The sequence below is a fragment of the Pogona vitticeps genome, chromosome 4 (assembly GCF_051106095.1).
Source record: "Pogona vitticeps strain Pit_001003342236 chromosome 4, PviZW2.1, whole genome shotgun sequence".
NCBI classification, from domain to species: Eukaryota; Metazoa; Chordata; class Lepidosauria; order Squamata; family Agamidae; genus Pogona; species Pogona vitticeps.
Window position 1 is genome coordinate 213,115,450 of NC_135786.1, and position 144,179 is coordinate 213,259,628.

Sequence of the window (144,179 nt, forward strand, 5' to 3'; positions counted from 1 at the left end):
AACATATTTTTCTGTCACCCAGCACACTCACTCACCTACTTACGTCTGCCACTGGGGAAATTGGCAGCACCACTAGCAGTGTCGCTAAGTGGTGTGGGTGGGTTCTAGCATGCTAGGTATACCACTGTGAGATATGCTAGGTATAAATTACCTGATATAAATTACTATTATTTTCCCCAGTGGGATGAATATTTGCATAATTCTACAGAGGACTGGCTATTTGGATTACTTTCTGGCCTTTATGTTAGCACTCCTACGTATATGAATCTACTTGGAAGTACGTTTTGTAAATGTGCACAAGATTGTATACCCCAGGTGAGTATTTCAGGATTACAGCTGTAACAAATTTCAAGCAACTGTCTTTATCAGCACAAGGAAAATGTAAGTGTAATGACTATTAAAGATACAGGTGGAAGGAATATTTGGAAAACAAAGGACTATTTCAGCAGTGAGGCAACACAAATAATCCTAATCTATTCAGTTGTCATTTTGGGGCTTTTTGCCATATGTGTGCGGTTATTCCAGATAGGTTTGAGAAAAGCTATTTTTTTCTTTTTAAAGGGAGAAATAGCTTTTCATCACTGCAAGGTTCTCACTTAGAATATGCTCTCAGGAATACATGCACTTGCTCCATTTTAATGATTTCTTTCTTCTTTCTGTAAAATGAGGAACACTGAAAAAAAAAAACACATTGGTATACACCAGAGCTTGGAAATGTTCCTCTTCATTTCACAGCTCCTAGAATCCAGCAGTATGCGTGGTTGTTGTTGACAGATGTAGTAAGAAAAAAAGAAAAGTTTCCTCACTCTGGTATAGCCAGTGGACATTAGCTTTGTCCAGATCTTTTCAAGCATTCAATAGTGTAATAGTTGACTTCTGGTGACTGGAGTTGAACTGCCTTCTCCAGCTTCCTTTGGTTAAACCTCTCTCTGTAAAGTCTTGCAGCTTGAATTTATGCTGCTCTGCTGCTGTAAAATATTTTTGTATAGCTACAAGCTATGACTCGTAGTCAGCTTCTCACAGGTGAATACATTTAGGACTTGGAAAAGTTACTTTTCAAGGCTGCAGCCAAAAAAGGAGTTTGGGGAATTCTGTGAGTAGCAGTTCCAAAATGTAACTTCCAAGCTCAGAATATATTAACTAGAGATATAATGGTTTGGGAATTCACGTTGACTCCAGCTAAGTGATCTTCTTGAGCTTTGTGTATTTTAGTTAATGGTTTCATTATATCTGTGTTGGAACTGACAGAATTGGCCCTACCATTAGGCAGAGTGAGGTAACCACCTGGGTAGTGCGTGCTGTTGGGAAGGAGTGAGTCTCTTGCTGTTCCTACTGAGCCCCCAGGTTATTTTCCTCTGTTGCAGAACGAGACTTTGTACACTGGACACACTACCATGTGTTCTGATCCCCTAAAGTGGGCTGCTGTCCTCAAATGTAGTTGGAGCTTGGAAATGTTAATTTTTTTTTTTTTGGTTCACGGCTCCCAGAATCCCCAGTCAGCATGGCCATGCCATCTGGGGATCCTGGGAATTGTAATTTGTTAAAAGTAACATTTCTAAATGTTGGACACGATAGGACATGGTGTCTCATCTCCAGTGCTGAAGCAGGATTCAAATTAGAAGCCAGTCAAATATTTGTGTGCAGAATGGGATGGGAACTCCACCTTGTCTAACCTGCACCACAAGATTATGGCCGGGCCTTAACAAGTGGGCTCACACATACATTCACATGCAGTTGGACTCTGATATTCACTGTAGGATCGTGGATTGAGTGATGGGCTAGGACTCAGGAAGTTTGGGTTCCAGTGGAAACTCACTGGGGCTGTGGAACTGGTAAATATCTTCTTAAATATCTCAATTATCTTGAAATCCCTATTGCTCAAAATCAGTTCCTATTTGATGGCACATAAGATAACAGAAATGTACTCTAGGCTTTCTCAGTTTTCAGCTGCATAATTTCAGGGAGGACCATAGGTCTTCTATAGTTTTTGCTCTTGAACCAAAGGCAGTTGGAAGCCCTTGATGAGCAAACCAAACAGCTGGAACTAGACCCCACTCTACCTCGGTTAGTCGTGCTGTGTGAGAGCCAAACTATGCATTCAAGCAACCTCTCATTAGGGTTGGAATCAAGCTTGTGTTCCAGAGGTGTGATTCAGGCTGAACTTTATGTCTGAGATATCAGACTTGCAAATGAGGAACATACTTATGCCTTGAAGACTAATTACAAAACAAAGCAACTCTGGGAGATGTGAAGAGCATTTGCTGTGACAACCAGATACCCTCAGTACTTAAAGAATTCCCTCTTATAATGTGTGTGTGGGGAATTATCTATAATGTATACTTCACCTCCAAGACTCTTAGCGTTTGTGGGAAACTTCTGCTTAAAGGTTCTAGCTGCATTGTGTTCCAGTGATGTGCAAACGCTCCCAGCAGGATGCGGCAGCTGCCAGCGGGCAGGGTAGCCCCTTCTCCTTCCCTTTCGTTTAGAGGTAGAGCATAAGATCAAAGGGCTATTTTAGCCAATCCTAGTTACAATTCGGTAACTAGTATCCTATCTGTTTCTCTCATAACTTACTATGTAATCATGCTAATTCAGTAAAAAGAGCCCTCAGGGCGTTGCCAGGGGGCTCTGCTGGCTTGGACTTTTGCTGTCGACTCCTTTGTTCTCTCTCTAAGATGATTAGCCATCCCTTTGTTCCATGATCACCCACAAGCATTGCTGGCTATTATATATAGGACTGTTTGCTTCCTAGTCAGTGTTCATATATTGGAATGTCATCATTAACGCACCAGAACACGGTAGACGGATTCCTTACAAAACATTTTCTTTTTCTTTTTTTCTTTTTATGTGCCTGCATCTAATGTTACTCCTGATAGCAATCTCTTCCCATACATCTTTTATAACTCAGCTGCATCACTGACTTGCAGCATAGTTTTAATCTTTTTGCTGCCAGACAATTCTAGACCGATTAATCTACAAGTATGTGCATTTTGGGGATGATACTCTCCAGTGACTCAGCAATGTAACAGATGGGGAAAAGCTTAATATTTATTTCCATTTCACATCTCTATTGGAGCTAAACCCAGATATCTTATTTTATTATTCTGACAGTCAGGCAACATCTGTTGAGAATACTGTCAGCTGAATTACTGCCTCCCTGGCAGGTCCTGGGACGGACAGCATGAATTAATATCAGAAAACTTGAATACGGATCATGTCCTTTTCTACTACAACACAGTTTTTATTGCAGAGGCTTAATTTACAGATGCTGAACAGCTTTATATCTATACCCCAAAGAGCACAAATTTATTCATATTGATGCAGCCCCTTATTGAAGGCTTTGTGCATTAAGTTGCAATAACACTGGCTTTGTTTCCACTCATTCCTCAGCCAAGTTGTTATAAAAGAAATAATACACAGTCAAAGCTGGGGTGGGGAACACGTGGCCCTCCAGATGTTGCTGGGCTGCAATTCCCAATGGCATCGACCCTGGTGAGGGATTGTGGGACTTGTGAACTGACAACATCTGAAATGCCCTGTGTTCTGCTTCTCCATTTTTAAATGCTTGCTTCACTTGATGAGCTATGTGGCACTGTACTGTTGTGGGAGACCTCAACCCAGGGTTGACATAGTCACCATATTGTGGGCATAGTTCACAGTGCGGCAGTACCAAGACTTTTAGATGAACAGGACTGAAATTCCATTTTATTACCCCCACCCCACCCCCACCCTCTGGCTTTCATCTGAACTTCAGTGCAATAACTATAGTAGCTGAGGAGAAAGCCTTTTTCCCAACAATCATATAGCAATCTTTTTTTTCATGTGCTGTCTTTTGAACTGGCTTTTCCCTGAATGAGCAATTAAGAGCCATTAGAATTAAAAACAACGACAACAAACAACAATGAAAACAAACAAAAAAGTCCTGCTGCTGGCAGAAAGGGAAAAATGCTCAAACAGGTTGCTGTTTGCATTTTTAGACCTTCTTCGGGGCTTGGCCTATGGGAACTATCATGATCAATGGCTGAGCTTCAAAATTTACCTCCACCATTACGTCTAACAGTTGTGTGCTTGGCACGTGGGCATGGAAAGAGATGTCTCTCAGAACCTTTAGTTACTGGCAGTCTCATTACCAAAAGGAAACATGAAGCCAGTCTTTCAGGCAATAGGTTTCAGAAGGGACACCCCTATTTTGATGTATCCAGTGTTTTCATTCCTCTGACTTCTTATGTTTCTTGTAAATCATGGCACACATGTCAGATCTGACAGTGCTCCTGAAGTTACAAGGAAATGCCATGCTTCTCGGCTTCCTTCTATAGCAGGGGTCTCAACCTCAATTTACCTGGGGGCTGCTGGAGGCAGAGTCTGGGTGAGGCAGGGCTGCATCAGCTTTTCTGCCAAGTGGAGCAAGAGCCGAAGGAAGCCACCCAGGAGTTCTTTAGCCCAGCTTGGGCTCCGAGGAGGAGGAGGAGGAGGAGGAGGGGTGCGCGAGCCCTCGTCGCCGGCCATGAACCCCTCCGGCTCCTTCTTCACTACCACCACCACCAGCATCAGCAGCAGGACGAAGAAGCGGAGAAGGGAAGGAGCACTGGCAACTGCCTAGGCAGGGGGATGGGGAAGGGCATGACAAAAAATGTAAAAAAAAAACCTCACAAAATCGCCTTGCCAAAGGAGAAAAGCCCCATCAGTACCTGCGAAATTAAACAGAACAGGGTGGCCCCCACAGGTGCGTGTGTGCGTGCACACACACACACACACACACACACACACACACACACACACACACACACACACACACACACACACACACACGGAGATCCTCAACCTTCCTCTGAGGGGCCCCCTCAAAAAAAAGACACACTCAGCAACAGCGGCTACCTCCACCATGACAGGGGATTAAACTTTGCAAGGCAAGCCCAGGCAGTCTCCAGAGCCGAGGCGGCTGAAGTAGGACAAAGAGGAGGAGGAGGAAGCACTGCTGTGTGCTGAGGCGGTCGCTGGCCGGGCTGGTGCTGAGAGTGCCGAGAGAGAAAGAGAGCCGCTTCCGTGGAAGAGGTGGCAGCGCCAGCAGCTGCTGTTGGCGGCACTGTACGAGGCACTCTTCGAGGACGGGCCGGGAGTGAGCTCCGCTCTCAGGCATCGCTCAGTAGCAGTTTGGGCGCTTAGGGAATAGGGCCGGCAGCGCGCCTCACTCACTGGCTCTCCCCTAAGACAGCGCCTCTTGTACCCTCCATCCGGAACTGCAGCCAGCAGACAGGCAGGCCGGCTGGCAGGCTGCAGTTCCGGATGGAGGGTGCAAGAGTTGCTGTCTTGGGAGAGAGCCAGCAAGCGAGGCGAGGATTTTTTTAAACTCTTGACAGCAGAGGACGTGTGGGCACTTCAGGGGGCAGGCAAGGCAGGGGCCACAAACTATCATCCGGAGGGCCGCAAATGGCCCCCGGGCTGCATGTTTGAGACCCCTGTTCTATAGAGTGACACATCTCAGGGCAAGCAACACCACAGGAGAAGAATGCTGTCTAGTGGGTGGCTGGGTGGGTTTAAAGTCTGGGCATCCATCTCCACCCATTCACAGCCGGTGGCAGGATTCATTGGCTGAATATGAACATGTATATGTGTAACTCAATCCAAGGGACAAGAAAGACCCAAGTGAATGTTGGAATTATTGGAACTTCCATATGCTGCCTTTAAGAGATTTTGGCTGGGAGAGATCTTTCTGGACTAGGATGACTGTCAATCAATCCAGCAGCAACCAATTCTTCTCTCTTTGCCTCAGATTTTGAACAGATTCTCTTCTCAATTATCCTTCCCATCTCAGCTCTTTTTCAGTCAGGGATCAGTTAGTATGTTAGCCATGTAGGGAGTCTATCATGAAACTAGCTACTCAGTTAAGCTCTCTTCATGCAACCAGTTAATATTTTACTATTATGTGCTATTTTTATTTATTTATTCAGAAACGTAAGTGGAAACATTTTTATTATTTCTGTCTCTTAACAGCGTATTGGAGTGTGTTATTGAGACAGTAAGTGCCAGGTGAGAACTACCTCAGTGTTCAAGGTGTTCTCTTGAATTATCCAATATGTGTAACTGGATTGTTTTGAATCTAATTTTTCAGGGTCTGTACAAATACAAGATTTTCCCCAATACGCAGGAAAGGTTTTTTTAAAGCTGTCTCTGTCTCTGTCCCTCCGCACTCAGTTTATTGATGGACAAATGCTTAAACTAGTCAAATCTGTCATACATTTTGCTTTAAAATACATGAGAATGAGTATCGCTGTCCAGTTTTCATGTTGTAATTCTGAGTTGATATGCCAGTACCTGCCAGATGCTAAGATCAAGAGTGGAGCCTATTCTTGAAGTTGAGTTTTAAAATATGAAAATAAATCTTCCTATAGGAATGCAGTTGGATTCTGGCGGTTGCTGTTTCATTCTGTTTTAACTGCTACAGCTCTACCTTTGGAGTCCAGGCAGTTCTAGTTTGTTGAAGCACTTAGCTTTCTGTCCAAGCAAGTTCTAGTTTACATCCCTGAACCTAGGATTCCATACTGATATAATAGTGTGATGCTGATATGCTGTTTATTCTGGTGAGTTGCTGACGAGTGTTACTGATGGCACAATTGGTAATAATTACTTGCTAAGCCACTTGAGACTGAGAATGTTCCAAGGTTTAAAAATTACCTAGCTGATGACCACTGTGCATTACATTTTATTAATTTTTCCTCCATGGCTTGTGCCAAACATTCAGTTGCTTGGCTAATAATGAGGCTGACAGTAACAGGGTGGTAAACATTTTGTGAAACATCCAGAACACGGTTCTGTTTGTTGATTTAAGATTTTAAACTATTGAAATAAACTATTGAAATTCCTTGGGCTGGGCACAATAAGGGATTATGCAAATACTAAAACAAACAAACAAACAAACAACAAGTACATCAATATAAGGAGAATGTGTATTTTTCAAGGCATGAAAGGAAGACTCTTTCAGCTTATCACAACAGACAAGGACTGTACAAAAAGATTATTCTATATTTGACTGATGGGGAGATGATTCAGGCAGTAAACAGGACATGGAAATGCGATTCAAGTTACCCAGGGGTTATATACATCTTATGAGCCTGGCTAAGTGAACAACCATACTTAAAGAACAGCTTTCTATACACATTTGCTTCTGTCTCCTGTTCGTTAGAGGTTATGCTAAGAACAAATCCTTGAAGAAAAAAGAATAATACTGGAAGACAGTCCTTGGTTAAATACATGGCAGTTACTCACCCCTGTTGCATCCTTGGGTTAATGACCGTTTGGTATAAAGTAAGAGAACAGTCCTTTTCTTTTTAAGCCATTTTGTACATTAAGCAGAAGGCAATGACTTTATCCATTTTCAAGAAGGAACAAGTGAAAGCATTCACTTACAAATACTGTACATTTCTTGAGCAAAGTCTGTATGATGCCCTCAGATCCAATGGAAAAACAAACAAAACTGCCGTGAAACTGCCATACATGGGTAATTTCATTACAACAGTGTCGCAGTCACCTCTTGTTTTCTTAAAATGATATTACTGAAAGATTGGTTCTTCTGTTTATAGTTACATTTTTAATCCGTATCCATAGCAAAGTCTCTCATTCGCTCAGAGTTAATAGAACGAAAATTGATGTGGCATCATTTGTTTGGCTTAAAATCAGAAGAAATGAATTATTAAATTACAAACAATTATTGTTTATTCCTAAAAACAGAATGAACTGGCAGAGATTGCCTTGATAATTAAGAGTAGTAAGACAAGAGGATAAAAAAAAAGAAGATACAAAAGAACTTGAGAAAACAAGCACTAGCTGCAAATGTAAGTTTAGTTAAGAAATAGACTAATCAGACTTTTAAGTCACACTTACAAGGGAATGAGACCAAGTGGAACTTATTTCAAAATAAAAAGCAGTCATGTTGGGTCCTTTGGGCACAGAATTCAAAAGTCAAAGTACAGCATTACCTTTATTAGGATTAAGTAAAACGCCACCAGGTCCTAATAAAGGTATTAGGCAACTGTTACTTCTGGATTCTTTCCAAATAAATATGCATAATGCTGCACTCCACAGCAACGATCTGATGCGCCTATATACTGAATGGAGAATAAGACTCATGTCATTCAGGAGACACAGTACCAGGCTGAAAATGTGTCAGACCATGATTTCTTGAGGGTTCCCTTGGGAGTTTCTAGTAAACTGAAAACTGAAAAAGTGGGTGCATATGTCAAAGCATAAAACACAGAGAAATGTGTTTAAAGTAACCCTCAGAATCTAGTCTGGTCTGTCATAGCACTAGTTTCCAGAAAACAGACTGTAGGTGTACAGATTAGCCAATGCAACATACTGCTAACGCAGCAGTATGTTCCAGAACTGTATTGCACGCCATCTGCCCATTGTGCCTCTATCACCTTGAAAGCCTGAGGATAGAATGTGTTACTTACAAATCCAACAGATCAGAGCAATTTGGTTTCACTGCAGTTTGATTTGCAGCCTATTTATTTATTTATTAGATTTTTATTCTGCTCAACTAGTGGCATGCCCGAAATGTTGTGAAGTGCACTTTTAAAACAAAACAAAATGTATTTTTCATTTTGGTGCAAATTGAGTCATACTGCTTTTAAAGAGGTTTGCATTCTGTTGACTTAGGCAAATGTTGATGCATTGCTGGATCTGTCCAGCTTCTTCAATGCATTGCTCTGAAAACTTTCATGAAGAACTCAAACAGCACAGAAACATATATTTGGAACCTTCAGGAAACACTGGCACTGCTACTAATGTGGGCAACGTTTTGCGTGTGGAAAAAGTTTTCCCCTTCTTTCTTCTTTTCATTCAAAGGAGGACATTTGTCATCTCACTTATTCAGTGCTGCTTGTTGTAGGAAACTGTTGTGCAGAAGTGTGCTTCCTAAAGAGAAAAACGGCACTTTCTTAACTCATTCCAGCAACATTGCCAAGGTAAATGTTAAAAACTGAGGTCATAATCTGTCTGCACATGAAATCTCAGGTGTAGAACATTTCTCAAAGGTTGATAGCTCTTTGGAAGCAAGTGAAGGTTGGTGCTTGCTCTTCTCAGTTAAACTTGATGATGGATTGAAATATATTTCTCTTTCTGGTTGTTTTTGAACCAGCATTTGAGAAAAATGACTGCCATAGAATACATTACCTGGTGATATACATGCTTGTTTGAAAAATATAACACAGAACGCAAACCAAGAACAATAATAGGGCACATTTGAACAGGGCTACAGTGCACCCTTTACTTCACTGGGCATGCATATCAGAACATGGAAAAATTACTGGTTTTGGAATACAAATCCCAAAATTCTCCAGTCAGCATGGCCAGTGTCCATGCCATAGTCTCAAAAAGGCAGCTTTCCCAACCTCTGGCCCTTATTGTCTTGGAACTAATGTGGAACCAATGTATGTTCAGAAATCTCTGGTTCCTATAGATACAAGGAGTTGAGCTGTAATTAAAGTGAATGGTGAACATTTAATTTTGTTCCAGTTTTTTGTAATGTTCTGCATTTTTCAAACAGAAATTCATTCTATCTTATATCAGTTTGGAATTTTTCAGAAAAAGGGTAAAACTTTTTATATATTTTAATGCATATTGTTGTGTGCTCAGAACTTTGTATGAACAATGTTCAGCAAATAACCTAATCTTGCGCCTTTCTGTGCGCTCTTTAATATAATTAATAATTACATGCTGTCAAGTCAATTCTGAGTGGGGGCAGTGTCCTTTCCAGGGTTTTCTAGGTATAGACTACTCAGATGGGGTTTACCATTCCATTCTTTTGGGTACACCCTGAGACTGTGCAACTTCCTGAAGGCCACACAGGATGGATTTTCTTCTGGGAGGCAAAGTGGGGAATCAAACTCCTGACCTCTACTCTGCAGTCAGGTGCCAACTTTGTATATACATTTGTTAATCAGAGACTTGCATTGCAAAATCTGGAGAAATAGGGAGATGATAACTGCCTTGCAGTTTACTAGTTTTGGAAGAATGAATTAGTTCCATTTGTATTAAAACAAACTTCTCCCCATTTCTAGTTCAAGCAAGATTAAAAAGCTCTGATATTTTGTTAGCTTCCAGGCCTTTGCCACGTTCCTTAGAGAGTCCCAGCTCCACAGGTGATGCCTGAATTCACTGCTGTAAAGACTGTAAGGTTAGGTACAACTAGCTAACCTACCACAGTTACTGTGAGGCCAGAACTGATGTACATACACATATATGTGTTCTCCCGCATTCCTTCAAGGTAGAATATAATACAAATATAATGTTTTATTTCAAAGCAGCATGAGATAAACCTCCCAAACTCTTCTTCCCTACAACCTGACATTATAAAAATAAAGAGTTTTAATCAGGACTGATGGAATAGTTTTCCTTCTCATTTGCCTATATCTTGGTATGCTCAGAGTGATCAGCTATTGATGACCAGGCCCTGAGCAGTTGCCATTCCATCCATCAGCACTCAAGGGAAATGAGGTGGGAAACCAGGCTATTCCACCAACTTGGCTGAGAGACCAGCCAAGCATCTCCTTGGACAGAATTTGAACCAAGAAGAACAATACAGCACATCTGAACAGTTTTGAAGAAGCTTAAACAGTTCTGTTTCAAAAGAATACACAACAATGAAATGCCGAAGCCATCCATAATGAAACAGTGTGAGGATGATACTGCTCTGATACTGTCATGAGTGCATCCGAAGACCTGGAACCAGAAGGGTTAACTGAGGCTGAAGAGAATGCTGAAAGATCAGAAACACCTGATCAGGAGCTTGCCTGCAACCAGACCGGTTCTTGCCATGACAAAATCCTGCCTCGCCACTGCTCATTTATTGATAGCTTCAGCCACCCATTATCATTGGTCCAGATAGGCGGGGTACAAATCAAATAAATAATAATAATAATAATTCACCTGAAGTTCTGCCCTGAGCTGTTTTCAGCTGGTCATTATAAGGGTTGCTATTTAATATTGAGTGAACCTCATATATCTTGTTGCTACCTTCTCTGTGGCTGTTATAGCTTCCTATGCCATTTGGATAAGACCTATAGAGGTGGGGAATCCTTTTATCTCGTTGGAGCTATATTCTGGTTGGGGTAATCTGTCCGTGGCTTTGTGGTGGGCAGGAACAAAGCCTGCCCACAAGTGCTGGTCAGAGTAAAAAGTAGGTGGGGCCACCTTTCCTTTCTTTTTCTGCCAGCTATCTTTCTCTTTCTTTCTTTTCTGTCATATTCCCAGCCAGCAGAGTGATACAGGAGGGTAAATAAGGTGTCTACTGATGGCTTGCAAAGGGCTTTTGAAATTAGGCTAAGACATCTATGGATTCCTAGGACAGCATGTTGACCCCTCTGATAAATTATTTCAGTTAAGAAAAATAATGGCTAAAATGAAATTTTATCCAGGTGTTGATGGAGGCCACCTAAGGCACATTTATGTCCAGACCTTAGAAAGGTTAATTTCTATAATCCCAGAATACTTCAACCAACATGACCCATGGCTATGTTGCTGGGAAAGTCTAGGAGCTGTAGAACAAAACCCCTCATTTTTCAAAACTCTGTCTATTTCGATCTTCTTTTAAGATAAATTTTTGAAAGCAGGATGATTATCATAGCTTCTCTGTATTAGAGGAGAATGAAAGAGAGAGAGAGAGGAAACAGGTATGGACGGGCATGTTTTACTTTATTAGTGGAAAACTGCAGGCTCATTCAAGATGCTAATGAACACCACATTGTTTTTTTCTACTCTTGGTTTCAATTACTGTAAAAGCGGATTGGATAAAAATCAGGGATGTGGTTTAGTACTTCCCAGATGCTGAAACAGAATGATCCAGCAGCTTGCGGTTCTTAAATTTTCAGGAAAGGCAATCTCTTTGGAGCTAAATCAAGAAGTCAGTAAGACATCCATCTTGTGAAAATCAAGGCGTCCCAAAGCTCCACCTAAGGCCTTAATGAAAGAATCATTACCACTTAAAGAAAAACTGTGTGAAAAAAGTAGCTCCACCATACAACGCATATAAATGGATATCTGAACTGCAGCCTTGATTTTCCAAGATTACACATATAATGTCCCTATTTCACAAAGGAGGAGGTTGCTACTGTTTGTCCCATGTAGTAAAAAATTCTGGTAAGCAGAAAAGCTGACCTGTGAAACTTATATTGCAAAATTTGAATTTGATTAAAATGCTTTTTATACTGCAATGTATTTTATTTTTAGTTGAATTTGTCTTTTAAATATTTTGTAAGCCACCTTGAGACCTTTTACTGGAAGAAAGTTGGGATACAAATGAAATGAAATGAATGGACATTTCTATCATTTTTATGGAAAGGGCACTCATGGGCAAGGAAAGAGGGAGAGGGAAAGCCATGACATCAATATTTATCTGTAAAACTTTAAAAATGGATTTGATAGAGTCCTTACTCAGCTTGTGATCTATTCCCAAGCAGCTGCATCTTTCTAATGCTGAACCTGCACGCCACCAAAAGTAAAGACTCAGTATCATCACCCAGCTCTCATTTCACAACTATATGTGAAGATGTGCATGTTCTTGAAAAAACATTTACATTCCCACCAGCTTAAAAGTGCTTAGCGGCTCCAAAATATGGATCAAGGGTCCAAATAAATTCCACTGCAAGGTAACACCCTGCAGGAAGCTAATAATGGGATCAAACCAGAAATTGGAAACACTACTTGGTTTGAACTACCACCCACCAGAATTCCCCAGCTGGTGGCCATGTTACTTAGGGCAGTGTTCATGGACTTCAACTCCCAGAAATCCTGGCCAGCAGAGGTGGTGGTGAAGGCTTCTGGGAGTTGTAGTCCAAGAACATCTGGAGGCCCAAGGTTGGGGACCACTGACTTAGGGGATTCTAAGATCTGAAGTCAATAAAGTAAATTTTCTAACTTCTAACTTGCTAACAAAGTGATTGCTATTTACTGAGGGCATGTTTCCAATGTACCTCCAACACAGGTAATAGTGCTGTGTATACTCAGTTCTACTGTATGGGTCATTGTATGTTCTGAATTGTTGACTTTGGTTTATGAAACAGTGTTAGTATGTATTTATTGTAAAATGATAACAAATTCTTGGATTGACAGGGTGCCCAATGAAAAAGTAATAAAATGAATGAATACAGATCAAGAAACCACAAAACACACAAAATGGAGAGAACTAGAATACTTTGATCATCTAAGGTGCAACGAAAATGGCTGCAGATTGGTACAGTTGAGCATTCAAGATAAATACATGAGGGGAAAGGACAGAAAAGATAAGATCTTATTGGCTGAAGAACCTTGGAAGTTGTTTGGGATGCAACATAACATCATTGCTGTTCAGAGCTACATCATCTAAAGACAAGATGGTCTTGATAATGTTCAGCCTCTAGTAGAAGACCAACCAGAAGGAAGAGAAGGAAGAGGAAGAGGAGGTATCCAACAGAAGTAACTCTTGTTGTTGTGACAAAATTTCACATTGGAAGGAACTGTAGGGAGTCAATCAAGTAAGTGAACAAAGTCTTTCCCCACTTAGTGAAAATGACAAAAAGTTTGATTTAACCGTGTTTTATCACAATAAAAACTCCCTTGGCTTTAAGCCTAAAAAGCATAAAAGGCAAATTTTTAACACAAAAGTGCTGAACTATTTGTGGGTTTCTTTCCTTTTGCTGCTTGTAAGCTGCATTCCTGAGGTAAGAGTGCTAAAAGGACTGAGGCTTGTCAATGAGCTGAGTGGTTCTTCTAAATGGAGCTACGTTGCCTGCCCTCAGCTTCTGTGTTTAGACATACTGTGCAACAGAAACCACTTCTGTTCCACCACAGAAGGCACTGTTTATTTTTCTTGCAAAATGATCTCATAACACAAAGTTATTTTCAGTGTGAATGTGAATAAATATATTGGCATTTTTTATTCATTTTAGCTCCTTCAACATTAAAATGTCATATACTTGTTCCCTGCTATTTTCAAACAATTCTCTCTATGTATTCTCTCAAACATTTTCCTTGCCTCATTCCTCATTTGTTCACTGCTGCAGAAGCAGAAGCCCATGTCTGAAAATAACATTTTAGGACATTGTTTTCTATAAACAACGTCAGTTTTTACACTGACACATAATTTTTGTGGTTGATTGTTAATAGCCTCTACAAAAATGCTTTAAAAATAGAAATGTTATCACACAGGTTACTAAAATATGATCAGACTATCCCCCCCCGGCTTTTCTTACAAAAAACAAAACAAAAAAACAGTATAAAATGCTTCTTAATTTTAATGTTCTATGCCCCTAGAACGACATTAAAACATTCAGTTGTCACTTTGTTTAAAAAAAATAACAGACATGAATAAATTCCAGAAGCACAAAGTTTTATCCTGGTTGTTCTGGATTATGAAATGTCAGCCATAAAAACATTTTGAGATATTTGAATATTTAGGTACAAGAATTAGATCAGTGGTTCCCAAACTTGGGTCCCCAGATATTCTTGGACTAAAACTCCTAGAAGCCTCCATCACTACCTGTGCTCACACAGATTTCCGGGAGTTGTAGGTCAGGAACATCTGTGGACCCAAGACTGGGAACTATGGATCTAGAGCAAGAGTGAAAAATGTGTGGCCCTCCAGATGTTATTGAACTGCAACTTCCATTATCCTTGACCACTAACCATGTTGGCTAGGACTGATGGGGGGCCACAGTCTCACAAAATCTGGAATGCTACTGTCTCTGTCACCATGGATCTTGAGGTCCCAACAGAGAAACCCAATTGGAACAATTTTGATCCATGGTACATGTGCAGGGCCAGTTTTCTTTCTCAGTGGGGCCACATTATTTTGTAGGTCACGGATGGTGGGGGCACAATGAGGCAGCAATGTCCCAAACTCTTCCATACAATCTATCTTTTTCTCTCAATTTCTTCATCATTCCACATTATTTTTCTCTTCTGTCTCAAGAGAGAAAGCCAGAAAGTGCAAAGTAGAAAGAAGTGAGAGCAAGAGGAGATGCTTAAGAGAAAGAATCTATGACTTAAATCCTGTTGCTCAGTTATGCAAATAGTGTAAGTTTTAGAGGAGGATAGTAATAAATTAAGAAATCTCTGTAGACTTTATCTGTTTCACATTGAGTTGCAGAGATTTCTTAACTTAATGGCAATTCGCTTTCAAAAGGTCTGGGTAAGTGCACAAGAAGATTTTAGCCTATGGGTGGTAATGATCTTAAGTTTACACACACAGACACAAACACACACACTTGGAAATTTTGCTTATTTGGATTCTGGAAACTGAAGTTATCGAAAACATAACTTTTCAAAGCTCTACTTTCCCCTGCTCACACAGGCACATTTGTATAGTTTCTTTAAGGAAGACATTCCATGTGCCATATTCTTTCAATAAACGTTTTCATGTTCTTACAGTGGTGCAGTAGTTGGTAGAGGAAAGAAGAAGGGATAAAGGTAGGTGCAAGGGATCATCTTGCCAAGTGCTGCCAAGGATCTGTATGCTATATAAAGAAAGCCTGGCTGGTAGTGCCAACATCTGTTCTCTCTTGCTGTCACTACCCGTCTTCTCAGACACCCCAGCAAATGAATAATGCTGGCAAGGAAGAGGAGAAACAGCTCTTGCTATTGGTCCTCCTACAAAAAGATGGTGGAAGAGGAGCCATGGCTGATTGTAGTAGGGAGGAAGCATTTAAAGCAGGCTTGTCCAACCTGCGGCCCGAGGGCCGCATGCGGCCCAGGTTGGCTCATAATGCGGCCCAGTGCAATTTTTTATTTTTAAAGAAATTCCAAAATTTCAAGTTACACTGCCGGCACTTGCGGCCGGAATGCAGCTGGGGAACGTCACAACGGTAGGGGGGGAGAGAGGGAAGGAAGGAAGGAGCGGGAGGGGAGGGGAGAGGGGGGCTGCATGACTGCATTGCGCCATCCCTGTCAATAGGTGGACCCCCTCCCGGCCCCATAAAGCCGCCAGAGTCGAAGTTGGCAGCCTCTGCTGTCTGAGATCGCAGCTGACGGTAAGCACGCTTGGAGCGGGGCTGCAGAGGATGGCTAGGGCTGCCCCCCCATGCGTCCCAAACCAAATTTATGTGCGGCCCAAACCAAATTTTCATCTTCTAATGTGGCCCAGGGAAGGTGAAAGGTTGGACACCCCTGATTTAAAGCATGTTGCCAAGTCCCCTGCTGCAAATGTAGAGCCTGCCTTGAGAGGACAATGGGCGGCATGTTGAGAGATCAGCTCCTGATTCAACATTCTTAGTTCTGCATCCAAGAAGCTTCCTGTTCTGACATTGTCTGGCTTAGGCTCTGTATGTTAGCCTGGGTTTTCAAGAGTTTCATTGTCATGGCTTCCAGAAAGGCTTCTTACAAGTAGCGCGAGGTACAAGTATTGCCTCCCCACCAGATATTTTGGCAAGCACCTTCTGCTGCGGTCACAATTGGTGCCTATTTAGAACTGTTGTTTGGTGAAGTGCTGAGTGTTCTTTTCTAGACATTTCTAGACCCTTGCCTCAAATGGCTTTATGCAGTAACGTATGCCACTGAAATAACAACAGAAAATAAGGGAGCGCCCTTTTATCTCTCCTTTTTCAGAAATCTCACAAAGCTACAGTTGCCAGGATTCTTATTGGGAGGGGGAGAGAAACCACAGCTTAAACTGGTGTACAACCCATATTTGTCGTGTAGCTGTTATTCAAGAAATGGGCAAAGAGACTATCCTTTGCTTCTTTTTTTCCCACTGTGTTATTTAGGAGCCTTTATTATGTGGTAACTCTGATCAAGATCATGCCTGCACGTGGTTATTTTAGGGGGGGAAAAAGAAAAGAAAATGAGATTCAAGCGTATGCCATATATATGATCTAGCCTGTTCAGTATACTGTATGTCCATACAGGATAAATTATGATATCATCAAGACTTTTAATCAAACACAAAACCCAGGACATTTCATTCTACTGCAAGAAATTTCTGCAAAGTTGCTGCATCCCATTGGGGGCTGGGGTGAAAAATCCCCATTTGTGAAATCATTGCAGGCAAGGATTGAGTAGCATATTCTTCTTACCTGGAGGATTACCCAAGATTTTGTGCTGCTCTTGGTGCAGTCCTTGCATTTGCACATACAGTTTTCCCGCCTAATATGCCCCCTCCTCAAATTTGCACAAAATTGAGGCAACTTATTTTTATATTTATGGAAAGTTAAAGAAATGTAAGCTTTGGATGGGTTGTTCACCTCCTTCTTGAAGCCGGTGTTAACCGTTCTTGCCATTTACTTCTCAAGGACAAGGGATACCAGTTTTCTTTATATTTTGTGCCTTAATGGGAAAAGGTACAAAGGAACTAGAAAAGATCCTTAATTGTAAGGCTAAGGACCAAGGCTAAATTCATCCATACCATGGTACTCCTGATTACCATGCCCAGACATAAAGGAAGATGTGAATAAAGAAAGTTGGTAAGAAAAATATTGATCCATTCAAAATGCAATGTTGCAGAAGAGCTTTGCAGGTACCATGAGTCACCAGAAAGACAAATAAATGATTGCTATAGCAAATAAAGCCCACATTCTCAATAGAAGCTAAAATGACTAAACTGAGGATGTAATACTTTGGCCAGATCATGAGAAGAAAGAGTTACTGGGGAAAAAATAATTCTAGGGAAAAGTGGAGGTCAGTACACAAAAATAAGACCTAACTTAAGATAGGTCTTAGCAAATGAAGGTATAGCGTTTCACTTGAAAGACCTGTTAATGATAGGACCTTTTGGAGATAATTAATTCATAGGGTCACTACAAGTCGGAAGTGACTTGACAGTGCGTAACAACTACAACAATGGGGTAGGAGGAATAGCTCTTGGCGGGAAGCAAGGAATCTTGCAGGTCTTTCAGAATCTGTATCCAAGTGTCTCATCAAGCCAAGACAGCCTAAATTGATAAGGATGAGGTATTTAAGGAATATTCTCCCTGACCTAATTGGGACTGACTGAGAAAAACTTTGAGAGAAGACAGTGCTTCTATTATAATCCCCTCCTAGTTCTTTCTGATATTGTCCTTTTTCCTCAGGTAGATTATACCCTACAGTGTACTATGGTGCATCATAAATAATCACCAAATGATGTACACTGGGTGTTTTGTGTCAGTTACACTGACAAAGAGATGAAGAAACCAGCAGAGAGGACTGGGCTTGCTCATTATGAATGTCCTGGGCCTCTCCTGCTGCTCAAAAATTGTTGATTCAAGGATTGGCCAGCTACGTGTCACTGGGCTTGAGGAGTGACTCTGCCCAGCGATAACGGGAAGAAAATTCCTCCCGACTGTGACTTAACTTCAATAGCTGGACCCTCTTGTTATCCAAGTTAACCTAATTTCACTTTTGCCCCTCATTTCCCTGGTTGAAAGGGATCATGTATAATTGTTAGTAAACACTAATGAACAGCCTTTCCCAGCAAATGGCTTTGTCCGCTAATCCGGGCTACCGGCACGGCTGTGCCTTGCAAAGATGGACATTCTCCTTCCTAAGCCGAAGCAGATCTGATTGTGATAAGCTGTGCTGGAATTCCTGTCTGGGTGTTCTCTGTGACCTGGGTGGCAGGAAGAAGTCAGTGGCCATCATTCAACACTCTGTAGTGTCAGTTTTCTTTTCAGCTGTGTGCGCTACGTTGGAGACATGACCAGCTCTGAACTTTTTACCTTCCCTTCTGAAGAATCTTTTACGGCAAAGAATATAATCATGTTTAGCAGTTGGGAAAATAAATACTGGGCCATTACAACAAGCAAGATATTTGCAAGACATTAACAACTGACTCAAACAGATGTAGCTCCATAACATGCAGTCGTTTCTGATTCATTTCGTGATTTAGCAATCACATTTTCATCATTCCTGTCAGCACACACAGTGTTACTTGGGACAGATTCACAAGTCATTGTTGCATTGAAACATCCAGTTTAAATACAGGGTTTTGGGGTGTGTGATGGAGCCTGCAAAACCAGATGAACGCACATGACCAATCTCCTTAAATTTTTTACTACTCTGTGCTTGCAAATCCACATAAAACTTGAGCCATGCACTGATTATTTCATAAAAAGCAGATGTATGGACTTTGGTAAAGAATTCATATAGGAATGTTCCTGTTGTTTTCTAAATCCAAGGGCAATGTCCATACAGACACATACTCTAAACAACGTATAGTTGGAAGTATGTTCTAAACACACTTTATTTAGATATTTGGTATGTCCATAGGTTTGGGTCTGGATGGCTGACCATTCTTGTGTTTGTCTCACAAATAGTTGGGGTTTTGCAAGCAGTTCTTCTGAGTACTTCCAAAGTTTGCTGCATGATTTTTCCAATGAACACCTATAAAAACCTGCTCATTGCAAGCCAAGAAGGTTGTTGATGGTGGTAGAGTTATCATATGCTGATGCCATAACCATACGTATGTCCAATGGCAGTTTTGAAAGGCAAGCAGCTTTATCTCTCTCCCTGTCTCAAACTGTCTTCCTCTCTGAACTATGCATATCTTTTTCAGATCTTCTTTATAGTAAATGGGTCTTAATTTTCCATTCAAGATCATACCTCAATATTTTGCTTTATAACTGAGACAGCTTACAACAGTATTTACATCAGTTTCATGTTATAAATATATTTATATGCAACTGAGACTGCACTGGGAAAATATATTTAGGGAAATATGTAACCTTACATTCTATTTTGATGATTACAGAGAAGAGATCAAATGAGTCGTGATGGCAGAAGACATCATCTCTACTAATCCAAAAGTCTTGCTACTCTAACCCTGTAAGCCCTCACTGGAAAACAACACTTATTCGCAGAATTGATATAGCAAAGTGGATAAAAGACCGAGGAAAGAATCTGGAAGCCTAGGTTTGCACTAGCCTTTGTTAAATCATGAACCATTCTCTCTATCTTGGTCTCATGTCTATCTGCATGTGGTTTGAATGTGAGCTATCTTAGTGGGTTATTGAAATGACAGCAACAAAAGAATGCACTCTGTGCGTTTCAGAAGGCTAGCCAAATTCTGAGTATAATTGTTCCTTGAGGCAAGCAGCAAAAGCCCCAATTACCTGGAAGGAGGTGAAGTGAAGAGTTAGATTTAGTCTTCTCTAGGGAAATGAAGGGCAAAAGTGAAATTAGGTTAACTGGGATAACAAGAGGGTCCGACTATTGAAGTTAAATCATAATCTGGGGGAATTTTCTTCCCCTTATTGCTGGGCAGAGCCATTCCTCATGCCCAGTGACATGAAGCCGGCCACTCCTTTGGTCGATAATTTTTGAACAGACGAAGAAGCTATTGATAATACCCCTTATTTGATGGCGTATTGGGCATATAGGGTGCCTGTGTGGGGAAAATACCCCCAATGACTGGATTGTCAAACTTTTTATGAACTCTCCTTTCATTGCTAGTTTCCCCTCTCACTCAGCTCTCCTCTGTGACACCACATAGCTGTAGCATCCACAGCAGCCACATCTCAATAAACTGCAGAAGTGGTGGGCTAATCCAGGTAACAGTAAGTCAATGGGCTCAACTCTCAGTAACTTTATGGGCCATGCCTGTCCCAGCATGTGAAGACTGGTGCAGATGGCAAAAAGTGGAATGATCCATTATGGATCACTAGGTGATTTTGAAGGTGAATATGCCAGCCTGGTGTGATATAGTTCAGCCCATGCAAAACAGATACTGTAGTGTAGATGTACCACCCAAAGAAAGTTGTAGAATAATTAGTAGATGCCTGAATCTGGATAATATAAATTATTTAGGAGGCATTGCAGAGAGAGGTAGCAGCTAATAGTGAAAGACTCAAAGCATCTACATGAAATATGCTCCCACTTTTTGGCTACCATTCCTCTCTTCCAAGATTAAAATCAAGGAAAAGTTTTTTCAGAAACTTTGTAAATATTGAAGGAACAGCAGAGAATGCCTGGATCATAATGTGGAAAGAAAGAATCACGTACAGTGGGGTCTCTACTTAAGAACGTCCCTACTTAAGAACAATCCAACTTAAGAACAGCTCCATTTGCTAAATTTTGCTTCTACTTGAGAACAGAAATCCAAGATAAGAACAGGAAAAAAAAACCTTTCCTGCTCTTTTTTTAACCTTAGGTCATCTTAGGTTAAAAAAAAAAATTCTCCCCCTAGTGGTAGAGTACGTATTAACCAGCTTTGCATTAGTTCCTATGGGAACTAATGCTTCAATGTACGAACGCACCTCTACATAACAAAAAAACAGCCAGAACGGATTAATTGGTTTTCAGTCCATTCCTATGGGAAATTTTGCTTCAACTTAAGAACGTTTCAACTTAAGAACACCATTCCAAAACGGATTAAGTTCTTAAGTAGAGGTTCCACTGTAGTTTCTATGGACAGAAAAGAGCAGATACGGATTAAATGGTTTTCAATGTATTCCTATGGGAAATGCAGATTCAACATAAGAACTTTTCAACTTGAGAACCACCTTCCAATACGGATTAAGTTCTTAAGTAGAGACCCCACTGTATCTTTTAAAATGGATGGAACCATGGGGAAGCTGGCCCCAGGCCCACAAAGAGTCACTTTAAAGCAGAGGTCCCAGACCCCCGGTCCGCAGTTTGGTGCCAGTCCATGGCCTGAGCCAGACCGGGCCGTGGAGACAGACCTCCCACCCCACCCCCCGCATGCACTCATCCCAGCACAACTAATTTGCACATGTGCCCGTGGTCCAGCGCACCTGTGCCAGAGCTGTGCCACAGTTTGTGCATATGCCTGAGTGCCTGCACAAGTGCCGCACTGCCATTTGCACATGTGTACGAGTGAGCGAGTGCCCGCACAAACACTGTGCCGCTGTTCGCCCATGCGCACGAGCACGGGGGTGTCCCACCCTCCCCAGCTGGTCCACAGGGTGAAAAAAGTTCGAGACCCTTGCTTTAAAGTTTCTGGTGTGCAGTTGGCAGAAACAAAATGAACCTTAAAAAACTGTTTTCATACCAAAATAAACTCCTTTGCCAGTGCAGAGAAGAACAGGCAACTTCACACCTGTGTTACTGCACTCTTCCTGCCAACATGTAACATGGAATATTTAAGGTTTGCTACCCTAGATAACCTCAGTGTTTATCTGATTCATTTATTAATTGTATTGTAGTGCTTCTACTGCGAAGGGGAAAAAAAAGAAACAAACACAGCAGGATTATCTGCGTAGTCATGGAGGTGAGTGAAGCTCTGGCTGTGACACTCTGAGGCTTGCATAAGTTAAGAATTTCACTTTCCCAGTCACAGGGTATCTCAAACATTGTTTTCTGGCCTCAGATTGCATCTTTTATGTTTTGGGTTGTACGGACCTTACTCCAGGGGCTTTGGTATTTTTTCAGGCCCGCAGTCACATGACCGTGGATGAATAGAATGGAATGGCAGAAGGTTAAATGTAAGAGTGTTGTGTTTTTCGACAGCTCTTATGCTCCTAGAAAAGTTAATTAGGAAGTGAAACCTTACACATCTGACAGTGTGCTTTGTTGGCCGCTAGTGCTGTGTGACAAATACCACTGCGAGGTACTTCACTTTCTTTTGTAAACAGAAAGGTAAAGGATTTGCCCAAAAATGTATCAGTGAAGATCTGTTTTTCATCATGGCCCAACCACACAGTAAACAACTGAAACAACTTGTTTTAATAAAGCTTGGTGTTGAAACATTTATCAGCAAACTCTTTTCTCCATTCCAAAAGCATGTTTAGCCTACAGAAAGCCTCGCATTGAAGAAACTAAAACTGGTTTTTGTATTATTATTATAACTTTGCCCTCCAGTTCAAGGTCACAAAATGTTTAAGGCAGCATTTGGAGTTCCAGCCTAGACAATCATATAATTCTTTCCCAGTCGATTAATTCACTTTGCCCAAGAATGCATTGATTGCAATTGAGCTACTATTATCTTTGATTTCATCCTACATCATCATATTTTGTACTGTTGACACATGAGTGAGAAACTTCTCAGCAGAGCAATTACATCTATATGGGGGAGAGAGTGCTCATGCAGGAGAGTGAGAAAGTAATTTTCTATTATATTCTCCAGGTGTACTCCTTGTTACTGCACCGGTGGTGCAAAGCACGAATGAGTGCTGGAAAAGGAGTTAGTGAAACAGACTCTGTGCTTGTGGGGGGAGTTTATGTAATCTGACAGGCAGCCATGTGAGCGTTGCCCTGGGGAGACTGAATTGACTGTTTCCACCCAAAATTCTTCCATGTACATTCTGAATGCTAAGTACTGGAAGTCCCGAAATTTTATTCGGAAGTCAGTGGCTACAAATGAGGGACAGAAAAACTTGGGTAAGTCAAACTATCTCAGCCAAAATCATTTTGGCTTATTATTATTATTATTATTATTATTATTATTATTATTATTATTATTATTATTATTATTATTATTATTATTATTATTATTATTATTATTATTATTATTATTATTATTATTATTAATTGGACTTATATACCCCTCCATAGCGCTACAAGCACTCTCCGGGCGGTTTACCATTTTTAATTATACAGGCTACACAAAAGGATGATCGCAGATCTGTTCTCTACTTCCTCTCTGGGGAACTGGATGGTTCTTGCGTCTCAACACCAACTGGTTGTAAAAGACAGGTGCATGACCAGGCAAAGACACCCCGAAAAAGGGAAGGCACAACTGGATGGTTATCTTTGCCTGTGTTGGGTTTCTCCAGACTCTGGCTTCAGGACAATGATTTATTTAGGTGGTCACTTGCACGTTGCCCAAATCATGCATTGAGAGGTCTTTTTAAAAATAGCAGCCCCTAGAACCTTTCGTTCAGCATGACTAGTAGATATCAAGCACTGATAGAAATACTATGATTTAAATCTAATTGCAATGCATCTCACAAGGTGGAAAGACTGTCAACAGATAACCATTTATTATAGTTCTTCACTGCTAAGCTGGCCTTGATCCAGACACCCTACAAACAGGGAATGTATTTTTTTTTAAAAAAATGCAGGTGTTTGTAGACTCAGGATGAGAATTTCAGTTTGAGAAGGGACTTGGAGCTGCATTTCAGCAGTGAGTGGGGCAAAAGTAATGTAAAGGTAAAGGTAAAGGTTCCCCTTGACAATTTTTGTCCAGTCGTGTTCGACTCTAGGGGGCGGTGCTCATCCCCGTTTCCAAGCCATAGAGCCAGCGTTTGTCCAAAGACAATCTTCCGTGGTCACATGGCCAGTGCGACTTAGACACGGAACGCTGTTACCTTCCCACCGAGGTGGTCCCTATTCATCTACTTGCATTTGCATGCTTTCGAACCGCTAGGTTGGCGGGAGCTGGGACAAGCAACGGGAGCTCACTCCGTTACGTGGATTCGATCTTACGACTGCTGGTCTTCTGACCCTGCAGCACAGGCTTCTGCAGTTTAGCCCACAGCGCCACCACGTCCCAAATAAAGTAATGTAGGTGGGGCCAAATGTCATTCTTGCCAATCTGGTCACTTGGCAGCCAAACAAACAAAGGACAGCTCAACTCTATGTATGTTTGCTCAGGAGTAAGTGCTAGTACAACTGCTTTCCTTCCTGAAAAGCGGCCTTAATTCCATGTGATGGCTTTCTGGCCTGCAAAGCACAGATCAGTTCTATGTACCAGCTTTCCAGCTGCAAAGTTGTTCAACATGTGAATACCATTGGCTAGGGAACAACAAAGAAACTCTAATTTCATGCCTGCGATCTTGTAATAGGCTTTTATTTGGCTTCTGTAATAAACAGGACTTTGCACTTGAGTCTGATTCAGAAGGAGTTTTGTTACATTCTGATCTTTCACTTTCAATTGTCATTCTGGAATAGCAACATGGGCATGTCTAATGAACATCTTTAGTCTTCATTCAGCCGTGTTGGTTTTGTGTTTTATTTGTTTTTATTTTTGTTTTGTGGATTTTTTTTTTAAAAAATACATTTTCTGCCTTTCTGGAAGCCTTGAGATTTCCCTGCACGTACTGATAATTCCAGAACTAGAGGAAACTATCTTTTGGAACTACGGCTTCCGGAATCCTGACTTCAGCAGCTGTGAAATTGTGGATGTTCCAGAAAAGCAGCTTGAAGGAGATTCTAGTGATTATGAAATATCAGGATTTGAAAATTCATAAAAGTTCAGGATTTGAACAAATATTCAGGCTGTAAGATTCCAGGCATTATAACAAAAAAGTAACTTTTCAAATCACTGTGTTATAACTCACATAATTCACTTTAAAAAGTAATTCATTTCAGAATTTTTTTTAAAAAAAATCCTTTCTTAATGTCAGTTGCAAAATTGCCTCAAGTCTCAAACACACTTAATCGGCTGGACCACACGGGTTCTTATTAACATCTTGACATATTTTTGATCCTTCAGTATTAGATGTTTATATTACAGGAGAAATGGCTCTCCATTTCTGGAAACCGGTCTGACCTTTGTTTTCATTCCCTTGCTCTAGTTGATATCTTGTTGAAGAAGCAAAGAGTGGCTGCCTCTCTCTTCAAAAGCAGGCATGTTTGGTTTAAAAATAAAGAATTTCAGCTGCGCTACAGGTAGGAAATAACTTCTTTCAATATTTATATTGCTCACAAAACACCTGGAGGATTAATAATGCTATCTACTTTGTGGGGGGTGAGGAAAAATATTTATCTCCTCCATCTTCTGAGGTAGCAAATCGGCCATTTATACACTTTAGCAGAAGAAAACATGCTGAACAAAAATAGATTGCTTTTTCTTAGGCGGGGGGGGGGGGGGACAACAGTAATTTACCTTCATAAGCTGAAACTGAAAGGAATGCCCGCAATGTTAAAAAGTTCTGAACCTGAAATAATCAGCTAAATAATTTCTGGTAGCTGTCAAGAGGAATTCAGTGTTGTACCACTGAAAGCAAAATCATTTAATTGCTTCTGTACAAACCACCCAAATGCAGTCTCACAGATATCCTGAGTTGCTTATCTTGCTTCAGGATACTGGAACTCCTAAACTGTATGCTGTCATCACATAGATGGGCCACAAGTAAACTGCCTTGTAGGGCCCTGAGAAGAAAATTATTTACATCATAAAGACCTCTCTACAGTGTCAAAGGACTTGCCACCCACAGCACCCACATATGCCGAAACTCTGCAGGAATTCATGCTTTAGTTCTGTCTTCTTTCAGTCTCCAACAATAGGAGGTTATCCCAGGGCATTGTTGGCTCAGGTGCAACCCGGTTGTTCACATGATGCAGAGAAGATATGATGTCACTTAGTGAATGTTGGGGGGGAAATTACTTTTTAAGACCGCAGCTCCCAGAATCCCCATTGTTGTTGCTGCAGTTGTCGTCGTTTTGACTAATATGTTGCCCCATAATGCTAGTGCACTCTCTGAGCAGTTTGGAACATAATTATGCGAGCAACAACTTGCCCCCCCAGCAAGCTGGCTGCTCATTGTTATTGACCTTGGAAGGATGGAAGGTTGAGTTAACATTGAGTTGGCTACCTGAATCTGTTGGAATTGAATGCAGGTCGTGAGAAAAGACAGTACTGTAGTTTAACCACTGCACTATGCAGGCTGAGGTATACTGGAAGTTGTAGTCCAAAAGCAACATTTCTGAGATCTGTTTCTCAGACAAATCGACTGTTACATCCTTGCCTCAACTACTGCTTAGTTGGGGAAAGCATCCTCATTTAAGATATGAACCCAGCTCAGTGAGTGGCTGATACAGAAATGCAGGGCCTGAAATCTGGGGTCAGCGAGCTGAGGCTACACTTAACATATAACACTGTAAACAGAGCAAACACAGAAGGTCTAGTCCCATTGTGGCAGGTTGCCCCGATATCCCACCCCCCAGAATTAGTTGTAGATAATACAGGTGTGTATAGTAAGTTATGGGGGGGCTGTAACAGGGGGTTAACTAACTTAAATTGCAAAAGTAACAGCACATAATTACAAATGTTTTTGCTTTGCTTTGTTTAGGCATAATGAGCAACATTTTCTATTAATATCAGTGGGTACTTCTTAAAGAGCATTCTAAGGCATTTCAGAGGAATTCTGAAAGTGTTTTTTCCAAGTTTTATGCCATTTAAAAAAAATCCTAAATGTCAAGAGAAATAATATTATCTTTTATTTTACTTTATCATTTTGTATTTTTTTCAAGTTGTAATATTGGATTTTGCTGGTAGAGTATGAACCTGTATTTTCCTAGCCTCCTAGCACAATGCACAGTGGAATAAATCACTTTTGTGAACGCTGCATATGTGACAATAATGACTTGTGTGTCACATACTGTATTAGGGAGTAATGCAACAAATTCCTTCTTATAGAGCTACATCAGACCTAGGAAAACTCTCCAGCTCCTCATGCAGGAATTGGTGATGTATTTGCAAAAATTGCCCACAGCTATGCTCAGGCAAACACACACTGAAGCGTACACAGAGCCTCTTTCACTCACAGTCAAACAGCAACAGGAAGTTCTTTGGTGTTCTGGCAGGAAAGTGCTTGTGCTGGAGAAATTGACAAACTGAGATGACTTTCTATGTTGTCCTCCCCAGCAACTGTACTATGACGTGTATGGTATGTGTGTGCGCGTGTGTCTGTGTGCGCGCACATGTAAAATTTAATGGAAGTGGCAGTGGTGAGGCTTCATGGCAGGCTGCACAGAAGGGCCATGAAGTTTTCATAGATTGTGAGTTGACCATATATGTGATAAATATTGTTTTTAAAAAGAGGCTGCAATTTTTATTTTATGTTACTTATTTGCTGCTTTATATTTTTAAAAAGCATGTCTTAGACTGTGTTTAACTGCATTCTATCTATCTATCTATCTATCTATCTATCTATCTATCTATCTATCTATCTATCTATCTATCTATCTATCTATCTATCTATCTATCTATCTATCTGTCTATCTATCTGTCTGTCTGTCTGTCTGTCTGTCTGTCTGTCAGTCTGTCTAGTTCATTATGTGCTGTCAAGCTGTCTCCAACTTATGATGACCCTATGAATTAATGACCTCTGAAAAGTCCTATCATTAGCAGCCCTTCTTCTTCTTGTTGTTGTTTAGTCAATAAGTCGTGTCCAACTCTTTGTGACCCCATGGACCAGAGCACGCCAGGCCCTCCTGTCTTCCACTGCCTCCTGAAGTTTGGTCAAATTAATGTTGGTAGCTTCGATGACACTGTTCAACCATCTCGTCCTCTTCTCATGCGATGGCCAAAGTATTGGAGCCTCAGCTTCAGGCTCTGTCCTTCCAGTGAACACTCAGGGTTGATTTCCTTCAGAATGGATAGGTTTGTTTTACTTGCAGTCCAGGGGACTCTCAAGATCCTCCTCCAGCACCACAATTGAAAAGCATCCATTCTTTGGTGGTCAGCTTTCTTTATGGTGCAGCTCTCACTTCCATACATCGCTACTGGAAAAACCATAGCTTTGAGTATGCGGACTTTTGTCAGCAAGGTGATGTCTCTGCTTTTTAAGATGCTGTCCAGGTTTGTCATTGCTTTTCTCCGAAGAAGTAGGTGTCTTTTAATTTTGTGACTGCTGTCACCATCTGCAGTGCTCATGGAGCACAAGAAAGTAAAATCTGTCACTGCCTCCATATCTTCCCCTTCTATTTCCCAGGAGGTGATGGGACCAGTGGCCATGATCTTAGTTTTTTTGATGCTGAGTTTCAGACCATTTTTTGCACTCTCCTCTTTCACCCTCATTACAAGGTTCTTTAATTCCTCCTCACTTTCTGCCATCAGAGTGGTGTCATCTGCATATCTGAGGTCGTTGATATTTCTTCTGGCAATCTTAATTCCGGTTTTGGGTTCATCCAGTCCAGCCTTTCACATGATGCATTCTGCATATAAATTGAATAAGCAGGGAGACAATATACAGCCTTGTTGTACTCCTTTCCCAGTTTTGAACCAATCAGTTGTTCCCTATCCAGTTCTAACTGTTGCTTCCTGTCCCACATATAGATTTCTCAGGAGACAGATAAGGTGGTCAGGCACTCCCATTTCCTTAAGAACTTGCCATAGTTTGCTGTGGTCCACACAGTCAAAGGCCTTTGCATAGTCAATGAAGCAGAAGTAGATGTTTTTCTGGAACTCTCTGGCTTTCTCCATAATCCAGCACATGTAAGCAATTTGGTCTCCAGTTCCTCTGCCCCTTCAAAATCCAGCTTGTACTTCTGGAAGTTCTCAGTCCACATACTGTTGAAGCCTACCTTGTAGGATTTTGAGCATAACCTTGCTAGTGTGTGAAATGAATACAATTGTAGGGTAGTTGCAGCATTCTTTGGCACTGCTCTTCTTTGGGATTGGGATGTAGACTGATCTTTTCCAATCCTCTAGCCACTGCTGGGTTTTCCAAACTTGCTGGCATATTGAGTGTAGCATCTGAACAGCATCATCTTTTAAGATTTATATAGTTCGACAGGAATGCCATCACCTCCACTGGCATTGTTGTTAGCCATGCTTTCTAAGGCCCACTTGACTTCACTCTCCAGGATGTCTGGCTCAAGGTCAGCAGCCACACTCTCTGGGTTGTCCAGGATATCCAAATCTTTCTGGTATACAGTAATTCCTCTGTGTATTCTTGCCACCTCTTCTTGATGTCTTCTGCTTCTGTTAAGTCCCTCCCATTTTTGTCCTTTGTCATGCCCATCTTTGCACAAAATGTTCCTTTACTATCTCCAATTTTCTTGAACAGATCTCTGGTTTTTCCCTTTCTATTCTTGTCCTCTATTTCTTTGCACTGTTCATTTAAGAAGGCCCTATTGTCTCTCCTTGCTATTCTTTGGAAGTCTGCATTCAATTTTCTGTAACTGTCCCTATCTCCCTTGCATTTTGTTTCCCTTCTCTTCTCTGCTATTTCTAAGGCCTCGTTGGACAGCCACTTTGCTTTCTTGCATTTCTTTTTTTAAGATGGTTTTTGTTGCTACCTCCTCTAAAATGTTACCAGCCTTTATCCATAGTTCTTCAGGCACTTTGTCCACCAAATCAAGTTCCTTAAATCTGTTGTTCACTTCCACTGTGTATTCATAAGGGATTTGGTTTAGATTATACCTGACTAACCCAGTGGTTTTTCCTACTCCCTTCAGTTTAAGCTTGAGTTTTGATATAAGAAGCTGATGATCAGAGCCACAATCATCTCCAGGTCTTGTTTTTGCTAACTGTATAGAGCTTGTCCATCTTTGGCTGCAGAGAACATAATCAATCTGATTTCGGTGTTGTCCATCTGGTGATTTTCATGAGTAGAGTCGCCTCTTGTGTTGTTGGAAAAGAGTGTTTGTGATGACCAGCTTGTTTTCTTGATAAAACTCTATTAGCCTTTGCCCTGCTTCGTTTTGAACTCCAAGGCCAAACTTCCCTGTTGTTCCTTTTATCTCTTGACTCCCTACTTTTGCAGTTACTCTTACTGACTCTTACTCTTACTCTCACTGACTGACTCTGACTCCGCCTCTTATAGCAGGTTTCTCGGCTCCACCTGTCAGCAACATGAATATGCATGAACCATTACATAACAAAACATGAACCATTGACCTAATAAATGGGGAACGCTACAGTCTGCTTTGGATTTGTATTGAAATCATTCTATCATTTTTGAGATTGTATCCCAGTACAGCTTTTCTCACTCTTTTGTTGACTATGAGGGCTACTCCATTTCTTCTCCCGGATTCATGCCCACAATAGTAGATATAAAGCAGCCTTCTTAAGTCTTGCAAACTGAAGACCATGGCTTCCTTTATTGAGTCAGTCATGTCTCATCTGTCTCTTTTCTTCTTGTTTTCCAATAAATGGATTAAATTTGCCTGCTGGACTGCAAAACTGACAGTACCTCATGGGAGTAGCCAGAAACAGAGCAAGGACAGCACATTGTGTGTGTGTGTGTGTGAGAGAGAGAGAGAGAGAGAGAAAGAGAGAGAGAAAGAGAAAGAGAGAGAGAGAGAGACTGGAGGGATTCTTAAATTGCCTTTACAGAGATGACAAGTGCGGGATGGGAAGGAGAATCCGAGGACAGCCAGGAAGGAGGTGGGGAGAGATATCAAGAGTTTTCAGACAAGTAGCCATGTTAGTCCATTTAAGCATGTACAACAAACAAACAAAAAAAGCATTTTGGCAGCTTTAAGACTGACAAATCACTTCAGTGGAAACTTTCATAGATTACAATCCATTTTCTCACACTACAATCCATGCACATTCATTAAAAAACAAATCTGTCAGCCTTTCAGCTGCCACAAATATTATTTTTTGTTCCACTTTTGTCACACATGAGATTTTAAAGAAACAAGCTGTCGTATTGCAACAGCCTTGGTTCCTTTTGAGAAGAAAGGCGATGTAAAAATATTTTAAATAAATAAATGGATGTATGAGTATTTTTTCCACTTTCTCTCTTTGCAAAATGATGTTGGATTTCAACTTGCAACCACACTTCCTAATGCTAAGTGGCAGAGGAGGCAGCTGTCTAGTAGAGATGAGAATGTTCTGCATGTGCTCAGAGACCTTCAAAATATTTGATATTAATAGTTTTCTTTGGCTTGATTTCCTGGCTTATTGTTGTGTCCCTTACCCACACACTTCAGTATTGCATTGACTTAGTGTCCCCTAACTGAAATAATGGCATCATTTTTTGTTAACCTTTTTGGTCCAGACAACTAATCCATGGTATTGGAAGGGGAGTAAACAAGGAAAGTATTGCTGAAGATGGAGCGCAGAGAAAGGAAGAGAGACACAGATCAGCAATGAAGCTTGATTAAACAAAGTGTTTGATCAATGATTTAGCAGTCCCCAACACAGCCCTTCTCTGATGTGTTGGACTAAAAATCATACCAGCCACCAACTGAAGTGCCTGCTTTGTAGTCCACAGCATCTGCAAAATGGCAAGTTAGAGAAACCAAATGGTGCCAAAGAGACAGTTTGGATGAATAAACAAAAACATTGTTGACATGAAATTTTCTCCTGGCAGTCCCTTTAAAACTAATAATAATTTACTATTTAGTTTAGTGTTTAAATTAACTAATTCCTGTATAGGCAGTGGTTGTGATCCTTTCCACTTCTACATTTCTATCCTTCTATCAATTAAAATTTGTACTCATTAATATGAATCCAAACTAAATTAGGTTTTGGATAAAAATGATAAATAAAATAAAAATGAAATAAAAATGATTTTTCTCTTTTTTACTCTGAAGTAGGGATAGATTTTATTTGCCTCACAATGGCGAGGGGAATTTCCTAACCATTCCCTTCAACAAATATCTAAAGCTTCCCTAAATCCAGTGGTTGCTTCCAACTAAGGGTGTGTCTACACAGACAGGGAAATGTGAATTCACTCACATTCACTGTCTGTGAAGTCACACCAGAGTATTCAAGTTTCCCCAGGTCTCTTTACATTAACTGGCCGCACATTAACAGGACGAAAAACCTTTTATTGCAGCTTATTTGCAGTTCTTTTTATAACAATGCAGGTGACACTGTTACAAAGGAACTTCCTAATAAGTTATAAACAAGGTTTCTGGTCTATGTATTCACGAAGGCTTTCATGGCCGGGATCTAGTGGTTGTTGTGAGTTTTTCAGGTTCTTTGGCCGTGTTCTGAAGGTTGTTCTTCCTAATGTTCACCAGTCTCTGTGGCCGGCATCTTCCGGCCACAGAGACTGGCGAAATGTTAGGAAGAACAACCTTCAGAACACGGCCAAAGAACCTGAAAAAACCACAACCACAAGGTTTCTGGTCATTTTTTTTGTTACCTTTTGTTTTTGAAAGAAAACTCTTGTAAAGGGGTGAGAAGCTGTGCTTTGGATGGCTCAGTGCTTTAGGTGTTTGGAGTTCAATTACCCACTATGTTTCTTTACAGGACTAGACTGGATGATCCATAGAGTCCCTTCCAGCTTTGCTATTCTAGATGATGATGATGATTTCCATTTTTAAACTTTACTTTAAAAAAAAAAAAAAAAAAAGAGGACTCTTGCCCATGGAGAGAGGCTTTGCTGGAGAGTGTGTGTTGGTGGCTCTACTTTGTGTTTGTGTGTGTGTATGTACCCTGTTCATCCTTCCTCATGAAACAAGAGGCAAGGAGGAAGGTATTTGAATCAGTAACATACTGGTTTGTCTGTGTGCTTGTGTAACGTGTCCTTTCTTTTCTGCATTGGTTTCATTTTTTTTAAAAAGTGAAAGCCCCAGTGGTGGAGGGGAAAATCTAGATGGGGAGGAAGGATTCCAGGCTGTTTTGCATTTCTCTTTGTGTCCTGTGCTAAATGGAAAAAATGTGAATCAGCCCAATCCAAACCTGTAGTATTTCCAGCATTTTCTAATCAATGTGGTCACCATCAAAAATAGACCATTGAATTGATGGAACTTTGGTCAGTCAATAATATGTAGATCCCATTGATTCAATGGTCCTACTCCAGCTAAAATGGGGTTTAATGATAAACTTTAAAAGATGTTATGATTTAGAATTGAAACATTCAGATGAAGCAAAGATTTTCAAGTCTGAGAAAATATTTTGTTCAATTAGCTGATAAGCAAATGCCAAAAATGATACAATGAACATAGATAGTCCCACACAATAATCCCAGTTCCAGAGTAGGGAAAAATATTATTTGGATTACACCTCACAGAATTCTCCATCCAATATTAGTCTATGAACGATGTCTGTTGAGTTGTATGGAAGCTGCAGTCCAAAAAACAATATAACAGAACCGTTTGCAAGCTCTGCTCAATGCCAAAGCTGTATGTTTTTACAGATGTTGAGATTCTTGGATTTTGATTATTCTAGGACCATATTTTTCTTCTGTGCATCTTCCATAAGCTTCTTTATGCCATGTGAATTTTGTCATCCTTTAACTGTGTGCCTTTAAACCAGGCTTCTCAAACTCAACTATGTGTCACACAAGCTTGAAAGGCACATCATCTTGCCCCTTAGAATGGATGACAGTTGCCATGGTTACTGTTTATAATGTCCATCTCTATTTAGGATAGAATGAGCCCATGTAAACCCCACCTCCATCCCTATACTGCACATGGGGTGAGCAGCATAATAATCTTACATGTGTGATTTCTGTCCAGTCTTTATACAACGATTTTCTCTTTATTTACATCTTTCAGCCTTTTGTCAGCAAATGTCGGAGAGCTGTGTTTATGTTTTATTTATATAGCTTCAGGTGGCACTTACTGTTTGATATAATGGGAAGAAACAAATTTATTTGATCAAAAAGGAACAGTTGCTAGCTCCATGTGAAAAGATTTGCTGTCGCACCAAATGTAAAGAGTAGAAGTAAAGTAGAATTGCTCTGCCTTACCATGTCTGCATCCAGATCAAGAACAGCTTGAGTTTAGGGTGAGGGCAAAATGTGCTCTTTAGAGGAATATGCACATGAGTTTTGCTTAGATTGGCAGAGAGATGCATAAATGAACTATTTTGTGAAAAAATAGACACCAAAGATCATGTTTACCCTGTTGCTTCCATGACAACAGTTACGGCTGATGGAATATATCCATCATGCATGATCCATAAGCATCTGGTTCCTCAGTTCTTACTCCAAACACTCTAGGAATGAAAGGTAGGTAAACTTTAATCAGTTTTATAATGACTGTAGTACTTACACAAATTACTTAACATGATTTTGCAGCTGCCTCAGCAAAAGGCCCAAAGGTCTTATTACTGTTTTATTGCCACCTTTAAGGAGTTGTTTCACGAATTGTTTTGTACTCCTCACACAGATGCCACTGTTGCGTCTTTCTTTTTAAAACCCTGCTACAATGACATCACACTCAGAACGTTTTTTTCGCCCCTTCCCCAGGTTCCAAAAGGTCAAAGTTATTTTTTTCTAAATGACTCTGTCAAATGTAAAAATTAACCAGCTTTCAAGAAGGATGTGTATTTGTAATATATGGTTATGTTAGACTTTCTGTCAAAACAGGGATTAAAGATAAATGTAGCCAATTAAAAGAACATTTTCGTAGAGCTCCTGGTAATAGATACCTCATTGTGGGGTCCTGATGTACGGGTTTCTTTAACAAGTGATGTGGTTTATAGTGTTCAAGTTGAACAGTAGAGAAGCCTGTTTGAATTTTCTGAATTCCATTTAATAGCCTGAGAACAATCAGGCAAAAGCTACGAAGAAGGTGAGGAAGAGAAGTTGAAGAGGGACATGTAATGTTTTCTTTGTAAAATGTTCATGTCTGCTTCACTTCCTACACTTCATCATTTAGATAATGTTTCCCAGCAGGACATGTGGATAAGCAAAAATCTGACTTTACACACACATGGTACGGGTGGAGGTGGGTGGGGCAAAATCCAGTTGGCATTGGATGAGTCAGTGTGCTGTTAGTCATCCAACAAGGTAAATAAAATATTCTCTTCAATTAGGTAATTGTTTCCTTTTATCTTGTTTTATTTGACAAAGCAGCTGTGCCCACAACATTAATTTAATTGCATATGACATCGGTGTTATCCTGGGAACTCCTGTGCTGGATGAATCCCCCCCTCCAGCTGCGCATTAACATTGATTTTCCATAAACCCTTCAAAGGGCTGTGTGTGTGTTTGTGTGTGTGTGTGTGTGTGTGTGCATGCCTGTGTGTGCTGTCATTAATGCCCAAGCTCAGAAAAGTTAATTTCGGGCTGTGTCTGGGAAGTTGCATTGAAAAATAACTTTTCTAAGCTTCATTTAGCACAATGCTGCGACTTCAGATGTAAAGCCAATCTTGTTATAACAGATAAAGAAACCTATATGTGGGACAGGAAGCAACAGTTAGAACTGGATATGGAACAATGGATTGGTTCAAAATTGGGAAAGGAATACGACAAGGCTGTATACTGTCACCCTGCTTATTTAACTTATATGCAGAATACATCATGCGGAAGGCTGGACTGGAGGAATCCCAAGCTGGAATTAAGATTGCAGGAAGAAATATCAACAACCTCCGATATGCAGATGATACCACTCTGATGGCGGAAAGTGAGGAGGAACTAAAGAACCTTGTAATGAGGGTGAAAGACGAGAGTGCAAAAAATGGTCTGAAACTCAACATCAAAAAAACTAAGATCATGGCCACTGGTCCCATCACCTCCTGGGAAATAGAAGGGGAAGATATGGAGGCAATGACAGATTTTACTTTCTTGGGCTCCATGATCACTGCAGATGGAGACAGCAGCCCCGAAATTAAAAGACGCCTGCTTCTTGGGAGGAAAGCAATGACAAACCTTGACAGCATCTTAAAAAGCAGAGACATCACCTTGCCAACAAAAGTCCGAATAGTCAAAGCTATGGTTTTTCCTGTAGTGTTGTATGGAAGTGAGAGCTGGACCATAAAGAAAGCTGACCGCCGAAGAATTGATGCCTTTGAATTGTGGTGCTGGAGGAGACTCTTGAGAGTTCCCTGGACTGCAAAGAGAACAAACCTATCAATTCTAAAGGAAATCAACCCTGAATGCTCATTCGAAGGACAGATCCTGAAGCTGAGGCTCCAGTACTTTGGCCATCTCATGAGAAGAGAAGACTCCTTGGAAAAGACTTTGATGTTGGGAAAGTGTGAAAGCAAGAGGAGAAGGGGATGACTGAGGATGAGATGGTTGGACAGTGTCATTGAAGCAACCAACATGAATTTGACACAACTCCGGGAGGCGGTGGAGGATAGGAGGGCCTGGTGTGCTCTGGTCCATGGGGTCACGAAGAGTCGGACACGACTAAATGACTGAACAAACAAACTTTAGAGGATGGGAGACAGAGAAGTTCTGATTCTTAGAGTGATCTACACTGTATGTTTATAGCAGTTTAACACTACTTTAACTGCTATTGCTCTATACTACAAAACACTAGAATTTGTAGCTTGATTAGGTAGTTAGAATTCTTTGTTGCAATGAAAGGTGGCACCAAAGCCCTGTAATACAAAATTCTAAGTATCTCACTAACCTATGAATCCCATGATTTCCTTGGCCCGATCCATAATAATTACAGTACTTGTTGAATTGCTATAACGGAGTACTGTAGAGATACTCTCAGTTTGGTTTGGGTCTTATTGTCTACTTTTATTGGCCTACATCCAGTAGTTGTTCCAACTAGAGTAGACCCATGCAATCAATTGATAAATAAATGGTGAACCAATAGTGATGGAAATCTCATGGATTCAATGGGGTGTACTGTATTTGGGACTAAGTGTTAGATTCTAGTCTTAATTCTTTCACAGCCTGAGAAAGGTTGTCTAAAAAATAAGTTTCCCTAGTGGCCATTCCAGTGGAATGAGAAGCATGCTTGTGCTGACTGGGATATTATGGGGGTTGATATCCAAAAGAGGCTAAGTTCTTGCTGGAGGAAAACCATGGAGGTAAGGGCAATAACGCAAATGATATTCTTCTGTGGGGTGTCACCTGTTGTGTACCAGCCTGCTGGATGAAGACATAAAAATTGCTTGTACAGTTGGCCTTATGGGACCATTTAAGGCAATAGGATTCTGGCCAGTAACTTTTCCATATCTTGTTGAAAATTGTCATAAAATCAAACTTTGATGGCAGTCACAAGAGCTCAGCATATTTTCATGTGACACAGTGTGTACTGTCCACCACACAGCACAAATGCTGATCATGGTTTATGTCCCACAACTGTAGTCACGATATTCACTATTAATTTGATCCTGTATCTAATGTGTATGTGAAGGAATCACAGTAGTGGAAGAACAGTGAGTCAGCACTTGACACTAATAACATAAATTCTTGCCTTGCCCTTAAATCTTTGCTTGGAATTTCCAGAGAATAATATTTGCATTGGCTAGTAACTCCCCATACCCACCCGAAAGCATTAAACACAATTTGCTGTTGTGCATTTCATCCAATTGTATGAGCACAGAATAAAATACAGAGAAATGAACCTTCTGCTATCCTGGATTTTACTGAATAAGACTCTGATTTCTTTTCACTGCAAATATTGTAAAATCAGAATGATATGCTGTTAATTAGTTTGCTGTTCGTTATACACAGGCAGCTGGCTAAATAATTCAGTGGATTAAACATCCGGCTGTAGAGTCCAAGGTTGGGGGTTCGATTCCCCACTGTGTCCCAGGAAAAGAGCCAGACCCCATAGCACTGGGCAAACTGTACAGTCCTAGAGTGTCTCCTGAAAAGAAAGGAATAGCCATTTCTGAGAATGCTATACCTGGAAAACCCTGGAAAGATTTTTCATAAATCAGATTTGGCTTGACAGCGTGTGATTATTAATTGTTAGTATACAGACCTGGACCTAGCCAGCTAGCTAAATTCCTGTGGAAACTGAGTAGAAGTAGATATGATCCAAAAGAACTCTAGCCACCGTCCTGACACCTAGGATTGCTTAATGGTGTCTGATGAAAACAATCAAAGTTACTTTCATGAAAACTATAATATCAGTTCTCTCCTTTAATTTTTAACAAAGTGATAATTGTGGGAATATTTCAAACTTTAGCACTTCAAATAAAATTATTAAAAATGACCAGTTCCTAACATAAATTCATATAGTATGCTGAACCTTGAAAAATTGATTTAAAATACAAGATAACATGTTCTACTGTGACATTTGCTGCCATTGCTGTTTCAGGTCAGTGAGAATAATAATCAAAGACTAAAAGATAGTTTTGACAGATACATCAGCCCATGAATTTAATGTTGAGATTGATTATAGCGTGTATTCTCATAGCATCAGCAGAGTAAGGAGATATGGGTTAGCAGAGATACTTATGACACTACGACACTGAGAGAGTAAAACCAACAACTTCGTCTATTTACATATATACATAGAGAATAGACATTCCTCTGGCAGCATAACATGATATGAAGCAACACACAGCATAGGAAAAAAGTGATCTGACTTACAGCAGATAAAGACGTTCATTTTACACATGACTTATGTACAGTTCTGTGACCAATCAGAAAATACATTACTTCATTTTCTGTTACACAAAGTTTCATCATGTACACAACTGTACAACATTAAGTCTTAATCCATGATACCCACACCTGAATACAATCAGTGAAGTGACTCAGGTAAAATCAGCCATTTTACATTTAACTATGCAACTTTAATACGTTTTCATATAAAAATCTCAACATTTAATTTACCTAGTTATTTCCATTGTTCCAGTCTGGTTTTTTATCATGTATATTAACTTGCTTAGCTGTCTCCCCAATAAGTAGATCAATTTGAATCCAATATTGCAAACCAGTCATTGGTTTCGCCTTCATTTCTTGCAATGCTAAATATTCTGTATATTGAAAATTATCTCTGCAATATGGTACAGTGAACCACAAATCTGAACAATATTGTATTGATTATGGACACCTTTGTCATAAACTGAAATATGGTTTCATTGACCTGAATATCTACAGATGAAACTTTTGATTATTCACTACAGCATGCTGCTGCAAATTCCTGCATTTCTTCTGATACTAAGCAGCTTTTCTTTGTCAAGTGGGCATGCATAATGCCAAATTTCTCATCATGTTCTCATACGATTCTGTCAAAAGCTCTGGATAATGTGTCTGCTACTACCAGATATTTTCCTGGCTTAAACTCAGTAGTTAAGTCATATGGTTGAAACTGGAAAAAGAGTCTCTGTATTCAATAGCAATAGACACCAGAGTTGGGTGGTCAGGTTCCGCAACAGCTTTTAACAAATACCGACTAAGGCCAAAGTGCCTCTTTTTGCCCACGAATGTTAGTACGTGGTTTCTCAAGGGCCCTGGAAAAGTATGCTTCTAGTCTCCAGGATGAACTGAATGCCCTTCCAGTGGCATTCCTCATTTCTCCTTCTGAGCTATCTGCTGACAATTTGATCTATCTTTTGTTATTAGAATTGTTTGATATGGGCTTAATTGTTTCAGCTTTTGGCAGGTGTGAAGAAGCAATCAGAAGACAACTAAGAGATTTAGTTAGGGAAAATGTGCGTGTGTGTGTGTGTGTGTGTGTGTGTGTGTGTGTGTGTGTGTGTGTGTGAGAGAGAGAGAGAGAGAGAGAGAGAGAGAGAGAAATAGTTTTCAGATAGGTAGTCATGTTAGTCCATTTCAGCATATTCAAGAACAATGAAACAAAGTATTGTGGCGGGTTTAGGACTAACAAATAATTTCAGTGTAAGATTTTGTGAATTACAACCTACTTCCTCACACACTGTAATCCATGTACATTCAGCTTCCTCTTTCCTTGTCTGATACTGATGTCTACTGCTTCTGGTTGCTTGAGGTGCCATGTTTGTCATTAATTTCCACATGGTTTACCATTGTTAGTAACTTCTGTATACTCAGTTTATGCTTCAGTGCTGGCATATTTGAGATGGCATATTTGATCTTCTTTCTACACTCTGTTTTCAGTTAGCATTTCCAAGTCTGCATTTCTCTTATCTTTGGATTATATATTATAAATATATCTCTACATATATTTAAAATATAAATCTATAAAGCTCTGCACCACTTAGCACTGACTCGCTATAGCACATGTATTTGGGTGGCCATTTTGTGGTGCTCAACAAGTGCCCTATCTACTTAAAGAAGGAAGGCAGGGCCTCTGTAAGACCTGGGGCGATCAGGGTGGTTTTTTGTTATGGGTGTATTGTTGTGATAAGAGGAGGAGATGGTCTGTCACTGTGACTTATGAGTGTTGTTAGCGAGTATTTTCACCATAATCACCCAATCTCCTGAAAGGGACAAAAAGCTGATCCCACAGCTACATATACTCAACTATCCTACACCAGAACACAGACAGAGTACTGTCCTCTGAAGATGCTAGCCACAGAGACTGGTGAAACGTTAGGAAGAAAAACCTTCAGAACACAGCCAAACAGCCCGAAAAACCTACAACAACAATATGAATAGGTTTTTTCACATGTGGTTAGGTGTGGTACATTCTTGTAAATATGGTGGGGTGTGTATGTAGGTGGTGCTTTGGTGATGTAGGCAGTTACAGTGTGATGTTCAGGCCAAGGGTGACATGCAAAAGCAAATCACCATGGTTTTAATGTGGAGAACTGGATTCTAGTCTTGATCCTGCCAAACATAGTAACCTTCAGATTGTCTGCTTATTGCTGTTAATTTCTTAATTGACAGGTTTGAAAGTAGACTAGTTTACCATGCTGATAGTTTAATACTATATATGACCAGAGGTGAGGTAACTCCTACACATGTCATTTGAAAGTAAGGGAAAAGAGTAAGAAATGGGAAGGGGAAAGTGGCAATCCCTCTTATAGAATCATGACACATGAATTATGATGGAATTTGGCAAAATTACTGTTCAGACTTTTGATGTTTTGTACTCTTACACTAAGTACCTTTTCATGTTAATTTTCCATAGAAAGGTTTTTGAAAAATGTGGTAGTCTGAAGCTTTAAATGAGAAAGTGGCTATAAAAGAATAGTGAACTATAAAAAGATGAGAAGAAGTGGGACCAGAGGAAGGAAGGAAAGAAGGGGGGCTGTGGGCTGGAATGTGAATGGCTTCGCATCCAGCATGAACAATGAACTCCCAAATCAATCTGCAACCCCTGTGTGAGCACTGATTGCGCTTTCAAACATAATACAGGCTATAAATGAAATCACAACTTCCTGTCTAGTCTCACCTTTAGCTTAGCTTTAATTCAGCCCCTACTACAGGATCAGTCTGTGTCCTGTCAGTTGTTTGAAGGCAAATGTACCATAAGAATGATTTTTCTTCCAGAGCAATAGTAACAGTCTGAGAGAATTAGTGTAGATCCATGGGCCAGATGAAACAGGGCAATGTGCCAAATCCACCCTACGAGTTATGGGTTTCCCATTCATGTTATAGGATGTGTATATATAGGATCCCTACTAAAAATTGAGAAATTCCATTATCTGGAAGCCTTGATATCTGCAGCTTCAGGACTGAAACCTTGAAGTCTTTGTCATCAGAAGAGAATTGCTCTGAGAACTGGTGTCCTAAATTGTGCTGCTTCCTCAGGTGTGAGAACTAGATGGATGATCTTAATGTTTCGTTACTACAGCTGCATGCTCCTTGAAACCAGTGTGGATCTGTCACATCCTTCAAGTAAACACATTTCTGTTGGTGAAAGAAGATCTTCTGTTTCATTTATATTATACAATTACCATCTCAAAGGTGAAAGAGCTAACACTGGTCGAGCTAGCTAATGCCTGGCCCAAATTCTGGTTACAGAAATCTTAATAAAAATAATACATTTTTTTAAAAAGACATGAACACAGATGGGATCCATATGGAGGAGTCCTGCTTCTTCTGATTCTCTTAAGGTCTAGAGGGTTCTTTTTTCACTTGCATGTTTTTAGCTATGTCTTCCCAAGAGCATTTCAGTTCTGTTGGCACTTTATATAACAGAATTAATAATGACATTCTCCTGGCACGCTTCCAGTTGCGTAAGTTTATGGAGTAATTTTGTAATAGAGCTGTGAGAGTTTAGTGGGGAAAAAAATTACCAGCAGGTGAACAAGCTGTCCACTTCACTCTCCTAAACTTTTTTTAAAAGCATGCAAAAACACACACATACACACCACACATCTCCAGCTTGGCAAGCTTTCACCCCTAAGGTTTCTGCGAGAGTCAGATTATTTGAAAGAGGCAGGTCAACAAACCTGCTCTCTCCCACTTCCAGCTGTGAAAATCATACCCATGTTTCCTATCCTGTACTCCTATTTATAAATCAAATGGCTGAGCGGATTTTGCCCTCATTTTTCCAGCTGCATTGTCCCTGCCTCTTTTCCTTGCCATTTGAAGAAATGATTTAATGCATGTTTCCCAAGGATCCGTCATCCCCCTCCAACTACTTTCCTTTGTCCAGCTGTGATCTCCTGCCCCATCTCTCTTACATACTTTGATGAATAATTTAAATTCATGGTCACCCCCTCACCTTTCTTCCACCCAGATGCAAAATCCACACCTCTTTCAGCCACTTGGCCCCATCATTATAAGCTACACTGGATCAAAAAAAGAGCAAGAAACTTTTGGCCACCAATCTTTGAGGAGATCCGTAGCATTATAAACCACAGGATCTCATCTTTCCCATTGGTGAGTTCACTGTCATTAGTTGCAGGTGATAAGGCTGTCATTTTGCACAAGCAGTTAATAGGATTCCTACATTTTGATGGCTTCTCCGTACAGTGTAGTGGAAAGAGTGACGGACTAGGACTCTGGAGAACAGGATTTGAATCTCCACTTGGCCATGAATACTAACTCACTGGAGGAGAGGAACTGGTAAAACCACTCTTTAAATATCTCACTCTGAAAGCCCTATTAGGGCCACTATAGGTTGATTCCAACTTGACAGCACAGAACACACACACACATACGTTTAGCTGGCAGATTATTAATCATGGCAAGATGAAAAGCAACAATAGATCTATTATTATCTCTATGGAGAAAGAATGTTTGGAACATAACTGGGATGGACAAATTAAGGGGACAATTGAAGGTGTCTCTAAAATTTGATTATTAAGCGACCTTGGGTCCTCAAGGTAAAATATTTTAAATAAAATTATAAATATTTTCATAAATAATAAACATTTTCATTCAACACTCCAACACCATAAACAAGATTAACGTTGTCCATTAACCTATGGGCAGCAATTAATTAATGGACCATCTTGTTGTTATTATTATATTTGGTTACAGTCTTGATGTTTTAAATCGTCAGATTCTATCACAGGTATATTTGCTGGGCCTCTGTCTATTAAAATAAGAAGGATGCTGATTTTGTTTGTTAATATAAATGATTTTACTGATATAATTCACTTTTCATTCAATACCTTTGATTAAAACACACTGAACATTGCTGTTCCTTCATGCAACACTATGCTTTTCTCTTGTGGCTTCAAGAGTTTCCATAGGATATCAGGCCAAAGTTGTCCATAGTCTTAGGAATGTGAACATGTCCTCCTCTTTTCCTGGCAGGTGAAGGTGATGAATGGCAAAATTACTCAACTTGCCCCAGTTGAGGGTGTGACATTTTGTGTGGCTCTGAGCAAGATAGGAGAATAAGAACGATTCGCAACATTGTGCAAATAATACTTGAATGCAGATAATGCAAATTGTGCAAAATGATGGTGGTTGCACGGATATTTAAAACTTAGAAGCAATAGCTGGACTGTCTGTGTCTTTTTAAACAATCACCTAGTCATTGCTGTGCTTACTGTCTCTATGTGTTTTGTGTCTGAAAGTGAAAGGGTGCTAAGTTTATGCAGACAGATCACTAAAATTATAGTGACCCTGAAGAGAGAGAAAAAACAATGCTCCTGGTTTTGTTCTTGCCTGTAGTCAAGGAATTTAGGAGTGCTTGAAAATTCCTTGTTGAGGGGTCTCATCATGCTGAAACACTCTAAACTGATGTGAAAAAGAATGAGAACATAAGGATAAGAATGGACAATACATAGAAGACACTATCTGCAGGGAAACATGACAGAACACGAAACATCCCCAAATCCACATAAGCCAAGAAGAAGGAAGATGGACATCTGGAGAGAGCCCTTAAGGACTGTTGATATCCAAAATGGGCCTTTAACAAAGCAATATCCTGACCCAGGAGGACAATGAAACAGTCTGAGACCAATGAAAGAACCTGGTCATTCCTTACATGGTGGGTATGTCTGAAAAACCCAAAAGGATTTTTGGTAAACACCACATACCCATGCACTTCAAATCCACAAACACACTAAGGCAGAGACTTATCCACCCAAAAGACCGAAGACTGAAGAAGCAACTTGGATGAGTAGTGAAACGTTTCAACTTAGTAAGAAAGAACTCCAGTTGCCATGACTCAGCTTCCAGATAACCACACCTGGATGACTGAGAAGTTTCACAGATGACAATGGAAGGCACATGGAGAACACTGATGCTTTAGCTGCCAAGTGGGGAATGTATACATAAATCGACTTTCAATAATAGGATGATACTTTTTCATTACTTCTTATGGCCAGCTAGAGTCTGTCTGCCAGCTGTGGCTGTTCCTGGACCTGATCTGGCCACATTTGCTCATGCTCGGATGACTTTTCAAATGGGCTGGTGCAATCCACTCTTTCTAGAGCTTCCTTTAAGTATAATTCAGAGACCGAAACAGGCGCAGAGAGCAGTTGCCTGTGTGGTAAGAGGAACACAAAGGCATACACATACTACATCCTTTTCAGATAGTCTAAACTGGTTGCCAGTGAGCCACCAAGCCCCATTCAGGCTAGCATGCAAAGGCCTAAATGGATCAGAGCCCAGATACATAAAGACCGCCAGATGCAATACTGACCTGCCTGAAATTAAATCAGCTGAGGAGACTCGGCTTGTGGTGCCTGGAGAGACATGTCTCACATCACAGGGCCTTCTTGGTGGTAGTACCGGTACACGGGTTGCGAAACTCCCACCCATCAAGGAGCCAGTTATCTGCCAAATGTTTTCTTCCAAACAACAGTTAGAAATATTTTTATTTTTATTCTTTGGAAAAATAATTTGATTGCTCTTAGACTGCTGCTTTTTTGTACTGCTTTCATCACATTTTTAACAGACATTTCTGGTCTGTAGCTTTAAATATTTGTAGTTTTTGTTCTATCTGTCACTATAGCTAATTGAGACTCTACCTTACGGTATGAATTTTTTAGCTGTCATGAGGAAGGGGAAGATAGTGGCACAGTGGTTAAACGGTTGTACTGCAGCCAAAACTGTGCTCATGACCTGGGGTTCAATCCGAGGTAGTGGCTCAAGGTTGGCTCAGCCTTCTATCCTTCCGAGGTTGGTAAAATGAGTACCCAGCTTGCTGGGGGGGGGGGGGAATGTGTAGCCTGCACAATTAACTTGTAAACCACCCAGAGAGTGCTTGAAGCACTATGGGGTGGTATATAAGCAGCACACTTTGCTTTGTTTGGATAGATAATAATAATGATTATAATGACTAATTAATGAATAACGTGCCATCAAGTGAATTCTGAATTATGGTGACCCCTTACTGGGTTTTCTAGGTAAAGAGTACTCAGAAGTGGCTTGCCATTCCCTTCTTCCGGGGATGCATCTCTTCTGCATGTTCTGAAAGGCAAGGAAACCAGTGCTTATTCACCTCTTGAGAGGTATTTTAGAAGAATAGCTGTTCTTCTAGCCCAAAGCACTACCCTTCTGACACATATCATTCACAGACTCATTTTTTTTATTCCACGAATGTTACATGCGGGAGAAGGTCTGTGTTCAGCCTCACAGCAAGAAGTGTCTGAAAAAAAAACAATACCCTAGAGAATAAAGAGGATGGCAACTCTTTTCTTAGAGTGAATATTGGAGATTGATATTTGACAATAAGTGAGTGCAGCACAGTGGGAAAGTAAGGGAAATGGTCAAGCATTAAGCAATATTTGCTATGGTAGAAAAATGAGGTATAAATAAAATAAGTAAATGAATAAAAAAATAAATACTAAAATGTGAAACAGTAAATTAAAATTAATGGAAGAACTGAAGTGTACTTAATAATCATGATAAGGAATTCTAGTTAAATTAAAGCTCGCACAGAAATATCCAAAGATAGATTTGTTATATGAAATCTGATGATTGTAACTAACATTGCGAAGAGTAAAGTTGACTGGTAAACTGAGGCATGTTGTCCCATATATAGTTCCTCTAAATCACTGACATTTGTATTCTGGCCTACAGGTTAGTTCTCAGGATTTCTTACAAATCTGTGATCAAATTTTGATTTCAGCAGTTGAAATTTATATTTTTGGAAGTTTGAGAAAAGTTGAATGATGGGAGTGCAATTCCCTTCCTCTCCATCTGATGGCAGCAAAGTCTGTAGATATAGGGTGGGATGGGACTTCCTCCTTTGCCCATTTCTATTGTGTGAAGTCTGGCTTCACCCTGGGATGGAGGACTCAGGAATAAGAAAGAAAGGACTAAATTCATGGTGCTACAGTGTTGAACAAAAAGGAACTAGATTTAAACAATCCAATTTTAGAGACATCTTCACCTGGCATCTTGATTTTTCCATCAGAGTAACTGCGTATGCAAATAATGACAATGAACTCACCAATGGCAAGGCGAGATCCCGTGATTTATAATGTCTGGTGAGAAATAATTTGAAAATGGATAGTTTTGTTATCTCCCTAAAAATAAAATGTTAAGCACTCTCTAGTGCTAGTGAGCTTGGCCTGCAGAATCTGATGTAATAGGAAGAATCCAAAGTTACATTAAGTTTTGGACATCATATTATTTTAAGCATGCCCCTGAATTGAACAGAATGCATGCACTCCCACAGATTTATGATGGAGATTAGCTGAGGCAAATTGAGGTCCCCACCTTTTGAAGCTTCATAAAGATACATTGTCCCACAGAAATTATGCTTCTGAAATTCACAGTCTGATCCAAGCATACGTTAAGGCTTGAGCACCATATTCCTACTGAAGCTGTTATCCTACAGATACTGTACTCACTTGGCACCAAGTCCCATTGACCTGTCAGGTCAGGAAAGTTGAGCGCCAGCATTCGTTTTTGTAGCTTTTTCTGTCGAGATGGAGTTGTGACCTTTATTTATAGATTGATTGAAGCCTGCTGTCTCCAGTACATTTTTAGTATAGAGCATGCCACAGTGCATTCTCAGAAGCCAAATCCCACCCCCCATCATGGGTAGTGAATCGACATTGTGATGTTCATTCTCACTATACCTCATCTAGCTTGGAAAAGCCTGTTTTTTCTTTTGCTCTACTATGCTCAGAACTCCTTAGCCAGCAGGACCAGCAGCTATGTGGGTTGGGAAGATTCTTGGAATCATCATCATCATCATGTGCCACCAAGTCAATTCTGGTTTATAGCAACCCTTCTCAGGTTTTTCTAGGCAGAGAGTACTCAGAATACTCCACTTCTTCTGGGGGCCTCCTGGGACTGTGCAGCTTGCCCAAGGCCACATAGGCTGGCTCTTCTGGGAGGTGGGGAATTGAGCTCTCAGCCTATGAGCCCCTGCCAGGAAGTAATTCTTCCAAGCTCTAAAGCTGCTAATATAGAACTGATACAAATGTGTGGAGCAACACTACACTCATTCAAAACGTTTGGCCCTTCTAGCCATATTATTCTGTCTTGACTTTTTCAGCTATAATCCAAAATCAGCAGATTTTGAGAGTCGACTGCATAGACAGAGGTCTGGCACTCTTTGATGGTGGCCCTTGATGAACCTTTTTCAGGGAAGAAGCCCCGTAGCTGGGGTGGAATTAAAGGATAAGAGCATCTTTCTCTCACCCAACATTCTTAGCCTTATTCAGGCATTAGGAAATGCCAGAAATGTTCCTGCACTCCCCCTCCTTGCGTGTTTATTTCACATATTTTCACAAAACCTTGTAAAAGGAAGGTCATCATCAGGCCAGCGGGAGACCTACAAGGCGAAGGTTGTCAGGCCCACGACTTTGGGTTGATTTTCAGGGCAGCTGATTCGCTCTCATCAGCTATTCTCAGATAAATACATTTGACACTTGGGAATAGGTTTTGTAGCTATATTACTTTAAATTGCTATGTTTAAAAGATGCCAGAAAGTGAAACTAACAAATAGGCATTTTCTCCAGATTTCCATTTTTTTTCCAATTGAAAATTTCCTTAAAATAAATAAAAACGGTTTCCTGAATTTATTTATTTATTTATTTATTTATTTATTTATTTATTTATTTATTTATTTATTTATTTATTTATTTATACCTTGCCTATCTGGTCATTGCGACCACTCTAGGAATTTGTCTCCTTTCCTCGGAAAAATCACATTTTCATCTGCCAGCTCTTTGTATTTTTAATCCTGGGATTCCCTATGTGTCAGATTATTATTCTTAAGAGTTGGTAGAACAGATCACCATAAGGTCCTGCCCTACTATGACATCACATAACGTCACTGTTACAACTACTTTACTGGCTGCCAGTTCATTTCCGTGCCCAATTGAAAGTGCTGGTTATACTCAGTCAAGCCCTACACTGACCGGGTCCAGGCTGTCTAAAGAACTGGTATCTCCCCTATATAAGCCTGTAGATGATTTAAGACCTTTAGGAGCAGCCCTTCTCTCAATCCTGTTGCCTACACAAAGACATTTAGTAAGAACACAAGACAGGGCCTTTTCAGAGACTTCTCCCCGCTTGCAGAATTCCTCGCCTTGGCAGGCCAGGTTGGCTCCTTCCTTGCTGTTCCTCAGCCAGCAGACAAAGACCTCCATTTTAGCCCAGCTTTTAACTTCTGGATTTAATGGAGTATTGCAGTACAAATTCAGGAGCAGGCAATACCTTTCCTCGACCATTAAGAATATAAAACAGAAAACAAACAAAGAAACAAAACAAACAGTGAGCGTTGGAGGACAAATCATCTTCTTCAAGGCTTTGCATCAAGTTCTCATGGGCAGTCCCAAATTTATGAGCTGTTATTAATGTCCCAAATTCACATGGCTGATGGTGCAGAGTCCAGGTTAGCCGAATATTGTACACTCTTCTTTTGCTTCTTATGAGTCACTCAAATGTGTTTTTAATCTGTTTTTATTAACAGTTTTTAAATACTAGGCCAAAGTAAATCACAACCAGGATAGGCCCACTTGAATCAATGGAACTAATGGAGGAGTTGACTCACCAAATCTCCACTGATTCAATGGGTGTTTCCTAGTGCAACTTAATACCCTAACCAGTGGTTCTTAACCTTGGGTTACTCGGATGCTTTTGAACTGCAACTCCCAGAAACCCCAGTCAGGACAGCTGGTGGTGGAGGCTTCTGGGAGTTGTAGTCCAAAACTCCTGAGTAACCCAAGGTTAAGAACCAGTGCCCTAAGCAACGGGATTCCAGCTACCACTGTGGTAGTTAAAAGAGAAATGAGATAAACGTTGGGGGCAGCATCCCTTATGCATGTGAAAAAAGCTAGGAAAAGTTACATTTTGGACTACAATTCCTAGAAGTCTTTAGCTGCAATAGCCAATGTTGTAGCTGTAATCCAAAAGGTAACTGTTGCTAGTTTTGCATGTGTACAGAACATGGTGTATCTACTAAAACTGTAGCCCATGCAATGGATATTTTCTGAATATTATTTTGCATACAGAGACAATCCATATGTCAGTTTTGCACTGGGACCAGAACGAAGAACACAACCTTTGTATTATCACAAAAACAAGCATTTTAATTGTTTTCTTAGTTCTCTGCATTAATAATAAGATTTAAAAAAAATAAAACTGTAAAAAAATTTTTTAAAGGTTTGTGAACAAGGGCAAATATTTCATGTATATGACACAGTTACCAAATGCCTCCAGTTTGCTTTCTCCTCAGCAGAAAGGCAGCTCATGAAACATCTAGATAAACAAAATGCATATAAATAACAATGTTTTTTTTTCTTCAGCCAATATTGAGCTAACTACTAGTCTCTGTTTTGTTTTTTTAAAGCCTCAGCATTCTCGGTTTGGGGCTTCAGCACAGAGAGAGGATTTGAGGCATTGGTGAAGATTTAGTTCTTAAAACAGCCCTATTGCTTGTTAAGTCAGCCTCGTTCCTCGGGGACACAGCTACTAGTCTGTCTTCTGAAAGAATGTATTAGCAGCAGATGTTTTCTCTGTAGTATTATGGAAAATATTTTTCTGTGCAAACAGACACACGTCTCTGGATTTGGTACAGTTTGCTTTGCTTGGTTTGTGGGGATGGCCTCCTTCCATAAAAGATTTGCTAACAAGTTATATATGATGCTCTTGCTGTCGGTTGTGTAAGGGGAAATCTGAATCCTGTCTTGTGGCTATCTTACTATACAAAATACACAATCATTGGAGGAGGAGGGGAAGGAGAAGGAAGAGAATGATGTGGATGCATTAGATCCAGTCGACTGTGTCCCAAAGTACTCTTTCTGCTCTTCATTTTGCATAGAGCTGGGCTTATACTTGGCAACAAATCTGGGATATGGAATATACAGTCCTTTAATGTTGTTGAGCTGCAACTGTCATTTGCCCTGGCTACCCTTTAAAATGCATGTTTATCTTAGCACAAGGTTTTTCAGTTATGAAAGCTTGCTGTTTTGTTTTTTGTTTGGAGACCAACCATCAGGATATCAGTTCGGAGGCACTACTATCGTCCTTTCCTATCACAGTGTCGTCCTTTTTTTCCCTGGGGGGCCTCATTCTGGTATTGGGAGGAGAGACCATGTATGATCTCCTCCCACAAGGCCTGGAGTTTTTCATTTTACCTTGGTGATAAATGAGCGGAAGCTGTTCTCATGTCGCCAGTAGAATATAAGAAAAGGGCCTGTGACCCAGTGGGTGAAGTGGTGGTAATTTCCCCCCCTGTCTCATTGTGTGTGGTTTTTCTCTATGCACATTTAGCTGTGCTTTATTGTATCTCTTCATATGTACGCTGCCTTCTCCCAAGAGCAGCCATGTATGTTCTCATATAAACATGTCAGACAAAAACAAAAGCAAAAAATAAAGAAGACAAAAACATTGTGGCACCTTAAATACTTAACTGCTATATTTTAATGTGAGTTTTCATGGACAAGTCCACTTCTTCAGCCATGAGACATATTTTTGCCTGACATGCTCGCAGAGACTATCTCTTCTAAATCATATAACACATTTATTAATGAGCTCACAGTCATGCAATGAAATGTCTCTGGAAGCTTATCTTAATCTATGAAAGCTTGTGTTAAATCTACCACAATGTTTTGCACTTTGTTTTTTCCTCAGCTGTTGCTCTTTACATTTTATCAACGTGTTGACCCAGGCTAACATGACAACCTATCTGGAATCATACTATGGTAATCTGACAATGTAGTAGTTAGCTACTAACTAAAAAAAAAGTCAGGAAGGGGACATAATATATCCCAAAAGATAATAGTATTAGCTATTTTCCCCCCAGCTCAAGGGGAAAATATACTTTATTGCCATCAACAATCCTGTTTTAGTAATTTTCATGCCCATAAGGATCAGGTCTTTTGTAACACTAATGGGCCTTAATATCATATTCAAAGTCAAGCCACCTCCAAATTTGATACTTTACCACAGAGATATTATCATGATGTTTTCTCACAACTATATGAGCCCCACCCACTACTGTTAGGATTGCAGGTAAAGGTAGATGAAACAGGGTGGCAACCATCATAATTATTCCTGCTAATTAAGAAGTCTTAATACTTTGTAGTGGAGATCCAGTAACTATACCACTGCTAAGGAGCACTGAAACCAGTGAGGTAGTTCCAAGAAACCACGGATCAGACTGGGCTGAGCAACATACTTTAAAACAATCCACTTCTTAAATATCTGGATTGTATACCTTATGATATTGCTTTTTGTTAAGATTTGTAGTGACATATGCTGCTGTCAATTAAATTCCCTAGTTTAATTTTACTGGCTTCTTTGATGCTCTGGTCTGTGCTCTAAATCCCACGGTTATTACCACCCAGGTTTTAGATTGCTTCCTTACAATTTTTTTCCTCTCTGATACTGTTTTATCGGATCTTTTTGTTGTGAAACCAATTTAAAGCTTGAAACCCAATCATGTGGTCTATTAGGAGTAAGGGCAGTTGGTTTTGTTGTGTAATCTATGAACTTGGTTTCTTTCTTTCAGTAACTTCATAGCTGTGTCAGTTTTGTTGACTGGCATACCTGGTTTCTGTTAAACAATCAAGCGGATTGTAAAAGGCATATTTGGGTATTATGTTAGACTTGAAATACCACTAAGTATATTCTGTTTCTCAGACTCCCCGCTTCATGGAATCTCTCAGTGATTTTAACATCTTTAGAATGAAGCTTAGAGAAGACATAAAAAGAGCTAGATTTACTGATAATTTGATATTTGGAAACATCCTCTCAGACTATAATAGGGAAGAAGGTATAGCTGCCAAAATAAAAATTTAAGACATCAAAACTTCTAGCTTTCCCTCTCCCCAGGAGAATAAACAGTTTGAAGCAGAAAAAAACTTCTACATCCCCTTGTCACCAGCTACAGATTTTAAAAATAGCTATTTTCAACGGAAATTCTTGTCTTTCTAAATCTGTCTGCAAACACATCTGACCATGACTTCAGGAATGTTATCTCCCTTGCTATCAGTCTAGTCTTTAACAGAGAAAAAAACGTGCTCACAAGCTCTCTAACCAGGCTATTCTGTTTAGCTTCTACTTTAGCTGCAGAGCTTTTTCATATAGGAGAGAGAATAATAATTGACTTCAGCATAAACATGTACAGAATATTCAGTGAATTCCTCCTTGTTGTGAATTTGGAGCTTCTTAATACAGCAGGCGCAAACCATCTACGTACCAAGGGATTCCCAGCACCTTTGAGATTCCCCTGATCCTCTTGCAGACGTCTGGCTTTTCCTTCCATCTTTCAGTTGATACTTTTCACATCTCTTTTAAAGAAATGCACAAAAAGACCCATCTCTCTGAGCAAAGTGTTTTTAAATTTTGCAGGGGAAGGCACCAAAGCAGCTTCTCTACCCCTTTTCCCTCCATCTTTTACTATCCCTGTGCTGCCTACGTGGAGGTTTCTCTCCATAAAAGGTCACTGACACTGTGGGTTTGACTATGCGAGGGGAAAATGTGGCTTACTTTGACATTTTTCAAACTGGCCCCCAGCTGGTTTTCACTGGTCAAATCGCTGTAGCCATCCACACCAATATGATCTACTTCCCTGTTTGCCTCAGCAAGGCAGCCTCCTGGTTTTTGACAGCACATGCTCCTTTGCTTGCTTGTCACAGGGATGTTGCTTTGTTTTTTCAAAAGCAGAAACTGCAGCCACAATTTGCCTAAGAGTAGTGAGGGAGAATTTCTCCTCAAATTTTAAACTGTAAATATGTTTTTTTCCTAAGGGGATCATGAAAGCATGCTCAATGGGTACTGCATCTTTTTTTTTTCATTTCCCCACTTTGTCTTTCTTATTCTTTGCCTCAGAGGTTGAGATGGTTATTTGTGTGCATATTTGCATACACACAAGTGCATACTCCATACACACAAATGCACACTCAGAGGCAGGGAGCTGTAAATGGAAAATACTGTGTGGAAAAGAATCATCTTTGCTGAGATTGGCAGTTTCCATTGGGACCACCCCCTTCCCTTCATCCTATTTTTAATTTTTTTTGTTAATTTTTCTGAAGTGCTATAATACTCATCTAATACAATGCTAACTTTGATAAGCATAATTTATAAAAATAGAGGTGAACTAAAGCAGTATTAATTGGGAAGAGGAGAAACACCAGGTGCTTTAGTTGAGAGGAACTGTTGTAATAGCCGGTCCTACTGTCAGAATCACTGTAGACACTCCCATAGCCACCCCACCACATAAGGAATGGCCATCACATATGCCAAAAAGCAGAGAAAGATGATGACAACCAAACTGGAGCAAAATAAACCATCCCTTGCCAGAGAGACATTCCTGACCAAAAATTACTGGGCTTCCCCATGCATGGTTTTACACTGTGTAGTTGCCAGTTTTTTACTTCAGTTTTAACCATGCCATATCAACACAAACCATGAGGTAAATTCCCAATTTAAATGCACCCTTAGAGTTCATCTGTACTCTACCTCTATAGGAATTTGATTCCGCTTCAATGTACTACAGCTCCGTGCTACAGCAACCAAGGATTTGTTGTTTGGTGAATACCTCAGTAATCTATAACACTCAGGATTCTAGGGCACAGCCATGAGCTGACAACTAAAACGGTATTAGATTTATATAAATACATAGTATTGAGGCACTGCTAATGCCCCAGTTAAGGTTTGCTGGTTCTATTATAAGAAAATGTTCTTTAGTTTTCTTCTCTTGGGTAGTTATATTGTTGCTGAAGGTGAAATGTGTTGAGTCAGCAAATGACAGGGTGCTGATGATTACTCACTGAAGAAAAGAACCAGCGCTATATGCAGTCAAATTTCTCCATGCTCTAGCTAGACCTTGATAGGCTCATCCCAGCTTCCTTGACCTCACAAACTTAAAGCTGCACTACCAGTCTTTTTCATCTCATCCATTCCCGTGTGTTTCTTGTAACTCCCTTACTTGAGCTCATCTCTTTTCCATAGTGGTGTGTAAGCTGTTGAACATGGCCCCCTTGGAGAGCTGTGGGACTCCAGTTATTTGGGGAAGAGCATATTTTTACTTCTTGATCACATACCGATAGTTTGTGCATATCTAGGCTTGTAAAAAAAACATCAACAATAATCATCATCAAATTGTGCAAATATTCAGAAAAGTTTATTTTTTAATTTATAATTAAAAATTCTTGCATCTTCCTCAAATGTGCAAAGAATAATAATTAGCATAGTAACATTTTTTGTTCGGCATGCAAACCTAATTTAGAGAATGCTAGTTTCAACTTTTATGCATAATGTATTTCTATGTTTGCTACACATGAATAAGAACGAGTGATATATTCACAGGGATGTTAGTAAGATTGCACATGTGCTGTCCAGTTGAGGCCGATGCATGCCCGGAGACAGCGCAATGACTTCCCTTCTTGGGGCTGGAAGTGAAGTTGGGCCTGCTGGTTCTAAGAATGGCAGCTGTGGCGACAGGCAGGCCCATCCCTCAGGGTCTTAGAAAATGCAACTTGGAAAAATGGTTCCAAGTCATGAGTCCAGTCCAGGTCTGCTTCCAAAACTCCTGAGTTGAGCCCATCTCTGTACATGAATAGAGGCCCAGAGTACCTGGTGACAGGTTTTATATTGGTATGGCATGTCCGTGGAGCAGAGCCCTTAGTAGCTATAGTGCTGGGTCTGACAACACTGTAATTGTATTAATGTATGGTCTGCTGCAGCAAAACCAGCAAAGGAAGGACATGGGTTTCTCAGACGTTTTTGATTCCCTCACAAAAGCAAACAAATACAGGCCAAATATCTTTTACCCAAACCTTTTTAGTAACTGCAAAAACTTTCTTGGGATGTTTTGTTTGCTTCTTTCTTGATTAGAGCCTATTCCAGTTTTCACACATTGAATCCCACCCCACCCTGTCTTTCGGTCCTGTGAATATTCAGTATTGTGAATCAGCTGTCCTAGAAGAACTCCCCAGCTCCTCCTACCTGGCAGCAAATCCTCCTTTCAGGTCTTGACTCTACCTTAACATTCCAGTGATGACTACTTTCCCTTTCCCCTGACACCATTTTTGGATTGCCTTGAACATTTCAGCATGTGTCATCCTGCTCTATCCTCTACAGTTTAATTGCTTCCATGCATATGTATTTATTTGTGCTCTTGGTTTCCTTTTGGTATGTCATTTTCATTTACTATGGCTCAGGTTTTGAGATTTCCTATCTTTCTTTTATGTGCATACAATCCCATTACAGAATATTTATGCTGTATTCTCTCTGACTACTAGGGATTTGTATATTGGAAACTTTCACTTTTGTTTAGTTCTAGATTCTTCCAGGAGTTTCCTCCTTTGTTTTTGTATCTTTTGTGCCCCAGTCCTTTTGTTTCAAAAAAAAAAAAAAAAAAAAAACAGGCCCATATCTTTGGGTTTTTTCATTTCATTTTTTCTTATTTGCATTCTACCTGGAACTCATCCCACAGCCCTAAAAGCTACCTCCAAAAAGCAAAAGCAAGGCAACAGAGAATCAGTCTACTCCAGAAGCAGTATACAGTACACCAAAATACTATATCACTAAACAAGAGTCCCCACCCTACCACAAATATACACGTTTTAGTAGAATAAATACACACAGCAGAATAACCAAGTAACAATCTTTAAAAAATCAATCAAACAGGGAAAGCATTCCCCACTACACAGGGAAGGAGAAAACAAAATAACACACACACACAGAGAGAGAGAGAGAGAGAGAGAGAGAGAGAGAGAGAGAGAAGAAAAGAAAGCAAGCAAATAAAAACATAAACAAAGCATTTCCCCAACCATAAGAAATAGAATATGAGATTTTCCTCCCTATACTACTTGTTGCCATGTCTCCTGTCTGCTCTTTGAGTCCAGCACAACAGTAGGCAGGCTGAAAAAAATAATCCCAGAAAGAAAAGGACCAAAGAATAAAAATAAAATCCCGAGAGAAATTAGGAGGGGAAAAATTACTCTAAGGAGTCAAAGAAAAAAATGGAAAGGTGAAGGCATGCAGGCAAGGAGGCAACACAAAATGGAGGGCATCAGGAGCTTACACACCACAAGGAACAAGCAAAGCAAATTAAAAAAACATGCCCACTGGGTTCCAACCAATCCAAGCCCTTTTACAGCTTCTAAATTCATACTCCCCATCCCTTGACATTGGTTGTTGATGGCAACCCTCATGATGCTAACTGGATGAAAAATCCCCAGGCATTTTGGTATAAAAGGGTTGAAAGATAGGGCACATAAATGAACAAAACACAAAAGAACAGTCAGCTGATCTGTTATTGCAACTGAATACTGTTACATGGAAAAACACACTGATACATATTTATATATGTACAAAGTTTTTCAGGGCTGGGAAACTTTGATCAGTTAATCACTTAGATTATTTTAAATGTTTTCATTGACTAGAAGGGTTTTTCTGCTTAATCAGGAAACTCCTCTGTTAAAATACAATTGGAAAATATACGTGTAATAAAATTTATAATAAGAAAGAAATAAAACAAAATACAGGGCTGGATCAAAATATTCTGCTGCCTGGCCCAGAACAGTGCCCCCCCTCCTTCAACTCCAGCTAATGTGGCCAAGGCTGAGTATTTTATTTTGGTACCCAAGGCTGAAAATCCAGGCTGAATTTCTCTCAGTAGAGTAAAAATAAAACAAGAGTGAATTAAAGCAAGAAGCAAAGCGTGCTGCTTATATACTGCCCCATAGTGCTTCAAGCACTCTCTGGGCAGTTTACAAGTTAATTATGCAGGCGGCACATTTCCCTCCCCCCACCCAGCGAGCTGGGTACTCATTTTACCAACCTCAGAAGGATAGAAGGCTGAGTGAACCTTGAGCCGGCCACCTGGGATTGAACCCCAGGTCGTGAGCACAGTTTTAGCTGCAGTACAGCAGTTTAACCACTGCGCCATGAGGCCACTAAGCATTGGTTGCTTCTTCATGACATTCAAAATCAGCATCTCAAGGCAGTTCATGAATCAAGATGGGATATTTCAGGCCTCTGGAAACCCATTTTGCTGTGAAATCTACAAAGAGCTATGTGATGATGTAGGCAATGCTGTCACCGTAAGAATTACAAACAGTGACTCCAAATTTCAGTCACTTTGCACCTACAGGAGATTTTTCCCCATTTAACATATGTCAGTGGGAAAAAATAATTAAAAAAAGAGCCCACGATCCTCTTGTCCAATTTTACGCTGTTGTGGAGAAATGGCATCACCTGAAGTGGCAGATGGCTGCTACAAGAATCCTCACTTCAGTTCCTCATTGCTTCAGCTTCAGCTTGGTTTGCGCAAGTTGCACATGATCTGGAATCAAAGCAGGGAAACTTTACTTAATGAAAATCTGTCACTGGTGATGACCTCGTTTTCCCTATGTAGAGGATTTGGGACAAAAAAATTAAAAATATCATCTCCCAACTTCCAGACCACTTTTGGTGAATTATAATGCAAGAAGCCGTCGTCGTTTAGTCGTTTAGTCGTGTCCGACTCTTCGTGACCCCATGCCCTCCTATCTTCCACTGCCTCCCGGAGTTCTGTCAATTTCATGTTGGTTGCTTCGCAGACACTGTCCAGCCATCTCATCCTCGGTCGTCCCCTTCTCCTCTTGCCTTCCCACTTTCCCAACATCAAAGTCTTTTCCAAGGAGTCTTCTCTTCTCATGAGATGGCCAAAGTACTGGAGCCTCAGCTTCAGGATCTGTCCTTCCAGTGAGCACTCAGGGTTGATTTCCTTTAGAATTGATAGGTTTGTTCTCCTTGCAGTCCAGGGGACTCTCAAGAGCCTCCTCCAGCACCACAGTTCAAAGGCATCAATTCTTCGGCGGTCTGCTTTCTTTATGGTCCAGGAGAAGTGAGAATGCAAGAAGCAGAAGTACTCTAATTGTCAGCAGTTTGGCTCTATTAAGAGGGGGGATTAATTGGATTACTGTTAGTTCATGAAATAAAAGAATTATTCATGAAGCCATAACCCTACTGCCAATCCCCAATACCCTGAAATTTGATTGAGGGTGAAAAATACCCCAGAACTTATTGCAAGTTTTTTAATCCTTGTTCATGACAAATAATATCATGTTTATTTATTAACAAACTTAAAAATCCTTGACTACCTGATTAGGTTATTTCGTACCCTACCACATTTGACAAGTCCCATGGACATACAATGTGAAAGTGACTGCTAGATGGCTATTTTGTGTTGTTTATTAAGTTCTGTCTAACTTATGACACATGACTCATTCCATTGTGCTCTCTGCTCTGTCTGTCCTGAAATTGCTCTTGTTTGGCTATACTCAAAAGGTTCTTATGTGCTCATTCATGCCTGGAATTTTCCTAAAAGTCTCAGCTACTCCAATCACATGTAAAAAATGTATCTAATTTAACATTCACAAACCTCCTCAAATGGCTATTTAATGTACAATTTAGATTGTCAACAGAAACAAAAGACAATGGTCACTCCAGTCAACATGTGTGTATGGGTCACGGAGGGTACAATCTTGCATCTCAGCCAATGAAGTATTTTAGGTCAACCATGAGTACTTGAAGCTTTAAGGACAGTATTTCGATTCTGATACTGGTACCTCAGAGACCAAAACAATCACATCATATTTCCTCATCTTTTCGGAACACACACCAAGATTCCCAGGCAATCCTATACTTAAGCATCTGAACACAGGTATTCCAGTGCCATTTTCCATATGCTTAAGATCATGCCTTATCTTTGAATCATCAACATCATCATCCTATTTCAGAGAAACTCCTTGGCTCTATGATTTTTCTAATTTCATAAGAAATAAAAATTATGTCAGATTACCAGATCTATAAGATACTCTTACATTATCCCAGCCTCTAACTTTGAAAATATATATTCCCTGTGTGATCTCATGATTCTCAAATGTAAATTAATCTTTAAACTACTCTCAAGAAAGTCACCTTTGGAAAGCAAAGAAGCATGAGAAAATCTCAGCCTCAGAAGTAATTTAACATAATAATAATCATAATAATATGCATTCCTGAAAGCTGGAGGTATAGTCTAACTTAGAATTCCATGGCTTGTTCCAGTAAAGCAAGACAGAATGAAAACTGTAAAAGAAAATGGCTAGTTGGTGCAATGTTCTGCCAGAAGAAAGTCAGAAAAAGAGACATGCTTTTCACTGACAAAACATGCTGTTATCAGAAGCCTGTCAGCTTTCCACAATTTGGCAGTCTCCAGATATGTTGGGTCGTAATTCCCATATTCCCCACTCATATAACAATACTGTCTAGAGATGGTAAGAATGCATCTGGATTACAGTAGATTGGGAGACGCTGGCCTAAATGAGAGTGGCCCAACAACTACTACTGGGGATGCTTATGAATTCAAGATTGCCATGCGGTGAAAACCACAGCCACCTAGGGTACATGAGTTGTCCATGTCATAAAATGGCTCTGCTGCAGTTGTTCTGAAACTAGGGTGGCCACTTCTAACCTTCATAGAACACAACCATTTGTTCTTCTAGAAAAGCAAAGTGGGGAATTGAACTCCCAAGAGAAAGGGCAGCTATGGCTTCTCCATAATTTCACATCTACAGTGTTATGTTGCTGTTGACTGTTTTGTTTATTTATATGGTGTTGTGAAAGACAGCATTAGTGTCAGCCCTCTCTTCAACCAAATGTGAATCAGAACATGATGTTTTGAGAGAGTTTGAGAGTTGTGGAGTGAGAATACAATGTTTGGGGGAGTTTAAGTGGGGTGTGAAGGTGAAAGGAGCTGTGATAGTGTTCAGGGAAAGTCTAAAGCAGATACAAATGCAACAATTTGTGAATGTATTACTGACACGGAACTCTGAGTGGTTTACTCTTGTATCCCAGTTTTGTGAATAAACCTGTTTATTTTTATATTAGCTCCTGCCTTGGTGGGGTTTTTGTTTTGTTTTTGTTTTCTTATCATGCTAAAACCTAGGAAATACAGCTAGTCTTTTGGTGGCATTCTCTAATTTAAAGCACAACCCTGTGGGATCTTGAAGCAACATAAATAAATTGGAACCCAGGAACCCAGAGAAAATATGGTCACAAAAATTGGCGGTGGGTACATGGCTATGCTGTAATATATGACTTTTCAACACCCCCAACTCTAAAAAGAGGTGCTGGTCTTTGTTTTTCCAAATTGTTGTCTCTGTGTTCCTACATTTCAAAAAAAGGAAAATACCCTAAAAAGTTTTGTTCCACCACAATTAAATGCTACAGTATAACCCTTCAGCCATTTGAAAAAGCACAGTAACTAGTACTGTACAGCAGAAGAAAGAAAGTGAAGCTCTGGATTTGATACTCTAGTCTCAACATCCACAAACATCAGTGTACACATATCAATAGCTACATAATCTTTACTAACCCTGTCCAGGTGAGCTGTATTTGAGGGAGATAAGTCTTACTGCATTTATTGGGCTTAGTTCTGGGAAAGCAGATATTTTTATCTCCTTGTATCAAAGAGTGGAAGTCATTGTGTTTAGTTGGGGTGGAAGTTAAGATGTAAGAAATATCCATCAGTGTGCCCATTTTTAAAATTAATACTGGTGGGGAACGTTGACCTGTAGTATGAATATCTTTGCTTTCAACCATGACCTTTTTGCTTTACACCAGAGGTTTTTTCTCTTCTGGAAACAGATCTAAATCTAGATCTAACTTCAGCAAATAACTGTCTGTTAACTATCCTGAGGTCACACACTCTGATTTCATGTTTATGTCACATTGATGTTCTACTTGCCTTATTAGTTAAATCTATTTCATCACAACACAGAATCACTGAACATTTAATATTACCAAAAAGAACTGCTCCCTTTCCTCAGGTGAGAGATGAGGTATTTACTTGAAGGCATAAAAAGAGATATTTCAAATCATTCTAGGAAGAAATGACATAATCTGTGGATTGTAGGCACATCAAACATGCATGTCAAGAGAATAGTCAACAGATTCCTTTCTTCCTCTTGCATCTCCAAATCTAGCTATACCACCCAAACTAGAATTTGAGACATTTGTCAGGATTTTACTGACAGACACTGAGCTCTCAATAATAATCATGTGCTATCAAGTCAATTCTGACTTACAACGACCAGTTTTAGGGTTTTCCGGGTAGAGAGTACTCACAACTGTTTTACCATTCTCTTCTTCTGGGGACACCCTGGGACTGTGCAGCTTGGCCTTGGCCACACAGACTGGCTCTACTTACAAGAGGTAAAGTGGGGAATTGAACTCCCAACCTCTGGCCCTACAGCCATATACCTAAACCACTGAGCTTGTTTCTGCCTCCTTGATGCTGTCTGTACATTGGACTGGGTAGAGGCACTCGACTATATTCAGCAATGAAGATCATGCTCCTTTCCTCATATAGATTCTCTAGCATTCATCTGCAAATGACCCATTAGTTTCCACCATTAGTTTCCCTTTCCTGAAAAGAGATAACAAACAAGCAAACAATTCCTCTCCCAAACTGATAGAAGTTAATATAATGTCAACATAAAATATTTTTTCCAAAATAAAGCATGCAAATTGTGCAAGCGATATACACAAATCTGCATCATAATTTTTCTGTGTTCCTGCAAAATAGAGTTTTGCTTTTAAAATCCCTACATGGGGCTCGTCTAGCAATAGTTTCTTATCCCGAGTTCCATATGACTGACCAAAACTTGGAACCTTCCTTGAGAGAGATATGTCTATTTTGCCTCTTCCAGTTAAGGATAATTAATAGAGTTTGGCTGCGCACCAAACATTTGGATGAATAAAACGCACAGCTGGAACGCCAGAGATGAGTAATACTAGATTCTGAAGTTCTTCTGAGATGCAAGACTTCTTTGCTTTAACACTCTTTCAGCTCTTTATCACTTCTAGATGTACAATTTGTCTTCCAAGACAAAGATCCTGACAGGAGGTGCCAAATTAATCAGTGGCTCAGCCCCAGCAGCTTTCATTGGCTTAGCTCTCTGGCTCCAAAACACTCTGTGGTTGTGGGAGTGGGCAATCGCTCTGGCATGGCCTCTGCCAAGTCATTGCAGACAGTATCTTTGGGAGGGATGCAGCTGTGTTGGGCCTCCTGCTCTGTCTCAACAGACACATCTCCCAGCCTCAGGCTCCCATCTTTGTTGCTCACTTTTAGTTTCTGTCTCATCTTTCCTTTTGGATTAAACACTCTGTTATTCCTACTTTGCTTCCTGGCTGTGATGCTCATGTCAGCGATTAAAAGGAGGCAGCGGCTGCACATCCAGACAGTGTGGGGCTCTAAAAAGAAGCCACGCTGCAGATGGTCATTCTGGAACTGGTACACCAGATGGAGGAACTGCGCATGGTCCCCACAAAAACTGTCCTCTTCAGAAGAGAGAAAAATGGCCAGAACAAGTTTTTATCGACTCTTTGTTTTCACTGACACTTTTCCTTGCACCTGACAAAATGAGTACATCAAAGCTTCCATTGCTTGGACATCTGGTACCTACAGCTCTTCCATGTTCAAATTTACCGTATGTCCTCATATAGCCTTATGTTTACCACATAAACAGTTAATGCATTGTGCCTATTTTCTTGATATGATTAACTGACCTAGATCACTAAAAAAATCACTGGCAGCAGTGCTTGCTATCTATCACCGTTTGTGGGTTTTGGACTAAATCAATTTTGCCTCCAGTAGGTTTTCCCTTCCAAGCTCTGATAGGTGTTTTTATCTGATTTATGGCCATACTGGTTGTGATGCTGTAATTAGAAAAGTAACTTCAGGTTCTGACTAATACCGTTTCTCCCTCCCCATTCATTGAATCCAAAGATATTTGATACTAGTTGTTTCTTTATTCTGGCTTCAGTCATAGTTTTTGGCTGTACATTACTCATGTGATGTCAATATATAACAACCCCTCCTATAACTTTCTCTTAATCAAAGTGCCTTGTGTACACAGCAGATTTCAACATGTGTACCATAGGACGGAAAGAAACAAATTTGGCTCCCATTTTAGATTTTTTTTAAAATTGTATTTTATTTTATTAATTATTTATTTTGCTTTTTCCAAAGAATTTGATGAAAACAGAAGCTCAGCTACCTTTGGAAATTTGGAAAGAATATTTCAAATGTTACAAAACATAGACTATCATCGAGTATTTGATCAAGGAATACTATCTGGGATTTTGCCATGTCTGTGCCTCCTGCAACGTGGTTGTGTAAGGTCATCTTCCCACCACAAAATGGCCTCTGACATCTCCTGCTTCTTGTGTCCTTCAGATTCCACTATCTTCCATGAGCATGGGAAAAATGCTTTATGTTAATGTGACAGGGTAGAAAAGCTGGCCTCAGTCTGATGCAGTTAAGGAGAAATTAGTGGGAAGTCAGACCGTGTTTAATAAGTTTAGTTATGTCCAGGACTTCAATTTAGGCCTCAGTTTTTAGAGGTTGGTGAAGATTTTAACATTATCAGAAGGCAAAGCTACCAATTACCAATAGTGATAGCTCAGGAAATGTAACTACTGTATCTAATTTAGCAAAATTAGTCTTCAGTGTGTTTTCCTTCCCCTGCCCTAAGCTCTTTGTTTGAAAAATGTGGTTGCTTGACACTGTGGAAGATTCAGAAAACACAATAACGTGATCTGTTTTACATAATGTTGGTGGTTTTCAGCCATAACATTTTCTCCACTTCTCAGAAGAAAACTGAAAGTGAAAAGATGCTACATTTCTTGCAACCCAGCAACTTATTTATTTGTTTGTTTGCCCCATTTGTACCAAAAATTATAAACTGTTTTTTCTTAAACTGAGTTTTCAAAGTACAAATTGAATCAATACATTTTGTAACTATTGTCTAAGCAACCTATTATTATGCAAGTCTGATAAACTTTACGAAGGAAGCCAATTAAACAGAACACAATCTATATTCCTAAAGTAACAAATTAATTTTAGCTCTGTAACGGTTGAAAGAAAACCCAAATGGCAAAGAATGTATAGTGAGCTGATAGTTCTTTGTGGTTGAAGTGCCTGGCAGGGAGTTCACTCTGCATCCCAGGAGAGGGATTAGCTGAGGCAGGGGTCCCCAACCTTTTTCACCCCACAGACCAGCTGGGGAAGGCGGGGCATCCCCCACACTCGTGCGCATGCACAAATGGCGGTGCAGCACTTGTGTGGGGGCATGTGCTTGTGCACATGTGCAAATGGTGGTGCTTGTGCGGGCACACACACTCACGTTCATGCACATGCACAAACAGTGGCGCAGCGCTCACATGGGCACCCTGGAGCATACACGCAGGTTCAAACAGGCTGTGTGGGGGCGAGTGTGTGTGGGGCTGGGGCGGGAGGTCTGTCTTCGCAGCCCAGTCCGGCTCAGGCCACAGACTGGGGGTGGGGAAATCTGAGCTGAGGTATCCCTGAGCATGTATGGCTGATGGGGCTATGTGTTGTGTGCCAGCAGTGCGGCCTTGGGCATGGTGCACAGTCGAGTGCTTCCAGATGGGAGGTAAACAACATCTCAATACTTTATACCTAAACAACTTGGGAGAGTTGCAGTAAGAATGGATTTGATGGAATATAGTTATTACAGATCACATGTTTTCCATTCTGTCCTCCAAAATTTCTGTCCTTTCATCACCACACCCAAAAATCTGGAGAAAAAAAATCCTAAAGCAGTGGTTGGTGAACAGGGGTAAATTACCCCAAATGGGATAAAAATGAAAATCCTGGGGGTAATGAGCAGAGCGAGAGAGGGACGGGGTAGTTTCATCAAGCCTGTTTAAATGTAATGAGAGGAAACAGACATATTGAACTGAACCAACAGATTTGTTGAAATTTTAGGTGTGTGTGTGTGTGTGTGTGAGTGTGTGTGTGTGTGTGTGTGTGTGAGACAGAGAGACTTGACTCTTTCATAAAACAACCTTCATAAAGCAACCTTCCAAATTTAGCTCTGCAGTTTCTGCTGAGAAGAGCAAGTACTTCAAGATTCTGCTTAGATGCTGAATTTGTACTGGGCAGAACTGGAACATTTAGAAGAGTCTCACTAACAGCAAACACCTAGTAAAAGCCAACCAACACACCTGCGACTAGATGTCTTAAGTATGTAGCAATTACGTTTCTCTATTTCTCATCCTCAAAGCAGGCAAGAGTATCATAGTTTATTCCCGAAATCTGAACCCCTGGTCTCTCTGCTCCTGGTCCTGCTTTGGCTGCAACACCAAACAAAAGGTCTTATAAACAAAAACTGTAGCTTTCTTTATTGAGTCAATCCATCTCATGTGCATTCTTCCTCTTCTCCTACTGCATTGCACTTTTTCCTGCATTGCTGCCTTTTCCAGTGAACTTGTCTTCTCATGATGCCACTGGAGTACAATACCCTTTGTTTGGCTATTTTAGCTTCTGGTGAGAGTCCATACTTAATTTGCTTTACTTATCTCTCTGACAAGTCATGCTATCTGTAAAACTCTTTTCCAACACTACATTTCAAATAAATGAAATGTGTGTATACACTTTATATAGTGTATAAAATGTGTATAAAATGTGTATGAAAAGTCTACACTCACATATATAACTGCTTTTCTGAGGGTGGTTTACTTTGGAGGAAACAAGTCCAGGATTTCAATGTACTTAATAAAATTTATAAATGTTGTTGTTGTTTAGTCATTAAGTCGTGTCCAACTCTTTGTGACCCTATAGACCAGAGCACGCCAAGCCCTCCTGTCTTTCACTGCCTCCTGGAGTTTGGTCAAATTCATGTTGGTAGCTTTGATGACACTGTCCAACCATCTCATCCTCTGTCGTCCCCTTCTCCTCTTGCCCTCACACTTTCCCAACATCAGAGTCTTTTCCAGGGTGTCTTCTCTTCTCATCAGATGGCCAAAGTATTGGAGCCTCAGCTTAAGGATCTGTCCTTCCAGTGAGCCATCAGAGTGGTATTTTCTGCATATCTGAGGTTACTGATATTTCTTCTGGCAATCTTAATTCCGGTTTGGGATTCATCCAGTCCAGCCTTTTGCATGATGTATTCGCACGATGTATTCTGCATATAAGTTGAATAAGCAGGGAGACAATATACAGCCTTATCATACTCCTTCCCCAATTTTGAATCAATCAATTGTTCCATATCCAGTTCTAACTGTTGCTTCCTGTCCCACATATAGATTTCTCAGGAGATAGATAAGGTGGTCAGACACTCCCATTTCTTTAAGAACTTGCCATAGTTTGCTGTGGTCCACACAGTCAAAGGCTTTTGCATAGTCAATGAAGCAGACGTAGATGTTTTTCTGGAACTCTCTGGCTTTCTCCATAATCCAGCACATGTTAGCAATTTGGTCTCTAGTTCCTCTGTCCCTTCGAGATCCAGCTTGTACTTCTGGGAGTTCTCGGTCCACATACTGCTGAAGCCTACCTGGTGGGATTTTGAGCATAACCTTGCTAGTGTGTGAAATGAGTGCAATTGTACGGTAGTTGGAGTATTCTTTGGCACTGCCTTTCTTTGGGATTGGGATGTAGACTGATCTTTTCCAATCCTCTGGCCACTGCTGAGTTTGGCACCAGGGTGGGTGACATTGCTAGCACCACTCTGGCAGCCACTGATGATGATTAAATCTTCTGTGAGCTAGCAAAAATGTAATGTAATCTGCTAGGCACGTTGAACACCTTACTAATCCCTATGCCACCCCATGTCTGGTGTGCAATGTGTTCCAGCAAAAGTACTGCACATCTTTATTAAATTTGGTGCCTCCTGCTAGTTCAGCACATAGCCTGGCAGCCATTGATACTGATGACATATCGTGCTAGTTCAGTACACAGTCTGTGTAGAGTCGATAAGAATTTGAATTCAAATAATGTATGATTTCCTTCCTTTCAAATCAAGGGGGGGTAATGTCGGCATATATATATGGGGGGGGAGGTAAAAAAGTTCCCTGACCCCTGCCCTAAAGGAATGAAATCAGTTTTCTGTCGCACCTTAATTTATAGAAATTTACATCTTCAGGACAGATGGTTTGATACAGTCCTTTCTTATATTTAGGGCAGTTGCCCCTCACTTTCATAACACTGCTATATTTGGAGCCTATCATAACTATTCAATTAACGTTAAAGTACCACTACTGCTTCACTGAAAGAAAATATGTCCAGAGTAGAAGAGCTCAATACCCAGTCATCTTCCACTTCAGGTGTCTCTATAAGAGGGCATTTTCCACAGATGGGAAATGAGAGAAAGATTAGATTTCGTTAAGGATCATTGTCCTACAACTAGAGACTCTTTTTTAAAAAAAAAAACTTGAAAGGGACAGCCATGTATTTTGTACTGTTTGGAAAGCATATGGAGAGGTTGACTTTTGTAATTCCATGCTGTTCTTTCCCCCATTCTTTGCCAAGGAGAAAGGTACACATGACTACATAAAGAGTCATATCTCTCAGCATCAGGAAAATTAGAGAAACCAGGCTTTGAAATAAAGGAAAGATGATATCTTTGGGAGATGCCTTCTATCAACAGTTTGCACAGTTCCCAAGATATCTGTACATGGCAGAATCTCACTTTTCACCTTCTAAATGCATTATAAAAAGCTAAAGAAATTGAAAATAATTATTGGTCAATAAGTGGTTGGTATACATTGCATTGTCATCTGTAGTGATCAAGTTTGCACCAACAGCTTGAAAACCACTCTTCTCTCTTACAGATTGCACATATTCTGAAAATGTAGGATTTGTGTGTGAATAGTGGCTCTCTCTGCAGTTATGGATTGAGAAGCCCCTCCTTAGATGGTTGACAATGTAAACAATATACATCTGATTGAGATGCATCTGTGTAACGTCTGCTGCTAAACAGAAGTTAATAGGGGCTGATGAAATATGGTCTTGTGAGCTACAATCCTCCCTAGATGAGTTCTGCCAAATGGCAATTTGGAAAACTTGGTATTTCACATCGTCAGCACAATTAAATGCAGAGGTATGTTCTCCAGATTGCAGCATGGCTGCTCCAATTCACCAGGCTAAAATCTTACAGGTTTGAATGGTTGAACCTTCCTTTTTCGTAGCACACAAATTACTATTTAATCATGATTAATATTAATTAGATTGCTGCCTGATGAAATGATCAAATGGTTATCTGTCTTGCTGTTTGTGCTGTGTTTCTCACCATGCCTTTAATATTTATTCTACCGACTACCTGACGTTAGTACTAATTGTGAGTAGGCCTGATCTTTACTTTGTGAAAAGCATGACAGCACGCCAGAAAGGGGAGCAATTGAGTACAATCAGTCCCATCTCTTCTAGTTCAGCCGCTATCAAGTGACCCAGGGAAGAAACAGTCATCTACATGGCCCTATAAAGTCTCAGACTTTGACCTGGCTTCTCAGCCTGAGGACTGTGTTTCCTGAGGGAACATCAAGAAGTTCTTAGGTTAACTCTGCTTTATTCCTTCTTAGTCTTCAGACAGTTAATATTGTCATTAGAGAAGGGCTGGGCAGACTTTAAGCTTGCAGGATCTATTTAATTTTTCCTCTAGAAACTTTAGGTCCAACTACTGGAGTGATGTGTGAAATGGCGTTCATGGATGTGGACTTCAATGTCTTAATGGAACCAGGGAACACAGGGTTGAAGCAAAGTGCCTTTATGATTTGCAGGGCTGCTGCTGCTGTTTACTACTCTCCTGCTCAATGAAGGAATACAATCAAAGCATATCTGCCAGGTGATTACCCAAGTTTTTCTTGAACACCTCCAGTGTTGGAGCACTCACCGATTCCCAAGGTAACCGGTTCCACCATCGTACTGCTGTAACAGTTAGGAAGCGTTTCTCCCCATTCCTCATTCTCTCCCCACATATTCCAATCTCCTGGGACCCAAGCTTAACCAAGAGGGCTGCAAAGCCCTGGAATCCAAGACCGCTAGCTATGACTCATGCACAGACACAAATTACACAAGATGGTCAGCTCACAGCTAATCCTCCAGCAATGAGTCTCCTCAGATTTTAATGCCTGAGTAATCAGAATTGCAAACAAAACCAGTGTTTACCTTCTAATAGCCAATTACAAAACAAAGGAAGATAGCTTGAAAAATTCAGAGGTGAAAAACGTTCATGTTAGAACAAACTGATCCCTTTTACCAGTCAAGGAAACTCTACCTATAAATGTGAGCTGACTGTCTTGTTTAGTTTGACCCAGATCTATGGACCAAAACAGCTACCTGTACTTCGGGACTCTCCCTGGAGGTGCAGCTGTGGGAGAATTATCGTGGTGAACACTTATTTCTTACATTTGCAGAAGTGCATGCTGCAATTTATTTTCAGCCCCAGAAGTGACCTTTTCATACAAAGCCACTCACATAGAAATCTCCATTTGCCAGTTCCCCAGGCCTTCGTATTCTCGGCAATCTAGTTCAGAGTGAGGTAGTTGTTGCTATCATGACATTATCAAGAGTTGGAAATCCTTTCCAGTCTACCGCCCATCACCCAGAGATGCATCACTGAATCCTAATCTACCTGCTACCTACTTCTGCTTTAGAAATAGAGACAATGAGATTAAAGTGAAATAAAACAGATTTGAGCAAAGGTTTTTGGAGGGTGGGTGGTTGAGAATTGTTTGGTTAGGATATGAAAATTTCAGTCAACTTTGTTTCTCCTGCAAAAATAATGGGAGGAACAGAGAAATGTATTTGAATTATATTTTTCTGAGTCAACGCATTTGAGTAGATCAGTAGTTCCCAACCTTGGGTAACTGGTGTTCTTGGACTATAATTGCCAGAAACTCTATCCAGTACAGCTGATGGTGAAGGTTTCTGGGAACTGCAGCCCAAGAGCACCTGAGTTACCCAGGGTTGGGCACCACGGCAGTAGATGGTTCTTACCCTTCCACGTAACTAGCATTGGCATCAAGAGTGTTGCCTTCCTAAGACAAAAATCCACTGCTATGCCAGCATATTGGAACTTCCTTCTCCTCCCCCCTCCTTCCCTGCCCACTGCAGCTCTCCAAGTTGCCAGAAAACTGATTCCAGTATCCAGTTCTTCTGGAGTACACTTTTGGGCTGTGTGTGTGGGGAGGTTATAGCAGAAGTGGCCTCTCCCATAGCCATTGACGTCCACTCTTTCACCACCCAAAGCTGGTACCTGCCTTAGACATTGACCAAATCCCACATCTCAGGAGAGCCTTCACTCTTCACTCCCAGAATTCCAGGCAACCCTGTTTTTACTTCTTCTGCTGCAGTTGTCTATGCAGTTGCCCTCTGTAATCATCTGCTCTCCTTTCAACTAATGGCACAGATTGGGCTAAAGGAAAAGACACACACACACATACGGGCAAGAAGTGGCACCCAAGGAAGGCATCTTGCCTGAGCCCCAACCCTCCCCCAAAATCTTCAGCCCTATGTTTCCCTGTCAGTTCCTCAGCTGGAAAACCATGAACGCTCAGCTGTTACGCCTTTATTTCAAAACAAGGAAATTGGGAATCAGTTTTGTTTATATTGTCATAGTTCTGTTGCAGTTTTTGCAAGTGCTATTAATATGATTCAATAGGCTTTGCCTGAGAGAATCAGAAATTCAGTGGCATAAATATCCTAATTCTCAAAACATGGTGACCAAAATGCAGTTTTTCTAGCAATGTGAGCCCTGAGAAAATTCCTACAGCAAATTCACATGGCTGGGTTTTGTTTTTTTTTTTTGGCCTTCCATTCTAAGACAGTTTCTTTTGCCTTCTATATGCACCACATCTAATTTTATTCTGTATGCATCTCATCCAGAGTTCTTCAACCAACAGTCTTTATCTCAGGGAAGGCCAGCTAATTAAGTCTCAGGGTCCAACGACATGTTACAGATAGCACATCATTAGAACAGGGATTTCCACTAAGTTCTGAAAGAAATCTGAGTGACACAGTATGCACTTTGCGTATACCCTATCGTTTGAAAATTAGCTTGTGATAAGTCATAAGGAAGTAAATACAGGTTTCATTTTCAAGTCTAATTGCTGAGACATAAACTACCAGAATCATATCACTAAACGCTGACATATGTCATCTTCTAATGATGGTGTGTGCATGTGTTCAGTTTTTTTTACACTGTGTGTTATATGCCATGGTTACATCTAATTTACAGAATTTTAGCTAGTGAATTTATCCTCTATTATTTTTAGTGATAGCTTTTATTTGGTTTGTGGATTGTAATAAATTTGTGACTGACTGAATAACATAATGAGGATGTGCATTAGATCTACAAAGTGCATGCAGTATGACTCAAGTAAAAATGTATTTTAGCATTGAAACCCTTCTGAAAAAATCAGGGCTTAATTTGCATAATAATATTTGAAATCAGCAAAAACTGCTATGATGGTGAGCAACTGTCATTCTTCTTGTGCAAGGTGCAATTATTTTCATTGTGACTATTGCTAGTAGTAGTTTTTCAAGCAAAAACAACAATAATATCCAGGTGCTGGTTATGACCAGTGAAGCCCTTAACGGTTTAGGACATTGATACTTGTTGGAATGTCCTTCTAAGACGTCAGCTGCCTGTTTCATCCGCTCATCTCAATCCATGATCCTAAATATGACCACAGCAAGGGACTCCAAAAAAGTGACAATAAGGAATCAGGCCTTTTCGGTGGTGGCCCCTAATGTTTGAAATAAAGTTCCAATTGAGGTACACCAGGCTCCTGCTCTCCTGATGTTCAGGAAATTAGGGAAGATAGAATTATATAAATCTGCCTTTAATAACTTATCTCCAAATGCTGTTAATACTTATTTCTACTTTTTCTTGTGCTTTCTTTTTCTTTTTGTCTTAATTTCTGATCTAGTTTGATGAACTGCTATACTGATTGTATTGTTATATAAAACTGTGTGGTGTTCTCAGTTTTAATTTGTAAAGTGCCCGGAGTAGTATTTCCACTGAAGGGATGGTACATACATACATACATACATACATACATACATACATACATACATACATACATACATACATACATACATACATACATACATACATACATACATACATACATACATACATACATACATACAATTCTGCTGTAGTGGGTATCACTGACAGGATTCTACACTATAAGCAGTACAATTTATGCAGATTAAACACACATTTCTATTTGGTTTACTTTGTGCAATTCACTCAGTTTTTTCCAGTTAATGATGATGATGATGTAGTCAATGCACAACATACAAGAATGAAACCTCTGTTTGGAACTGCTCCAGCCATTCATTGTACAGTACATATGCTTTCAACAAGTGTACCTTCAAAACTGTTAATAGCTGACAATTTTGGGAAGCCAAATTTTGCCATGAATTATTCTGCAAATTATGGAATATATGTAGCCCTGATAAAAATTAGCATATGCCACATATGTCACTCAGTGCTCATATATTTAAAAATTAAAATAAAATAAAATTTTGAAAAGGCTCTTGGATTAAATAAATAAGTAACCATCAGCAGAAAAAAATATAAAATATTTCCTATAGCTCCTCCAAGAGCATTATTAGATGGAAAGTGTGTATGAATTAGTATTATTTTTGGACCACATCTCCCGGAGTGTCCTACCCTACATGGTGAAAAAGGTAACATTATCTAATGGTGATTGAAAGAGAACCATGCATGCTGGGCCCCAACTGCTTAAAAGAGCATTTTCCCACCGCATATGCTTTCAGAAAGGGAAAAACTTATTAGTTCCCTTGAATTTCAACAAATGTTTATTGAAAGAAGGCTTTGTAGAGAAAAGGGACAGAGAGAGAAGGCACACGCGTGAGGTCTTGGTAATTAACTGAAGGGGAAAAAAGTGTGTTTATTGTGATTCTCACAAAAAAGTCACCATTCCAGCATATTTCTAGTTTCTGTTGCACCCAGTTTTCTTGTCAAAAGGACCATCTAGCTGGTCCTTTTGCATTTATTCTTTCACACACACACCTAGCTCCCTCCCTCCTGGACAGTGGGTCACAAATACAATGGTGAAGTTAAGCTACAATAAAAAGGTCATTTTCTTCTTTCAGCAGCAGTAATACAAGTGGCCACATTTCCTGATTCTGGATTAAGTTCAAGTTTTCAAATAAGGCTGGCCTCACTCCCTGATTAGCAAGTTTGATATTTATCAACTTCCCTGTCTTCCATAGCCAGCGCTGCAGAGATTGGACAAAGGTAACCTGAAAGGAGCCCTTCTTTTATTCCACAATTAACCCCATCTGAGTAAATAATACGGTGTTGTGCACTTAAGCCTTCACTGTTATTCACTGACTTCAGAATCCAAAACGGCTTCAAAGCAGCGTTCATGAAATGATGACAAGATGCTGCAGAAGCTGCTTTTCATGTGGAATATAATGCATGGATAGCGTTTCACTGTACAGTAACAAATAAGGTATAGTTGTAATGATATAGCAGATAAAGTGTCTTGAAATGCTTACCTGAAGGAAACTAAATCTTACTTTTGTTCAGGGCCTGAGGCCTATAAACATGAGATATAGCTATAAACTTAAATATTAGGGGATGTTGTTTTTATTTTTCTAAAGATGCAATAATGTTGCTCACACAGAGACCCTTTATATTCATGTATTACTGTTACTCAGTGATAGTAATACATGTAACAACATTGCATGTATATGGCTTTAAACCTTTATCCACGTACTTGGGTGGTAAAGGTAAAGGTTCCCCTTGAAGTTTTTAGTCCACTCGTGTCCGACCCTAGGGGGCAGTGCTCATCCCGTTTTTCAAGCCGTAGAGCCAGCGCTTATCTGAAGACAGTTTCCGTTGTCATGTGGCCAGCGTGACTAAGGAGCGCCGTTTTACCTTCCCACCGAGGTGGTACCTATTTATCTACTAGCATTTATATGGTTTCGAACTGCTAGGTTGGTGAGGAGCTGGGACAAAGCGACGGGAACTCACTCCGTCGTGTGGATTCGATCTTACGACTGCTGGTCTTCTGTCCCTGCAGCACACAAAGGCTTCTGCGGTTTAGCCCACAGTGCCACCACGTCCCGTTCACATGGGTGGAAGCCCCACTAAAATTCAATGTCCTTTAGGTCTGAGTAGACCCGTATAGGATTGTGCTGTCAGTTATTCATAGGAGGAAAACAAATGAAGGTTTTAAAATAACAGTTTTGAGATAGAAACTCTGAATTTGGCACATACACGGTCCCCGATGCTTTGAAACCTCAGTATATGATAACAGAAGACAAAAATGGTATATTTGTATATTTCACCTCAAAAATAGAAGATTAAAACTATATCCCAAACAATCAATCAAGTTTGTCCCCATCTGGAAAAAACCACATAATTCAAATGTGTCCCAAGGTACTTTGTTGGGCTTACTAAAGAAGCTTGAAAACAGAAGAGCTGTACATGTTAAACTGTAAGGGACCAGGCCACCCTACTTTGCTTCAGGGAATTCTACTGGAAAATTGGTGGTAGACTGCTATGTCCATATATTTTGAAAATCTTTTTTTTAAATGTTAACCTGGTGTGCATGATTTTTTAAAAAAACCCAGCATTCTCATAAGCAGCTGCAGAAAATTCTGCTTTATTTGATGATTTGCTTTATTAATTTGCTTTATTTGGTGAGTAGGAATTAAAATGAGAGGAAGGAGGGACAAAGGGTGTTCCTCCTGCTACTCCCCATGATTCCTTTCCTGTCACCCTAGCAAATTTTGCAATTATGAAAATAAACGTCTGTTCCATTCTGCCTGGTACTACAGCTAAATTATTTCAGTGAGAAATTATCCATATACAATGTATTCGCGAAGGCTTTCACGGCTGGGATCTAATGATTGTTGTGGGTTTTTCGGGCTTCTTGGCCGTGTTCTGAAAGTGGTTCTTCCTAACGTTTTGCCAGTCTCTGTGGCCGGCATCTCACCAGAGGACAGAGTGCTACTCCTGTCCTCTGAAGATGCCAGCCACAGAGACTGGCGAAACTTTAGGAAGAACCACTTTCAGAACACGGCCAAGAAGCCCGAAAAACCCACAACAACTATCCATATACAGCCAAAATAAAGAAAGAAGAAGATACTGAGTAGAGATGTTGCAAGTTCCTTCTGCCTTCATGTCTTCCTGTTCTCGTCCTGGAATGCATTCAAGCATATCCTATTTTCTTTCTAATTTTAAAGAAAGATGTTCCTTATCCAGACATTCTTTTAGTGAAACGGAATCATATGCTTAAACTGCGCATTTAAATGCTTTAAAAGTGCTTTGATTTTAGTTGGATTATGCCCAAATGAATGATAGCTTTTCCATTCTGTGCATCAAATATCTAGATTGTGGGGATGTGAATGATAAATCATTCACAGAGCTTGTTGTAAGGCATTTAATTATTTGTGATCTTGGTCTTTCCTACATTCTGTAAGTCTTGTCATTATCTACATTCTACAGAATGATACTTTTGGTCAACCCATATTCTATGATTCTGTCCATGCTCTAATGCTTTGCATATGAGAACATTAAAGCTGCCATTAATTTTAAAATGCATTTTATAAGTGTATACAAGTCCCCTCCAAATCGATCTCTAAACATATTTGAAATGCATATATTAGGTGTATATTTGATACTTGGCTGCACTCAAGATTCACAGGCTAGTTGTCTGACCACGAGTGGTTCAATAGAGATTATAACAGATATTGTGTTTACTGTTGTACAGGTTTACTGGATCTGAGCCAATCCTCCCTGCAACCGACATAAACACATGCACACACCCATCCAGCCACCCACGCGTATCAATTTAAAGAAGTTATTTTGGGGGCCACTAGTTATGCTGGATGAGGGACTGTGGCGGTTTTAGTCCACAACGTTTCCAAGACCTAAGTAGGATGTTCTAAGGAATTCACCACTGCTACTGCCAGAACTACACAATAGTATTAATATCAATATGTATGCCTATTAAATAAACACATTTAACATCATGTAGAGTTGGCCCTTAGTTTGAGCACTGTTGTTTTGTGTCATCGAGTTGGAACCATCCAGCCATCTCGTCCTCTGTCGTCCCCTTCTCCTCCTGCCTTCACACTTTCCCAACATCAGGGTCTTTTTAGCATAGCAGTGGCAAAAGAACTATTGGGGTTTTAGTGAGTTTTGTAGACTATTGACAATGGCACAGCTCTTAATATATCCTAATTCCATTGATTCATAGTCTTATTCAGTATTTATGTACATCATCAAAAAGGAAGCTTGGTGCTATACACACACACACACACACACACACACACACACACACACACACACACACACACACACACACACACACACACACACACACACACACACACACACACACACACACACACACAAAATATATATATATATTCTGTTACCTCCTTAATCTTTCTCCTCTCATTTATAAATGTCCTGGGAAACCATCTTGGCATTCTTATTGTTCCATGTTAGTTCTTGCTAACATATGGAAATACAGGTAAACGATAACTACCCAAGTACTCAAATATCTCCAGAAATTCAAGTAAAAGGGTTTTTGAAAAATGCATAACAGATGTAATAGCACTCTCCAGGATGAATACAACTACAGACTCAGAGCTGTCAGTGTATCACTCACAATCACATTTTTGCACCTGTGCATGTGGCTTAAACCTGCATAATCCAAGGATCTTATTGTGCTTGGACTCAAGCTTTGCCCCAAAGAAGATGTTCAAAAGTGTCCTCCTTTCCTAGTTCTACCAACTGAACCTAGTTTAGCCTTCTGTTCCTTCTTGTCCTTTGGCACTGGGAGCTGGCCTATCATCTCTATAGCAACTCGAGTGGAATAGTGATCACTCTGTTGCCTCAGAGCAAGGTAGAGGCCATTTTATGATATAGGCAGAAGTTGAGTAGAACAAATTGCCAGAGGGTGAAGTGCCAACAACTCCTAATGCCTTGCCATAGTTACTCTGATTTTCAAGCTTTGGTCGACAGTCGGCAAGGCTGCTCTGCTCTGAGGCAGTGAGATAGGGCATAGCAGCAGATGGTGGATGATGTGGAGGTGGCAGCGGCAGCAGCATACAGCTGTTTTCCCTCTGTTGGAGGAGAGAGCTGTGTACTTCTTTTAGTTTGCCTGACACCTCCTAAGCTAGTCTCTTGCCTTTAGGGGAGGTGGAAGATGCCACTCCATCTCCAGCACTGAAGGAAATTTCAGTCTGGCCAAGGTCTGCAGGTAGAATGAAGGAAGATGCCATCTGGTCTTCCAACAAAATGTCTTGGGTCATCCCTAACAGCTGAGCTATGAAGTACGTGGGAGAGAGGAAAGTGCTGCAAGAGGTTCCACAAGAGAAGTGGAAGAGAAGGAACCATTCTTTTAAAGAATGTTAAGAATAGCCATGCTGGATTAAACCAAAGGACTAATTGGCTGGACCGATGCACACACGCACACACACAAACAAGGTCCATTCCAACCCTACAATGATTCTATGATAAATCAAAGTCACAGCACACTCACCAGCCATACTAGTTCGGGGTTTATGTGAGTTTTGTTCCAATAGATAACTTTTCCAAACCCAATCCAGAATGTTTTTGTCAGAGTCAAGGAAAATGCCTCCAGGAAATTTATATGCAAGGCATAAAAGTAAACACTTCCCCCATTTTTTTGGTATTTAGAGGTGCATTTATTTCATGGTAAGAACCAGTCTTGGAAATTAATGAAAACATCTGCAATTGATGCGAAAGGATAACCAAGTCCTATGAAGAAAGACTGGAGGAACTGGGCATGTTTAGCCTGGAGAAAGAAGACTTAGGGGAGATATGATAGCACTTTTTAGATACTTGAAAGGTAGTTAGGAAGGGCTAGAAGAAGGGCTAAAGGTACAGAGGAAGGGCAGGATCTGTTCTTGATCATACCAGAGTGCAGGACACATAATAATGGGCTTAAACTGCAGGAAGCCAGGTTTAGGCTGAATATCAGGAAAAACGTCTTAACTGTTAGAGCAGTATGACAATGGAACCAATTACCTCAGGAGGTGGTGAGTGCTCCAACAGTGGGGGCATTCAAAAGAAAACTGGACAAGCATCTGTCAGATCTGCTTTGACTGAGCAGGGAGTTGGACTGAATGGCCATATAGGCCCCTTCTAACTCAATTATTCTGTTATAATTTTACAATTCTCTTTCTATTTTTAAATACAATTTTTAAATAAATCGTACATGTCTAATTTTTAAAAAACATTTTCTATATCCAGTTGCATCTGCCTCCTGTAAAAGTACATTTGCCTTGCCTTTCTGCTGTTTTCAAAAGCTATGGACCAAGAGTTACTGGCAACAAGCTACCAAACGTATTCTAAAAGCACGCCAACCGTGACATTGGTTCTAGTTGAATGCCAAAACATATTATTATATTAATTTTTAAAAACTCTCCTATGTAGGAAGAATTGGTTAAAAGAAGCAGTCTCGTACAGCATTCATAAATATTGAGGAATATTATAGGCACTGGGGAAAATAACTTGGATATGAACTTTGTTCTCTCAACCGATAGGAAAGGAAATGCAAGTTTGGCAGGGAAATAGTAGAGAGATAACAGCACAATGACATAATCAACAAGCAACTCTTCAAAAGAATATTTCCAGAAAATATATTGTTTCCTTTTTTATTAATGTGATTAAGTTCAAGTAATAACAAGATTGTTTTAACCTTGAGCTGTCACTATCAATTTTATTTTAAATTAGGTGTAAGTAAAGAGTTATTACAAAGAATACACTCTTTTGTGTACAAAGGCAATGCTGAAAACATTTACAATAAAGAAAGAAAGGCAGGGGAAAAAAGCTTACTCAATAATTCAGAGATCACAGATTAAAAGATAGCACAGATCAATATTCCAAGAGAACATTGAGCCTTGATCAATGTTTCTGCCTGGCAATCTGATCTGTACAAAGAAATAAATGGTGCATGTTTTTAAAAAGTAGAAGTTATTTTATATGAATCATACAGGAGAACATAGTACAAATACAACATTCCATGAAACCAAGATACAATATATGAATCACAGAGTTTTGAAGTTCTGGTGAAATTCCTTCTAGCTATGCAACAGAAGTACAGAGACTCACAAAAAAGAATAGGTACAAGTTCCTCTGATGGACCACTTCTTTCTCATTAACTGGCATTTACAGTCTCAGTAACTCACTCTGAGACATTTGTAGGAGAAAGAATAAAAATGTTTAATTGTTTAGAGTTCTGAACAGCAAACAAACAACACACTGCTTCAGCAGACTAAAGGGAGGACTCAGCAGAGAGCTGGGGCTCTCTTTGAATCCAGAGGCTGGAAGGAATAGGTTACTCCTGGATTGATTGATTGATTGATTGATTGATTGACAGTCATTCTGGCCCAGAAAGGTCCCTCTTGGCCACACCTACTAGTGGTAGCATGTGAGGTTGAAATAACTCCAACAAGAATGAGCCATCCTTCACCTTTAAGAGCTGCCGTGCACTTTTCTGGCCCAGCTGTAGGGCATGCATTCTTTTTGGCATGCTTGTTGTTTATCTGGCAGATAGCAGCCACCAGTAGCCTCAGCTCCCCTGCCATTGTGGCTGCAGAAGCCAAACAAGACTGAGAGAAAAAGTGGGGAGAGAATAAGGGAAGGGAAGTAGGGAGGAAAAAGGGAGAAAACAGAACAGCACTGACAGAGGGAGAGAGAGAGAGGAGCAATGTAAAAAAAATATTGTCAGAGGAAGCACTTAATTGACAGCTGATCAGGCTACCAGGTTGCTGTTCAGATGAGAGGAGCATGCCAAATGGCACATTGCCTCCCCCCCCCACCTCAATGGACTCTTTGTAGCCTGATCCAACCCACACCCAAAATATCCAGTCTGGACAGGCCCCTTATCTACTGTCTGAGGATTTAGACCTGAGAAAATAAAGTCAAGGGAAATTTCTTCAACAGAATGGGCAGAACAACTTAGTAGACTCTTTCCTCGATCATACAGCTACATGAGAAAAGCCCAAGACATAGTAGGGTTGCCAGATACACGGGTACTAAAAGGAGGACATAGAAAGACAAAAAGGAGGACAAAGGAGGACATAGAAAGACAAAAAGGAGGACAAAGGAGGACATATTGAATATTTCATTTGAATCATTCCAGATTAAACCCACAATCAATACAATTTTATTACAATAGCTGCCAATAAATGTCTCTTAGTGAACCGACCAAGAAACAGTCATGTTAAAAATTAAAAATAAATTCAGTGGAGGCTTTTCCCCCCCAAAATACTGGGGGTGGGCGGGCAGGTGGGGGAGGGGAAAGCCAGGGGGGAGGGGGTCCTTCCACCTCTCCCCCTCCCATCCAAAACTATAACATAAAATATACAAAAGCCTGACATTTTATCTTTGCTTGCCTGACAGAGGACATTAGGCTAAAAAGGAGGACATGTCCTCCTTTTGCCTGACATCTGGCAACCCTAAGACATAGGCAGCTCATGACCAAGGCAGGGCCCCCCTCACCCTTGCTTAGTCCACAATACAGATGCATCTGACCCAAAATCCTATTCCCCTACCTTTGTATCACACCATTAACTTATACACATAAATAAATACTAATCCCTGCCTCAAGCATCCTACATTCTCAAGTTTAACTGTGGGGAAAGTAACAGGCAGAGAGAAGGCGTGAGAAAGAGATGGGAAACAACTTATGAACATGTGACTTCTGGAGCTTAAAGGCCTATATGAAGTAAAAATAGCTGATCTAAAATGTCCAGGCAGTCAGTATAAAGTATGTTCCACGGCATTTCAACTTATTGTGGAACAGTAGTACAAGTTTAGGTTTTGAAACTTCATAGTTGAAGATGTTTCCATAAATTTAAAATGAATATTCTCCCTCTCTCCATTGGTGCATCTTATACAGATGTTAGCCTGGCAATAGAGATAAGTATTTGGACTTGAGGGGGAAACATGCTAAAATCTACAGCTAACCTACACCAGACAAACGAATATCATAACCCTATCAGAATATCTGTTTACAAAAAAAATTTAAATAATTTAAAAAATAATTTTAAAAATCCCACCAACCACTAGAGTATCTTTTGGCATCAAGAGATGGTCTCTTAGGTCTATGATTTGTCCCTCCCCCATCCACCTCATGTCTGTTATTATGTAAGAGTGTCTGAGTTTCCATTCTAGCTTAGGAATTTTCCACTGGTAAAACGCTCTTGAAACTTTCATCCGTTTGGTAACGTATACATTAGTACAACCCAAAGGATTTTGCTAATCTTTGGCTTCTCTTTGGTTGCAATATGGAAACTTGTGCTTGATTAATAATATCTCTATAAGGTTAGTTTGGGGCACCCACCATAACTCTGTCAGAGCTCTACCTCAGGAGGACTCGGAAGTTAGAAATATTTGGCTTTGTTTCTCATTCTTGACGTCCAGACACTCATAAAGTCACCCTTGGGTGCGAGTTATGAGACCCATCTGTACATTTGTCTTATATCAGAGAGATGGAAAGAAAGAACAGGAAAGAGAGGAGGAGTGAGAGGTGCTCAAGGGGCCAGGTAAAGGCTCTTATTTGGAAATAAAAATCTTTAAGCAATTTAAACTATTACAAACACCATTATAGGCCCATCCAAAATATATTTACACCAAATATATATACAATATTTTGGGAACATACCGTTTTTATTTACACCACATTGGTTAATAGAAATGCTTCCTCAGTAGAGAGCTTGTAGGGTGGCTGGAAACAATTACCTCCAATTAAAAGATCATTATAGTTTCTCAGTTCTCACAAACAGTACATGTAGATTGTGCCACTTTAGAATACCTATGGAAATTAATGTGGTGGGGTTTTTCTCCATAAAAGAAGAAGTCCCTGCGTATGGATAACTATATATTATGTACAACGGTTCTTATTTTCCTAGGAAGCCAAATGTCTGGACAGGGTAGTCGGTCACACCAGCAAAATGTCCCCATATTTTCTCACGTCTTTTACTCCCTGCACAGTCATGTGTTGCAGTCATGTCACACACACACACACACACACACACACACACACACACACACACACACACACACACACGTGTGTGTGTGTGTGTGTGTGTGTGTGTGTGTGTGTGTGTGTGTGTGTGTGTGTGTGAGAGAGAGAGAGAGAGAGAGAGAGAGAGAGAGAGATGTGATATGACCAGCTACACTTTGGTACTAGAATATTTCCTTCTGCATTGTTTATGTCACTGGAGCCCCTTACCCCCCACCCCCGTTTTAAAAAAATAAATTTCATTACATCAATATTTTGGCAACATTTCCTTGATGGGTACACGTTTCTCTGCTGTGTTCCTGCCTCTTGCAGCAGAGAAACCTGTAGTCAGGCTTTGTTTCCATTGTAGGCCCCAAGAGGAAACCATGAAAGGGCTCAGGGGAAGGAGCACCACCTGATAGAAGGATCTACAAATAAGTGAAGCACAGAAGCCAATGACATAGGTTTTCCATTGCACCGACACTCTGCTTGCTTTATTAAAAAACAAAAATAAAGGGACATGCAGGCAAACGACATCACTGGTAGAAGCCACACAAGGTGGCTTGCCAGAAAATGTATGGCTACAGCCATGCACACAGGTCACCACTGTAAGTGTTGTGCAATGAATCCTGCAACAACAACAAAAGTGGGCGGGATTTGACGCAGAGATAGTGCAGAGGGGGAAACAAAAGAATCTATAATAGCCGTACGTTGTCTGAACCAAAAAAAGAGCCCCCCCCCCCAAATTCACAAGGAGTAATTTGGAAACATTTTGTATCATAAGCAAAGTGACACGGAACATTTTGAGCTTCAGCAATTCTTGCCCCAAGAAACAAAATGGAAGGTAGGGCTGTGGCCAACCATAGGCAAAGGCAGGCTCAGGTACTTCCAATGTTGCCACTACAGTGGACCCTCAATTTACAGATGGCTCGACTTACAGACTTTTCGAGTTACAGACTTCTCTGGCCGCAAAATTTAGGTTCAACTTGCAGCCGGAGAATCGACCTACAGACCAGAAAAAAAAAATGGAACAAAAACAGAACAAAAATGGCTGGTTATGGATTAATTGGTTTTCAATGCATTGTAGGTCAATGGAGATTCGACCTACAGACTTTTCGACCTGCAGCCACCATTCCAATACGGATTAATTCCGTAAGTAGTGGGTCCACTGTACTACCCTCCTTAATTACAGGAACAACAGTCAAACAGGGACAGACTATGGCAACAGTGGGTAAGAGAGAGGAAAAGAGAAATGACTATAGGGGCCTAATGTAGATGGTAGAACTCAGTTGATTATCCTTGGTCTTGTGTTTGCCTTGCCCTAAGATATTTCTTGCAAACGTAAGGGCTATAAATGAGCTTTAATAAAGCAACAGCACAAGATTCTGATATGTGAAGTTCATTACCAAATACCAGATTTCTCTTGTGCTTTGTGAACTTTGTGCTTTGCTTGCAGATTATAGTATACACAGGGATGTAGATGACTGAAGGCTCCTTGCTTTTTTCAGCTGTGAGCATGCATTGCTTTCACTATGACAGCCAGGGCTGGTGCATGGAAAGATTTAAATAAGTGTCCAGTTTAGTTTGAAAACAGCTTCCAATAACTAAATATCTCTGTTTTTATTAACTAATTGTAGGCATCTACACTAAGCCCTGAAACACATTTCTAGGTCCCCTTGTGCCTTGTTTCCAAGATAGTAGCACCTGGAAAAACACACTGCAAGATTTTTGTAACAGATATGAGTTCAGATATAAGGAAAGGAGTGTATTATATCACCTCCTTTTAAACTTCTGGCAAAATAAATGTAACTTGGTAGTTAATTCTCAGGCAAAGGAATAAGAGCAGAGCAGATGAATTCAGAAAAGTAAAGCACTAAATGGATACAGTATATTGGAGTCACTTCTTGCTCAACTCTTATTTTAAATGTACTGCTAGGTACACTGTGGCTGTTATCCACAAGTATCATGTTTTAATTAGTGTTTCATGTTTTCAGAACACTTCACACATTGTGTTTCTTAACAGGGATGTGCAAACACCTGAAAATCCTTTGGTGACACTCTAGCTCAGGGGTCTCCAAACTTTTCACCATGAGGGCCACATCTTATATTTTCTACATTTTTGAGGCCGAAGTTCATATGAAGCTTGTGTAAGTTGCCATGGCTAATCATAGCTAATGGATGAGGTGCTAGGTCATGTTCTGATTCTGTGCCTGGTTGTATGCCCAGCTGTACAACTGAACTGTGTCCTGGCACCTCATTAATTAGCTACAGCAAGTTACACTAAGGTTAAATGAACATCAGTAGGATTCGTCCCATGGTCAGCTACTCCTTTTTATATGTATCGTTGAGCCCCAACTTTCTATAGCATATTATTGAAATAGTTCTTGATTAGAGATTGGCATGACCCACTAAAATGGTGGCTCATTCAAAAAAAAAAACAAGTTTACTGGGTCATTGGTTTGTTTGAGATTGTTATTTAGATAGCCTGGTGGCTGTCTAAAACAAAAATGCAGCTGCCAAAAGAAAATCCAGCCTGCCCCCCCGCCACTGCTGCCATTGCCTCCCTACCTTTTCTTTCCACTGCCTCTTCCTCCATGGCCATTGACATTTTTTAATTTTTTTTTTGTTTTAGTTCACTGGCTTGTCAGCCACAGAGAGTGGTCTCTGTGCATGTCCCTGCCCCTCAGCTGAAAGGTGGGGACATGCACAAAGGCTGCCAGCTGTGGTGAGGCTCTCAAGATGGTGGAGGCAGCAGAGGAAGAGGAGGCAGCGGCAGGAAAAGATAGAGAGGTTAGCCAGGAGGTCCAGAAATCACACACCAAATTATCATTGGTTTGGGAAAGCCTGGGTTCTCCAGTTTGGATGAACCCAAACAAATTAGTAATTTTTGATTAATTTCCTGGTTTGTTGTTAGCTTTGTGCCCATCTCTATTCCTGAGGATCCCCTTCTGTGCTAAAATGTGTTGTTGTTGTTGTTGTTGTTGTTGTTGTTGTTGTTGTTGTTGTTGTTGTTGTTGTTGTTGTTGTTGTGTGCTGTCAATTCAGAACTGACTTTTGTTGTTTTTTAGTCGTTCAGTCGTGTCAGTCTGTCACCACCTCCATATCTTCCCCGTCTATTTGCCAGGAGGTGATGGGACCAGTGGCCATGATCTTAGTTTTTTTTTTATGTTGAGCTTCAGACCATTTTTTGCACTCTCCTCTTTCACCCTCATTATGAGGTTCTTTAGTTCCTCCTTACTTTCTGCCATCAGAGTGGTATCATCTGCATATCGGAGGTTGTTGATATTTCTTCCGGCAATCTTAATTCCGGCTTGGGATTCCTCCAGTTCAGCCTTTCGCATGATGTATTCTGCATATAAGTTAAATAAGATGGGGGACAATATACAGCCTTGTAGTACTCCTTTCCCAATTTTGAACCAATCAGTTGTTCCATATCCAGTTCTAACTGTTGCTTCCTGTCCCAAAGACCCAGATGTTAGGAAAGTGTGAAGGCAAGAGGAGAAGGGGACGACAGAGAATTGACTTACAGCAACCCTAATAGAGTTTTCAAGGTCAGTGAGGTACTGAAAGACTGTTTTTACCAGTTCCATCTTCCTGTGAGTTTCCATGGCAGAGCCAGAGAATAAGATCCAGGTCTCCCAAGTCCTAGTCCATCACTCTATCCACTACACCACACTGGGTGCGGATTTAAAAAGAAAAATTACAGTCCCCACTGAATAGCTTTGTGATGAACAGTGGATCAAAAGTACATTTCAGTGCAAACTCAAATAGGTCAACTGATGTGTTGTTCTGGACTTGGATGCCGCTGTCTGCCTTGTAAATGACTACTGGATGGACAGGAGATAGCATACATGAGAAATGTTATACAGTATTTGACAGGTTTGTTACTCTAGCTTTAGAAGACAGTTCCTGGAACACCTATTTCTTCTTTTAAATTTAAATATTTATAAGCCATTGTTCTAGACCTTGCCTTGCCTCTAAGGTGAAAGCCTCACAGTCTTTGCAAATAGTATGGACAGCTCTAGTTGGGAAATTTTTATTTCCACTGACAGGAAATACACATCTACAACTTGGTCTGGAGGTTATCTGAAACACACTAAAATAAGTTCTGAAGGTCTTTGTTGGAAACTCCATCATGAAGAACAGGTATTTTCATTTTTGTTGTTGTCATAATACTATATTCTCATCACACTTTTTCTGGTCTAAACTATGTGGACTGGTTCAGGAAAGACTGAGGGTGCAATCAGATGGTTTTGGGGACAGCTTGTGGCATGGCCCAGTTCAAGCTATTTTTCTGGTGATGACACGATCACTAGATGACACAGGAAATTGCAGAACAAGCCCAACCTTTCTCTGTGCCCAATTTTGTGTCTTTTGGCAGGGCTACTCTTTTTGTCGAGTTGGGTTAGAGCAATAGGGACCAGATCGTATGTGCATGGGAAAATTGCATGAAAGAAGATCGTACCCAGAGAAGGACCCTTCCCAGAGTGATCCAACATGATCCTATACTGCCACCTGATCACATCTTGCTACTAGAGATGACTAGCTTGTGGTTAGAGTCTGACAGTAATGATATTTCTCAGAACTTTGTGCCTGAGCAATTAAGACTTGAAAAGAAAACCTGCGTTTACTTCTTGATGAACAAATATAAAACAAAGCAAGTTGATTTGCAGAATACAGAGGTGAGGAAAAAAATGTGCTAGTACTAACTAGAGATGAGCTGTTCGTATTTATGGTATATCCTTGAGGATACGAATATAAATAGCAGCACCACAGGTGTCATGGAGGTCCATTCTCTTCCCCACAACTGGCCGGTCCATTCCCCATTCAGTGTGTGGGGCTTGGCTCCCTCATCATTGTCGTCACACCAATCACAGAAGGAACCTAGCCAGCTCTTCCCTGTGCAGCCAATCATTCCAGTGCAGAGGCGGAACAGGGAGTCTCCCCGCTAAGCCGATGAGTTGTCAGCTGCACAGGGAGGCGAGGAAGAGCCACCTCCAGGCTCCTTCTGTAATTGGTGTGACGACGACGGAACCAAGCACTATATGCTGAATGGTGAGTGGACTGGCCGGTTCTGGGGGGGAGGGAATGAACCTCCGTGGCACCTGTGGTGCCACTATTCGTATTCATATCCCCAGAGATACAAAGACGAATAACCCACCTCTAGTACTAACATGTCTCTTTTACTAGCTAGGGGAGCTCTGCTTTTAAAATGTAGGGCTGGCCATCTTGCATAGTTTATCATGTATAAAAGCAACCTTCTTTGGAGAGAAGTTCTTGAACTAATAAGAGGGGCCCTAGGCACACTATTGTGAAACAAAAATGACCTTCAATACTGCTGTATTGAGAAAGTTCTGTTTGGAGCAGGCTGTTTCTGCTCTCCCAACACTCTGCAGTGAGCTGGAAGACAAAGCCACGTGTGCCACGCAGCCTATCTTGTACCCTAAAGTAGCCAGTTCCCTTCATGTTTCATGGAGGATACTGTCCTATCTTTAGCTGCCAGTCCAGTTAATTTCTGAATGTGCAATGGGAAAGGAGAGAAGATGCTGTTACCATCCTTTGCCTGAGGCAACCAAAACATCTTGGGCTGGCTCTGGAGAGTCCCCTGGTTATGATGGCCTTTGATGTGACACCTTAAAGTCACTTTAGAGATTCATCTAGTGAGAAACGGATAGCCCGCTCCCTGCTTACCCTCTGTTGAAGAGTCTGCTCAGCGCTTCAAGCATCTCAGGAGCCTGTTAGCTAACCCAGGATTTATGGAATATAATGATCATCTAGAAAAATAATATGAACCATTCTGAAAAATGGAATAGAATTCTGTTTAAATGTATGTAGAAGTTGATTTTAATCATTTTCTTTGGATTCTGATTTAATCTCTATTTTATACTCTGATGTATTTTGTTATTAATGCACCTAATAATGGAGTGGGGGTAGCCGAATTTGTGGTTGAATAATAAAGCCTTGACTTTATTCATTTTGGACTGTTTGCTATAGTACAAATGATAACAATCATCCATGACCCCAGTCTTTCCCCGCGTTCTAAGTTTACAACAAAACATTGAAAGTGTGAAACATGAGAACTTAATTCTTAAATCATTTAATGCTGGAAAACTTTTCTCCAATTTGACTTTCAGTTTCCCCACAGGATCCTGATACTATTTATTTAAGAAAAAGACATTCTGCCTCTCATTCAAGCATGATTTCATGAAAATATTCTCCATATGCTTTTTCGTTAGATTATTTTGCTCTATGTCTGCATGTCAGTATAAATAGCCAAACTAGAGGAAGAGATGATACTCCTTTTCATTTATTTTTCTTCTAGTCCAACAAATCTGAGTGAACAAGTGCAAATTTCCAACAATGTGCAATGTAGGTGATGTCTTGCTTGTGATTTCATCTCTTCATAAATAATATGCAAAGATGGCTTTGTGACTTTCATTTCTAGAAGGGTTGTTTGGTTGCCAACATTTTCCCCAAGAGATGGTAATTCAGGTAATCACTTTTTAGTGACAATTGGTTTCAGAAATGCATCAGATGCATTTAGAGCCCCCTTCCACAGTCAGCTAAACTGGTCCCATCTTTGCTGTCCTTCCACAAGCAGGCAAAGACCTTTTTCTTAAGGAAAGCTTTCCCTGAGTGACTGGCTGCTGGGTGGAAGTTTTTAAATGAGTTGTTGTACATTATTGCACTGAATATGTTTTTGGTGCTGCTCATGTGTTCTGGTATTGTATTCATTGATCCTTTTAGTATTGTATCAAAAAGGACGTGATGGCACTGCGGGCTAAACGGCAGAAGCCTGTGCTGCAGGGTCAGAAGACCAAGCAGTCGTAAGATCGAATCCACGTGACGGAGTGAGTGCCCGTCGCTTGTCCCAGCTCCCGCCAACCTAGCGGTTCAAAAGCATGCAAATGCAAGTAGATAAATAGGGACCACCTCGGTGGGAAGGTAACAGCGTTCCGTGTCTAAGTCACACTGGCCATGTGACCACGGAAGATTGTCTTCGGACAAAACGCTGGCTCTATGGCTTGGAAACGGGGATGAGCACTGCCCCCTAGAGTCGGACACGACTGGACAAAAATTATCAAGGGGAACCTTTACCTTTACCTTTAGTATTGTATACTCATTGTTTCTAATCTTAAATACTGTCTTTTAATTGTTATAAGCCACCTTGGATCCTTGTTATGGAGAAAGATGGGCTTTAAATAAATAAATGACCGCCTAGAGTGGACTGAGTACAGATAGGCGGGGTATAAATCAAATGAATGAATGAATGAATGAAGGAAGGAAGGAAGGAATGAATGAATGAATGAATGAATGAATGAATGAATGAATGAATGAATGAATGAATGAATGAATGAATGAATGAATGAATGAATTGCCAATTTGCGCAATCCAGGCAAAAGCCACAACAAATATGTTGCAGCTCTAAACAAGTGCCTCATCCTTTCCAGAGTGAGAACTTCCAGAATAACCAGCACTGCTCAACAAAAATTGTGCTGTTAGTTCCAGGCTTCTTTCTCCAGATTTCATTTTGATTTGTTTTTGCCTAGTACATTGAAGAGTGGAAGTAGTGATGTGAAAAAAAACCATGAGAGGGGGGCTACAAATTGAAGGTAACAGCAGCTGTATCCCCTCATAAATTTCACTGAATGAGGCAAGGCAATTGCGCAATAAAAAGCTAATCTGGAAACAACTTGTGAGTCTGGTTGTGTAGTCATAGCAGAGAAGGGGCTGAGTTTTTGCAAGCCAGAAGGGTTTAGCGAAGAAGAATTGGCATGTGTGAAATGTTTTAAGCACCCTTTCCCACCTAACATTTCCCTTGCAATTGTGTTACAAGAGAATCACCCCCACATTTCCCTCATAATGTGTAGTTTCTCTACCCAAAGATGCCTAAGGTTAACAAAAATCTTATGCCAGAGAATGACTGCAGGATGGAGAGAAGGACAGGAAGATATATGAATGATTAAAATATCAAAAATGAAAATCAGTGTTTTTGAAACTTCCAGAGCTGGAAACAATTAGAAGCTGGCTGGTAACTGTCAAGAATCAATAAATGAAGGATGCAATTTCTAATAACTCAAACATAAAATATGCTGATAAGTTAAGAATGAGCCATAAGGGGAAAGAAAGAGGAGAAGAGGGAACTGAAATCTGTTAGCAATTATTGCTAGTGCCAGTGCACTTCCAACAGAGTCACCTTTAGCCTCCTCCACCACTCTACCAGTTCTAGGATATGCATTCAGCTAATTCAGAAGATAGCAGCACCCACTCATCCTATTCACAATCTGATTTTGCTGTCATATTTGTACAGCGCAGATGTCATAAAGCAGAAACTGCTAGGATTAGAATGAGACTTATATTTTGCCGAAGCTAGCCAATGTTTCTTGAAATCAGTCTAAAGACAGGTTGCATAAGGCCCAGGTAGGAAATGAAAAGTCCATACTAACAACAACTGGGTGCCAATTAAGGATGACTCTTTACCGAGTGGTCATGTACGATCATGTGCATGACAGTAACACTCAACAAATGGTCTGTGTGAGCACATACATAGGATCAATCAACTTTTGCATGACCTCACACTATTGATCACCTTATCCCGTATTGCTCTGCTAGATTAAATGCAGGAACAAACTCAAGCTGCAAACTTGAGCTTTCAGGAAAATGTAACTCCATCCAGCACAGGTTGATGCCTTATTCCGTAATTTGTCCTTTGGCTGATCAGGAGCACCTCCATCTTGTCTAGATTAAGCTTCAGTCTAGAACCAGAACAGCTTACTTTAACTTGGGATTAAAGAAGAAATAGAGTTGGGTGTCTTCTGCATCCTGGTGCCACCAGCCCCTAAACTTCAGACAACCTCTCCCAGTGGTTTCAGGTATTTGTTAAATAACACGGGGGAAAGAACAAAAGCCCAAGAGACTCCACAGGCTAATGGCAAGGATGTCAAACAAGACCCCCTCCAACCACCTCCTCCAGATTGTACCTCCAAAACCCATCCCCGAGAGATGGCTTGGAAGGATATGGCTGATGAGACCAAAAGCCACTGAGAGATCCAGCAGAACCAACAGGGACACACTATCCTATCTAGTTCCTGGAATAGGTCATCCACCAAAGTGACTAAAGCCCTCTCTGTTCCATAATCAAGTCTGAAACCAGACAGAAATGCATCTATATAATCTTTCCTATAAGCAACCCTTGGAACTGATGAGACACCATACATTCCAATACCTTGGGCAAGAATTGAATATTAGAGAATGACTGGTAATTATCCAATTTTGTGAGATTCAAGGAGGCCTTTTTTTTTACAGTGGTCTTACTACTGTATCTTTTAGTCAAGCCAAAAGTTTGCCTTGCTGTAAAGAGATCATTATCGCCCCCATGACCCTTTCAGCTAGTCCCCGCTGGCTGCTTTTATAAGCCAAGAAAGATAAGGGTCCACTAACATGTGGTTTCTTTCTTTCTCTGCTGCATGGTGTGGCTGCAGAAACTGGAAGGTGTGCCCTATCAGAGGATAAGCAGGGACCAAGTTACATCCACAGCACCTGGACCAACTACAACCAAGTAAGAGCAGATCAATGTTCTGCAAATTCTTCATGGAAACCTATTAAGTAGTTTATGTTCTCTTCTTATGGGCCAAGCGTAATAAGCCCTTGGCTGTGTCAGACAACTCAAGCAGACACATTGGTAATGTGTAAGACCAATTTCTTCACCACCATCACAGCCAATAAGATCTATCTAGCCCAAGTATGGTTGGACCAGCTTTGAGTTTTTTACTACCATCAGTCTTGTCTCTCTCCCATTCATTAATTCATCACAACCTCCTTAATCAACTGAGAGGACAAACATTTCATAGGTCAATCACATCTTCAAAATGATTGCCTGTGGAGGAATCAAGAATTTCTCCAAGAGCTGTCAGGTAACCATTGGGATCTAAAAACCTCCTTGGAACAAAATGAGGCTAAACTCCATCAAGTAGTATCTGTCCAGGATATTACCATTATTATACACAGCACACAACACTGAGTCCAAAATGCATCCTGTAGCATGAATGATGCCCTATGCTGTTTGGGACAGACCTATGGCTGTAATGGAGGACATGAGTTTTGAATAACTCTTGACTAGGTTGCCTCCTCATGGATGTTGAATTCGCCTAACACCATAAGTATAGACATTTAAAATCCAAACTAACAAAAATGGTCTAGCTGCTAGACTTGATGTTTTTACAGAAATATTAAAATAATCAGTGATAGTGACATTCCTTTGAAACTTTTCAATGAAATCTACAGAACATGAATCATTTCTGAAATATGATTCAAACTAATATTTATTATATCATCAAAAGGAAAATGCTGTAGATTGCAGGGACTACAGAACAATAAGCTGAATTAGTGATTTGTTTAAAATTTTCTTTGAGATAATACATGATGGAATTTAGAAGAACCAAGATGGAATGAAGACATGCAATTTGGATTCAAAGGAAGATTTGGACCCAGAGGAGCACTATTCTGCTTACATGTCCTTTTGAGAAGATGCTGTGACATGAATGTGAACATACATGCTTGCTTTACTGACTACAGGTAAACCTTCAACAATGTGTGTTAAGAAAGTCAAGTTTAACAGAATGAATAAAGACTAATCAACCTATGAGATATTATTGAAGATCCAAAGGCCAAAATCTTATTCCTTATGCATGGTCAACATAGTATCTTCAGTATAACTTTCAGTGGCAAATTTCTCACTGTCTCACTGGTCATTCAAAAATTCCCATGGATTCAAATTTATTAACATGTTCCAACACAATCCTATTCATTATGTTTTACAGCATCAGCATAAGCAAGTGATCACAAATCAGCACAGGTACGACCAATAGCATGATACGAAATGTTTGCACTGACTTCTTGACTTGTGCTTCTGAAAATTACCCTGATGGCATTATCCTGGCAAGCATAATCAATAGGATTTTGACCAGAATGATACTGTGGAGCATGTTTGCAAATGGAAATACTGTACATGGGAACTTTTGAATGAATAGTAGGAGTAATGCCAGATATGTCAGAATAGAGATCATTTGGAGCAACTTCCTTAGGATGAAGGATGGAATACACAACAAAAGCCAAAAACTAGATAGGAGAATGTACATTCTATGGTGTATTCTTGATTCCACTGTTTGGCATATGTTTATGGACTTTGACACAAGCAAGCTTTTTTAAAAAGGAAATACAGTAATTAAAATGTGGATTTGGTACTAGATGCTAAGAATTTCCCCAGCTTAGAGGGTGACCAACAGAGAAGCACTGACCTAGGAATCATAAAACATGTAAAATGTGGAAAGCTGTAGCATGGTGGTCATGAAATGAGAGACAAAAGGTACAGATTGTTACAGCAGATAATTCATGACCCAATAAATGGAAAGAGAAGTGCAGGAAGGAGAAGAACTTATTGACTGAAGAACCTAGGAGACTGGTTTTGGATAAAACACAGCATCATTATTTAGAGGTGTCACATCCCAAATTTAAAAAAAGCTGTGATGGTATCCAACTTCTGGTAGGAGAGCAAAATAAGATTATATTGCACAGGTTCTGCTTCATAATTCTTCATCACACCATTTTCACATGTGATAAATTCCTTGATAGTTGCAACTAGGCGATAATCTACCAGATCATATGATCAATTACATTTATTTTTTTGCCTCCTGACCTCGACTCTTGTACTCTGCCCCAATTCCACTGAGACCACTTCTAACATTCCAAACTGCTGAGCAGCCTTCAAACAGCCATCATTTAAAAACAACCAGCCACAAATTGTTTCCTCATTTCCAGGGATGTGTTGAATTTTTTACTCCCCCCCCACCCGCTCCCATTCCATCTTCCAAATTACACTAGCCTGTGATCCCAGCAATAAAATTCTGAGCAATGACAGAGTCAAAGATTTAGCATTTAAAGGTGGCAAGAAATGCCTATTGACTGAGGAATCAAAAAGATGTGTTAAATACCTGCACTGGTCTATTCCTGGATGTACCTTTATGATGACTCTACAATACTGTACCACCATCAAGTTCAAGTGCATACCAAATGCACTGACAGCATGGAACATACAACAAGATTCCAGTTCTTGTAAACCAAAAGATGATAAATTGAAAAAGTTATGCTAGATACATGTGATATTAGGGGAGAGGATCCATCTCAGAAGTTGAGGACATGGCATGCTTCTCATATATAAAGCCCATGGTTCAATCCAGGTTGGGCCTTATAGCATACTTTGACTACCACTTTCTCTGACACAACAATTGGATAGGGTGGTTGCCGTTCTGGGCTTCTGGTAGGCTTCTCATGAGCACCTGATTGTGGGAAACAGGGTAATGGTCTAAAAATGGCCTTTTATCTGACCCAGCATAGCTATTCTTAGGTTTGTGGTTGTGTCCTCAACTCTACCCAATAATTTTGACAGAGAGACAGTGCAGTGTAATGTAATGAAAAGAGTCAGACCAGGACCCAGGAGACCTCGCTTCAAATCCCTGCTTTGCCATTGAAACATACTGAGAAGTGGCTCCAGTAAAACCACTCCTTATCTGTCTCACCTGTCTTGGAAACCTACTAGGGTTACCATGTTTGAATTGATTTCCAGGCACATAACATGGACAATTTTAATAGCTGTAATCTGTTTCCACATATACTATCTAAACATTTAATTAGATATACTGTATTAATTTTGCTAGGTTTATTGCTTTGAGCGTTTAATGCTTGTATATAATCCAAGCCCTTAGGAGTGAGTAAGAAGGAATGGAAATAAATTAAACAGTAAATCTTAAAACTACTCAATTCTAGTTTTAACAGATGAAAAACATAAACCTAAAGCTGCAGACCATTTTGAAACTAATACAGGAAGGAAAATCTGATCTGGAAATAGGTACTGTACAAAACTCCAGCAAGTTAAATGTTGCTTTTGTGCATATATCAAGCAGTGTAGTGATCTTCACTCAGTATTGTCAGATATATCTGCTCTAATTTCTATAGATTAATCTGTAATTTTGCAATGCATATAAATTTCCCCTATGCAATAAGTGTATTTGAGGAATATATGGCCTTCTCTTATAACCACTTCAATCCTCTAGTTAGGCATGCTGCACCTTGAACAAGGAGCTTTCAGTCCTGGAATAAGAGAAAGTAGAAAAGGGAGGGTGGAGTTTATGGATAGTAAAATCCACTGGACTACAAAGCTGCAATCCTGTATACATGAACAGATGACCTATTGACCAAACTGGGGCTTCTCAGTTAAAAAAAAATCACAAATTAAAACAACAAGATCCCAACAAGGTTTTTGGAAGCTCAGGTGATATGGAATAGCAGGCTGCCCGATGGTTGGAAGGTAAATTATTATCCATATAATACATGTAATCATGGGCCTTAAGCTCTGAGCATCCAACATCTACTTCTGTGCATGAGCATCTGTCCATAAATAGCTCTTACTATTCCTATTCAGAAGTGTCACATCTGGAGCACTGTAGAAAGGTGAAATGGTGGCCTACCAAGAGGATTAGCATCAGCACACCAGCCAGCCCGGCTAGGTAGGTTCCAGTTGGGTGTACATTGGTCATATGTCCCACACGACACAGGGCGGCCCTTGATTTGAAGGACTGCCCTGTCTCTGTTGGAAAGTGCTCTCCATTTCAAGTGCTCTGGTTTAATTTACCGATAAAGAAATTTTAGAAGGGTAAGTTGGGGTCTTGAGGTTGCAAATTAGCAACTGGAGAGCAGACTGGACAGGTACTCTGACATCATCCCACATTTGACATCACCCCACATTACTATTGTCTTCTCTATTATGGTGAGATGCATTTCTATATAAATTATAGGGCTGGGTAGCTCAGTGAGTTAGGTACCTGGCTGAAATGCCAGAGGTTGGGACTTTGATTCTCCACTGAAAAAGGATATGGCAAACCACGTCTGAGAACTCTCTACCTACTCTATTTTTCTAGAGTTGCCATAAGTCAAAATCAGCTTGATGGCACACAGTTGTAAAGTTGCAGTAGTGGTGATTTTAGCAGGACTGTACCTTCTTGCTGTCCCTGAGGCAAACATGAAATATGATGAAGAAAAAGAAGTAAAGTTCCTACAAGTTATTATATTATTATTTCCAAATGCAGTATGTGTTTGGTGTTGCATTTCCCATTGTTTTGATAATTTGTGAGTGCCCAAACTACAAAGATGTTGAACTTAAGATATCCTGTTCCCAGAGCTTAAGGTCCTTAGCAAATATTTTCACCCACATCATGACGTAGTACCAGGCTGGAGTGCTTGATGTCAACAACAAAAAAACGATATGAAAACTTCCCTTCAGCCCTTGCAGTCTCCAAAATGGAGTTGAACGCTCATTGTGAAAAATGCTGGAGAATGTATACTCTATTTTTTGGTTTCTTTCTTTACTAAAAATGTACATGTCTTTGTTAGGATAGACAATGGTCTACCTAAGAAAGAGAGATGAAAGACCAGAGTCTCCTTCTGAATCTGCTGCATGTCAAAGCACTATCAGCCACGTTTGCTGGCTCTGTGTATAACAGGAGCTAGATCATCAGCTATCCTGGCCCTGTGCCCAGTGTAGCCAAGGAAGGCTCAAAGCACATACATACACACAGGTTGTCTTGTTAACACTTCCCTTTTCTGCTGCTTATCCTCAAACATAAGACTTCATCATCGCTGAAACCAATCTTCTGTGCATGCTAACATTTTAGATGTATACATAAATAAATACATAAATTATTATACTTATAACCTGATGGGTATCCTACGCTGCGCCGCGAAATGGCAACTTGGAAAACATGAGGTGGTAATACAATACTGTCAGTCTCCTTCACTTATTGCATCTCTGTGATACACCAAAATGATTAAAAGTGTATGCGGTTGATGAAGTTGATTCCTTCCCACCTGAATGTTTCTTTGTGCCAAAAAGAAAGAAAGAAACATAGAAAAATCTGGCAAAAAGAAGCAAGACCTGGATCTGACTTTGACAGAATATCATGATGTTTCCAATTGGGGAGTACCCAATCCATCTCAAGTTCTTGTCTATAAGCCAAGTGCCCGGTTGATCTAATGGACCTTAATGTACAGCTATCGCTGCTCCATTATGATTAGAGTGCTTTGCTCCATTCCTACATTAGTGCATCCCAGGTTACAAGCAAAAATATACATCCATGCCATTGCCAACAGATTAACATATTTTGCAGGGAATATATGATTCTCTGCCAAACTATTTCTAAGAGTTCAACACAAATACAGACCTATCATCATAGTCTTCAGAGTCACATTCATTTACCTTCTCATGTGGTGAGCATCTGCGGCTGGCTGGCAGTAAGGGGCCTCGCAATGTGGGCAGTTTGCCAGCTCAGCAATACACTTGTAATTGTGTTTCCCTCTACAAGTCAGGTTCCTCCCCCAGCTGTGCATTTCAATGTTCATCTTAAACCTTGCTCAAGACTCTTACATTACATTCTCAAGTAACTCTAAAGACCCAAGGAAAAAAATTCAGCCAAGGAATATGCTATGACAGGGTCATTACTTGAAATGTGAGGTTACTGACTTATTCCTTTTGCATATTTATACGCTGCCTTCTGGAACAAACCAGGGATATCAATGTGGCTTACAATAAAAGATCAAGACCCCCTCAATGCTCAGACTGTATGATACTGATAGCATGTTGTGAGAAGCAAGAATTTTTAAAGTGCTGAAAATACTGCTCTTTTTTGTCACAGCAAGAACTTTCCCAGTGCCCTCTCTGGCAAATTTGCTTCCTTTGTTTTATAATTGGTCATCAGGAGGTAAAGATGGGCTTAGTCAACTTGGTCAAGTCTCAGGACTCAAGTTTGAATAGTTGTGGAACTGCTGTCTACTTCTATTGATGCATTTGGTGTTATTGTTTGATCTGACTAAAAGTTCTTCTTGAACCTCAGGTTGGTATCACACAACAAACTCTAGGCAGCGTTCCAGTTTTTCTTTGCATGCACAGAAATAACACATACCATAGGAACATCTTATTGGATGTCCACCTCAACTCCTTAACATCATCAGGTCCTTTCATGAGGAAATCAAGGGCACTGTAGTTTTTGATGGCTCAGCATCAGATCCCTTTGACAGCTGAAGCGGAGTGAAACAGGGCTGTGTTCTCACGCCGACTCTGTTTGAGATCTTTTTGGTGTCATGCTGAAGCATGTTTTTGGAAGTGCAACAGAAGGTGTTTATCTCTGGACTAGATCAGATGGAAAGCTCTTGAATATCTCTAGATTGAGAGCAAAGACCAAAGTCCAGCTGAAATGCAGGCAGGACTTCCTCTTCGCCAATGATCCAGCTGTTGTTGCCCACTCTGCTGAAGAGCTCCAACAACTCATGAATTGTTTTAGTAAGGCCTGCCAAGATTTTGGATTAACAATCAGCCTGAAGAACATGGGCCAGGGCGTGGACTCACTTCCCTCTATTACCATCTCCACACAAGAATTGGAGATTGTTCATGACTTTGTGTACATCGGCTCAACAATCTCTGACACTCTCTCCCTAGATATCGAGTTGGATAAACACATTGGCAAAGCAGCTACCATGTTCTCTAGACTCAAAAAGAGAGTATGGCTCAAAAAGAAGCTGATGGCATATACCAAGATCCAGGTCTATAGAGCCTGTGTCTTGAGCACACTCCTGTACTGCAGTGAGTCCTGAACTCTTTGTGCATGGCAGGAGAGGAAGCTGAACACCTTCCATATGTGTTGCCTCCTATGTATTTTTGGTATCATATGGCAGGACAAAGTTCCAAATAGAGTAGTCCTAGAACAAGCTGGCATTTTCAGCATGTATACATTACTGAAACAGCGACATCTACATTAGCTTGGGCATGTTGTGAGAATGGCTGACGGCCGGATTCCAAAAGATCCCCTGTATGGAGAATTAGTGCAGGGAAATCGCTCCAGAGGAAGACCACAGCTGCGATATAAGGACATCTGCAAGTGGGATCTGAAGGCCTTAGGAATGAACCTCAACCAATGGGAAAGCCTGACATCTGAGCATTCAGTCTGGAGGCAGGCATTGCATCACGGCCTCTCCCAATTTGAAGAGACACTTGTCCAGCAGGCCGAGGCAAAGAGGCAGTCCCGAAACGAGCAAAACCAGAGAGCTGGACAGGGGACAGACTGTATTTGTCTTCAGTGTGGAAGGGATTGTCACCCTCGAATTGGCCTTCTCAGCCACACTAGATGCTGTTCCAAGTCCTCCATACAGAGCACGTTACCATAGTCTTTCGAGAGTGAAGGATGCCTACACACAGGAACATCTTTTATTTTGTCTAGGTTGTTTCTGTTTTGTTTTGTTTGGTTGTTTAATTTCTCTTGTCCAGAGGTGATCTACCAATAAACTAGCTTATCAATACCAGTGGTAAGGTGATAAATTGATCTGGCGTTAATCTCATATATATATAAAAGGAGGAGGCTCAAGGAGGAAGAACATGGGGACAGGTGTTTCTGCAGTCCTGAACTCACACCTCATTGGCCTACGTCACCAAAACACCACTCATAGACAGTCCCCCCCCCCATCTTTACAAGAACAAATCTACTAATCACATGGGGAAAAGTCCATTTGAATCATTCCAGCTTGGAAAAAGTAGAAGCCCCAACAGCAGAGAGGAAAAAGCCACATTAGGAGCAAAAAGGGCCAGACCAATTCAAGATTATTTAATAATAACTTGCAAAGTACAGTATTGTGGCAAATATTTCAATTTGAAGCAAAATGCAAAATTCAAGGCACAACTATCAGAGTGTTTTTTTTAAAAAATCTGAGGAGTTGGTAGCACTTGCCCCCCCCCCCAAAGCAATGGGATTTGTTAATTATGATTAAATTATGCTATTAATTTCACTGGAAGCAAAGTGCTGTTCATTTTGATCCAATGCTCTCAGACAATCTTTCCTGATCTGGTGGTGCCTTGCAGAGGTGTTGGACTACAACTCCCACAATGGGAGTTTTAATTCAACAAAGGTTGAGGGGAGGCTTTTCTAAAACATCAGAAAGGGATTAGCACATACCTTAATGTTATGTCAGCCATTTCACAGACATACTTCAGGCATAATAGTTCTTTCTGCTTGTGACCCAACTTAAACCGAATGCTCCCTGAGTTCAGAAATAAAAACCCACAATCTTTTTTTTTCTTTTAGATGGGGCATAACTTTAGAGAAATGTGTTTAACCGGGTCTAAAAGATAGCAAACCAGAAATATCAAATTTCATGCACCAAAGTTAAGCCAGCCAAAGTGAGGTAATAATATGTACAGTCAATTCCAGGTAATGGTGACCCTTTTCAAGGTTTTCTACGTATGGTGCACTCAGAAGTGGTTTACTCTTCCGTTTTTCTGGGAGTGCTCTGGGATTGTGCAGCTTGCCTAAGGTTGTAGAGGCTGGCTCTCCTCCCGAAAAGAACAGTGGAGAAGTGAATTCACAACCTGTACCTAACTCACTGAGCTATCCAGCCAGCTGCAGCCAGTGATATAAAATAAAACAAAAACAAAAGGTTGTGACACCTTTAAGATGAAAATATTTATTTTAGTGTAAGATTTCATGGATTACAATTTATCACAAATAAATATATTAGTCTTAAAAGTGCCATAAACCTTAGTTTTTGTTTTTAATTATATTTGAAACTGAGTAAAATACTGTAGCTGGTTCTTTGAAAACTAGTAGCCAATTTGGAAATGTCTTTTAATGTTTCCTCGAGAACTGCCAATGAAATAACAGCCAGAATTCTATTAGTGTTTGTGCAAGGTGCACTTTAGTTGCTTTGGCTAATTGTGGCTAATTGACAAATTGCTGGAGCATGTCTCTTGTCAGACACCTGCTCTCACACACAACTGTGCTACCAAGATGTACCTGGGTTACATCAATCAAGCACATCATCAATTAGCTGCAATTAGCCACAGCAAGTTACAGAAACTTCATATAAACACCAATAGTATTCTGGCCAATGAACTGTTTCGCAGCCCCTTAACAAAGATATCGCTCTTGACTGGTTAGCATTTTCAAAAAACTGTTTTCAAACACTTGTGGACTTGTAAAAATTGCAGGTGTTAACTATCTTAAAAAGAGATGTCTCCTCCTAAGTAAATGGGAAGATAGAATGGGTATTCAAGTATGGTAACCAAAATAACATAGGTGGGAACCTTCCCAAAATAAAGAAAGCATTGGTTTTGGAAGTAATGCTCCCCCCTCCATACATGTGCAAATGTTTGCAGATTTATGGCATTGAGCTATGAAAAACTCATAGTTTAGGTATTCTTAACCCAAGGTCCATGACCTAACATGGTTTACATATATGGTTCTCAAAGGTCTTTAACTGGTGCCTTTCCCCACGGAGGGGCATGGTGGCACTGTGGGTTAAACCGCAGAAGCCTTTGTGCTGCAGGGTCAGAAGACCAGCAGTCGTAAGATTGAATCCACGCGACGGAGTGAATTCCTGTTGCTTGTCCCAGCTCCCTAGCAATTTGAAAGCATGTAAAAATGTGAGTAGATAAATAGGTACCACCTCGGTGGGAAGGTAACAGCGTTCCGTGTCTAGTTGCACTGGCCACGTGACCACGGAAACTGTCTTCAGACAAACGCTGGCTCTATGGCTTGGAAATGAGGATGAGCACCGCACCCTAGAGTCGGACATGACTGGACTAAATCTCAAGGGGAACCTTTACCTTTACCTTGCCTTCCCCTCTTTAAATTCTTTCCTGTTACTCTGAAAAGTGTATGAATAAGAGGAAAAGAGTTTTTTTCTTTTAAAAGTAAAATTGCATTATTAATGTATCACTTCACATTACGGAGGGGTCTAGTTTTTGTTGGATTCTCAGATAAGTCCACGATCCAGAAAATATTAAGAAGTGCTATCTTACTCTATCATAAAATATTTCTTTAAACAGGCAATAGTGTTTGTTATACTTTTTTCTTTCAGCATAATATAAGATTACAAAGTGAATTAATGTAAATGTGTATGCACTCAGTGGAGGATCTGGCACTGGGACTAGGGCAGAAATATCAAAATGAGGGTCCTGAGCCCACATCACTCTCCTCGCTCAAGTGGTATTTGGTCTGTGTATGTGAACATTCAGGAATGCAAAGTTTGCTATATATCATTTGCAGTTAACCATAATCACCCATTATATAGTAATCTCTAGAATTTATAAATTGTGTTTTCAACTAAAACAGAAAAGAATTTGGGCAGCTTGTCAAATTAACAGACAGCCCAACAAAACCCCTATATCTACAGTTCATTTCATCCTACATCTATTCAAAATAAATCTTCCATGATGTAAGATTATTAAAAACACATAAAAATCCTGCATAATGAGGGATCCAGAGTTGTGTATCTGGATGATTTCCAGGTTGCATTTATGTGCACTTGAAACATACCCTCAGAGGATAAAGAAGTACATCAAAGATCTATTCCTACATACTCCCTGACCAACACAAATTGGTCCAATATGAACCATCTTATCTGATTCATAATCTATAACATTCTCTTATAACGTTCCCCTTGCAAAACATCAGAGCTACAGAGGTTCACTAGGCCATCATAAAGAGCAGGTATCTTTAAATGAATTTTCATTTGCATTAGAAGAAGCAAGTTTTTGCTTGTGACTGCTTTTCTAGATACAATCAGTTTCTGCCTGTGGGTTTTTTGTAGGTGAACTGCTTCTATTATTTAAAGGGGCACAGTGGTTATCCTGCACTGTATGCAAGCTTTCAAAGAAACGGGCAGCTCTACATATCAGTATTGACTGCTGCTCTTTCAGGAAAGGAAAGGAATGGAAGCACCTCCTTCTGCTGTGCTCAGGAAGGGATCAATATTGTCAAAACAGGCCTTGCTGGACACTTTATCAAGAGGGATCAACACTACCAAGGCATTATTTTACTCTCCTCAACATGTGAACAAAAAGTAGCTCCGCTCCTGTCCATGTGCACAGCATTTAGTCCCATCTGCATATAGCCATGAATTCAGCAAGTGTGAAGAGGGAGAAAGCTTTGGACATTCAGCTATACACACGGAGAATTCCCTGTGAGTCCAAAGTCTGAGTCCAAGTCCATGGGTTGTTCCCAATGTGAGGAGCGAAGCTGCTACGCATATCCCCAGTTGCATATTAAACTATGTAAGTTCATAATACCTGTTATTTAATCATGACTGTACAGGGTTATCCTTGCCAGTGGAAATGTTTGCAGCATTGCAAGGGTCTCTGCCATAATAGCCGTTATTAATATTTATCATAGTATTTGTATTACACTATTTATTACTACAATATGTTATTTATTTATATTTCTTACTCATGCGTATGTATATCTGTGCATATATTCTATGGTGTTCCATGTCTAGTCACACTAGCCACGTGACCACGGAAACTGTATTTGGACAAACGCTGGCTCTACAGCTTGGAAACGGGGATGAGCACCGCACCCCAGAGTTAGACACGACTGCACTAAATGTCAAGGGGAACCTTTACCTTTACCTTTACATTCTATGACTTCAACAATATAACACTCAATTTTTCATTCCTCTTTTAGTACTCTATGCAGCTTTTAATAGATGAAGTCAATTCTTCAAAATACCTTTGGTCTATGAATGTGGGATATTGTGCTTTTGTATCTATGATTCAAAAGGCCAGGAAACAGCTTGATATTGCTGCACAATATTGTGCCCATGTTGCCAGCAGGAAAAAGGATGCCAAGCTTTACACAGCAAAGGGTAGCTTGAATGTTGGCGTCACCAATGGTGGCAGTCAAGATGGTCTACAAGATACATTCTTGTATTCAGTACCATTCACAAAGTGATAACAAGTACAGGAAAATCCCAAAAGTTGACTTATTTTTTCATCTGTTCAGCACTTCTCATCCCAGAACAAGCCAATGGCAGCAGTCAAGGGGTAACGATCCATACAAAAGGATAGAAAGATATCCAATTCTAATGAAATACATGTGACTGATTATTATTCAATAACACTTTATTATACTAACAAAAGTGTTTGTATGTAAACTGTGTTTTCACTGAGCATTCCTTCAGCACAGTCTCAAGGCAGAGAAACCTGGCTACCTGAAAGCTGGCATGGGTACGGAGGAAATCCTAAAGCGTTTTTTTAAAGGTGAGTTTTATTGAAATCTGTTTGTAGTTTAAAGTATAGACTTAAGATACCAAGTGTCTCAAATCAACCCTAGAGACAAGACTGGGACCAGCCTGAGAGGTTTATTCCTTCACAGAACCTCTAGGCAACCCTTGCTGCTTTCCTCTGCAGCATCCAGAACTCTTCACACAGTTTTTAAAAAATCCCAAAACAACTGAAGACAGAAGGAGAGATGGGGGTATTCCTGCCACCTGGAGGAGAGTAAAGAGAGGAGGAAGAATGAAGGACAACTTGGAAGATGGAAAGAGGGATGGAAAGAGTGAAAGATATAAAAAACAGGGTGGTGGGACAGAAAGACAAAGAGCAGAGGGAAACAGAGCACATGAAGGTATACAGAAAGGTATATGGGAAGAGAGTAAGGGATTTCATGAAGTCATGGTACTTCTACTGATTATTTGTTACTATGCAACTTTTTTTTTCAAAAACCTTGGACTGGGGCTGAATGCAATCCCAATGGAAGCATTGCTTTAAGGTCATCTTAGTCATGCAACAGGGAGGAAGCAGTAATCTCCTTAGGCATCTGATGAAGTAGAAGAGAAGCATCTGATGAAGTAGAAGAGAGGCATGTAGGAGCTGGTGTTTGAATGGGACAGCAAGACCTCACAGACCATTCCCTGCAGCTGTGGGTACACATTTGCCCTCCAGCAAAACATCTTGGCCTGGGCTTGCAGAGACTCCTGCCAACCCTTGTAGTGTCAGGGATTCTCGTTTGATGCTGGTGGTGCTCCCTGAAGTTTGTACCTGGAATCCCAGATGACATCGGAAGTACTGCCCTCCCCCAGCTTTGTTCAATGAAAATAATGCTTTGGTTCCAAATTAGCAAGAATAGTTCACAGAACTACCCTTAATGAATGTTCAGAAGCATCAGGAGGCATGGAATGGGTTGGTTGGCCTTTTGACAGGGAATGACACCTATCAAAAGGCAAAACACCCCACTCTTTTAAGGGTATATACTGTAGATCACATTTTTAGATAGATTACTCCTGTGCCATGAGTATGCATTAGTTCTATGTATATTCAACATTCTTGTTTTGCATTTTCCCAAAGACTCTATAAAATATCACACAGAGCATTTCTGGGTATATGTGACTCAATTACATAAGTAGGAATGGACCATATAGATTCTTGTCTAGACTACAGGTACATAGAAAGGGAGGGTTACATGGAGCTACCAGCTGTATTGTGTGGTGTCACAATTCCCGCTCATGAAATGAGGGTTGTGGCAGGGAGGCTCCATGAAAGTTAAAATCTGTATCCTTCTAAATTGCTAGTTTTAGTTTTACCTGCCAGGGTTATAATCCAGGTCTCCTTCACCATTGAGCAAAGCAGAGATGAATCAATTATGGCAGTAACTATGTCATTTTTCAGGGCAATGATCCTCTCTTTGCTGGTGAAAGGAAGAACAGCTTGAAAAGTATTTATACACATTTGCACACCATTGCATGTCAGAACTGACTTGACAACACACAATGTGTAACAAGATGTTTGTGAAGATTCTCAGTCATCCAGCTGTGGTTATCTGGAAGTTGAGACATGGCAACTGGACTTCTTTCTTGTTAGGTTGAAACATTTCACTACTCATTCAAGTAGCTTCTTCAGTTGACTTCCAGAGAACACACAATGGTGTACATGTGCTTAGAAACACCTTTCGTCTTCTTCTTTCTCCAGTAAAGAGAGAATCGTTCCCCTGAAATACCACTATAATTGCGATTAGATAGCATGAATGGCACATGTTCAATTGTACCAGAAAGGGTAGCTTTGCAGGGTGTGATCTCCCTTAAAGAAACCCTCTTGTTTGCCAGGGAATTGTCCCCCAAATAGTAGCCCTACAGTTGGACTAAAAAAAAAGGTTCAGCTTGGGCATGGATTGGGATCAGGCTGGATCGCTTTTCCTCGTGTGTTGTGTGATTCCCTCGGAAACAGATCACACCAGACCACTCTGCAACTAGCCAAAAATGTGATCTGTTTACCCAGGTGATCTCAGCTTTAGGTGGGTGTTTCAAAAGCAGAAACAAGGCAATAAAATGATTATTGTCTAATGCAGCATACTGCACTGGAGGCCTCTGCAACATAAATGGGGGATTACAGAGATGTTTGTACATTAGTATTCAAAAGTCTTTTGCTGTTGCCACTGCTGCTGATGCTGAAGATAAAGCAAGGTGTATGTTCTCAGATACAAAGGTTGGAAGCTAGCAACCTACAGAACTCGAAGCTGAAGACAAAAGAAGTGTGGGAGCCTTGCTCATTACCGTTTCCAGGGACTTTTGAGGAATATTGCTGTCTTCCTCTTGAGAGAGTAGTGTCTCAACAACCAACTCACACCAATGGGAAGAGAGCCTTCCCTCAAGCACTCAGAAATGCCACCCATCTCTCCCCTTGCAAAATGGGATGAATTCTGGTTTTGCTTAATTTTGGAGAGTACTTCATAAATATGTTGTGAAAGTAAAACTGCTGACTTTTTATATAAAAAAACATTATGTGTGTGTGAGTTCATGCACTCTAAGAAAGCATTTTGGAATCATAAACAAGCAGGGTGAGGTCACTCCCAAGTAAAATAAATAAATAAATAAAGTCAAGAAATCCATTGGAACAGCAAAATGCTGCTGTTGCTTAAGGCTGCGGCTTTCAAGTCCTCTGCACTTGTAGTAAAGCATATATTTGACAGTAAACAGATGGAAGCACTGAAGTGCGTACACAAAAGAGTTGAACTTTCTGCTCACAAAGAGTTGATTAGAATTGTCCTCCATGGTAGCAACAATTTGTTTTGGCTTGGAAAACAGTCATGCATTACTAGGAAGCATCCAAAGCTAAACATTTTAAGTTTCATTGATTTCTGGGAGTTTCAAAAAGTAGGAGCATTAAGAATTTTGCCAATGACATAATTCATGGCCTTAAAATGCTCATTTCTGGCAAAGCTTTCTACCCTTTGAATATTCACTTTTCCTTTTTCCTCTGGAACATCCCATAGGAAGTCAGACAATAGGGCATTTATTGTGACTGTTGTTTACAGCAAGGATGAGCAACATGAAGCAATGGGCCCAAATGCATCTCCTTGAATTTCCTATTCGCCCAGACTATTTTTTTAAAAGCTCAATAAGTTGTCTTGTAACCTCTAGAGCAGACATTATCAATGCAGGACATATGCCCCCCCAGGCCCTGACACATTTGAAGGGGCCACAAATTGGAAACCATTCTTAACACACTACCTTATAAGATTTGTTGTGCAACTTATATAATCTTGATTCAACCTATATTTATTCCATATTTCTATTCTTCTTCTATATTTCTTCCAACCTACATTTCTTTCACATACTACCTTATAAGGTTTGTTATGCAACTTATATAATCTTGATTCAGCTTATATTACTTCCATATTATTTTTATGGCTGTGGTCAAATAAAGGTTGAAAATAGCTGCTCTAGAGGAGATGAGGGCAATTTTGTAAGTTTAAGAGTCACATTACCCCCCTTGTGAGAGTTTCCTACCTTAAATATTTCAGAATTAAAACAATTATGGGGAAATATAGGAAATAGCCCTAAAACTGCTCAAAAGTACAACATTGTTTAGTACAATTGGCACTATCAACTATGATGAACCTAGGAAGGATAACACTTTTTGCCGACCACTGTTCTGTTTTGCTTTCCATTCCTTACATAAGAGATATGGAAACTGTACGTTCAGACAACTAATGGATAAGCTGAGGCTCCAATACTTTGACCATCTCATGAGAAGAGAATACTCCCTGGAAAAGACCCTGATGTTGGGAAAATGTGAAGGCAAGAGGAGAAGGGGATGACAGAGGATGAGATGGATGGACAGTGTCCTTGAAGCTACCAACATGAATTTGACCCAACTCTGGGAGGCAGTGGAAGACAGGAGGGCCTGGCATGCTCTGGTCCATGAGGTCATGAAGAGTTGGACACGACTTAATGACTAAACAACAACAACAAAGTAAAGAACTTCACTGATCTGTGGGAATGGCTTGTTTGCAGGTTACATAAACAAAGATTAAACTATAAAAACATCTGTTGTTTCTCACACCAGAATCACAGCTATCAGAAGAGCAACCTGAGGCAAGAGGGTGCATATCGTGAACAGACACGAGGCATCAGAATATCAAGAATGATTACATAGACTTTAACTATAATTTGGCTAAAATTGGGTGAGAACAGCGTATAATGATTTTGTGTGCGGCTTATTATGCTCAGAACTAAATAATGTTTTTATTTTATATATTCTTATTTTAAGGATTTTGACATTTTTCTGTGCTTTTATGAGAAGGCTTTTAAGGCTTGTAAAGGCTAGTAAAATCGTGATGCCTTTGCTTTTAAATGATGTTTTCGAGAGATGTATCTTCTGCCTTCAAACACTATAAGATCCTATATTTTAAGAACATAACTTCAAATGTTATTTCTGCCATTTGTTTGTATTTTATTCCTATATTTTGAAGCTATGGAGACAAATAAAACTTGTGAAAAAATACAAAAAGCTGGCATGGTTGCAACAAAGAAAATATTTACACTTAAAATTCCCAGATGGATCTTGAAATGCTTGTCTATGATTGTCGATTTAATTCTGATATTAACCCCTTACTGGGACATTATCAGCTATGATGAACCTAGAAAATCTTTGTCAGTTGCAAACAAAAGATAGGCTTCTGTAATTTACCCTATAGGGGTTGGCTTGTAAGGGAGATCCTACTGAGCAGCTCCCAGTGAGGTTTGACACTCTTCAATTGTTTATTTTTAAAATAGATGTTTTTAGCCACTGGAGGGCATGAGAGGCATCTTTCAGTTTTAAAAAAAATGTAAGAAAAATTGGGATTGGAGGTTGTAGGAGTAGATCCAAAGTCAAGGGGTAGTTGTGTGTGATCCCCAGAATTTTGTGGATGATCCATTCCACACTGTGCTGACTAGCAAAACCTGTTCATTTTCATGGGTTTCAGACAGCATAGTCCATCAATATCTACTACCCTAAATGTGGGCGGTACCTCACTCCTTTATCAGAACAGTCTTCTTAAGAAAATAGCTGCAGCCACCATCAGGGAGCCTAATCTCCATGTCTTCCTTTCCTTTTCCTCTTCTCTTCTTTTGTCACATTGCTTCTGTTTTTTTTTTAACTCCTGCTCTGGGTTCATTATTGCTGCTTTCACAGTTACACTTTTCTCTCAAGCTCTCACGTTTCTGGCCTGGAGCCTCTGTATAAATGTTTTTATGCTGCCCATATGGACCAGAGTGAAACCTAGCTTCTTCCAATCCACCATGCAATGGCTGCCTGTGTGCCAAGATATCTCCAAACTATTGAAGTGGACCAGGGGGACATAATGAGGGCATGTACAACTTGTGTAGCCCCTGGGAATATAGGCATATCACATGCAGAAGACGGTGTTATATTGTGTGTCAACCTGGGCCTCTGCCTTCAAACCAGGTATGGATGGGGGGGGGAACGACCCTGACTTCTCATAGCACATTGTTTTCCTTACCTTTATATCTTGAATTAAGTATGCTGTGTTTTGAATTTGATCACTGGATGGTAAGCACAGCTTAATTTGCAAGCCTGACTTTTGAGGCAGGTATTTCTGAGGAACTGAGGGAGGGGAAGAAGGATTAATCAAAGAGAATGCACATTTCCCTTTAACATCTAGTTTGGCCGACGGAGAAGGATCTCCCCTACAGATCCTAGGTACCAGACAGGCTGCTAATCATAATATGAATGTTTAAAAAATAATAAAATAATTTATAAAATAAAAATTAACATACTATGAAATGCCATATTACAACCACAGTCTTATTTTCACAGTTCTCTTCAGTGTCTTACTCTCTTAAATGTGTAGCAAAGTGGTATGGTTTTTTTTAAAAAAATTGTCAATATAAGATATTTCCGACAGAGCAGTAGCAAAGGGGAAACAACCCTTTTACAGAAAGCTATGATCCACTGCAAGTATTCAGTAAAACAGACTAAAGCTTCCTCATGGAAATGGGGTCATAAATATGGTTAAGAGTCACTTTGAATTCACACACCTTGAGCAAATATGTTCTTGATTTATAAAATTTATAGGGACTATTTTAACAGAGATTGCCAGATGGAATACATCACTGAAGATTTAATACCGATTTGTTAAACATAATAGAATTTAAATGCCACTTAATGATATTTTTATGTAGGCAAGGCGTAGTGGCGCTGTGGGCTAAACCGCAGAAGCCTATGCTGCAGGGTCAGAAGACCAAGCAGTCGTAAGATCGAATCCACGTGATGGAGTGAGCGCCTGTCACTTGTCCCAGCTCCCGCCAACCTAGCGGTTCGAAAGCATGCAAATGCAAGTAGATAAATAGGGACCACCTTGGTGGGAAGGTAACAGCGTTCCGTGTCTAAGTCGCACTGGCCGTGTGACCATGGAAGATTGTCTTTGGACAAAACGCTGGCTCTATGGCTTGGAAACGAGGATGAGCACCGCCCCCTAGAGTCGAACACGACTGGACAAAAATTGTCAAGGGGAACCTTTACCTTTACCATTAAGGCTGAGAGAAGTGGAGTGTTGGCTTTCCCTTTGGCAGACCCAAGAAGTAGTATTTCTACAATAGCAAAGGGAAAGGGAACATTTGGGTCATCTTTGGAAAAGGGGGTGGGGGGCACTTTCAGGGTCCCACTTGGCAGAATGTCCAGAAGTTGTCACCACTAACATACATGAACTAGGAGGAACATTTATATGCCATTTCACATTTTCTCTGCAACTTCCACCTGAATCCATACGCAAGTTCAAACATGTTTATGAGTAATCTGGCCTTTCTCGCTAGATTATTCATAAACATCTTCAAACCAACCCATAAACTCAAACATAGGTTGCAGAAAAAAATATGACATGTCATAGAAATCCTCTGCCTACACATGGCTGTCCAAAAACTTGGGCATAAACTCAATTGAAATACTAAACTCCACCAATGAAAAAACTGTTTATAAATCTGGCACTGACTATGCATAACTGTATTTTGTTTTATTCTCTTTATCCAAAACTCAGATTAAAGAACTAAAGAGGTATAGTAAAGAAGACTAAACCAGAGCCCTCCAACTTGCTCCAGAATACTAGAACACCTTGATAAGGGTTCAAAAAGATGCAGGTTGGGGCAAATTGGTTCACTCCAGCCATGTCCATGTATCGAAATAGAATGGACCCACCAGACCCACCAGTGCACCAAACAATGGGGCAAATACTTGTGTGGACAGTTTCTTAGTGTCGTTTTGGAACAAAATGCTCCTCGTAACAGAATCTATATAGTATTCATAAGCTTAGCCTGGAAACGTCTTCTCATGTTAATAGGAGGAACAAATGTCAATAGAAAAAGTGCATGGCACAATCTAGATCTAACTGAATTCAAGAATACTTTCTATCTGATTTTGGAGAATGTTTGTATTAAATCCATCAGGCTCTTTTTCTCTTGTCTTCCTGCCCCCAAAATCATCCAAAGGCATCTGTTACTATCAGCAGTTTATAAAAGGCAGTGCTTCAAACTACAAACATAGGTGATTTCTTGCTTCAGCTGTTTTACGGCAAAGATGGTTATAATTTGCTTTTGCAAATGAAAACTCAGAGGTAGGTTATTTTTCTGTCAAAAACAGGGATTTAATTTTTTGGGGGGGGGTAAAAGCTTTTCGGTTGTGATAAGCTTGGGAAAACACAGTAAAGAAGATAAACAGTGGAACAAGTATGAGAGTTTATAAATGGAAGTCAAAGTATATATTACAGCATGCACAACCAGAGGATGATGTAAACAAAGGAGGTTTATTACGGGATTTATATCTTTGGAGCTGAAATTTTAAAATAAGATTGTTAACTGAAATGCTGGTAAAGGGAGTCTAGGATCGGCCTAAAAACTCCAAGCAAAATGGTTCTAATAAATAATATATGTGGAAGTTTCAAGAAGTAAAGGTGATGTTTGTCATCTGTGATGGTCTCCTCCCAAAAGACCATGTTTGTGGGATAGTCACATTTTATGAAGCTGAAAAACTGCCGAAGTTGGCTATCATATCTATGTGCCCTACTTGTGGGGGGCAGGGACGGGGGATTGGTATACTCTGTATGAGGATGACTTAAGAAACCTATACATGCAGCTTCAAAATCTGTCACTAAACGTAACTATAGTGAAAAGTTGTTGTGACTACATACCTATCCCTTCTTCATAAGAAAGAACTTGGAAGTCAAACAATGTGCAGTTGGGTCCACAATTCAGATTTGGATAAATACTTTTCCAAATTACAGAAAATATTTTCTCCCAGTTTTCATGTGACAGTGGGTTAGAGTTTCTATATTACTCATTTAGCAGGATTTTCCCTGGATTCTACAGGTGCCACTCAGTGCCTGTTTCTGAACCACCATCTCGCCCTTCTATTGTACAGTATAATCCAAGTTTATATTTAGGGGGAAAGTAAGTTTCTAGCCCTTTAATAATCAGAGATACAAGACAAATTGTTGAGTCATGGCTTTGACCTATTAAGAAACAAGCTTTTCTGCGGGGTTAAGAAATGAATGAAGTGATCCACAATTTAACAGGAACAGTGCCATATACCGTATTTTTTGCACCATAAGACGCACTTTCCCCCCACAAAACAGGGGGGTGGAAAGTCTGTGCGTCTTATGGAGCGAAGAAAACAGATTATATTTTCCTGTTTTCTTCTCCTAAAAAATTGGTGCGTCTTATGGAAAGGTGCGTCTTATGGAGCGAAAAATACGGTATATCATAGATGTGTAGGCTACTGTTACTGCTGGCACAAATTGACTAGAAAACAGGTAAGCTATAGCAAGCAATGCTAAGAAGACAATAATGAGAACTGGAATAATGAGTGGATGAATTTCTACTAGCTATGATATCATTAGGGAGTTTAGGTAGGAGCTTCTCTAAGGAAAGGAAGAAGGCAAAAATAAGAGGTAAGAAATATAAATTATTAGAAGATTCTGCTGCTTGGTATTTTTGTTGTAGATATTGTTGTAAATATTAAAAGTTGGTATGTATTTGTCTTTGTGTGGGTCCTTAAATTGTTTAGACATATGACCTTCTAAATTAAATGAGGCAACTCAGTAAAGGTCCATAGGATATTGGTATATCTGTACTTCCTAGGGGGCAGAGATTGGCAAAATTACTTTCTTGGACTACAACTACTAGTGCACACTACAACTACGCATTGTTATGTGCCATCAATTTGCTTCCAAGCAGTATGTGCCACTCATTCATAGATTATGGTAAATCTATGAATGAGTGACCTCCAAAATATCCTATATTTAACAAGCCTCTCAACTCCTGAAAACTCAGTCCAGTGGAGGGTGGATAAAAATCAATGCTGTTTAAAAATGAAATTGATTTAAATCATGATTTAAAATTTTAAAAATAAAATTTTAATTCAATATGTGATTTAAATCATGATTTAACCCATTATTTAAATTCCCTGATTTAAAACACCATTTAAATCAGGGTGGATTTGATTTAAATAACAATTTAAACCAATTTGATTTAAATCCAATCTACCCTGATACTGTGTCTTCTTTTATTGAGTCAAACCATCACCAGTTGTTAGTACTTTTTCTGTGCTACCTTCAAACTTTTCTGGCATTATTATCTTTTCCAGTAAGTCATTTCTTCTCATGATAGGTTCAAAGTACTATAGTGTCAGCTTAGTTATTTTATTTCCTAGTGAGAGTTTAGGCCTGATTTGATTTAAAACAGAGTTATTTGTTTTTCTGATGGTCCACAGTACAGTATCTGTAAAGCTTTCCTCCAACACCACTTTGCAAATGAATTGACTCTTCCTGTCAACTTTTTTCACTGCTCAGCTTTCACATCCGTATAGAGGGATCAGGAATGCCATAGGACAGATAATTTTTGCCTTGGTCTCCAGTGACACATCCTTATATTTCCGGATCTGTTCTAGTATACAAAATCTTCCATAATTTTGATTTTTTTTCATTGCCAACATTAACATTATGTAAGTTTTCTGTAGTCATTATTTTTTATTTCAGCGGCCGTCCTGCTTTTACACTTTCTTTTTTCGCCTTCTTCAGGAATCAGTTCAAGACATTGCTATTTTCTGTCAGAAATATGGTATCATTTGTGTACCTTAAATTATTGATATTTCTTCCACTGATGTTCACACCTCCTTAATCTGAATCTAATCAAGCTTTTCATATGACATATTCTGTATGCACAATGAATACAAAATATATCAGAGAGATAAAATACACCTTTATCTGACACCTCTGCCTATGGAGAACAATCTGTTTCTCTGTAGCTTCATATCCAAAGTATAAGTTATGTCTCAGGACAACCAATAGTTGAAATGCACAGTACTCCTCAAATGCTTGAAAATATCAGTGCCATGAACTTTCCAAATGTCATTAAGGGATTTTATGAAGCTTATCTGTTAAAGGGCCCCTGGTTTTAAGGTCCAACTTATGGTTTTCATTTATTTCTACTTTTTGTTAGCATCTAAAGTGAAGATTTTATTAGACTCAATGTAGCGAACCAAGGATTAGCTATTTTTAATTTGCATCAGGAAATGCATAAAGTACTGTTTTTACAACAAGCCGGAGGTGCATTTTTCAGGTATTAGTATCAAGGGAGGATCTTGAGTACTAGTTCCTTTGCTAAAACAGTTTATTGGATTTTTTTCATAACTTCTAATTGAAGTGGAGACAGCGGGCTGTAGATGCTCTGCATTTGTAACTTGAAAAAATTCGCCACTTAGTGTACTATGTGAATATTTAATAGCTTGTCCTAATTTTGTTGGCCCATACAAATCTGTGTGTACAATTACTAGGATGGGTGGATGTTGGCTCTTATACTCTTTATATTTTAAAATATGTTTTCTATTACAAATCCACTCCATTTATTTAACTTTACATATCCAAACCAAGAGTGTGGAGTAAAAACAGAACAGGTCCCTCTATAAAATAGTGAGTGAGGCATTAGAGCACATGCTGCAGGAGTATTTAGATAATAAAATCATTTTAAAGGGAGTTGCGTTTAGAGTAAGTTATTCATGCTTCATTTGAACAGTCTCCGCTGAATTCCTATTGCTTGATCATCCTTCTGTCCCTAGCAGTAATACATTTTAGATTATCAGATTTTCCCTTTAAAAATTAACATTGTATTAATATATTTAAAGCAGAATGTACCAGACATAACATGAATATTACACTTCTGACAAAAAAGTTGCATAATTTCACTTTCCTATCAGAAATATAATACATATATATATAAAATAAATATTCTATCAGCATCTTCATAACAGTCAAATAGTCAGCTTCTACAACACTTACTTCTTTCTTTTCCTCCTGGATCTTAGCGGATGGCCAATTTCATCATAGCAATTGTGTAATTATACACAAAGTTTACAAAAAATGCTAAACTCTAAACTTAAGCAGAAAAAAAATCAGATGCACAAATACAAGATGGGTGGTACCTGACCTGGCCGTAGTAGATGTGAAAAGACTCTAGGGATCTTGGAAGAATGCAAACTAAGCATGAGTCACTGTGATGCAATAGCAGAGAAACTAAAGCAAATCTAGGCTGTATCAACAGGCATGTAATATCCGGGTCAAGGGAAGTAATAGCATCACTCTATTCTCTTTCAGTTATACCTCACCTGGAGTATTACAACCAGTTTTGGGCATGACAGTGTGAGAAAGCTATCAAAAAGTTGGACTACACCAGAGGAAGCCAATAAAAATGGCAAAGGGTCTGAAAATGAAATGCAGAATGGAATGCTTGACAGAGCTGGGTTCATTTTTCCTGAGAGAAGAGAAGATTGAGCGATTATATGATAACCATCTTCAGATATTGGCTAGGACATTGTTTTGTAGAAGATGGAGCAAGCCTGATTTCTGCAGCTTCAGAGAATTAGAACCAGAACCAGTAGATTTAAATTATAAAAAAGGACATTTTCACTAAATATTAGGAAGAAATTCCTGATAGCAAATTCTGTTTGGCAGACAATCCTTAAAAGCAGTAGACTCTCCTTGGTGGTGCTCAAGCACAGGTTGGATAACCATCTTTCAGTAATGCTGAAGTTGTGGATTTCCTGTACTGGATAAAGATTGGAGTAGGTGATGCTGGGTATCCCTTCGAAGTCTATGATTCTATAGGCCCCAAAGTAATTCAGGACCAGCACACAAGGCAGTGGAGGTTTGGAATCGGAGTTTTCCTTCTCCTAGATGGGCTGCCTTCCAAGGCTGACGAGCTGCACCTACCCGGGTTGCTCCCTTGCTGCATGGATGATGGTGGCGCCTCCTCCTTCTCCTCACAGCATGGCGTTTGGGATCAGAGTTTTCCTTCTCCTAGATGGACTGCCTTCTATCTAAAACACACACAACGGTCCATTAAAGGCATCACCTGTTTCTGTGTTTGTATTATTTCCACAACCATGCAGCCTTTTCTTGATTTTTCCTGAACTGTAAGATACCATAAAATGGCCAATCAGGACATCAACTGAGAATCAACGTGAATTCTTGAACATCATGGACTCTTGACACCAAACAAACGGTATGGCATGCTAAAGAGAGCATCCGCCAGGTAAAACTATTTATTTGGCTTTAATTCGGCTTAAATTGACTGTTCCTGGTGGTTTAACTAAATCCCAACTCTGTCAGAGGCAGGCCATGCTACTGGGCAGTCTTCTGTCCCCCAGCTGAAAAGAAACTCTTTGAGTTTCAAAAAGGCAGAAAGAGAGAAGGGGAGGGGGCAGATTTCCTGTGACTTTCCTGTTTTAAGAGATGGGCCATACATTCGAAACTGCTAACTGAGAAGAAGCTTGAAATCAACATGCATGCTACAGCTATTTCCATCTAAGGAGCTAACCTAGCCTCTACATCATTAGCCATGTGAATTTGGGGCATTAATAACAGCACATACAATTGTAACTACCCAGAAGAACTTGATGCACAGCTTTGAAGAAGATGATTTATCATCAAAAGCTTGCTGTTTGTTTTTTTCTTTTTTTGTTTTACGAGTATATTCTTAATGGTCGAGTTAAGGTATCGCCTGCTTCTGCATTTGTATTGTTTCCATGACCATGTGGCCTTTAACTGATTTATCGCAAACATTGAGGGTGGTTTCTAACAATGCCTCACTGTGTTACTAGCAGCATCTATTGAAGGATGAGAACATGGATCCATCCTAGGGCTACAAGGTATACTTTTATGTTTTATATACTTTTTGCCAAATTAGAAAATCCCAAATAGTGACCAAAATCCTTTTACCTAGTTAAGCTGTCATAGCACAAATGGCATAACTTTTGAAAGTGAGCTGCCTCAAGTTAAGAAATCATAATAGACATTACCGGATGTAAACTGAGTCATATGACTCAGCATGCAATTGGTAATGTCTACAATGATTTCTTAACTTGGAGTGATTTGCGTCCAAAGTTCCACTATTTTCATAGCTACACAAGAGGATTTTGACCATTGCAATTTTTCCTCATAGGAGTAGCTGATCATTTTGATTGCCCCCCCTCTTTTGCACCCTTTCCCTATTCTTCAGTATCTTTTCCGTTAGGCATATTATTTGTTTGTGATGAAGACAACTGAAAACATCATAAGAACATCTCAAACCAATGAGTGGTAACCAGCACATTCATAGCCCCTTGACTTTCAAATATCAAGCACATTTTCATTGTAAAATATGTTGGCATGCCTTAGAAATTGCTTCCACGTACTGTATGTTTCTTTGGAACTGCATTACAACACCCTTTAAAGTGGGACTGTTTCTGTCATCAACACTAGATATTACTAATTTGAAACACTGCAAAAACATGATATTGGTTCAGGTGTCTACCTCTAGACTAGATCAGACAGAAAGCTCTTTAATCTCTCTAGATTGAGAGCGAGGACCAAAGTCCAACTGAAATGTATGCAGAACTTCCTCTTCGGAGATGATGCAGCCATTGTTGCCCATTCTGCTGAAGACCTCCTGAAGACCTCCAACAACTCATGAATCGTTTTAGCAAGGCCTGCCAGGACTTTGACTAACAATCAGCTTGAAGTAAACACAAGTCATGGGCCAGGGCGTGGACTCCAGTGATGTGCTTTCTCAGAGGTAAGTGTATTGGCAGACCTCCAAATGAACCTGTGCTTACCTCCCATTACAACGAGAAAACAAAGCAAGCAAGTTTGCAATGTTGAGAAAAGTTCACACTAAGACAAACAGATGCTTTTCACGCCTTATGAGAGCACTGCTTCTAAATCCTGGCTAGGCATATTACCTAGTTTGATCAAGAAAGAATTAATCTGTTGTTTTATTCTAGAAGCATTTTTAGCTCTAGAAGCCCATTCCTGCTGACACTGATGGCTTCCTAAAAGGATCTTGCTGACCACTGCTAGATACAGAATCAACAAGATAGATCCTCCTTGGGTCTAGTGGAGGGAGATCTGTGGATCCCTAGATTTGATTGAATTGTGAGTTATACAGTCCCTCACCATTAGCCAGGCTGGTTAGGACTGATGGAAAATGCAGTCCAGCAATATCTTCAGAACCATAGGTACATCTAATCTAACAAAGTTCTTCTGTTCTTGTGTCTTTTGAGGCTTTAGTCATTTATCTGCTTTCCTTTGAGAAAGTGTAACTGAATTCAATGGGAGTTATGTATGTGCAGATATATAGAGAATGGTACTGTAACTTTACTGATCTTCACCCTTCCTATACATTTAGGTATTTCTACATTGCATTTCAAGTTAAAGTCATTGTAGCACAGCAGATATAAAACAACTCTTTATTAAAAAAATATTTAGTTTCAATTAAAAGAACAGGCATAAAAACAGCAGTTTGAAACAACTCATGTCCCAGCATCATACCATGAAATTGAACAAATATAAGTTTAAACAGTGGCAGGCCAGCAGCAATGTAATTTTTTTGTTGTTTAAAAGAAAAAACCCTGAAATGATTAAGTTTTAAGGCTCACTGAAAATAATTGGACACAATTATGCAAAATGAATCCATGTTGAGCAAGCAGAGATCGGGAAAATATATATATATATTACTACAGCGTAGTTCCTGGAATAGCCACACTGGCTAGAACATTCTGGGAGCTACAGTCCAAAATGTAAAGTTTTCCAAGTTTTTTTCCACAATAAGTAATAATATCACTTTTAAAAAGAAGCTGGGTTGATTTTTTCATCTGCCTTTGTTCTAGAACAAGCACCAGCTAGAGGACAGGGATAACTGTCAAGAATTGTTGGAGTGATTTTCTCTGAAGGCTGTGTGACTCAGGAGGTTATTTGGTTCATTTTCTCTGGAGAATTACTCTTGTATTTTGTTTTTACACTGTTTTAGTAGATAGGTTGGGGAAAAAAACAGCTTGGGTTTTTTCCACCCAAAACAAATGTGTGCCCAGGAAGGCATTTTCTATTAGGACAAAAAGGCAAAAAACAAGCTTTGACACGCTGAGTCTGACCAGCCGTAATTGTCACAACCTTTTCTGATTAACATCAGTATATTAAATCTTCCTCGGTGACAGGCATAAAGGCCAGTTAGTACAGCTATTTCCATGGGAGCATTGACCTAATCCTGGTAATGACTAGCCAGCTTCCACAGTACTGCCAAGGCAATCAGGCAGCCAGTGTACGAGTGTTCTTTGGTAGACATATTGTCAAAAGACACCATTATTTCATTTATCTCCACCACTTATCATATGCTTATCATATGGTTATCAGGAAATATATTTACATTTTATCCATTTAAATCACTAATTGATTAAAGGTACTTGATTGCTGACCTTTAGAAAACATTGGTTGGTCAGCTCCACTAAATGCATGGTTATATTTACCTCACTGGTCCAAATCCTCTTGCATAATGTACATCGGTGTAAGGGAAATGACATCACAGCATCAGCAGACCTCTGCTAATTAGAGTCCCTATTGTGATTCCTTGTGCAATACCTTATTATTCATGAGTCAGGTGGATTTGTCTGTGATCCAGAATCCACACAGGGACTTCAGGGGATGCTTGCTTAGAGTCTCTGTTTGGATTTCGGCTCATGCATACAACAAGGAAATGCATGAGGAATGGCAGAGGGAAGTCCAGTGGCATCGTTTCCCCTTCACTGGTGTGAAGCTATACACGAAGATTTTGGCCGTTAAATGCAGGATTTTCCCCTCTTCCAGATATACCCATGTTCTGAAAAAAATGATTTATGTTGCTTTTCACATAACATGTTGGTCGTTTTAAAATTAAGTCAAAGCATAACAAAGAGAGAAAATAAGGGAGGAAATATATTTCTACTGCACTGAACTACTGATTCCCAGCATGGGACAGGACGTGTCAGGTTAGGTCAACCTCATCTTGAATGTTTTTACCAAACAAAGATTTTCAGGTTCAAACAATAATGATGTCATAGAAATGCATCGAATGCTGTGATTTTATATTTTCATCCTGGAAGCAGACAAAAGAAACAGATAGTGAGCTAGATTCTGGAGTATAGTCACAGCGCCTTGCTCTCCAATATGTTGCAGTCAAATTTTTATCACTCAAGTAATGAGAAAAGTATCTGGCTGGATAGTTCAGTGAGTTAAGTAACTTCCGTTCAATTCCCCAATGTGCATCCCAGAGCAGCCAGTCTCTGTGGCCTTGGGCAAGCTGTACAATCACAGGGTGCTCCCAAAAGAAGGGAATGGTAAAAGTATTCTTTACCTAGAAAACCCTAAAATGGGTTGCCATAAGTCAAAATTGACTTGACAGTACATGGTTTTTATTAACGAAAAAAGTATCCAGTTAGGTCACAGTAATGACGTAGATCTATACCAAATTTCATTAACCAAGTCCTGTTGAAGTAATATAACTTAATAAAAAGAGACATATGGGGTTGGATCCAGATGTAGGAGGAAGGTATGGGGGGAATCTGTCACAAACTTCTCCACTGCTTTCTCCCAAACTACATGGCAGGTCTCCATCAGTTAGGATTAAAATTTAGTTTAATGGCCAGGGAAATGGGGGGGGGGGAGACCTTTCCATTCATTCTCTGAATATGTGATACAGAGAGTAAGGGAATCCTACAGAATGGGCTGATGCATAGAGGAAGCTTCACCCCTAAAAATTAAGTGGGGGAACCTTTCCAACTGTTAAAAAGCAGATAATGGATCCAACACAATGGATTTATTGAGTGCATATTAATCCATATACCTGAGCCTCATATTTCTCCTTCAGAGATTCAATGAGGCTCTGCATCTTGGGTTCCTACAAATGAACACAACTTGTGGTCTTCTAGATATTGCTGGACTTCAGCTCTTGTCATCCCTCTTTATTGGCAATGATGAGCATTGAGTAGCCTTATACTTCCTTGAGTATCTAAAAATGCACTGATTTAGGGTGTTTCAACATATGGAAATTTTCTTCAAATAGTAAGATGTGTCATCAAGTCAATTTTGACATTACCTCAGTGGTGCTTTTGGGCATAAATATGGATCATGGTGGCGCTGCGGGTTAAACCGCAGAAGCCTCCATGCTGTAAAGTCTGTAGATCTTCAGCTGTAAGATCGAATCCATGTGATGGAGTGAGCTCCTGTTGCTTGTCCCAGCTTCCACCAACCTAGCGGTTTGAAAGCATGCAAATGAGAGTAGATAAATAGGGACCATCTCGGTGGGAAGGTAACAGCGTTCCGTGTCTAAGTTGCACTGGCCTTGTCACCACGGAAGATTGTCTTCGGACAAAAAGCTGATTCTATGGCTTGGAAACGGTGATGAGCACTGCCCCCTAGAGTCGGACACGACTGGACAAAAATTGTCAAGGGGAACCTTTGCCTTTACCTTTAAGAAATAGGTTTCAATTAAGGCAATAAGAATTTAGAAAAGGTCTCCCCCCCCACCCCGCTTTGAACTCTAATTTTACCATGTGCTTGGGTAATATCCAATAAATGTTTCCTCTCCCTATCTGATATTTCAAACTCATTTTATTCCACATTATTTCAGAGTGGTGGGTGTTGCAGTTATTGAAACTCAGTCCCAGTCCAACAAGCTCATCTCCTCTAGCAACTTAAACAATTCACTTGTTTGACGAATTATCTACAGGCGATTCGTTAAAGTGACTTAAAGTGCCAGATCTCTGCCAAATGGAAGGATATGATTCCAAATATGCAGCTTTCATCTTCTGGCAAAATTTCCACCTTGTGTTCAGTCTTGCTCTGAGTCTTGCCTCACTCTTGCCAGGAACACATAAACTGTTAATGAACTGAACTCCTCAACAGCTGTTCTGGGAATCTGTACAGTTTCACAGGCAAGAAGAATTTATGTGTGCTGTTTAATGGTGGTATCAAATGAAATCGGGAGAGATAGATCCAAAATAGTTTAAACACCCAAATTATCTTTGAAAGCTTGCTCTGAAAAGACATTGAGACTTCATATCCTATACATGTTTACATGGAAGGCAGCCTTCAGAGTTCAACAGGACTTGTTTAAAAAAAAAACATATCCAGTCTATACTTATACAGTGCAAGGCTGGATAACTCAGTGGTTTAGGTATCTAATAATTTGATTCTCCCCTGTGTCTCCTGTGAGTAGAGCCGAAGTATGTAGTCTTGGGCAAGCTGCACAGTCCAAGGATGTCCCCAGAAGGAGGGAATGTTAAACCATTTCTGAGTACTCTTGATCTGGAAAACCCTGGAAGGAGTCACTATAAGTCAGAAATGATGACTAGGCATGGGGACAAATGTCTAGTGCCCGAGCATAGAAAGAGGAGAGAAGGGGGACCCAAGCAATCCCCCACCCCCGTTGTCTTTGCAAAGAAATAGTGCTGGAAGAAGAACTGTTTGGCTGGGGGGAAAAACTTGGTCTAAATGCAATATAACATAATCATTTAAGCATGGACAATCATGGAATTGTCGTAGATCACAAGCTAAATATGAGCCAAAAGTGTGATGTGGCTACAAAAAAGGCAAATGCCATTTTGTTGTTGTTGTTTAATCATTTAGTCATGTCCGCCTCTTCTTGACCCCCATTGACCAGAGCACACCAGGCCCGGGCCCTACTGTCTTCCGCTGCCTCCCGGAGTTGGGTCAGATTCATGTTGGTTGCTTCGGTGACACTGTCCAACCATCTCGTCCTCTGTCGGCCCCTTCTCTTGCCTTCACACTTTCCCAACATCAGGGTTTTTTCCAGGGAGTCTTCTCTTCTCATGAGATGGCCAAAGTATTGGAACCTCAGCTTCAGGATCTGTCCTTCCATTGATTTCCTTCACAATGGATAGGTTTGTTCTCCTTGTAGTCCAGGGGACTCTCAAGCGTCCCCTGGACTGCAGCCTAAAATGCTATTTTAGGCTGCATTAATAGAAGTATACTTTCCAAATCCCTCAAGGTGCTAGTCCCCCTCTATTCAGCATTGGTGAGGCCTCACACTTCAAGAAGGATGCTAACAAATTGGAACAAGTTCAGAGGACGGCGACAAGGATGATCAGGGTTGGAAACCAAGCTTCATGAGGAAAGGCTGAAAGAACTGGGCATGTTTAGCCTTGTGAAAAGAAGACTGAGGGGTGATATGATAGCACTTTTCAAATATTTGAAAGGCTGTCATACAGAGGAGGGGGCAGGATCTGTTCTCGATCATCCCAGAGTGCAGGACACGCAACAATGGACTCAAGTTAAAGGAAGCCAGATTTCAGTTGAATATCAGGAAAAACGTCCTAACTGTTAGAGCAGTACAACAGTGGAACCAGTTACCTTGGGAGTTAGTGCTCCAATGCTGGAGGCATTCAAGAAAAACTTAGATAATCACCTGCTAGATATGCTTTGATTCTATTCCTGCGTTGAGCAAGGGGTTGGACTTGATGGCCTTGTAGGCCCCTTCCAACTTCACTTTTTTCTGATTTTATGATTCTCTGATTTACACTGCCATGTAAAAAAATCAGGATACTCATTCCGGGCCTGGAAAATACATAGAAGGAATATTCAGCAAAAAAAAAAAAAGTTCTTACCTCAAAATACATCAAAACACAGTGTGGTTCAGTAGTAAGGTATTGACTATTTAGCTTTCCATTTCCTAGAAATCATGTATCTCTTTCTATACTACTTTTAGGTACTAGACTCCAGTTTCATGCAGTGGAAAGGGTAGGCTTCAATATATGAGTTTAGAACTTCGGTTTTTGCTCTCAACTAACCTCCAATGGTGGATGGCAGTCCGCAGATGTTCCAGGTTTTCTAACATGTTCTCCAAATCCTGGACAGTGCCCATGGTTGTCATAGCCCTGCACCCTATATCAGAATAGGCAACCTGTGGCTCTAGGCTATATGTGGCTCACAACTGAATTTTGAAAGCAAGTGGCCAATTCAGACATTTGTCAAAAAGAATCTAAACAACCTCTGTCAACCTGACTGGTGAAAGAGAAAGGGGTGAGACGGTGGAGTAAGAAGGCAAGAGGAAGGAAAGGGTGGCCAGGAAATAGAAAAGAACAGAGGAAAGTGGGTGGGTGCGTGGGGAGAAAGAGAGAAATCTGGCCTGACCCCTGTTTGGTTTGCCACCTCCTGAATATTGGCACACTCATTGCTAGCATTTATCCTCTGATAACAAAATTCAGTCCAATGAAATGTGACCCTCAGTACAATAAAAGCTCCCCTCCTCTGCCTTAGATGTTCACTTGCTCTTGGTCCACTTGTGGCCATCAGGATCTTCCCACTACCTGTTATTGAGATAACCCACAAGCACTTCTGTAAGCAGACATGGAATATGAATGTGCATTTGGTGCATGCTGAGAAAGATACTGGGAGAGTAGAAGCCATCATCTCTGTGAACAGATCACAGCTATATCCCACAAATGTATTTCTCTGATTTGCCCCAGGGATGTGGCTTTTTTTTTTTTTTTTTAAATGTTATCAGCTAGCCTATGTTTGGTATATTTCTGCTCTGTTAATGAAAATTTTCAGGAAAAATCAAGAAAAAAATAGGAGGTTTAGGTTGGGGGGGAAGCAGTAATACAAGAGACCCATTTACAGTACATGAAAGACTTCTGAAAATGCTCTCTGGCTCTAGCAATGCACGCATTTTGCATTGTTCTACTTCCTTTTTGTGTGCATTGCTGCTTGGATCTAAGGCTTATCATCATGGAGACCTCTTGCCCCCAAACACAAGGGAATCTAATATATGTTAGTGTGTGCCAGTGAGTGTTTCTCCATTTAAAAGGTCCTTATTACCCCCTACCATACTATTAGCTTACTGGTGCTGGCTGGCTGACAACTCTGAAGTACATCCAGCAAAAAGAAAAGGAAAACCAAGTGGTCACCATCATACATTTGAATGCTGGCTAACGAGCTAATATTTGAACTACTGGCCTCATCCCCCCTGGATCCAGAGCTCCCAAATAGGGGTGTGTGCCAGTAGTTCTCGAGAGACGACGTCCATTTCATTCTTGGCTGTTTACCTTGGAAATGAAAACAGAATTTTTCAGAGCTGTGATGTGCTAAAAATGAGGGCATTGCTCTTTAAAACAGCTGAACCCTGCAAAAGAATGAAAAACCCAGCAGGATCTGCAGGTGACTACATAGTGCTGAGCCAGCTAATAGCAACACTGGAGAGTAGCCAACCCGCGCTGGGCTCCACTCTATTAAAAATCCATGTCACCACTCCACATCTTGAGGTGTTTCTTTAACACCAGAGGCTGCAGGCCTCCACCTCTTCTTTCTCTGGAGTTGCCTCACTGGAAGTCAAAGAAAATATTCCAGTCTGGGGACTAATCAAGTGTGGTGTGGGGGGTTGCAAAGGTGGCCATTGGAAGACAAAAAGAAAACAAGGATGTTCTTCTAATGGGAAATTGATTATGGGAAACCATTTCATTTTTCTTAACAGCATACGACTTCGAGGCTCTCTCTTTTTCCTGTCTCTTTCCTTAATATCAAATTTTCTTCTATACCACCAAAGCCTATATAATGAAGATTTAAAAGCATTATGCATTGCAATCCTACATATGTGCACCTGCAAGTGAACTGCAGTGAATTCAATGAGATTGTTCCTGTACAGACATCAGACCTTGGAAACGTTATTTTCTATAAATTGGATAAGTGACTGCTCACAGATTTTGGGAAAGAGAGATACATGTTCCTTCTGTGGTTCTCAGTCTCATATTTTATATCCTATCAAGCACTCTGTCAAAGCTTCTGGGTTCCTTTTTCCAAGATGGATATTTTGTATATTTACGGGCATTTTGTTCTTATGCTTACCATATACACATATTTCAAAGATGTAAAACATGAAGTATCAGCATATTAGTTGTTGTGGGTTTTTCAGGCTGTTTGGCTGTGTTCTGGAGGTTTTTCTTCCTAACATTACACCAGTCTCTGTGGCCAGCATCTTCAGAGGACAGGAGCTAGAACTCTGTGTTCTGGTGGAGTGTGTGGGATTGTCAATATATTGTTTTTCTAGTTTGAGTTTGTAATAATGCTGTTGAGTATACAGTACATTCTGCTGCTTTGGTAACTACAAAAAGTAAAGATAATAAATTAAAACTTGCAATAATAGTATGGGACAAAAATGCTATTGCTTTAGCTAAGGCACAAGCAAAGAAAAATACTTCTAGAATTTCATATTGCAAAAACGTTGTATCTCACATAAACTACCTGCCAGTCCAGTGAGTGTCGGATATATCTCTTGTGGAGAACCATAGTGCTACTCTATATGTGTATTTGGAATGACTTAAACAGAAGTAGCATTTCTATAGTACTGTACAGTACAAAGATTAGGCATCTTTCAGTCTCGAGAGACTATAGTAATGTGCTCTGTAATGCAGGACTTGGAACAACATCTAGTGTGGCTGATAAGGCCAATTCGAGAGTGACAATCCTTTCCACACTGAAGACAAATACAGTCTGTCCCCTGTCCAGCTCCCTGATTTTGCTGCTTTCAGGACTGCCTGTTTGCCTCGGTCTGCTGGACAAGGGTCTCTTCAAACTGGGAGAGGCTCTGATGCATCACCTGCCTCCAGGCTGAGCGCTCAGATGTCAGGGTCTCCCATCTGTTGAGGTCCATTCCTAAGGCCTTCAGATCCCACTTGCAGATCTCCTTGTATTGCAGCTGTGGTCTCCCTCTGGGGCGAGTTCCCTGCACTAATTCTCCATACAGGAGATCCTTTGGAATCTGACTATCAGCCATTCTCACAACATGCCCAAGCCAACGTAGACATTGTATATTTATTTATTTATTTTATTTATTTATTTGATTTGTATCCCGCCCATCTGGTAGGTCAGTACCACTCTGAGCGGCTAGTAATGTATACGTGCTAAAAATTCCAGCTTATTCTAGGACTACTGTATTTGGAACTTTGTCCTGCCAGGTGATACCAAAAATACATTGGAGGCAACGCATATGGAAGTTGCTCAGCTTCCTCTCCTGCCATGCACAAAGGGTCCAGGACTCATTGCAGGAGTGTGCTCAGGACACAGGCTCTATAGACCTGGATCTTGGTATATGCCGTCAGTTTCTTATTGAGCCATACTCTCTTTGTGAGTCTTGAAAACATGGTAGCTGCTTTGCCAGTGCGTTTATCCACCTCGACATCTAGGGAGAGAGTGTCAGAGATCGTTGAACCAAGGTACACAAAGCCATGAACAACCTCCAATTCTTGCATGGAGATGGTAATAGAGGGAGGTGAGTCCACACCCTGGCCTTCTTCAGGCTGACTGTTAGTCCAAAGTCATGGCAGGCCTTACTAAGACGATTCACAAGTTGTTTGAGGTCTTCAGCAGATTGGGCAACAATGGCTGCATCATCTCCGAAAAGGAAGTCCCACATGCATTTCAGCTGGACTTTGGTTTTCTAGAGAGACTAAAGAGCTTTCCATCTGATCTAGTCCAGAGATAGGCACCTTCTGTTGCAGTTCCAAAGGCATGCTTCAGCATGACACCAAAAAGATCTCAGAGTCAGCGCGAGGACACAGCCCTGTTTCACTCCGCTTTGGCTGTCAAAGGGATCTGATTTTGAGCCATCAAAAACTACAGCGCCCTTCATTCCCTCATGAAAAGAACTGATGATGTTAAGGAGTCAAGGTGGACATCCAATCTACGGTAGAGTATATTGGAATACCATACATCATAGCAGAGTAGGAAAGTCTGTGCCTTGATGACCTGTATGCTGCACAAGTGCTCAGCTCACAGCTAATAGACAATTGCCAAATGCATAATCAGTTGTTGTAGGTTTTCCGGGCTGTTTGGACATGTTCTGGAGGTTTTTTTTTCCTAATGTGTCACCAGTCTCTGTGGCTGGCATCTTCAGAGAACAGGAGTTGGAACTCTGTCTTCAGGTGTAGTGTGTGGGATTGAGTATTTGTAGCTGTGGGATCAGCTTTGAGAATACATTAAAGCATAGTCTTTTGTAAAGTTGGACTCATCCCACATGGTCACCACTACACATTTGTTCAGGCAGCAATATCTGCACCCTTGCTAATAGTTTATTCATTTCTGGAAACTGTGCACCCACCCACACACCCACACATTTTCCATAGCAGCAAATGGAGATGTTTTGTTTTGTTTTTTTAAGAGATGCCCTTCTAAAGCTAAATGAAATATTATTTGATAAAAATTAAACATAAAGTTTCAACAAATAAATGTGTGTTAGGTCAGGAGAAAAGCGTGGTTACCCACACATTTCAATGGCATATGCGGCACCTCCTGGATCTATTTGCTCAGAATTAAATTCCAGCCATTTCAATGTATTTTCATGGGTGGTTTTTAAAATATATTTATATCCTGTCCTTCAATACACTGCATTTCTAAAGTAGCCATTCCCTCAAAAATGAATTTATTGCAGCCTTATTTCTTGATGGTTGGGATCACTCGCACTCTAGATTTCTCTGGGTGTGTATAAGACGAGAAGAAAAACAGCTTCAATTTACATGCTGGTGTTCTTTGTTTTATCCCCTCTCCATTTCCCCCTGATTTTCTGATAAAGAGGGGAAATGTGAACAGTATGACACATTGAAACAATTTTTCTCCCCCCCCCACCTTTTCCCTTGTTTAAAAAACTATGTGCAGACTGAGAGTAACTCTTTAAACTCTCTCCAAAGGACAATGAATAGTGGATTGCATTTGTGAGCATGCATGTACATGAATTTTGTGCTTGTCCTGCAAATTGCAGTAATCATAATCACTAAAGCCTGGGACTGAAATTGCAGTGCAAATGAGAGCCAGCAGAGTGCATCTTGTGTTTTTTCAGCAATTGTTGAAAGGGGGTTAAAGCTGTCAAAATGACATCTGCCGAGACCTGCACAGAAAATTCTGAATTTCTTCTTCTTCTTCTTCTTTTTTTTTTTTTGGAAGTTAATCAGTTAACTATTGAATGGTGACTGGAAATCTAGGTTTTAGTGTTCAGCGAGCCATGGAAAAACATCCTGGGTGACTTTGGACAAGTTACTCTTCTTTAGCCCAGTCAACCACCTGGCGTTATTAGGAGGGTAATACGATGGGGAGCAAGACAACCCTTGAGTGCCTCCGCATGGAATTGTACTGGTTCTCTTTTTTAAAGGGGGGGATATAAATATTATATATAAATATCGCCTTCACAAATGGCTGCCTTGTCGTGATGAAGGGGCTTGAGAAATTCAGAGACGCTATGGGCTATGCCATAAAGGGACACCGAAGACGGACAGGTCATAGCGGAGAGTTCCGACTAAACGCGATCCACCTGGAGTAGGAACTGGCAAGCCACTCCAGTATCTTTGACAAGAAAAACTCATGAACAGAAACAAAAGGCTAAAAGATATGATGCTGGAAGATGAGCCCCTCAAGTCGGAAGGCTTCCAACATGCTACTGAGGAAGAGCGGAGGACAAGTAGCTCCAGAGCTAATGAAGTGGCTGGGCCACAGCTGAAAGGATGCTCAGCTGCATATGTGCGTGGAAGTGAAAGGGAAGTCCGATACTGCAAAGAAAAATATTGCAAAGGAAGCTGGAATGTAAGATCTATGAACCTTGGGAAGCTGGATGTGGTCAAACAGGAGATGGCAAGAATAAACATTGACATCCTGGGTGTCAGTGAACTAAAATGGACGGGAATGGGCTAATTAAATTCAGATGATTATCATATCTACTATTGTGGGCAAGAATCCCGTAGCAGAAATGGAGTAGCCCTCATAGGCATCAAAAGAGTGGGAAAAGCTGTACTGGGATACAATTTCAAAAATGATAGAATGATTTCAATACGAATCCAAGGCAGGCCTTTCAACATCACAGTAATCCAAGTTTATGCACCAACCACCAATGTGGAAGAGGCTGAAACTGACCAATTCTTTGAAGACTTACAACACCTTCTAGAACTGACACCAAAGATGTTCTTTTCACTATAGGGGATTGGAATGCTAAATTAGGGAGCCAAGAAATAAAAGGAACAACAGGAAAATTTGGCCTTGGAGTTCAAAACAAAGCAGGGCAAAGGCTAATAGAGTTTTGTCAAGAGAACAAGCTAGTCATCACAAACACTCTTTTCCAACAACACAAGAGGCGACTTTACACATGGACATCACCAGATGGGCAATACCTAAATCAGATTGATTATGTTCTCTGCAGCCAAAGATGGAAAGGCTCTTTACAGTAATCAAAAACAAGACCTGGAGATGATTGTGGCTCTGATCATCAGCTTCTTATAGCAAAACTCAAGCTTAAACTGAAGAAAGAAGGAAAAACCACTGGGGCAGTCAGGTATAATCTAAACCAAATCCCTTATGGATACACAGTGGAAGTGAAGAACAGATTTAAGGAACTAGATTTGGTGGACAGAGTGCCTGAAGAACTATGGATGGAGGCTCATAACATTGTACAGGAGGTAGCAACAAAGGCCATCCCAATGAAAAGGAGATGCAAGAAAGCAAAGTGGCTGTCCAACGAGGCCTTACAAATAGCAGAGAAGGGGAAACAAAATGCAAGGGAGACAGGGAAAGTTACAAAAAATGGAATGCAGACTTCTAAAGAATAGCAAGGAGAGGCAAGAGGGCCTTCTTAAATGAACAGTGCAAAGAAATAGAGGAAAAGAATAGAAGGGGAAAAAACAGACATCTGTTCAAGAATATTGGAGATAGTAAAGGAACATTTTGTGGAAAGATGGACATGACAAAGGACAAAAATGGGAGGGACTTAACAGAAGCAGAAGACATCAAGAAGAGGTGGCAAGAATACACAGAGGAATTATACCAGAAAGATTTGGATATCCCAGACAACCCAGATAGTGTGGCTGCTGACCTTGAGCCAGACATCCTGAAGAGTGAAGTCAAGTGGGCCTTAGAAAGCATGGGTAACAACAAGGTCAGTGGAGCTGATGGCATTCCAAAGGAACTATTTACTGTAAAACCTTAAAAGATGATGCTCTTAAGGTGCTACACTTAATATGCCAGCAAGTTTGGAAAACTCAGCGGATTGGAAAAGATCAGTCTACATCCCAATCCCGAAGCAGGGCAGTGCCAAGGAATGCTTCAACTACCATACAATTGCACTCATTTCACACGCTAGCAAGGTTATGCTCAAAATCCCACAAGGTAGGCTTCAGCAGCATGTGGACCGAGAACTCCCAGAAGTACAAGCTGGATTTCGAAGGAGCAGAGGAACCAGAGACAACCTTATCTATCTCCTGAGAAATCTATATGTGGGACAGAAAGCAACAGTTAGAACTGGATATGGAACAACTGATTGGTTCAAAATTGGGAAAGGAGTACGACAAGGCTGTATATTGCCCTCTGCTTATTTAAGTTATATGCAGAATACATCATGCGAAAGGCAGGACTGGAGGAATCCCAAGCTGGAATTAAGATTGCCAGAAGAAATATCAACGACCTCAGATATGCAGATGAAACCACTCTGATGGCAGAAAGTGAGGAGCAATTAAAGAACCTCACAATGAGGGTTAAAAGGAGAGCACAAAAATGGTCTGAAGCTCAACATCAAAAAAACTAAGATCATGGTCACTGGTCCCATCACCTCCTGGCAAATAGAAGGGGAAGATATGGAGGCAGTGACCAATTTTACTTTCTTGGGCTCCATGATCACTGCAGATGGTGACAGCAGCCACAAAATTAAAAGGTCTGCATAGTCAAAGCTACGGTTTTTCCAGTACCAATGTATGGAAGTGAGAGTTGGACCATAAAGAAGGCTGACCACCGAAGAATTGATGCTTTTGAATTATGATGCTGGAGGAGACTCTTGAGAGTCCCCTGGACTGCAAGGAGAGCAAACCTATCCATTCTGAAGGAAATCAACTCTGAGTGCTGCCTGGAAGGACAGATCCTGAAGCTGAGGATCCAATACTTTGGCCATCCCATGAGAAGAGAAGACTTCCTGGAAAAGACCCTGATGTTGGGAAAGTGTGAGGGCAAAAGGAGAAGGGGACGACAGAGGACAAGATGGTTGGACAGTGTCATCAAATCTACCAACATGAATTTGACCAAACTCTGGGGGGCAGTGGAAGACAGGAGGGCCTGGCGTGCTCTGTTCCATGTGGTCATGAAGAATCGGACACAACTTAACGACTAAACAACAACAACAATAAATATGATGTATAGGTAAAATGCACCCCATGTGATGTAGTGGATAGAGTGATAGATTAGAATTCGGGAGACCTGAATTTATATCCCTACAATATAATGGGCCCCACTCATCCATGGACACCCAAGGGGGGGGGATAGTAAACTCACTCCTTAAATATCTAACTCATCTTAAATACCCTATCAGTCACAACTAAATGACTAAACAACAACAACATGTAGTGCAAGTTGGTTCTACCATAATACACACTATATATAAAGGAGAGAAGGAATTGAGAACTTTTGTGTAGAGATGTCTGGGGCAAATGAGTTGGTCACCCCAACTCCACCTTCTCAGCTCACATGTGATTCGGCTGGCCTTGCATCCTTCTTTAGCGAGGTCAGTCCTCTGCTTGAAAACATCCTCTGCTTGCTAGACTGGGCTTTCCAGTCTAAGGGTGTTCAGATGATGATACACAACATGGATCATGTTGGATCGTACTGGCAAGGGTTACTTTGCTGGGTGTTATCTCCCTTAAAGTGAGCCTTCCGTGCTCACACGATCTGGTCTCAATCACTCCAACTCAGCTCCATTACAAGAGGAGTGCTGCTGCTGGGCCAAAAGGAGGTTGGGCTTGCTCACAATTTCCTGTAGATGTCATCTGGTCACTGGAAAGTAGCTTAAGCCAGACTGTGCCCTAACTGGTCCAAAACATTAGTATATCACCATCTGATCACAGCCTCAGTTAGGTTTAAAATCAAGGAACCCAGGTAGCAAGAAGCTGAAGGCTGCCCATTTAATAATAATAGCCATCAAACTGATTCCAACTAATGGTGATCCTTTCCAGGGTTTTCTAGGTAGACAATGCTCATAAGTGGTACTTCTGGGGGCACCTGAGACTGTGTAGCTTGTTCATGGCCTCTAGGCTGGCCCTTCTCCCAGGAAGCACAGTGGGTAATTGAAACCCCAACCTCTGACTCTACAGCCTGATATCTACAACTATCTAGTCCTTTATATACAGTGGGGGCTTGACTTGAGAACTTAATCCGTATTGGAAGGCGGTTCTCAAGTCAAAAAAGTTCTCAGGTCAAATCTGCATTTCCCATAGGAATGCATTGAAAACCATTTGATCCGTATCTGCTCTTTTCTGTCCATAGAAACTAATGGGAATCTGCTATTCCGCCTTCGACTACTAGAGGGGGATATTTTGTTTCTTTTTTTCTTAGGTCAAGAAAGGTTCAGGGAAGGCAGGGAAAATACAGTCCAGGCAGTACAGTACCAGGCAGTCCGAAGACTGTCTCCCAATCCACTCTCTAAACGCTGGGAGGAGTGAGGAAGCAGACAGGCACCCTTTTCACTGGCCAACAGTTAACTGAAAGTTCACATTTTGCACTTTCCCTGCCTCCCACATGGTTTTTTTTCAGTTCTTAACTCAAATCTAAGTATGTAAATCAAGTCAATATTTTCCTATGAGAGCGGTTCTTAAGTCAAAATGTTCTTAATTCAAGCCGTTCTTAAGTCAAGACCCCACTGTAGTAGGGATATAAATCCTCACTTGTTCACATTTTCAAGAACAAGAAACTCAATTTTTCTCCTTTCTTGAGAGACTATGAAGTTTTCACTGTCATTCTTGACCAGAGATTTTATATTTGCCAGAGAGAGTCTTACACAGAACTTACAATAGCTGGTGCCTTGTTACTCAGACTATTAAAAAGCAGAAGTACTGGGTGTGTTATGTTTCTTTTCTGATGGGCACTATGCAAACTGACCATAGATATTTTAAACCAACGATAGGAAAGCTAGGCCCAAATAATTCTCGTTCTGTCCCTCATCCTCCCCCTTATTTATAGGAGTCAACACTTGAGGATGGACTACATAAAATTATGGCCCTTCTCATGTTGTACAATTACAGTTCACATCAGTCTTGTTTTGTTGTTGCTTGTTCAGTATCAGTTTAATAGACTTATATTCTGCTTATCCTACAATGAGTTTAAGATGACATACATAGCTTTTCAACTCATCACCATCTTCACAACAACACTGTGAGATATGTGTATAGAACAAGATCAGCCAGTTCATGTAACACAAGTGCTATGACTGAAAGCTAAATCTCATGAGTCCCAGACCAACATTCTAAGCATAACCTTACACCACATTGGCTCAATCGTGAGGAATTATGGGACCTTGAGTCCAGCAACATCTGTTTCCTGCCTCAATCCAGCTGAAATGGACAGAGCTTAAGTATTAACCGTATTGTTTAATTGTGTTTATTTAATTGAGACCTAATTTTTGCTGTTCTCTGCATGGATGAATTATGTAATTAACATCTTGCTGGCAGGGGTGCATTTCATTTCAGGATACTCAGTGGTTTGTGGTGACAACGGTTCAGATGTATTTATGCTGTCCAGTCAAAAACGTGGTAGTTTCAACTTTTTAAGAGCATGTTTTTTAAACATCATTGGTAAATGGAAATTTTGACTTTCTGCCCAGGACACCATGACAGCTTCTCCTTTACAAAAGAAACATCAACTAATAGGATAATAAATCCCTACTTTTTCTCTCTAAACAAGTGTTGCTTCAGTTCATCCTGCTATTGCTTTTCTCTTACTGTCTGGCCAAATTCCTTGAGATGATTGTATCTATTTAATGAAAGTCTTTCAGCTCATTTATCTCTACCCACACTTTACCAATTTCCATTTAAACATCGTTGGCTAAAAACTCTAATGTATCATGACTGTTTTGCCTAGCAATTGGGTGTTAATTTATTTTTTCATCTTGAAAGGTTTGATGTTTATTTGAACTGCAGTGAGCCAGGAAGTCACACAAAAGAGAACAAGCCATTCCACATCCAACTCTGAGCACCAGCCGCTTGTGATCCAAAGGGGGAGGGGGCACTTAACCCATCATTTCAGGGTCAGTTCCCCTCCTACTCATACTATGGGCTTGCCCCTGTCTCCTAGGCATTTTGCATATGTTTTTCTCACGGAAGTATATGTTTTTCCAGGGCCCTGTGTTAAAACCAAATTTTGCATGCATTCAGAATTTAGATTTCAGAATTTAGGAATATGGTGGCTAGACAATGCAGAGAGTAAAAAAGAATCCTCCTGGATCAGAATAAGGCTCTATATAGCCCAGAATTCTGTTCCCACAGTGGCCTATGGGAAGAACTCTAGCAGTGTTTCACAACCCTTTTCAAGTAGCAACCCCTTTTTATAATAGCCAAGTAACCTTCGACCCTACCATATTTGCATAAAAGGAATTTTATTGGATAAACACACTCAAAATAGATTTTTCATATATTTGTAATCTAATCTAATATTAATGTAATAATACATAATTGGAGGTAAATGTAAAGGTAAAGGTTCCCCTTGACAATTTTTGTCCAGTCGTGTCCGACTCTAGGGGGCGGTGCTCATCCCCGTTTCCAAGCCATAGAGCCAGCGTTTGTCCGAAGACAATCTTCCATGGTCACATGGCCAGTGTGACTTAGACAATGAACGCTGTTACCTTCCCACCGAAGTGGTCCCTATTTATCTACTTGCATTTGCATGCTTTCGAACCGCTAGGTTGGCAGGAGCTGGGCCAAGCGACGGGAGCTCACTCCGTTGCGTGGATTCGATCTTACAACTGCTGATCTTCTGACCCTGCAGCACAGGCTTCTGTGGTTTAGCCTGCAGCGTCACCACGTCCCGTACATAATTGGAAGGGGGGGTGTAAATCTGCCTCTACCAGATAAAATTTGAGGGGGGATATGTCAATACACTTTGAATTTAATTTATTTTTTTCAGAGGTGGAATCAATCCTTCCTTCATGTATAGCCCCCTCAGTGAAAAGCCCCTCCCCCTTGAACTCAAATAGACACCTCCCTTCACCCCAAGTCCCACCCCTCCCTGCTTCTCCTCCCTCACTTTTTTGCCCTCCTTACCTTCTTCCTCCATGACTCAGGTGGGGCCCAGAGGCATCTCCCCAAACAAGTCCTCTTTCCCTTCACTGTTCCACCATTGCCACAGCTGAAAGAACGGGAGACTGTGGCAGAGTCAAGGGCATCACTATTGCCACTACCACCAGAGCAACACCATCTTGGGATCGACATTCTCGGTGTGTGCCACATGCTCGCCTCATTCAAGCTTCTTTGAGCTGGGCTAATATGTGGGTCTGAAGAACTGTTGACAGTCCTCCAAAGGTGGTTGCGGAGGACCAGAGAGAAATGAGCGAGAGCAGCTCTTTCAGAGGGGGTAGGAGTGATACAAAGGAAAATCAGCAACAACTACAAACTCTGGGTTGCTTCTGTGGGTCAAGATGATTAAAATAAAACCACATTGTGTATACCATGTTTAATATAATAAATATGAAAATAATTACAACTAAAGATAACTATGGCAGCCTTCCAGAAAACACTTTTCAAGTAATGTGTTCCTTAGTTTAACTATTTTGTATTCTTTTATCTGTCCGGATCTCCCAAAATTCAGCTTCATTGTACAGTGGACCCTCTACTTAAGGAATTAATCCGTATTGGAATGGTGGGTGCAAGTCGAAAAGTCTGTAGGTCGAATCTCCATTGACCTACAATGCATTGAAAACCGATTAATCCCATAACCAGCGGTTTTTATTCTATTTTTGTCACATTTTGGGTTTTTTCTGGTCTGTAAGTCGATTCTCTGGCTGCAAGTCGAATCTAAATTTTGCAGCCAGAGAAGTCTGTAACTCGAAAAGTCTGTAAGTCGAGCCGTCTGCAAGTCGAGGGTCCACTGTATGGCTCTGGCTTCTTGTACTATGAGACAGCGTGAAAAACTCCTTATCCTCTTTTTACATTTTATGCTGCATAGCTTTATCAAATTCTTCAGAGATGGGAAAAGCTACATTTTTGGCTGATAATTCCCAGACTCCCTGAACCAGCATGGCCAGTGTTTGGGGATTCTGGAGTCTAAAATGGAGAACTTGCAGACTGGAGAACTTGCAGTCTAAAATGTAACTTTTCTGGGCTCAACGCCTCTGCCCCATTCCTCTCTCTTTGTCTTTTCCCTCCTTCAGCTAAAACATCCTAAAATATAACCAACACTTAATGTACTTAACATGTTTCACCTTCTTTAAAAGACCTGCACTAGCTTCCGAGAAGCATAATGCACTTTAAGGAGAACATATATTTTGGGCTGTTATAACATTTTCCTTCCAGGCTTACAATTCTTTCTGAGGAAGCTGAGTTGCACCCCCTAACTTCGAATAAAATCCACAATGGCAGATGGCTGGTCAGGGGAAGTAATAATGAAACATAAAATAAAGGGACTTCAGGGCACAAAGATGGAGGGGGAGTTGTCCCCTCAAACAACTCTTTGCTCCAAGCCTCCTCATCACTGGAGATGGTCCTCTACCAGAGAATGCTTGTGACTGGAGTAGAGAGGTCACATCACTCCAGAGTTTCCCAGAGGGCACTCCCTTACTCAGTCATGAGTCTTCTGGGTTCTTCCTCTCTACAATGTTGACATTACGTAATATGGTTTGCAATTTAGCTCCATATTAGCAGTGGCACATCCCATCTGAGGCCGCGGTCACACTAGAGAAATTCCCCCTTTTTTTCTCACGTCTTCTGCTTCCTGTATAGTTGTGCATTGTGGACATGTGGCATATATCCTGTGGCAGTGGTCCATGTTTTTTTTTTTACCATTTCACCTTTTTTTAGGGTAAATTCTATGTGGTACATTTGTCTGCACCCCTCAAGCAGGACACATCCCCTTCCTTTTCTGTGTATTTTCTGCCCCCCTTCCTCCCTTTTTTTAAATGTGTGGGTACATTGATGTGTCAATACATCACCTGTGCTGTGAGAATACTTCAAAAGCATAATGTCTTCTTAGCACCGCTTGCGGGTGACAGGCTAAGAAAACCCTCCTTGAGTACTTCAAGCCATATATGATAGACACGTATCAATGTGCCAACATCCCTATTTGAAAATAATTATTATTTTTAATTAAGGGAATCAAACAACAGCAAGTGGGGGAGGTGGGACTGGATGCCAGATGTAAAGGAACTAAATCGATTTAGTAGTACACGCTTAATGGAATGTGTGATGAAACGCAGAACAAATATAGTAGTGGCCTTCCAGCAGGCTGGATTTGGTGTGGAGGTAGCACAAAAGGGGAACAAAAGAATTAGTAATGGCTGTGTGTCATCTGAAACCCCCCCCAAGGGTCAAGATTCACAAGGAGTAACTTGGAAACATTTTGCTGGTGTGACCACAGCCTGAGGCAATTATTAGTTGGCACAGTTTAAGTTTTTCATGAACACCACAGAATAAACAATACATTCTTGGATTAACTTGTCTATTATCCCGGCAAGGTTTAAGTAAAAGCATTTGTCTGGCTGCTGCCTAGCAGACTTGGCTTCCTCCTCCTTTTACTGGAGTTTTTCCTTCTCTTTTCATCACACAGACATCAGTCTAAATCTTCATTTTCAAAGGTTCTTTCATTTACTCCTAGGGCATTAACAGCCTTCTCAGATTCATGACATTTGCAAGGCAGAGGATGAAAAGAGGCACTAGCCCAGCCTGAATCATGATTCAAGTGCTTTAAATGGGGAACTTGCAGGGCTTTGGGGTGGGTGGGAGAGAGGGCTGCCGTAAATCCTCTATAGGTGTTAAAGAACTGTAATTCTATTCAACTCCAGAAGCTACTTAATCTGTTTTAATGTGTATTCCAAATGGTTGATCTTCCTTTTCCTTTTCCACTTTTTTTCTTTCCTTCTCCAGCTGTGGGAATAGATTAATTAACCTTCACACTGGAATACCTAAAATTTATTCTCAATAAAAATGTAGAGAAATCAGCAGGTTGCCATGGTCGCATATTTCTCACTGAATTTAAAGCCAAGAACTTGCACCTTTTAATCCTTGCTCTCAGAGTGACTCCTCTTGTGACCCTGAATTTAGCACTTAACCTTCCCGTCTGTCTATCCATCTGTAAAATGGGAATAATGGTTCTTACATGTTGCATTTTCTCTCCTTTAAATTAGGCAACAATGGTGAAAACTTCAAAAATCTATAAGCACCTTGAAACTCCTAAACGTTCTTTGCTTATATCATTCCAGTAAGTTAAGTGTAATCAAATCAGCAAAGAATGCATAACAGATTTGTTTCTTTTTCTTCATAATTAGCTCGTTGTTACAGGATTTTCAAAATAATTCAACAATCCTCCTAACCTACTACTTCCATGGCTTTTATAGAGGCACTGACAATTCCTTTCCAATTGTATCATCAATACATTCTTTGATACAAAGCTTCAACACAGGGTCTCTTGGAGACATCCAAGATCATTGGCATCAGCTTGATTTGACCCTCACTAGACACTCTAGCCTTCCTAGTATTATGATCACACACAGTTATCAGGGTGCTGATTGTGATACTGATCACTCCCTGGTGTGTAGCAGAGTAAAACTGTGAATAAAGATATTGTATCACACAAAAAAGGAAGGAAGACCATGCATTGACATCAGCAAGACTCGCGATCAGAGAAAAGTGGAGGATGTTGCCCAAGTGCTTGAGGAAACTCTTCCAGGCCCGGCTGGTGCAAATGCACCTGAATGATGGGAACATTTCAAGAATGCTGTTTATAACACTGCCTTGTCCACATTTGGCAAGACCGAAAAGACGGAAGACTGGTTTGAAGCCCATTTGGAGGAGTTGATGCCAGCCATCGAGGATAAGAGGAGAGCTTTACCAGCATACAAAGCCTGTCCTAGTGAGTACAACTCTCAGGTTCTTTGAATTGCTCATAGCACAGTCCAACAGGCTGCCAGGAGATATTCTAATAATTATTGCCTTCAGCTCTGCTCTCAGATAGAGATAGCAGCAGACACAGGTAACATCAAGCGAATGTATGATGGTATCAAGCAGGTTTTAGGTCCAATACAGAAGAAATCTGCTCCTTTGAAGTCTACTACAGGTGTGATCATCCAGGACCGAGCACAGCAGATGGAACGCTGGGTGCAGCACTACTCTGAGCTATATTCCAAGGAGAATGTAGTAACCGAAGAGGCATTAAATAACATTGAGTGCCTGCGTGTCTTGGAAGAGATGGACAGTCAACTAACTTTAGCAGAAATAAAAGTGGCCTTGGATTCCCTCACCTCCGGTGAGGCACAAGAAGGATAACATCCCTGTTCAAGTGCTGAAGTGCTGTAAAGAGATCATCACCATAGAGCTGTATGAAATCTTTTGTCTTTGCTGGAGGGAAGGTGGAATACCACAGGACATGAAGGATGCAAACATCATCACATTGTACAAGAACAAAAAGTGAGAGGGGTGACTGCAATAACTACCATGACATCTCTCTTCTCAGCATTGTAGGGAAGCTGCTTGCCTGCGTTGTGCTGAAGAGACTCCAGCTGCTTGCAGACAGAGTCTATCCAGAATCAACATCAATAACATCAACTGTGGGTCCTGATGATGGCAATTTTAATTGTATTTTAATTGTATTTTAATCATTTTATCTTTTATTGTATTGAACTTTAATTGTTGTGAGCCGCCCAGAGACCTCTGGGTAGATTGGGCAGCATAGAAATTAAATAAATTAATTAAAATTAAATAAATAAATCACAGTGTGGATTTCGAGCTAATAGATCCACCATTGACATGGTATTCTCCCTCAGACAGTTGCAGGAGAAATGATGGGAACAATGACAGCCACGCTTTGTGGCCTTCATAGATCTCACAAAGGCCTTTGATTTGGTTAGCAGGGATGGCCTTTTTAAAATACTTCCCATGATTGGATGTCCACCTTGACTCCTTAACATAATCAGGTCCTTTCATGAGGAAATGAAGGGCACTGTGGTTTTTGATGGCTCAACATCAGATCCCTTTGACATCCGAAACAGAGTGAAACAGGGCTGTGTCCTCGTGCCAGCTGTGTTTGGGATCTTTTTTGCTGTCATGCTGAAGCACACTTTTGGAACTGCAACAGAAGGTGTCTATCTACCAAGATTTTGAACTAACAATCAGCCTGAAGAAAACACAAGTCATGGGCCAGGACGTGGACTCACCTCTCTCTTTTACCATCTCCAAACAAGAATTGGAAGTTGTCCATGACTTTGTGTACCTTGGCTCAACCATCTCTGACACCCTCTCTCTAGATGTCAAACTGGATAAACGCATTCGGAAAGCAGCTACCATGTTTTCAAGACTCACAAAGAGAGTATGGCTCAATAAGAAGCTGACAACATATACCAAGATCCAGGTCTATAGAGTCTGTGTCCTGAGCACACTCCTGCACTGCAGTAAGTCCTGGACTCTTTGTTCACGGCAGGAGAGGAAGCTGAACACCTTCCATATGCGTTGCCTCCAATGCATTTTTGGCATCACCTGGCAGGACAAAGTTCCAAATACAGTAGTCCTAGAATGAGCTGGAATTTTTAGCATGTATACATTACTGCATACAATGACGTCTACATTGGCTTGGGCATGTCGTGAGAATGGCTGATGGTCGGATTCCAAAAGATCTCCTGTATGGAGAATTAGTGCAGGGAAAGTACCCCAGAGGGAGACCACAGCTGCAATACAAGGATATCTGCAAGTAGGATCTGAAGGCCTTACGAATGAACCTCAACAGATGGGAACCCTTAATATCTGAGCATTCAGCCTGGAGGCAGGCAGTGCAAGCATGGCCTTTCCGAATTTGAATAGGTACTTGTTCAGCAGGCCAAGGCAAAGAGGCATTCCCAAAACCAGCAAAATTCGGGAGCTGGACAGGGGACCGATTGTATTTATCTTCAGTGTGGAAGGGATTGTCACTCTCATATTGGCCTTCTTAGCCACACTAGATGCTGTACCAAGACCTCTATTCAGAGCACATTACCATAGTCTCTCGAGACTGAAGAAAGCCTACACAAATCCTACAAAGAATGTTATCTACACATCACATTTTTATCAGTTTGCCATGGATCATTTGCCATGGATCACCCTACAGAATTTTGGGGTTATGCCCTTTAGACCTCATTCCTATTTCTCCAAACCAAACTATCTCATCAAACTAAAAAGTTCAGTATTACTATTCCATGTGCAACCATAACTAGAGGTGTATAAATGTATGAGGATTTTGGACTACACCTTCCAGAATTCTCCAGGCATCTGTGGGAGATCTACAGGTAATCAGCTCTGGGAGGTGTAGTCCAAAAAACAGAAATCTGCACACTTCTATCCATAACTGCTAGAACTGTATAGTGTAAATACTGTACATGGTAGTGTAGATATAGTTGCTATATGGTTCAAGAAGAGGGCACCCCAACCCAAAATGTCAGGATGAAACATCTTCCCTGCTTAGACCCTGAATGACCATGGCTCTATAGGGATTTCCTGGTCTGCTTTGGGATCTGGGGAATCTATATTCATCATTATTCCTGTCATTATACCTATCATTCTTTATAACAAAATCAAAGCAAATTGTCCATTGGATGAACATGGGTCCTACTTTATAGATGCTGCTTCTTTATCTGACGATATCCTTGTTTGAAGGGCTATCCAGTCCGATTCTAGTTTAAAGATGAAGAGATTGGAAGGTAGAGATCAGAAACCTTGAGCACTCAGACTGTAAACAGAGCAGCCAGTATGCAGGTTATCTGGTGCTCTGCGATTCTGAAGTGGACTGCATTTTGATTTAAATTATAGTAAGTCTCACTGAATACTCATCTATATAAAATAGCATATATACATATAGGCATTTTTTATCTTCTGTGGGTGCAACTACATAAGGATTTGTGCTACTATTTGATCTGCTCTGGGGACTGGATGGTTCACTCCTTTTCCTGGTGACCACGGGATGTCAATGCCCATGCAAACCAGCCCATCTA

At 40.4% G+C, this 144,179-nt stretch overlaps 1 long non-coding RNA gene across 1 annotated transcript; it reads left to right on the forward strand.

Moving 5' to 3' along the window:
- The first annotated feature begins 1,039 nt into the window (after positions 1-1,039).
- On the forward strand, positions 1,040-104,925 carry LOC140706407 (uncharacterized). The gene is made up of 6 exons (XR_013545332.1): positions 1,040-1,093; positions 19,694-19,854; positions 22,107-22,171; positions 25,419-25,512; positions 92,213-92,289; positions 93,143-104,925. It is a non-coding gene; the product is annotated as an uncharacterized LOC140706407 (long non-coding RNA).
- Positions 104,926-144,179: the final 39,254 nt, after the last annotated feature.